The sequence below is a fragment of the Phragmites australis genome, chromosome 11 (genome assembly GCF_958298935.1).
Source record: "Phragmites australis chromosome 11, lpPhrAust1.1, whole genome shotgun sequence".
In the NCBI taxonomy this organism is placed as follows: Eukaryota; Viridiplantae; Streptophyta; class Magnoliopsida; order Poales; family Poaceae; genus Phragmites; species Phragmites australis.
In genome coordinates, this window is record NC_084931.1 from 23,598,617 (window position 1) to 23,742,795 (window position 144,179).

General features: G+C 42.7%; 6 protein-coding genes and 2 non-coding genes across 9 annotated transcripts in view; 1 reads left to right on the forward strand and 7 right to left on the reverse strand.

The window, feature by feature from the left end:
- Positions 1 to 2,766: 2,766 nt before the first annotated feature.
- On the reverse strand, positions 2,767 to 3,693 carry LOC133884076 (protein NRT1/ PTR FAMILY 3.1-like). The gene is made up of 3 exons (XM_062323461.1): positions 3,593 to 3,693; positions 3,255 to 3,455; positions 2,767 to 3,196 (listed from the first exon to the last, which is right to left on the reverse strand). Exons 1-3 carry the CDS (start codon positions 3,691 to 3,693, stop codon positions 2,767 to 2,769), a joined length of 732 nt encoding a protein of 243 aa, XP_062179445.1.
- Positions 3,694 to 29,176: 25,483 nt separating this feature from the next.
- Positions 29,177 to 39,747, reverse strand: LOC133884972 (protein NRT1/ PTR FAMILY 3.1-like). The gene is made up of 3 exons (XM_062324591.1): positions 39,527 to 39,747; positions 30,348 to 31,131; positions 29,177 to 30,257 (listed from the first exon to the last, which is right to left on the reverse strand). The coding sequence occupies exons 1-3, from the start codon at positions 39,618 to 39,620 to the stop codon at positions 29,354 to 29,356; spliced, it is 1,782 nt and encodes a 593-aa protein (XP_062180575.1). The 5' UTR covers positions 39,621 to 39,747; the 3' UTR covers positions 29,177 to 29,353.
- A 26,268-nt stretch (positions 39,748 to 66,015) lies between these two features.
- Positions 66,016 to 86,810, reverse strand: LOC133884441 (uncharacterized). 2 transcript variants are annotated; one of them, XM_062323859.1, is made up of 8 exons: positions 86,347 to 86,810; positions 84,381 to 84,804; positions 83,389 to 83,450; positions 82,607 to 82,659; positions 82,283 to 82,531; positions 67,233 to 67,324; positions 66,345 to 66,506; positions 66,016 to 66,258 (listed from the first exon to the last, which is right to left on the reverse strand). In XM_062323859.1, exons 1-5 carry the CDS (start codon positions 86,725 to 86,727, stop codon positions 82,522 to 82,524), a joined length of 930 nt encoding a protein of 309 aa, XP_062179843.1. In that variant the 5' UTR covers positions 86,728 to 86,810; the 3' UTR covers positions 66,016 to 66,258; positions 66,345 to 66,506; positions 67,233 to 67,324; positions 82,283 to 82,521. The 2 variants fall into 2 exon arrangements, 1 of the variants encoding a protein (XP_062179843.1); XR_009903113.1 differs by lacking the exons at positions 84,381 to 84,804; positions 86,347 to 86,810 and having other exon boundaries at positions 82,607 to 82,754; positions 83,389 to 84,374.
- Positions 86,811 to 87,125: 315 nt separating this feature from the next.
- LOC133884593 (bZIP transcription factor 39-like) lies at positions 87,126 to 90,409 on the reverse strand. The gene is made up of 2 exons (XM_062324058.1): positions 88,722 to 90,409; positions 87,126 to 87,988 (listed from the first exon to the last, which is right to left on the reverse strand). The coding sequence occupies exons 1-2, from the start codon at positions 90,214 to 90,216 to the stop codon at positions 87,516 to 87,518; spliced, it is 1,968 nt and encodes a 655-aa protein (XP_062180042.1). The 5' UTR covers positions 90,217 to 90,409; the 3' UTR covers positions 87,126 to 87,515.
- Positions 90,410 to 94,310: 3,901 nt separating this feature from the next.
- LOC133884316 (uncharacterized) lies at positions 94,311 to 99,227 on the forward strand. Its single transcript, XM_062323676.1, has 4 exons — positions 94,311 to 94,746; positions 97,158 to 97,758; positions 97,845 to 98,097; positions 98,994 to 99,227. The coding sequence occupies exons 1-4, from the start codon at positions 94,575 to 94,577 to the stop codon at positions 99,024 to 99,026; spliced, it is 1,059 nt and encodes a 352-aa protein (XP_062179660.1). The 5' UTR covers positions 94,311 to 94,574; the 3' UTR covers positions 99,027 to 99,227.
- Positions 99,228 to 119,544: 20,317 nt separating this feature from the next.
- LOC133885982 (small nucleolar RNA snoR126) lies at positions 119,545 to 119,637 on the reverse strand. The gene has a single exon (XR_009903311.1). It is a non-coding gene; the product is annotated as a small nucleolar RNA snoR126 (small nucleolar RNA).
- A 357-nt stretch (positions 119,638 to 119,994) lies between these two features.
- Positions 119,995 to 120,090, reverse strand: LOC133885983 (small nucleolar RNA snoR126). Its single transcript, XR_009903312.1, has one exon. It is a non-coding gene; the product is annotated as a small nucleolar RNA snoR126 (small nucleolar RNA).
- Positions 120,091 to 142,285: 22,195 nt separating this feature from the next.
- LOC133884529 (transcription factor MYBC1-like) overlaps positions 142,286 to 144,179 on the reverse strand; it is a 2,593-nt gene continuing 699 nt past the window's right edge. The window contains exon 2 of the mRNA XM_062323980.1: positions 142,286 to 144,179. This exon is cut by the window's right edge and continues 42 nt beyond it. Within this exon, the coding sequence (XP_062179964.1) occupies positions 143,243 to 144,179 (937 nt within the window). The 3' untranslated portion in view covers positions 142,286 to 143,242.

Genomic DNA, 144,179 nt, shown 5'->3' on the forward strand with positions numbered 1-144,179 from the left:
CATCCATCTCGATCGATCGGCCGGTCCCGACGTCCCGTTCACAGGCTCTCAATCATTAGAACCGGACGCGCGCCTACTTCGCGCTTTACAAGTGTATACAGGGTGAGCGTCGCAAGCTTCAGGTGCGGTGCGGTCTGTCTGGTCTCTGCCTCTCTGGTGCATGCGTGCCGTCCCACCCAGATCCAGTATCCGGACATCCGGACCTTCCCGTTTGTTCGGCTCCGGCGCGAGCGCGGACGTGGCGGATTCGGCACGCCGGGCTCGGTTGGCGTTTTTGCCCGGTCCCGCAGTTCGCCCCGTCTGCGGCCGCAAAGAGAAGGGTGGGGTACGTTGCTGCGCCGTGAGTGGCGGTTGGTGCGCGTGGAGGCGAGAGGCGGACGGGGCGGTGCACGCCCGAATCCTCCGCGCCTTGACCGTGCGGTGCGCGGACGCGGGTGCACCCGAGGAGACGTCGCTGTTGCCGGTTGGGCTCACGGATCGCGCGCGGGCGCGGGGGCGGGGGCGGGAGCGCAACAAAATTGGTGGCGTCCGGCGTGACCTCATCGCGCGGTGTGTGGCCGCGGGCAGGCGGGATCCGGCACCGGCGGTGGGGGCGTTTTTTCGGCCGTGCGACCCGTGTGCCGGTCGCGGATCGCGTAGAGTGGCCCGGCGTGCCCCCACGCGTTGCCGTAATCTCGTTGCAGGTGTCGGCGAGGTGGGACATGCAAAAATCCCATACGTGACATGAATACATGATACGTGGTTGGAACTTGAGAGGGTGGCGGACGGAAGGCCGAAAGGGCAATGCTATTGAATGGCTTTTTTGGAGATCAGAACCGTGCTCGACTTGGGGCTTTGGTCGACTGCTGGCTCGTTGCGTATGGGGCGTGCCTGACGAACACTGTAGGGGGTTCGGCATTTGAATGCTACGTCTTGTCAAACACTGTTACAGAGTCGTGGCTGCCTAACACTGTGGCACAAGTAGTTCCTTTCACCATATGTAGCAGTGTCAGTGTCGGTCTGTCGGATACGATATCCTGTCATGCACAGTGACGGATGGTTAGAGAACATAACAACATACAATATCCTCTATTACCGGCACAAATGGCTCGAGGGGAATAAAAAGAGTCTTCCACAGTGACTGTACGGAAACTAACAATATACAATATCCTCTATTACCGGTTGCTGGTTACGATTAAATAGCGACCATGAACATGCCATTTTGAAGTCTGGAAGAATTAGCTTACTGAAATTCGGTCGATCAATTTCGGTACTAGCGCCAAGGATCTTTCCAATTCAAGGGTTGTATGATAAATTGGCCACCACCACCACCAAGTGATGCCCAAGTTGTTTTAGGCATGACCAACATTTACCTTAGCAACATTAGATTTGAATCTAAATATACGCTTGGTCCTTCGAAAAGGACCCATTCAACGTATACGAAGTGGATACTATACTAGTCTTCTAAATGCAAACGAGATAGATACTATAATATACAACATTGTGTTAGTGCAAGGGCGGATCCACAGGGCTAAAACATCCTTACCTCCGGAGCTCTCTTGAGCCCTCCTATAATTTTTTATATGAAAATAGAAGAAGAAGAGAAGAAGAGGAGAATGAGAAAGAAGAGAGAGAAAAAAAAAGAAGAGGTTGAGTCTCTCAAATTTTTTGTTTTGAATTCATCACTGGTGCGGTGGTAGAATGCGAGTTGGGCATATTGCTTAAAATATCTCCGAATCGGTTAAAAATCTCTCCAAATCGCTGAGGAGGGAGGGGTTTTTCTTTTTAATCGGAAATCGCTGAGGGGTTCCTGTAAAAAGTAATAGTACAATGCGAGCTCGCCATGGAGCACGGCCCTATTTGGGACCTCAGCACGCTGGGCCAGGCCATGGGCCGTTTGACGGATCATATCTCGTTTCGAGCGCGTCTAGCTTGATTTCGAATGCAATAGTCTGGGCCTTTATTTTTTGAAATAAACAATTTCCGCTACGTAACGGTTAGGACTATTTTCAACGCAAACGACTAGAAAAAGACAATATATTATCTTAATATTTAAAGAAAAAAAGCATCACTTCACTCTTAAGATCATAAAATTACTATATTAATAAAAAATGATATAGATCACTTATTATTATAAACATTTAACGGTCTATAATAAACAAAAGAGTCCATATCAAATACGATTAATAAATAGGTAAATTCGGAATAAAAAATTATAGAAAATTAACAGTCCAATTTTCATATGATTTGAGAAGCAAAATATCTAAATAAAAAGTCCAAATAAAATAAAATAAAATAAACAATAATTGAAATTAAGGTTAGAATAGAAAAAAGAAGTATCCATATAAAATATAGTCTTATAAAAAATTAAATTATTATAAAAATCAAATATTTAAATAATGAGTCCAAAAAATATAATGAATCAAATGCTATCATGACAAAAAATTATAGCGAAGCTAATCATGCTATTAGCGAGGCACATTTTGCTGGTTTCCGCTATGCCCACATATTGTTTTCATCATCAAAATATCTCTATCTTTCAGCGTTAGTCTTCTACTAGCTCGTGATAAGATCGGCGTACTCAATTTAATTCAAGTGAACGGAGATCCGGACATGCCACAATATATAGTGGAGTATCATGGTTGCGTTGAACTGCATGATCATGATCATCACACACTTGGATCCTCCCGTGACAGTATGCTTACAACACTAATCCCTTTACAACTTGTAGTCCTTGTGGCATGAACAGCTGAATAACTAGTTATTCGCAACATCCACCAAGCATAGTTACCCTCTAATCAATCTTACGCCATCCCGACGCCCGTCGCCAGGGACTTTTTTCTGGGGAGAGGGGAGCTCACTCTGCTTGTCACGATCACCAGGTTCATCCGCCACCTCCAGGGGCTTCAAGGTGCAGTAATGGAAGCAGAGAAGGTGGTGGCCCAAGTTGAGCACCATGATGAATGTGATGAGCCAGTAGTAGCTGTCGATCCTGCCCCGGTTGATGTTGTCCCGGAGCCAGTCGCCGCGGCCCAGCGTGGCGCGCTGCACCACCGTGACGAGCACCGTGCTCAGGTGGTTCCCGAAGGAGCCGCAGAGCCAGAATAACGCGACGGCCGTGCTGCACATACTCTCGGGCGCCTGGTCGTACAGGAATTCCATCTGCCCAACCGACGCGAAGGCGTCGGCGACGGCGCCGTGGATGGTGTACTGCCTACTGCGAAACCAGCCAGAACACGCTCATCGGGACGATGGCTTTCCGGTTGTCCAGGAACCCGTGGTCGGCCGCGACGCCGCGGCGCTTGGTCTCTACGAGCGCAGCCGAGCCGACGCCCAGTATGGCGATGGTCAGCCCGATTCCCATGCGCTGGAAGTAGGTGATCCCGAACGGCTGGCCCGTGACGCGGGGCGCCAGGGGCACGAACACGCTGTCGTAGAGGATGATGCTGACGAGTTCTAAGTCACTTTTGTATGTACTATAAAAATAATAATATTTTTAATTTGATCTAAATTTGAATAGGCTCGTCTGAGGCTTAGCCCAGGGCTGGTTCTGCCCCTGCTGACGAGCATGGTCCCGATTGTGAAGATAGACAAGGTCGCTGGCGGGATCTACAAGTTCCGAGTGATGTGGCGCTCCGCCTGCATGATGGTGAAGGAGCCGTTGTGCGAGCAGGCGGTAGCGAGGATGATGCTTGCTGACCAGATGGACAGCATGTGGGCGATGGACTTGAGCTCCTCACGGTGCACTGTCGACAATGGTGACCAGAGAGGGTAAAAAATGTCTTAGTAATTTCTTTTGAAATAGATATTTTTATCTTATTTTGTCACTTAACGCACCTTAAAAATGGATAAAAAAAAGTGCAACGTAAAACACAAAAATCACAACGGAAACAGAAGAACCCGAAAGTTCCGAATTGAACAGAATAGCGTTTCAAAAAATTTAAATCTAAAATTGAAAATCCAATTAATGGTGGGTCTCATGATTGGAATCGAATACTATGTTCTAGGGTATACTAATCTATGACTCATCCTCACATAATACTTGGATCTTGAGAAGAAACATCCAAAGATAAAAAATAAAATAAACATCGGGTGAAGAAAGTCTTCAAGTTGATAGATAAGAGGCAAATGAATTTAACATCCAATTGTGTATATTTGTATGTGAATTTTATACCTCTAGCAATGAGAAGAACCACTCCAACAAGGTGAAAATTTCAGTTTAAGTACGAAAACGAAATTGTAACTTAATGATGAAAAATTTGCAAACTCGCAAGGGAACCAATAGAGAAAAATTAGAAGGAGGTGAATCCAAATATGAGAAGGAAAATAAACTTCATTACTTTCAAATGTCAATCCTATTTTCGGCAGATTACAAAGATTTTTTTTCTCAAAAACTCTTACCTAGTACATCGACTAAGCACTCATCTTACTCTCATCTAAAACCCTATCACAAGGCTCTCATAAGGATGACTCAAGGGACTCAAGTGGCTAGTTCAAAGGGCTTAACTTGGCCTCCTCCTCTATTTATAGCATAGGTTCATTGACCCCAAAATTTACTAACTTGTTCCCAAAATACTCCTCTCTGTAGTACACTCATACGTACTACCGAGAGTATTTTAATTCATTTTCTTCTCCATCTATCGGACAGTTGAGGTGTCTTCATGACTTAGTTTTGTCTCAACGCAAACTTCGTGATGATGCCACGTGCACTTCTATTCTTCCCATGATTTTGAGGCTAAACCACCAACCCCTTGCACGCTTCTCAAAGCGTGACTCATTGTCACTTGCTTGACATCAAGCAAGCGTCCCGATGTAGACACATGTGCTCCATCTTGTGATCTTGATCGCTGGCATGTCTCTCCCGCTCTGGATCCTCGGGCCATATTGTCACTTGCACTGATATCCCTTTCGCCTGACTTTATCAACACACCGTCTCCATCCACCTTCCATGATTTGCTTGACCTCCACATGTACAGCTAGGATCACTCTCGACTCCGCCCGACCTCCTCGATCGTCCAGCACCAAGCACCCCGCTTGGCTCCGATCGTCCCGCCATTGGCTGCCGAGTTGCATCCATCACCTGCACAATATAAGACAAGCAAACACATATCTTCAACTCCATTACGAGTTAATCAAAATAAAAATCCTCAATTGATCACCACATCACAAACAAATCGTGAACGTCAGATGATACAACGTACACATGTCATGAGCGTCGGACCATTCGGCGTGCTCAACCTCTCCAGAGTTATTCTGCAACCTCTCTGCAGGAACTACTCCGGTGAAACATCTAGCGTGTGTACTGCTCAAGCGTCGAACCATCCGGGAAGTATAAGTCACCAAGAGCCGATTTTCAGCCTCTCTGCAAGAAATGCTCTGGCGTGTATACCACCCAAGCCAAAGACCTCAAAAGTCCAATAAAAGAACAAATGCTCCCCTTTAATGAATGCACATTTTCACATATTTTCTCCCCCTTTGATCATGCAAGATTCTTCTTTGGCTTAGTGCATATTATTCTCCCCCTTTAGCAACGCAAATATCAAGAACAAAACACCATGCAAAGCATGATCATGCAATCCTAATGAGTATTCACAAGTATACCACAAAGTATCTGCAAATGTTAGAGACATCAAAGGGTTATAGAAAGTAGAATGTGGAGCTCACAAACTCAACAAGACTCAAAAAGATACAACATCACAAGAACATAAAACTAGACAAGCTAAACGGGAGAATTATTGGCACATTTAAGTTCACATAGCTAAATCATGTTAAAAGTGGCCACCACATAAGCATCCACTCGTGCTGAGGTAATACAAGCATTAAGAACAACTAACTTCAATGTTAAACTAGGCAAACAAGCAATTATGATAATAGGCTTTGCAAACACTCACATATGAAACCAAGACTTAATTAGATCAAGTGATTAAAAGATGTAACATTGATGCACATTTCTTTATTTTTCTTTTTATCCTCAAGTTGCCTCTTATCCAAGCGAAGTATCGTGCGACTGGGTACAACAAATATCTCGAGGCTTCAAGACAACCATATTGGATTATATTTTAGCACAAGAAACTTGATTTCTCAATATTATTCAAATTTGCATAAATTATTAAGTTTTTATAGGATCAAGTCAAGTAGTGCATTTGCGACATAAGGAACACATATTCTCTCAAGGTTCTACCATGAGCTAAACATTTGACAAAAATAGAAAATATAGTGCAATGTTCCCCAAACTACTATTTTGATCCAAGGTGCCTAGAACAAGATATTCATCAAGTTAGCCTTAACACAAGCATTGACTAAGCCAAAGCAATTAGAAACATAGTGATTAAAAATTTAGTATTTTATAGCCTACATGATTCATAAAATTACTAAATTTCATTTTTAGGAAAGCTAGCTTGCTTAAAATATTTCATGTCAAAGCATCAAGATGAGTCTAAGATTAAAAAGTTACTCTGCACAACTACTCAATTTAGTCTAAATTCAAGTCTAGCAATAGAAAATACTAAAGACATACAAGTCAAAACTCAACTACTATGATTATCTTACAAGATGATATGCAATACAAATACAATAAAAGTAAGATAGAATATATACAACTGCAACTTTCTCTCACACAATGTCATAGGGATGGCACACTCCAAGCTCTCCCCTCAAATATGCAAATCTTGTTACATCTAGAGGCTTGGTGAAAATATTGGTAAGCTGGTGTTGGGTATCAATGTACCTCAAGTCAATATCTCCCTTCTCATTATGGTTTCTCAAGAAATAGAATTTTACATCTATATGTTTGGTTCTGGAGTGTTGGGCTGGGTTATTAGCTAAACTGATGGCACTGGTGTTGTCACACAAAACTGGCACACTCTTAAAATCTAACCCAAAATCCCTCATGGTAGCAACATCCACAAAATCTTAGAGCAACAACTAGTGGCATCAACATATTCAGCTTTAGTAGTTGACTATGCAACACTAGACTATTTGCGAAAAAACCAACAAATAAGAGAGGTACCAAGAAATGATAAGTATCGGAGGTACTCTTCCTATCAATTCTACAGCCATCAAAATTTGTATCCGAAAAATCACAAAGAGAGAGAAGAAGAAGATGCAAAAAACCAAAAATCATGCTCAAGGGTGTGTTTGAGATACCTCAATATGGTTTCACCACTTGGCGGTGAGATGTCCTTGTTGACGCATGAAAGTGGCCACACAAGGAGATGACAAAGTGTATATTGGGTCTTGTCGTCGTCAGGTACAGGAGGGAGCCAATCATGCTCATGTCGAGGTCTACCTCCTCCCCATCTTCATCCAGATCAAGCATAGTCAAGGTAGTTATCGGTGTCATTAGGGCCATTGCATCGTTCATGTTGAACTTCTTCAGCAAATCCTTGTTGTACTTTGTCTGGTGGACGAATGTATCTTGTTTGCATTGCTTGATTTGCAGCCTAAGGAAGAAGTTAAGCTCACCCATCATCGACATTTTAAATTCCCTACTTATAGTATCTGCAAACTTGGCCACAAGTACATGAGAAAAGGCACAAAAATGATATCATCCACGTATATTTAAACAAGAAGGAAATCATTACCATGCCTAAAAGTAAACAAAGTTTTATCCACCGACCTCATCATATACCCATGCTCAAGCCCTAGGCGCCTGCTTAAGCCCATATAACGCTTTCTAAAGCTTGTATACTCTATATGAGTATTTGAAGTGCTCAAAACCTTTGCTTAACATAGACATTTTATTTTATAAAACCATTTAGGAAAGCAATTTTGACATCTATTTGATACAACTTAAAACCTTGGGATGTCGCAAATACAAGGAGGATCCTAATGGCTTCTAGCCTAGCTACCGGTATAAAGTCTCTCCAAAGTCTATTTCCTATATTTGAGAGAAACCCTGAGCCACAAATATAGCTTTGTTTCTAACAACTAACCTATACTCTCCCTATTTATTCTTGAAGACCTATTTGGTTCCTATGGTATGAATGTTAGGGGGTAGCTCTACAAGGACCTAAACTTGATTTCTCTCAAAGTTTTCTAGTTCTTCATGCATGACATTGATCAAATTTGAATTAGAAAGAGTATGTCCAAAATCATAGGACTCGAAAGAAGCAACAAAAGCAGAATCAATAAAATGAGCATATTGAGCAGATTTAGATCTCGTTACCCTGTCACCAAGGTCGCCAATCATCAGCTATAGGGGATGTCTTCGCTGAATGTGTCGAAGAGCCTCACGTTCTAAGATGATCTCCCCCTCAATTGCTGTTGGTGTAGGCTTGAAAGCAGCTGTAGTGAAAGTAAAGGTTGCAGGACCCTCTACTGGTGTAGAAGAAGCAGGAGCCAGCTCGTGAGCAAATGTGATGGAAGGAAGTAGTGGATCATCCTCATCATCATCGAGAGCTGAAATGTCGCCATCTATAAAGATGCTTTCGCCAATCTCTTTGTTACCTCCACAATTGAAAGCAGAACTAACACACGTGGTTGATTTATCAAAAGTCACATCACAAGATTCTATAATGGTGTTAGTTTTAAGATTATAAACCCTGTAAGAATGATCATGAAGGGAATACTACAAGAAAATTCTATCGGAAGAACACGACTTGAACTTGTCAAGATTGTCACGCTTTAGGATGAGCATCGATAGTAAAAAAACTCTCAAATGTGAAACCTTCGGCTTCCTCCCAAAGTGCAATTCATAGGAAGTCAAAATCAAAATCGAGTGTAAGAAAATCCGATTAGAGATATAGCAAGTTGTGTTAATAGCCCCTGCCCAAAACTTTGTAGGAGTCATATGCTCATCGAGCATCATCCTAACCATCTCCACCAAAGTGAGATTCTTCCTCTCAACCACGCCATTCTGCTGAGCAACGCGTGAGGCATAAAATTGATGCTCAATGACATGTTCAAGACAGAAAGCATAAAAGAAATAGTTCTTAAACTTAGTGCTATTGTCGCGAATTGTTTTCAATGCACTAGGGAGTTCCTTGAATAATCTCAAATCCAAACTCCAAAAGTGTGAGAATACTTCATCCTTTCTCACAAGAAAGAAAACCCAAAAATAGTAAGAGAAATCATCAATAATGACAAGTACATACCACTTCCCACCTGTCGGACGAACCCGAGAAGAACTAACAGTGTTTATATGGAGAAGTTCTCCTGATCATTCATTCATCACCAGATTAACTGGTGAATGAAAGCGGCAACCATCTTGCCATGCTGATACAGCGCATAAACAAGGTTTTTCTCAAACTTGAGCTTGGGCAATCCTCAGATCAAGCCTAGGTCACTCAAACGAGAAAGTAAATCAAAACTCATGTGCCCTAGTCTCCTATACCACATCCAAAGCTCAAAAGATGATTGAGCAATTAAGCACCGAGAAGAACCAACAGACTCAGAAAAATCAGCACCAAAAACTCTCCCAACTATGAAAATCCAACAAATCAAAGCGCCCAAAGAATCAAGAACTCGAGAAGTATCACGTTTGAAACGCACTTCTAAGTCCTCATCCAACAACAAAGATACAGAAAGCAAATTGTATCTCAGATGCTCCATCAAAGCCATATCTTTGAGAGTAAAACTCTCATTCACATTTACCATATCTTTGGCTTTCACCCTCCCTTTCTGATCATCCCCAAAAGTGATGTACTCGTGTCTCTTCATCTGGGTGAGGCTGGAGAACCATGATGAATCTTTGGTCAAATTGCACGAACAACCGGAGTTGATGAGTCATTTGTTCTCTAGACCTAAGCCTGCCACCTACATATGAGAAGAATAATAGATGGATAGCTCAATACTGGGGTTAGATAAAAACCTCTTGGGAATTCAGTACTGGGTCATCCGCCATGAAGCAGTAGAAGCAGGTGCGTGCAAATCAATACTAATGCGCTAAGGGTGAGTGCCACGATAAGGAAAATATGGTCCGTCAAAATGCTGCAACTCAAAGCCTCTTATACGTGAACCAAAGTCATATGAATCATGGTAAGATCCACGCTGGGCACCACCTTTAGGAGGAAGCTAAGGAGCACTCGAGACTTGTGAGTAAGAACAAGAAAAAGGCTCATGTACACAAAATGAGGGGCAATACATGTCCTGAATACTCCACTCCCACTCATGTCGCTCATCCCTCCTACAGCCAAAGCAAAACCCAACAAGGTGATCTTCTCTCTAGTAGTAGGTGCAATGGTAGCGTCTCTCAGGAACTTGACTACCAGTCACTCTAGACTCTCTCATAGGGGCCCTCATCTTGGGTTGTGGAGATGTCTTGGATTGTGGTGTGGCTTTTTTCTCTGTGGGTTGTGGAGTGGGTTTCTTGCTGGGTTGTGTTGTGGCATTGATAAACAGTCTTACCAACCCCATTGTAAGCCACCCTCTTGAAACCCAATCCCAAGGCTAATTCCGCTTTATCAGCACATATCTTGGTCTTGGCCAAGATCAAATATATTTTGCCCTTACCTTCTGAGCATTTGTCACAAGAGAAAAGGAGGTACTCATTCTCGGCCATGAGCTTCTCAACTTGCCCTCTAACCCAGTTGACCTTATTCTTTAGGATGATGCGAGTGGAATAGTTTAGCTGCACATCCTTAGAACTCTCAGCACTCTCCAATTTATACTATAGCTCCTCTATGCGCTTGGCTTCCACATCAACATCCTTTGAGAGTAAAGACCAATTCTTTCAAATGGCTAAGAGAGTAGGTCTAGATTTCTCCTCGAGGAGCTTCTTCTCAGTAGTCTCAAGCTAACTGATGACTTGAGCATGTGAAATCTGAAGCTCGGCAAGCTCACTCATGACCACAAGACAACTATCACATTCATCATCATTGGCCCTAGACTTAAGCAACTCAAGCTTAGAAGATGAACACTCTGGTCTATACTTGAGTTCCTTAACCTCACGAACCACTTTCTTAAGCAATATATCATGGCTAACAAACGCATCATTCAAGGTATCAACCTGACTACAAAGCTGTTCGTAGGAGGCTAATACTTCAGAAGAATCAAGCTTAGGGTCGCTATCGTTGTCGTCCTCCATGAAGCAATGGTCAGTGAAGTCCTTGGCCTTCTTGTTTTTCATGGGCTGCTCTTCCTCCTCCGAGCTCTCCTCCAAGCTTGAAGAATTGGCAACGTCACTGAGCGCCACCACAAACACCCTTGAAGCTGTCTTGGCCGCCTTCTTGGCCAACTTGTCGCAGTTCTTGAAGAAGTACTTCTTGTACTTCTCTCTTCTTGAATTTGGGACAATCTTACTTGAATTGGGTGGTGTCACCACACTCAAAGCAGGTCCAAGAAGCACCCCTTCTCTGGTCTCAGTGGTTGTTGTAGAAATGGGTGAACTTCTTCATAATCAGTGAAACATCCTCATCATCAAGCACATCCACCTGCTCCTCTATGATAGAGACCAAGGAAGACAAAGTAAATCCACTCAGTGAAGTGTTAGCATAAGAAAAACTAGCGCCAGTCTGATTGTCACCATTAGATCCGGAAACCAATGCCATATTCTGATAAGGGGGTTTGTGAGACCTATCCAAGCCACCTTGGCTATCTCGATGGACTTAAGCTTGCTGAAGAGTCATCACAAGTCAATATGTCATAACTTGGTGACCTTTCAATGCTCGAGATCTTCACTTACCATATCAAGAGCATAGAGAAGCTCGATTGCCCTCTTATAATGAGAGTAAGGCAAAACACCAATGGATCTAAGGTTGCTAATAGTTCCATCAAATCTAGCAAACATAGCATCCAAAGATTCACCGGGTCCTTGCACAAACATTTGATATTTTTGGTTGTATGTACTTTGACGTCTAGCCTTAATCTGATTAGTGTCTTCATGAAAGACACTTAGAGTAGACCAGATCTCCCAGGCAGTACAAAGGTGCTGAACCTTATCAAGCTCATTCTGACTCAGGCTTGTGAATAAAATATTTCTCGCCTTGTTGTTAGCCTCATACAGTTCAATTTCAACCTAAGTCGTCCAGATAGTAGGCATCTCATAGTTGGAATCAACTATTTCCCATATTATACTTTCTTGGCTTAGAAGACAAGCCTCCATGTGCACTTTTCAGTACAAAAAATCATGACCATCAAATAGTGGAATCTTACCACTTCTCTCCATTGTCGTCTACGGATCACAAAGCTGGTTAAGGTCAACATGTGATCAAACCAGCTTTGAAACCAATTGTAGGACCGAGAATGGTGACTATAGGGGGTGAATAGGCGTCTCAACAATTTCTTTCGAAAAAGATATCCTTCTCCTATTTTGTCACCCAAAACACATTAAAAATGGATCACAACAAAGTGCAACACAAGACACAAAAATTATAGTGCAAATAGAAGAACCTAGAAGTTCCGAGTTGAACAGAACAACATTTCAAAAATTTAAAATCCAAAATTGAAAATCCAATCAATGGTGGGTCTCATGATTAGAATTGAACACTAGATTCCACAGCATACCAATCCATGACTCATCTCCACACAAGGCTTGGATCTTGAGAAGAAACACCCAAAGATCAAAAAGATAAATACGGGTAAAGAAAGTCTCCAAGTCGATAGATAAGAGGCAAGTGAGTTCAATACCCAATTGTGTATGTTTGTATGCGATTTTATGCCTCTAGCAATGAGAAGAACCAATCCAATAAGGTGAGAAATTTCAGCTTAAGCATAAAAACGAATTGCAACCGAAGGATGAAAAACTTGCAAACTCGCAAGTGAACCAATAGATGAAAACTAGAAGGAGGTGAATCCAAGCATGAGAATAAAAATAAACTTCATTACTTCCAAAGGTTAGCCTTATTTTTGGCATATTACAAAGATTTTCCTATCAAAACATCTCACTTAGTACATCGACTAAACACTCATCTTCCTCTCCTCTAAAACCCTAGAACAAGGCCTTCATAAGGATGACTCAAGGGACTCAAGTGGCTAGTTCAAAGGGCTCAACTAGCCCTCCTCTTCTATTTATAGCCTAGGTTCCTTGACCCCCTATATTTCCTATCTTGTTCCTAAAATACCCATATATTGTAATACACTCATATCTACCACAGAGAGCATTTTAGCCTATTTTTTCCTCCATCCATCGGATGACCAAGGCGCCTTCATGACTTAGCTTCACCTCGACGTAAGTTTTGCGATGATGTCACACGCACTTACATTCTTCTCACAGTTTTGAGGCAAAACCTTGAAGCCCCTTGCGCGCTTCTCAAAACGTGACTCACTGTCACTTGCTTGACTCCAAGCAAGCTACCCGATGTCGACACGTGTACTCTATCTTATGATCTTGACCGCCGGTAAGTCTCTCGCGCTCCTGATTCTCAGGCCACCTTGTCACTTACACCGAGATCTATTTCACTTGACTTTGTTAATACACCGTCTCCATCTATCTTCCATACTTTGCTTAACCTCCACTTGTATAGCTAGGATCACCCTTGACTCCGTCCGGCCAGCTTGATTGTCCGGCAGCAAGCACCATGCTTGGCCCCAATTATTCCGTCGTCGGTCACCAAGTTGTATTCATCACCTGCATAACATAAGATAAATAAACACATATCTTCAACTCAATTATGGGTTAATCAAAATCAAAATCCTCAGTTGATCAACACATCACAAACAAATCGTGAACGCCGGATGATCCAACATACACATCTCCTGAGCGTCGGACCATCTCGCGTGCTCAACCTCTCTAGACTTGTTCTACAACCTCTTTATAGAAAATACTCTAGCAAAGCATCCGACATGTACTGCTCGAGCGTCGGGCCCTCCAACGAGTATAAGTCACCAAGAGCCGATTTCCATCCCCTCTGCAAGAAATGCTCCAGCGTGTATACTGCTCAAGCGCTGGACCATCCGGTGGGTACACCAATTTTTGCTTCTAAGTTAGAAATGCTCCGACGTGAATCACATCTGAACGTTGGATCTTTCGGCGTGTTCAATTTCCAGAGCGCCGGACCATCCAACATTTACAATTTTCCTAAAATCATAGACAAACATGCCAACTCTATTTTTCTCTACAACTCTGGTTAGTCATGATCGTATTTATTGTACATAGACAAGTTATGCAATCTCAAAAATCCATAAACAAAAATAATAACCTCATCAATCACTCATCATATATAAACCAAAGTATATTTTCACTTGGTTTCTTATGCTCCACACGTTCGACTATTGGGAGTCGAAGACTTCATTCAGCGTCACGATCGCCGCCAGCTAGTCCAAGAACCTTAATGATTAGACCATCTTCAACAATATTCTCTTCATTTTATTCTCTTCTTGATTCCTCTCTCCGTTCTTATTCCTTTTATTTTTCCTCATCTCTAATTGCTTCCCTTTGAAGGGTTCGCGAAGGAAAAGGAGAGAGAATACTGAGGTGAAGAAAATAACTTTAAGAATCTCTTTGTAAAGGGAAGTGTGAAGAGAAACCGTTAGAGTACTAAAAGAACTAGAATCTCTTCGCAAAGAAACGAGACTCGCGAAAGAAACCATAGGAGATGACCTTATTGGGACAGCTATTAGATGTCAGAAAATGTCTCATTACGAGCACAGGGTGGAATCTAGGACGACCTGCAAAGATAATGTTTAAAGCAATCACATCCTTAACTTGATTTCTCCACATCATTCAGGCGTTCATGCACGCAAACGCCAATGCAAGCCATGTCACGTGCACGCGATCTTACCTGAGCTAGTTGGTGTGCAGGAGCCTGCCTTTAGTGCAGATGAGGGCGTCGAGCTCCTTGTCCTAGTAGAGGTTGAAGTATCGTCGCTTCCGGTTCGCCCATGCCTCGGCGCCTTGCTGGTCGAACTGGTCCGCGCCGAACGCCACGACGCTGGGCTGGATCCCGCCGGTACCCTGCCGAGGCACATGCACAGCATGGAGAGGTACAGCACGGCGAGCTGTCTCCCGGAGGCACGCTGGCACGTGGTGGAGGAGGGAGGGGAACACGGCGGGGGGCGGAGCGAAGGGACGACCGTGGACATGACGAGGCCGAGGATGCTGATCTGGTAGAAGAGGGAGCCGACGACGACGCTCCAGCAGCGGCCAATGAAGGAGTCGGAGGCCAACGCGCTGAGGACGACCGTGAGGCTGGTGGTGCCGCCGAAGTTGGTGAGCGTGTTGGACGCGTCCACTAGCGGCAGGTGCAGCTGTGCCTCAGGTACGTGATCAGGTTGGCGTTAAAGCCGGCCGTGGCAAACCGGTCGCAGATCTCATTTGCTGCAACGGACTAGTCATGTGATCATCAGCAATTCAGCATGCAAGTTCAATACTCAGTACTCACCCATTATGAATGGCAGAGTCTTGTAGCCTCCCTGCTTCCATTTCTTCTGCTCTCCATCCTGTTCCACCTCCCCTGTGGTTGCCATGGCATCAGCCTACAGAGAACCCAGTCCTCCTCAGTCCTTGGTCCTTGATATCGTAAGTGAGGCATTTCTACATTGGTTATGCTCAACTGTTCAAGCAAAGCAGACCATGCTATTGTGGCCTTCACATGCCCCTACATGTGATTTTGTGGATGGAGCCACGGTTTTATACGCCGAGCCAGAAGGAGATATAGAAATCACAGTGGTGCTCAGGGGAGACCTGCTATCAAGTACAGGCCAATTGAATGTACTATTTGGCTGTACTAATTTACATTGATCTACTCTGCTCTGGACTTAATAGTGTAGAAATCAGTCTCATAATCCAGCCTTTAGTTGTCACAGAGTAGCTGATGGTACCCTTGTACTTTTTAGAGCTCTAGGGACGATGCCCCAGTCTCATTGCATTGCAACGGACCAAAAACCGTTCAGCATACCTTTAGCGGTCAGAAATTGAAAGCAAAACCAACTCCAGAAAGATGAGTTAATATGAAGATGAATATTCATATGATCATCTAGTTGAGTTAATAAATGGTTTTGATGATTTCATGAGCAAAGAAAGAGCAAGGTTTAAGGAATTGAAGAGAAGACACACCTCTCTTCAAGAATCCTATGAGAGCTAAAGATATATCATGAGGGGCTAAAAGAAACTCATGAGATGCTTAAGGAAGCTCATGACTCTCTTATTGCTCATAAAACCAACAAAACAAAAGTAGATATGAGCATATCTTACAATATTCTGAATGATTTATCTACTTCATATCTTATGTGTTCATCTACCTCGCATAATGATTTGTTTACCTTTCCTAAAGCTATATCTTGCAATGATGTCCTGATTATTGATGAAAGTATCATGTTAAAAGAAAATGTTGAAAAACTAAAAGAGCCTAACTTTATTTTGTAGGTGAACTACAAATCCGGTGGAAGACATTGGATGCTAGATAGTGGATGCACTCAACACATGACCAAAAATCAAAGGATATTCACTTCTATGAGCAATGATGGATCAGAATATGACAGAATCACATTTGGAGATAATAGTAAAGAAAAGATAAAAGTATTATGGAATATTGCTATCACATATGATTTGTCTATCTTAAATATCTTACTAGCTGAATCTCTAAATTTCAATTTGTTATATGTTGCTCAATTATGTGATCTTGATTTTTCAAGCACTTTTTCTCCAAATGATGTTATAATATCTATAATAAAGGTAATTTTCAAAGGTTTTAGATATGGTAATCTTTATCTAGTTGATTTCTCTTCTAATGATGTAAGCCTAAGCACATGTTTGTTTACAAAGTCATCAAAAGGTTGGCTTTGGCATAAAAGGTTTGGTCATGTTGGTATGAATCAACTAAATCGTTTGTTAAAGAATGATCTAGTTGTAGGGTTGAAGGATGTGAAATTTGAGAAGAACAAGCTATGTAGCGCTTGTCAAGCTGGAAAGGAAGTGAGAAACTCTCATCCGTACAAAAGCTCTATGTCAACCTCAAGACCTTTGGAATTATTACACATGGATTTATTCGGTCCAGCCACATATGTAAGTATTGGAGGTAATAGCTATTGTCTTGTCATCATTGATGATTTCTCTATATATACTTGGATATTCTTTTTACATGAAGACTATTGTATTTAACACCTTCAAAATCTTTGCTAAAAGGGATGAAAATGATTTCGAGTTCAAGGTCAAGAAAGTGAGAAGTGACAATAGCTCCGAATTCAAGAACACAAAGGTTGAGGATTTTTGTGAAGAAAAAGGTATAAAACATGAATTCTTGGTCAAATACACTCCGGAGCAAAATGGAGTAGTAGAAAGGAAGAATCGAATTTTTATTGATATGGCAAGATCAATGCTATCAGAATATGATGTTTCAGATAATTTTTGGGCTAAAGCTATCAATATTGCTTGTAATTCATCAAATAGATTATATTGTCACCAATTGTTAAAGAAGACTCCATATGAGCTCCTTATTGGAAGAAAACTAAACATTTCATATTTTCGGGTATTTAGATGCAAATGCTACATTCTATAGAAATGTACTCATTTATCAAAATTCCAAAGAAAATATGATGAAGATTTCTTACTTGGTTATTCTTCTCAAAGTAAAGCTTATCGTATCTACAATCAAAATTTTGGTTTGGTTGAAGAGACACATGATGTTAAGATGAAACTAATGGCTCTCAAGAAAATCAAGAAAATTTGGATGATGTAGGTAATAATGGTTTGAGAAATGCTATCAAGAATATATCAATAAGTGACATTAAGCCAAAAGAGGAAGATGAACAAGAGGATGATCTATCTACCACAATTCGGGATATTCCATCTAATTCCACTACAAATGATCAAGTTCAAGCTCATAATGTGGAAGACATGAATGATCAATCACAACAAGCTACCACTTCATCAACTCCATTACAAGTGCCGGTAGCTCATCCAAAGTTCACCATACCATTACCAAGGATCATCCCATTGATCAAATTGTTGGTGACCTTAGTAAGGGTGTTCAAACTCGTTCTCGTATTACTTTATTTTGTGAATACTATTCTTTTGTATCCTCTATTAAGCCTAACCATATAGAAGAAGCTCTAAATGATCCGGATTTGGTGAATACAATGCATGAAGAGTTAAATAACTTCACCCGCAATAATGAATGATAATTGGTACAAAGACCAAGAGATCATAATGTGATTGGCACAAAATGGGTTTTTTCGGAATAAGCAAGATGAAGAAGGAATTGTTATGAGAAACAAAGTAAGATTGGTCGCATAAGGATATAGTCAAGCCGAAGGTTTGAATTTCGGTGAAACTTTTACTCCCGTAGCTAGGCTTGAGGCTATTAGAATCTTACTTGCTTTTGCTTCATCTCATAATATCAAGTTATATCAAATGGATTTGAAAAGTGTCTTTTTGAATGGTAAAATTAGTGAACTTATCTTTATCGAGCAACCTCCTGGTTTTAAAGATCCTAAACAGCCAAATCATATATATAAACTCTCTAATGCTCTTTATGGCCTTAAACAAGCCCTACGGATGTGGTATGAGGGACTTAGAGATTTTCTTGTTCCAAAAGGCTTCAAAGTTAGAAAAGTTGATACTACTTTGTTCACTAAATCTATTACAAATAATTTCTTTATATGTCAAATTTATGTTGATGATATCATTTTTACATCTACTAACAAAGATTTTTGTGAGGAATTTGGGATGTCTAGGAAATTTGAAATGTTTATGATTGGAGAATTGAGTTTCTTTCTTGGACTTCAAATCAAGAAACTCAAAGATGGGACTTTTATTAGCCAATCAAAATATTTGAAGGATCTATTGAAAAAAATTGGTATGGAATATGCGAAGCCTATCAAGACTCCTATGGCAACAAATGGTCATCTTGATCTTCATGAGGGAGGTAAACAGGTAGATTTAAAGTTTTATAGATCCATGATAGGTAGTTTACTTTTATCTTACCGCATCTAGACATGATATCATATTTAGTGTGTGTATATGTGCAATGTTTCAATCATTTCCTAAAGAATGTCATTTGATGGTTGTTAAGCGTATTTTGAGATATTTGAAATACTCTCATAGTATAGGGTTTTGGTATCCAAAATGTTCTAAGTTTGAGCTAATCAGATATTCGGATTCCGATTAGGCGAGTTGTAAAGTAGATAGAAAGAGCACCTCCAGAAGTTGCCAATTTCTAGGTAGATCATTAGTTTCATGGTCTTCCAAGAAACAAAATCTCGTAGCACTATCTACCGCTAAAGAGGAATATGTTTCCGCGAGTAGTTGTTGTGCTCAATTGCTATGGATGAGGCAAACTATGTTAGATTATTAAGTTAATTTTAAAATAGTGTTTCTTTTGCGTGACAATGAAAGTGCCATGAAAATAGCAACAAATCTGGTCCAACACTCAATAACCAAACATATAGGTATTCGCCATTATTTTTTTAGGGATCATGTAAGCAAAGACGATAGCCTAGTAGATAGTGTGAGGACTGAGGACCAATTGACGGATATCTTCACTAAACCTTTAGATGAGAGTAGTTTTTGTAAATTGAGAAATGAGCTCAACGTCATTGACCTCTCAAATGTTGCTTGAAACAATGGGCATATAATGTTTGTGCATTTACATGTTCTAGTAATCATATAATAATTTACATGCACATATTGCTTATGGTTATTTACTTCTTGAACATGATAATTGCATATTTCAATTCAATCGTGCTTGATCATGCTTGATCCAAATGAAGATGTGAAGCCCTTGGCAACACCGATGGCTACCTCGATCATGCTTGATCCAGATGAAGATGGCTAGAAGGTGGACCAACAGGAGTACAGGAGGATGATCGGCTCTCTCCTGTACTTAACGGTGATAAGACCCGACATCCACTTCACCATGTGCTAGTGTGCTCGCTTCCAAGCTTCACCAAGGACGTCTCATTGCCAAGCGGTAAAATGCATTCAGAGGTACCTCAAGCACACTCTCGAATATGGGCTTTGGTTTTCTGCTTCTTTTTTATTTTCTCTTCGAGGTTTTTTGGATGCGGATTTTACTGGTTGTATAATTGACAGGAAAAGTATCTCTGGTACTTATCACTTCTTAGGTACTTCTCTTGTTTGTTGGTCTTCTCACAAATAGTCTAGTATTGTACAATCTACTGCTAAAGCTGAATATGTAGCCGCTGCTAGTTGTTGCTCATAGATTTTGTAGATGGTTGATACTTTGAGGGATTTTGGGTTGAATTTCAGGAGTATGCCAGTTTTGTGTGACAACACCAGTACCATAAGCTTAGCCAACAACCTAGTTCAACACTCTAGAATCAAACACATAGATTTGAGATTCCACTTTCTAAAAGACCACAATGAGAAAGATGACATTGAGTTGAGCTACATAGATACCCAACACCAGCTAGCCGATATATTCACCAAGCCTCTAGATGCTACAAGATTTAGCTATTTGAGAGGAGAGCTTGGTATGTGCTATCCCTATAGAATTATGTAAGGGGGAGTTGTCCTTTGTACACACTCTATCTTATTTTTGTTATATTTGCATTACATTTCATTATGTTAGATAATCATAATAGTTGAGCTTTGACTTGTATATCTTTAGCATTTTCAATTGCTAGACTTGAATTTGGACTAAGTTGAGTAATTGTGTGAAGCAATCTTTTAATCTTAGGTCACTCTTGATGTTTTGACATGATACATTTCAAGCAAGCTTGCTTTCCTTAAGGTAAAATTTGGCAATTTTATGAATCGTGTAGGCTATGAAATGCTATATTCTTGATCACCATATTCGTAATTACTTAGGCTTAGTCAATACTTGTGTTAAGGCTACTCTGATGAATATCTTGGTCTAGGTTTTCTTGGTTCACGATAGTGGATTGGGGAACATTGCACTATATTTTCTTTCTTTGTTAAATGTTTAGCTCATGAAAGAATCTTGGGGGAATATGTGTTCCTTGTGTCGCAAAGACACTATTTAACTTGATCTTGTGACCATCTTGATAACTTGTGCGAATCGAATAATCATGAAAAATCAAGTCTCTTGCGCTAAAATATGATCTAATATAGTTGTCTTGAGACCTCAAGGTGTTTGCTGTACCCAAGCGCGAAACTTTGCTTCGATAAGAGGCAACTTGAGGATAAAATGAAATTTAAAGAAATATGCTTAACTGTTTAATTCTTTTTAATCACTTGATCAATCTAACTCTTGGTTTCATATATGAGCGTTTGCAAAATCTATTGTCATAAATGCTTGTTTGCCTAGTTTGAGATTGAAGTTGGCTAGTTATTAATGCTTGTATTGACTCGGCGCAAGTAGATGCTTATGTGGTGGTCACTTTTTACATGATTTAGCTATGTGAACTTTAATGTGCCAACCAATTCTTCGGGTTTAGCTTATAAAGCTTCATGTTCTTGTGTCACTGTCTCTTTTTGAGCCTCTATGCGATTATGAGCTTCACTTTCTACTTTCCAGAGCCCTTTAACGTTTCTAATTTTTGAAAATGCTTTGCGGTATACTTGTGAAAGCTCATTAGGTATGCATATTCATGCATTGCATAATATTTTTGTCTTTGATGTTTGCATTGCCAAAGGGGGGAGAGCATATGCACAAAGATGAGAATATGCACAAATATGGTACAAAGGAGGAGAAATGAGAAAAATTGCAACAAACCTCAACAAAAAATGAAAAATGTGATTCATCAAGGGGGAGCATTTATTTTTGAGTTTTTGTTATTTTCTTACTCTTTTGAGGTTTTGGTTTGTCTTTACCTATCTTCGGCCTTTTGCAATCTATCTTATGCCAAGTGATTTATGTTTACTCTTTCTCGAGTTTTTGGTCACTTGGATGTGCTTCACTTCTTCTATCCCAAATCTTTGTGCTTTGAGGGTTGTCAATGCACTCATCAAAGAGGAGATTAAGAAACCAAGTGGAGAAATGTCTTGGTTTGCATGTGATGAGACATTGACAACTGTTGATGTGTCTTGAACTTGGTTCGCTTGTGTTTGTGGATGCTTATTCTTGTTTATGTCTAACTCGAGTTGGCGGTATTTGGAATTGGCGAATTCCTCTCTGTACATAGAAAAATTACACACACTGGATGTTCTAGTGTTCACTGGAAGTTCCGGTTTGGCCAGTGTATACTCGCTGGACTATTTCTTGCAAAGAGTAATTTTTTGTGCAAAATTGAAAATCAATGCACCGGAAGGTCCGGTGAGTATGGTGGCTACACCGGAGGGTATCACCGGAGTATTTTTAGTGCTGAAGCAAAAATGAAAGTAAACACCAGATGGTCTGGAGATGGACTTTGAGAGTGCTGGAGTATTTTTTGCAGATAGGAGATTTTCGGTGCCAAGTTTGATTATGTATACCGGATAGTTCGCTGCTGAGATTGTGAACACCGAAGAATGCACCATACCTTTTGTTGCAGAGAGGTTGTGTGACAGCCCAAAACCCTTAAACATGTAATTAAGCATTCATGAGCATCATGTTTAATTGTCTTGAGATTTATTTTATGCAAGTCAAATCAAACATAAATTGTTAACATTAGTTTTAAGTGATGCGTTGTGAAGCAACTCATAATATTGCTATATAACATAGGATTGGGAACAATTTAGAAATTAGTCTAGGACAAGTAAGGAATATTAATGAGTTTTCCTATTTTTTTGGAATTAAATTGGAGCTTAAAAATCTGTGTAATTTATAAAATGTTGCATCTTTGAAGAATTTTAGTGTAAATTTAGCTCGGGATTTTTTGGTCAAAAAATTTAAAATGGATTGCACGTGAATTATAGAATCCAGCAAAATTCATCCTTAAATTTCATGACGACTTTTAGACCACCAGAAAAATTTGAGAAAACAAATAAGAAAATATATACACTAATACAAACTAACACCAAATGTTAGCTAGCTTTCTTCTTTCTTGGTTGCTGTTCATGGCCACGGCTGTTCGTCCAACGACTTCCTCGCCGGCTGCCACCGAGCTTCCTTCCAGTGGATTCGGCCACCTTCTGGTCGGTGCCGTTTTCCTTGACTTTAAACCCAGCCGGCTATCTCTCTCTCCCTCACCTGCTCTCTCTCTCTCTCTCTAATATTTTCTTTCACAACAGAGCTGCACCCTTATTTCGCTCTCTTAGCCAAAGGAGCAGCAACCAAAGCACATCATATGCAGCATGCCATCTCTCTCTGCTCAGCCGAGCACAACACAGAGAGCAACAACAGCTCAATAGCAATAGCCATAGCTCTATCGTGCTCTCTCTCTCTCTCTCTCAACAAAACAACGAGCAGCTCCTCCCTCCTGCTCTCCCAACCACGCGCACCATCTTCCCCGAGCCTCGCTGCAGCAAGGCTCCACTGCCGCCCAGCAGAGTCCGTCGTTGCCCAACCACTCCGGACCTGCAGGAGCATGGAACAGCCCCACCAGACCGAGCTTCTTCTCAAGTCTGACACTCTCCACTCCGTGACTCACCGACGCGCCGCCGTGGTACAACCTTTCCCGGCCAACCGAGGGCTCAGTGAGCTTCTTCTCACCTCGGGTGAACCTTGGCGCGTGCTGGGTGGTCTTCGGCTCGATGCCGGCGTGGCCCACCGCGAGCATCCAAGCGCCATCGCGTTGTGTGCACGTCGTCGACCGCTCTTCGTTCAGGCTCGCCAGCCAACATCCATGCAGACGAGTTCCTCGTGCCGTTACCTCTCTGTTGACTTCCTTGCTTCGCCGAATTTCCATCGAGTCCTGGCCGGATTTAGTGCGCCCGGCCGTTCTTCATCAACTCCAGTGTTGAGCTCCGAGATTCCACCACCGACCCACTGCTCTAAGCCGCATCCATCCAAGGTGAACCGCTGGTGAGCTTCCCCTGTCCCTCGACCATCTGTGGCGTGCGCCTTTTGGTGCTGAGCCCATCGCTGGTGCGGCCCGCCTAGAGGGCCGAGCGCCGCCGGCTGTGCTCTGGCCGGGCCCAATGGACGATGAGCACACCATTGGATCTGCATGCTGGCATAGATAGTGTAGGAGCATTTAGCCGGGTCGGTTTCGCTGTCGTTTCGCCGTCGGCGTGCTTGACCGAGTTGTCATTGTTGATTGCCGCTATTTTCCGTCGATGGCCTCCTAGTCATCGCCGTCAACCATATGTGTCTTAGTCCGGTCCTCCGTGTCACGCTAGTGCTTTGGCTTCCCTCCATAGTCCACGCCATCGCGCCATTCGCTGCCGGCGATCCTGGGCAGAGCCGCCGGCCATGCCGAGCGTCGTGGCTCTGGCCTCTTGATTGGAGTCAACTAGCCCAGGCCCACAGTCATTTAAGTGGCTAGATAGGCCCCTGGTACAAAATATTTCGGGCCTTTTTAATTTGGAAGTCCGGAGAAAAAGCAAAATGGTTTTATTGTTGCCTTGATAAATCGGCCAAAACACTTAAAAATGCATAAAAAAATGTGTATAGCTCCAAAAATCATGAAACTAATTTTGTTAGGTTTGTATTATCATTATCTACATGTTAAAAATATTGGGATCTATGAAATATTTATTCAAATTTCATGGGTTAATAAAATAGTTTTGAACTTCATTAATCCATAATTAAATATTGGTAACTCCAAAATTGATGAAATCAATTTTTTAATCTTATTTTATTATCTACTCTTCATTAAAAATACTCACACTCACATTAAACATAGTTAAATTTCTAATTTGATTTGAGCTTAGTTTAAGCTTATGCTAATCCATAACTTATTAAATATTTAACAGTAAACCAAATTAAGGAAACGTTTGATGTTATAGTCTCATGCCATGATACATTGCATCTCCATGGTTGTCATACACTTTGAAGCATTTTTCTCTGCACAACATTCATGCTCATCATTGCATGCGTTTTTTTAGTGAACGAAGAACCGGAACGTGACGCGGGAGTGATCGAGGGTGACATTGAGGTGCACCACTTCTGTGAATTCTGTGTAGGTAGCATCAGACAGACCACGGAGCAGCAAGGCAAGCATTTAAGCATATTGCACCCTTTGTTCAATTGAATGAAGTCTAAAATTGATAAAATATGCTTATGTATGTCGCATGTTTAGTGAGTCAAGTGTCGGGCAAAAATGGGTAAAACCTATGTTGATTGCATGATCTCTACCTTGAATTATCGTCATCCATATCTTTGTAACCTTGAGCACATGATCGATGTCTAATTACAAGTTTATTTGATATGCTTAGCAACGCTTAGGTTCTCGGTAGAAGTCGAGCGACAGTACCGCTGTTGTTCGTGAGCATAGGGCTCACTTATGATGTTGAGATGGTTGGATGAGTGGTGAATATGAGACGAGATGTGGACGATGTTAGGAGTGTTTTCTTCTCAGGAGGAGTCCTCTGGGCAGTTTGGGAGAGAAACCCGGACACCGTAGACCGACTGCATCGTTTAAGGCCATTCGTCGGTGCAATTATCTCTAGCACTTACCTTACTCACCATATGCCGATCTAATGGTAAGGCGAGTCGAATACCTTTGTAGCTATGGTCATTTGGGCATGAACATCGACGGTGTGAGTGGGCGGGTTTGTAGAGGTATCTAGTTTCCTCCGGGAGTAGTTTTAGATATCTCCACATCGAGCAATGCATGATCTAAATGGTTTGGTTTATTGGGAAAGGTTGACACGAGTACCCCTTGTGTGGGCTTATGTGGAAATGTGAGCCGTAGATCCTCGAGTCGTGTGGGTCCAGGAGTATCCCCTACAGGGTATAAAATTTTTTGAAATGCCGCGCTCGGTCATGAGCATTCTTCTGTTCATTTGCATCGGTCATAGAGTTTCTGATTTTGGTTTGGTGGCTATGGTATGTTGGTATGAGGATGAGATGGTTCTTTACAGTTATTTTTATAATGTTCCATTTACATTTATGTTCATATAGAGATTTGTAGGGTAGTTTTGTCTATGGTTAAGTATAGGTGCTCACACATATATGTCTAGGTTGCTTATGTGCGCTAATTTACTTAACCTTGTGGCATTTCTCCTTGCTAATGGCTCAATGCATAATCCTTGAAGTCGGGCTATTTATATGTGCCCTATATAGATTAAGTCTTGCGAGTACCTTCGTACTTACATTGCTCTTTTAGATTCTGCTAGTGAGGAAGATATGGTGTTTGGCTACTTCACACGTGCCGATGTTGGCGACGGGCATGAGTAGTGCATCCTACTCTAAATGGCATGCTTTGGGGTGGAGCCTATGGGCATACAGTTTCACCTAGATTTTGTTGTTATTAGCTTTACTTTCTGCTGCGTAGTATCTCTGTAAACTTTTGTAAATGATGCTTCCCTAAAGGCTTGTAAGATAACTTTAATTACTCGCTCTTTCTTAAGCTTTGTTGTGATGACTTATGTTGGAAATATATGTGTTCCGATCTTGGATAAAAAACATGTGTTGGGACTACCGGGATAGTATTATGGTTAATCATGTAGGTTATGATTATGAATAATGATCCTCTTGATGATTAATTAGAATACTGTTTAGACAGTTCCTCACAGGTTGCAGAAGGGTAGATTGGTGGATTGGCACACACCGGATTATCCGGTGATGGTCATGAGCTCACCGGAAGCTTTCACCGGACCTTTTTCTTGCATAGAGCAAAATTTTCCTAGAATAGATTATGTTACACTCACCGGATGGTCTGGTGTTCTGGAGCAGAACACAACGGAACATCCGGTGTTCACATTTTCTACAGAATGTGCTCTGAGTTGAAGTTTTTGAATTTGTGCTAACCTGGAGATGTTTTGGAGTGTGGAGAAATGTGTTTGCTTGTTTCATAGTGTGCAGGTGACAGATGCAACTTGGTGGTCGACGGCGGGTGATCGGGGCTAAGCGGGTGCTTGGTGCTAGACGATCAAGGAGGACTGGGCGAAGTAAAGGTTGATCCTAGTTATACATATGAAGGTCAAGCAATGCATGAAACAGAGGATACAGATGGTTTGTTGACAAAATCAAGCGGAGGGGATACCGGTGCAAGTGACAAGGCAGCCCGAGGGATCGGGAGTGAGAGAGACTTGCCAGCGGTCAAGATCGCAAGACGGAGGGCACATGTCATCATCGGAGCACTTGTTTCAGGTGGAAGCAAGTGACGGCTAGTCATGCTTTGAGAAGCGTGCTAGGGTTTCGCGGTTTGGCCTAAAAACTGTGGACGGACTGGAGGAGCACATGGCACAATCGTGAAGCTTGCATTGAGGCAAAGCTAAGTCATAAAGGCACCGTGGCTGTCCGATGAATGGTGAAGAAAATAGATTAAAATGCCCTCAATGGTAGGTTGACTTTGTCAACACGCCATCTTCGGATCCGTAATACCCGGAGTTGTTGATCATTCATACGGTATACTCTGTTTGTATATGGTGTACTACCTATGTGTGTATACTTTATAGTTAGATATTTGACAAGATGCATAGGAAAAAAATGAATAGGGTAATTCTAAAGCTTGATTTTGAGAAAGCATATGATAAAATTAAATAGATGGTACGTTAAGAATGAAAGGATTCTAACTGATTTAGTGTAAATGGATTGAACAAGTAGTCAATGGGGGAGTGTAGGAGTTAAAATGAATAATGATTGAGGCTATTAATTTCCATAAGAATAAATTGTTTTATTATGGTGAGGCAAAGAATTATGAGAAAGATTATTCTATAATTTTTGGATGTGACATGGGTGACTACTCTTTTAGATATTTGGGAATTACTATGCATCATAAAAGGATAAGTAATAAGGATTGGAAAGAAGTGGAGGAGAAGTTTTAGAAGAAATTGAGTTGTTGAAAAAGCAAAAATACTTCAATTAGAGGCAGCCTTGTTCTTATGAACTTTGTCCTTAGCAATCTATATTTATATTATCTTTCTTTGAAGTGCTAGTGGCATTTTGAAAAAATTAGACTGTTCTAGATCTTCTTCTTTTTTTGGCAAAGTGACTAATATAAGAAGAAATATAGACTATCTAGATGGAGCATATTTGTACATCTAAGGATCAGGGGGACTGAGGATCCTAAACCTTGATACACAAAACAAGTTTGTTAATAAATGGTTGTTCAGATTAATCAATGAGGAACGTGTATGGCAAGATCTTCTTAGAAACAAGTACTTGAAAAATAAAATGATTTCTCATGTTGATAAGAAACCTGATGATTTACATTTCTGGACTGTCCTAATGAAGGTTAAATAGGAGTTTCTGGATCTAGGTTCTTTTAATCTGCAAAATGGAATTCAAATTTATTTCTGAGAAGATGTATGGCTTTGGCGTAGAACGCTTAAAGAGCATATCCTATCTTGTATAACATTGTTAGAAAGAAAGATGCACTGTAGCAGAAATGTTAAGTGCAGATCCCTTGGATGTGTCCTTTAGAAGGGTATTAGTGGCAAACAAATTAATTGCTTGGCATGAGTTGGTAGCAAAAATAGTGGACATATAACTCAATGATCAACCAGATACTTTTACATAGTCATTACACTAGCATGGGCAATTTTCTATCCAATCTATGCATCAAGCATTGATAAATAATGGTGTCATTCCACACAATCGCTACATTTGGAAACTCATACCCCCCTTAAAAGATAAAAGTTTTCTTATGGTACTTACAAACAGGTGTAATCCCTAACCAAAGATAAGTTAGTAAAGATACAATAGAAAGATTTTATTAAGTGTAGCTTTTGTAATGCTAATGAAATGACACAATACCTCTTTTTATTGTCAATTCGCTAGATTTATTTGGCGTGTAATTCAAATAGCATTTGGTTTTTCACCTCCTACTGGTATTTCTAATTTGTTTGGAATGTCGTTATATGCTGTCAAAAAAAAGTATCAGATTTTGGTTGGGCAAGTGCTATATGTTGAGTTATATGGCTAAATCGTAATGATACTGTTTTTGATAAAAACAAGACTTCACTCTCCTATGTATGTAATTTTTAGGGGTACTCATTGGACTCATTTATGGGCCTTGTTGAAAAAGGAGGAATGCCACCATATGTAAAATATGTGCTGTTTTTTGGAGACTACATGGATAGAAATCTTTGCAAAGCACAGATGGAAGTTCAGTACTTGAATATGTATTTAACATTTTCCTTTCCATGTTTTATTTTCCATTAGACTTTCTGCTTCATTATGGTGTTGTAGCTTATGGCTATAAATTTATAATAAACGACCATGTGTATCATGTGATGCATGTGCATCATGTGATGCAAAGGCTGGAATGATTTTTATTTCATCATCCAAAAAAATGTGTATTTCTTGAACTACCCATGCACTGTGTACTAGTGCTGGAGAGTTCTCAAAATCTCGACAATTTTACAGTAAGAAACTAAAAGAACAATGTTTTTAGAGTTGGTCGTCTCTAGCTCTAGAAGTTCAGCTGGAGCGGTGGGAAGATTGATAGTATTTGGTTATATCATATTGTTTTTATTTTAGACAAAAATAGATGTTTAAGTTATACATTTTTATTTATAAACTCTAAATCTTACATGGAGCTATGCTAAACAACCCTTTAATCGACCCCAACCCAGCTCTTCGAGATCGAAGCACGCTCTAAGCTACTTGAAGCTTCCACCCTGCTTCTTGGCGTCCTTAGTGCCAGTTTCATTGTAGAGCTCGTCGCCCTTCTCTCCGCTGACCATCTCCAATGGTTTATAGGTGTAGTACTTGACGCAGACGAAGTAGTAGATGAGGTTGAGCACCTCCAGAACCACGACGAGCCAGTAGTAGTTATCTAGCTTCCCTCGGTTGAGGTTGTCCTGGAGCCATTGCCCGCTTCGCTGCGTCTTCACATGCACGATGGTGACCAGCAGCGTGCCGAGGTAGCTCCCCATCGAGATGGTCAGCCAGTAGAGCGCCGCCGCGGTGCTCCGCATGCTCTCCGGCGCTTGGTCGTAGAGGAACTCCATGCGACCGACGTCCATGAAGGCGTTGGCGACGCCGTGGATGGCGTATTGCGGAAAAAGCCAGAAGACGCTCATCGGCAGGGTGGCCTTAGGGGAGTCGAGCAGTCCGCTCGCGGCGGCCACGGATTTGCGTTTCCGCTCGACGACCGCGGCCACCGCGTTGGACAGCATGGATATGGTCAATCCGACGCCCGTACGCTGGAGGTGGGTGATGCCGTTCGGCCGGCCGGTGAAGCGGCGGAACACGCGGACGAGCACGCGATCGTAGAAGGCCAGGGTGAGTAGCATGGCGAGGTTGGTGAAGATGAGCATGGAGGCCGGCGGGATCTTGAAGTGCGGTGTGATGTCGCGGTCCATGGTGCGGGCTTGCTGGATGGCGAAGCTGTGGTTGTGCGACGCTGAGGTCACCAGGATGATGCCAGCCGCCCAGATCGGCAACATGCGGATGATCGACTTGAGCTCCTCGATGCGGTGCACCGTCGACAGCCGCCACAGCTTCGGCTGGCCGGACGGCAGCACGTCGCCATCCATCACTATGGCCGCCTTATCAAGGAACCTAACGATAACAAGTTGTAAATTCGTGCAGCCGAAACATCAAATCACATTTCATTGCATGGCAGAAGCACTACGAGTTTAATTTACTTACTTTAGCTGATCGGTGTGGAGAAGACGTCCGGTGGTGGAGATGCCGGTGTCGAGCTCCTTGTCCTCGTACAGGAGGCTCGGGTCTGGCACGACGGCTTTCCGCTTCTTGAACGCTGAAGTAGCGACCTGCGCCAGCCGGACTAGGGGGCTGCCCCCTGGCGGCATCCTGATGTACAATGAGTAACCGGACACGAAGGCGATCACCGCCGCGAGCATGGCGATCGTGGGCACGCCAAGCCCCCACCCCCACCCGACGTTCTCCTGGATGTACACCACGACGGTCACGGCCGTGAGCTTCGCGAGCTCGACGCCGAAGAAGTAGAGGTTAAAGAAGCTCCACTTGGGCTTGGCACCCCGCTGCCCGTGCGCGTCCAGCTCGAGCTGGTCGGCGCCGAACGCCATGATGCAGGGGCGCGTGCCCCCTGTGCCGATGGACGTGAAGAGCAGCGAGGCGTAGAGCACAGCGATCTGCGAGGACGAAACGCGCTGGCAGTCGGCGGCGTGCTTAGCGCAGGGCGGCGGGTGGAGAGAGGGGAGCGCAGCGGAGAGGGTGAGGCAGACCATGCCGAGCTGGTAGATGATGGAGCCGAACGTGATGGTCCAGAAGCGGCCGGCGAAGGAGTCAGCAATGATACCGCCAATGAGCGGGGTGAGGTTGGCGGTGCCGTTGAAGTTGGTGATCAAGTTGGAGGCCTCGACGAGCGGCAGGTGCAGCTGCAGGGTGAGGTACGTGATCAGGTTCGTGCTGAACCCAACCGTCGCGAGGCGGTCGCAGAAGTCGTTCGCTGTTGTCGTGCCCAGGAATGCAAGAAATGTTAGCTGATGCTTCGATTGTAGATGGTAACTGTGAGATAATCAAAACTACTAAATTTGGTTTGATTGGGTTTTAGGACCATGATCTTTATTTTATTTAGCTCTGAAAATATCTTCATTTTCTTTTTTGGTCGAGTTGTCCTTTTTTTTGCCATGTACAATATTATTTTCATATCTCTTCTTCTTAAATGAATATCATAAATCCAATTTAATATGACTTCTCTTGGCATTAGGTTGGCTTTAAAGATATGCTACTGCTACAGAAAAAGATCATCGCTAATGGTTTAAAATTGGATTATTACCGCTGACTTATGAATCGGCAATGATAGTAAATATCATTGTCGGTCTAAGACTTGAACCGGCAGTGATAATACAAAGATCAATGCCGGTTCTAGCTTTAAATTGACAGCAATAATACAATTATCACTATCAGTTCAAAGCTAGAACCGACAGTGATAATCCCTCTACATGTGTAGAAATATTCTAACACAAACCCTTTAGCATGGAGATCCGTCTATCAAACTTAGAAAAAGACCTCATACCAAAATGTTCAATGTAGAGTATTTTATATGGAAAAATATCCGTTTTATATCTCGTTGTATCCGAGTGACAACAATACATCTAAATGTATGACGAAAACACTTAATCTTAAAGAAAATGTATTTTTTTCTACTCATTTAGACGTGTCTATTGCCATAATCTAGCTTGAATGAATGACAATATCTATATCTATATTTGTAGTGACAATATGTTTTTTTGCCATTCATTTAGATCTTCCTATTATCTCAATCAACTTCACATAAAATTTGCGTGTGCAGTGAAGACAATGATAGGAGATGAGGCCAAGGCATAGAGGCGGGCTCGAGATGACTACGGCTCAGTGGACCGCGGGCTCGACGATGATAGGCTCGACGAATGCAGGGTAGCTACGGCTTGAAGGACACGTTGAAGCCAGGCACCAGGGGTAAAGGCGGCTGCAGTGACGACGGTGACCATCATACCACTTTGACCGCCACTACCCCTCAAGAGCAGCTTTGATATATTGGAAGCAAAGTGAGATAGGGACGATTGAGAGAGACGGGCTTTATTTATAGAAGAATTATCACTGTCAGTTTGAACTATAAACGAGTAGTAATAATAATTAACACCGTTGGTCTGTCTTCTTCAATTATTATTCTGTCGGTTTGAATTAATGAACTGGTAGTGATAAATATGATCATTGTTGGTTATTAAAGGCACATATACCTTTTTAGGAACTGATAGTGATAACTTCTATCATTATCGGTTTTTGCTGGCTCGATTTTTTATGCGTGCTTAGAGCTTACGAACCGATAATGATAATATATCACTGCCGATTATTACTGCACTGACAATGAAAGGGTCCAGGGATGACCTTTTCTATGATAGTTTGCATACTTTAGTCTAATTCCAATCTAGTAGTTCAAAAATTGCGATAAGCGACAAAAAGAAAATCAGTAACTACTCTATTTGATCCTAAATATAAGTTTATTAGGACATTGATATGGTCTCTAATATGGCACTTTAACTAATAATACCTATAAAAACTTACTGTTTTAAATAGAAAGAGGTATAAGTTATGAAAAGTATTTTTTTATGATAAATCTAGTAACATCAAACTTATATTATCAATCTGTATGATATTTTAGCTATTTATAGTTAAAACTAAAATTATTTGACTTAGAATAACCTAAATAGACTTATAGTAAATAAACACTCATTAGTCCCTTACTTCAAATATATGGCACCTTAGAGTCTATTTGTTTTAGTTTTAAATTATAAAAAACAGTTACTAGATTGTAGATTTTGAAAAACTGAATTGTAAAAACTGAGAATCCAAAAATGCTTGGCATCCTAGATCATGGGGTCAGTTGGATGTTTAATTTGGTTGCATAATATCCGTAATACCTCGAATTTTTCAAGTATATATTTATGTCTATTTAACCTTTTCTTTCACTCTTTTCACATTTGATCCTAATTATATGATAATTGAGTTGTGTAGTTGTTGACCGAATGAACTGTTTTGACAAAATGGAATCACATCAATAAAAAAAATATATTGCTTCTACAATCCAGTTGCTATAACCAGCATGCAAAATATTAAATTGTGAAAAATTAGCCGCAGAAATTTAGGGTGAGAACACCAAACTGCAGGAACAGTGAAATTTTGAGGCATAGGTATTAATGCCTCAGACCAGTTAACTTATATGCCTAGCACCGAATTGTTCTGCTACTACTGCAATACCGACTAAGGAAGCCAAGGAACAGTAGGAAGGACGCAATTATAAGCAAGGGATTGAACCTAGAAGCAGTATTTTTCAAGTCTGATCTCGTGAAGGGCCATACAAGCACAACATTCGAGAGCTATCTAAAGCCAAAAAAATACAGCAATGTGCAACGAACTGCAATGGGCAACGAACTTAATATGATGAAACTAGCAAGATTAGCAGATTTTCCCTGGCGCTGAGCTCTCAATCCAATTAGCAGCACGCCGACTCCCATGAGTAACAAAAGGCACACTCCGGGGCCTTTTGTTTGCCCCTATCCACATGGATGGGCTAGAAATTGGAATTTTTTGTTCTTATATTTCGGAAATAAAAAGATTACAAAAATAAGCTTTTGTTTGAAAAAAAATGCAGAACTAGGCTAGGCACATGTCGGCCTTTCAACTGTCGATAGGTTAAAAAATAAACATATAACCTTCCAATAGGCAACATGTTTAAAAATAAAAAAATGTTGTGTTCCATTGTTTTCAAAATTCAAAACACTGTCAAATTAGTCATACAAAATTCAAAAAAAATTAATGGTGTAGAGGATACTATGATCTAGCTCTCTAAAAAATTCAAACAAAAATATGATCTGTACAATAAGAAACAAAAGATAAATTTTATTGTACATAGTCTGTGTACAATAAAATTTGTCTTATGTGTACAATAAAATTATCTTTTTTGTTTCTATAAGTAATTATTTGAGTTGAAATATTTTTTAGAGCTAGATAGTATCCTCTAGACTACCAAAATTTTTAGAATTTTTTACACTATTTCGATAGTATTTTGAATTTTAAGAGCAATGGAACACAATATTTTTTTTATTTTTAAACACGTCATCATTGGAAGGGCCATAGGTTTATTTTTAAAAAAACTATCACCCTTTAGACGGAAATCATGTGCCTATCGCCCACTGGAAGGGCGACCATAGCCTAATTCTGCAATTTGTTCAAACCGATGTCTATTTTTTGCAATATTTTTATTTTCAAAATCTCTACTACTTAAAAAACCTCTAATTAATTCGTTCGTCTATCCCACTCGTTCGTCTGACTCTTCGTCTACCCCCTTTTCTCTGTTCACCCTAAATCCAACGCCCTCGCGCGATATCCGCGTTCCTTTCGATCCCTACCCCCTCGTCCTCATCCCTTCCCCACACGCCAGCTCTCCTCCCTCTGGCCTCCGCTCCTCTCCTTCGACACCCACGCCGAGAGGCAACCCTGTCGCCTCTCGCGGTGCTAGATCTCGAGCTAAGATCAGATTTTGACGCAAGATCCGCGCTCATCGCCACCATGATCCCCGACAGCACTACCAACAACGAGGGCTCCGCCCCCTGGACGCCCATTGGTTGCATGCCTGCTGCCACAGTTGATCTCCTTCAAGCCCCCTTCTCCCTCACGCCCACCGCCTTTGTCGCCCCCGGTGCCTCCATCCATCGCCGCAACGCTGCGCTTCGCCACCGTCTTCGTGCCCCACAGCAGTAGGAGGGGCGACGCGGTCTGGGTAGGGGTGGTCGCATGGTACCTTGCTTCGATCGAGGCAATGCCAGTGTTGACCAAGAGCGTCACCGCCACAGCCATCTTCACTTCGCTAACCTCTCCACCCAGGTGGCCAGATCCGTAGGCGACAACATTCTATGAACTCGTGGTGGTTAGATTTGTCCATCGCCTTCATGCCACCTAGCAGCAAGAGGGGCGGCGCGGTCGAGACAGGGATGGTCGTGTGGTACCTTGGCTCGATAGAGGCAAGGCCAGTGCTGACCAAGAGGATCGTCGCCACCGCCATCTTCACCGTCACCAACCTCTCCACCCAGGTGGCTAGATCCGCAGGCGACATTATTCTATGATCTCGTGGTGGTTAGATCCGGTGGTGACGTTGTGGCCACCATCGCCTCTTGATCCACATGACCAACTCCATGGCCGAGGCCTCAGGCCCTGATCTCAGTTTCGATGAATTGGCCCAGGATTCTTGTTTGCATTTCATGTCCATGAGGCGTTTTTGGGATGGGGTGATCGTTGATGCAGGTTTTGGTTTGTGGATTAGGTGGATGAGATCGATAAGACTCTGTGCCTCTTGATGTCAGGGAGGTCGACAGTGAAGTTAGCGGCGAAGGTGGTCGAGGAGGAGCAGCAGCACGAGAACTACCCTGCGGAGGAGTCAAAGGATGAAACCCATAATACCATGGTGCCAGAGGCGGAGAACCACGCGAAAGAGGTGTCCATGGCTAAGCGAATGACAAGGAGGTCCTATCGTGGATGGATGACCGATGAGTACAAGTTCGAGTAAGGGCCTTCCGCATGCTTCGGCAAGGTCGTCAACGCCATGGTATCTACATGCATCGGTGCATACCCACCCAACCGACAATGGTATGGAACACGGCATTAGACATTTCTCTATATTATGTGTAAACGATATTGTTTCAGGAATTTTGTGTTCCTAAAATTTATTGTTCTCTCAATATTTTTCTCCTGTTTCCTCATTCGCAAAATTCCCAAGCAGTATTTCTTTTAGATCATGCTAGAGGTGTCATTGTTGTTGAAGGTGGGTGGGTAAGGTGTGCGTGCTTATCTACAAAAGTCTTTTGCAAGCCACGAATTCTTTAAGTTCAACAATGTTAGTTTCTCCTCATCTGTTTCATGAATTGTAGCTTGCATGCTTATTAGCTCTCCACAGTTACCGTCAGGTTCCATGGTCTCTTCTTGCAGTTAAGACTTTAGACTAGGAGCCTAGCTAATCAACTAAAATTAGTAAATGAATATTGTTTTCTATTACATGTACTGACCAATTTTTTATATGCCTCAGGTGTTAATATGATAGCAATTACAAAGCCATATGGTTGCAGTTATGATGTACCTTATCTTGCTTCTTGTCTTCTCTTTGTATGATTCATCAGTTAAATCATATCTACTTGCTCTCTTGATAAAATGAGTGTACTGTTGTACCACAGAAAATTGAGTTGTGGTGGTTAAAGAGGCATGGCATGCCTAAGAGAAGGAACTGAGACTAATGGTTGCACACACTCAAGATGCGTCAAGTACAAAATATTAACTCGAGAAGCCAATGTTTCGTCTATAAGATTGATCAAGATAATGGCCCTTCAGTGAGGCATTAGCACCTCTTACTCAAACATGAGGGGTCGCTACGAACCTAAGAGATGACAAAGTTGAAGAGTTTCTTCATTCAAGTTCTGTTATGAACTTATGGTCAGGCTAGATGATAAGGTAGTTCATGTCTCAATTTATTTTTCCTGTTAAGATTTGATGGGTTCCACGGATTGGGAATGAATAAAGTCGAATATGTACGGTAATGAGCCAGAGAACTGCTAACACTTCCATCTTTCCTCCAAATGCTTTGCTATCATGTAAGTTTCAACAATGGGCTCATCATTTAGCTTCATGTAAATTTCAGCTAGATTATATGCATCCTGATTATCAAATAATGGTATTGTGCCTAATTATTGTATTGTCCCTTATATTGTTGATTAACTTCCTTGAAAACAAAACAATTACAGTATATTTTGTTCATTTATGATTCCCTTGTGAGATTTTGAAGGATGCTCTGCGAGTAGAAAACTCGGCACTCTACTTGGTGTGGTGGCAACGATGGCATTGGAGAGATAAGGCTTGTGGGTGGGTGGTGTGGTGCACGGTGAGGCTGTGAAGGGGAGGCCCAAGGCCAATTGGGCATGTTGGGTGTGTCGATGAGGCGATGTTGAGGTGGGCGCGTTAGGCTTGAGCCCGAGGGGAACGTGGGAAGGGTTGAGGTGTTGAACCGCTAGGCTAGAGCCGGAGGGGAACTCAGTGAGGGACGGACCTCATGCATGTCGAAGGGCTTGAGGCATTGAGCTTAGGGAGGGCTTGATGACAGAGGTGCTTTCTTTAGCGAACGCTGGACAGTGTGAGACTGAAAATCCTTAGGAGTGTTTGGACATTATAGTGTAAGTAAGTCCCTTAATTTTTTTAATATTCCTACCATATTGGGTTTATTCTATTTTACTTACATGTTTACTTTATAAGATCAACGAGAGGATAGACACGAGTATATGCCTTTTGCAATTAATCATTTTCATTTGTATATTTTCATTACCCTGTTAATTTTAATTGGAAGGATGCGCATAACAGGGAACAATGAAATGAGTTGTCTATGGATATGTGCATCAGCACATTGAATTAGTTGGTTCGCTTAGTGTTGAAAAAATATTCTAGAATCCGTTGCAAAGCACGGACACTCAACTATAAGCAATAATTTATTCCTGAATGGTATTCAAATGCCTAACAATTTTGAAAAACTACTTTAAACTTGCCTTCAGGATAAATTCAGGGACTTGAAATGACTCAAATTTCCTATCTCCCAAGGAGTTTCGGCTCCCGTTGCAGCACAAGGGTGTTAGCTGCAGTGGGTTCTTCATTTTTTTTTCTTTGTTGCTTTCAGATACTTAATTAAGATTTTTCACACACGCTACAATTACATGTGTCATTTCTTCATCTATGTGCATGTCGGCATGTGGACATGTTAATTTTCCTGTACATATTTCTTCGTTAAACCAATCTACTTGTTTGTTGTGCCTTGTTTTTATGACAGTTGTTTGTTCGCTGCAGATATGAATTCCAAATGCAGTATGATGCAATTGGATGCCGGTAGATGCATTGTTTGGCTACGCTTAGAGGGCAAAAGACAAGCGTGTGATTGCCTCGATTGATGTAAACGATAGCTTTTGTATATGCATGATGTCATATTATGCAATTTTTGTTTCCGTTGTAATGTATGGGCACTCAACTAGTATAAAAATAAAAAAAATGCTCCTAAGAATTTGATCTAAATATTGATCAATCCACATAGATGGAACATATCGGCCCATTCGAATAAGACCTTAGGATAGTTGTGGTTTGTGTAGAATCCAACTTATGATATAAGTTGATTTGAGGTAAGTCCCAGATTCTACAGTCTCATAAGCTGGTAAAAAAGTCAATCATTTGACAACAATTTGGCTTTTTCCCGTGGAGATTGAAGATGTTGAGGTTCAAGCTGAACTGCTGAAACTGAAACTAAAGTTGGGCCAAAACCTCAATCTTGAGGATAAGTCCTATACATAAAAGCCCAAGCTTGGCAGGATTTCGGCCTAGTTTAATGGGCCCGATACAGAGGAAAGTGTACCGAATGGCGAAAACATGCTTCGTGTTCAATATCCCTTCTCAAAGTTTAGCTAACAAATAAAAACCTTTTTCTCAAAAAGGGGAAAAAATTGACAGATCAGATATTTAGGGCTGAAGGGTATCACTAGCTAACATATGAAGAAATACATGACGTCTCCTTATAGCCTTCAGGTCATTTTTGATATTAAAAAATAGCCAAAAACATGAGTATACAAGTAGAAACATTATTGATATACTGGCTGATAAGGTCGCTAGTGGTTGATTGGTTGGTACCACTGACAGCTACAGAGGGGCACTTCAGAATTCCACTACCCACGAAAGGAGATCCTTGATACTGTTCTACAGGCCGAGTTCTTCGATGTAAATCCAAAGCCGTCATTTTTAGCTGCCTATGTTCAAGCAAAATAGACTGGTTTGACTCAGAGGGAAAGCAACAAAACTGCTGCGGAAGGAAGGGTGTCATGTGTGCATAGACTGGCGTGCTCTGTGGCATCGTCCAGCAACGTGTTCAGACATGCAGCGTCCGTTCTCGTTGCAAAATCGAGAGGTGGCATGCTTGCCGCAGTGCAGGGATTAATGCTGAAAATGAAACATTTTGCAATTAGAGACAGCGGCGTTATTGTCCTTATCGGGCTCTAGATCATGGGTGTTGATATCAGAGCCGTAGTTTTGTGAGCCTGGCATACAGGATCAAGTCCCAGAGCCTGCCTTTGTCTATCAGCTGACCATGAAAAAAGAAGGGATCTAAAAGAAAAATCTAGTGGTGGAATACCACCAGGAATCGAAGGCAAAACATTAGTAAATCTGTGGGGGCAAAGAGGATCATATATGCGTACATACGAAGCTTAATCAGTAGCCCGTAATCAGCAGGTCAAAAGCATGAAGCACTACGAGAGTAACAGAAGCAGGAATTGAAGGGGTGATTCAGTTACCCAGAATGAAGGGCATGGTCCTGAACCCGCCCTCCCGCTTCACCGCCTTCTCCACCACCGCATCCTTGTCCTTTCCTCTGCCATCCTCAGCCATTGCTCTCCTCCTCCTGCTCCTCCTTCAAAGGAGAATCCTCACGGTCAGTGGAGAGCTACGAGCTACGGTTTGGCACTGGCTGCCACCTAACACTAGTTTTGCGTGCGAGGAATGGAGACGGAGATGTGTGCTTGTATGGCTTTTATAAAGGCGAATGGTTAAGATTGGGTTGGATATATGTCCCCACGAAAAAAGTCTCTGGGAATGGGAAAGCTTGCAGGCTCCACCACTGGGCCATGGTGATGTGACGCCACGCCAGGATCTCCACTCCATGCACAGCAGTCAGATCAAAATGCCATGACCCATAGTTGCCGAAAATAAATTCAAGATTTGTAGATATAGACATGTCTCTTAACAAAAATAAATGTACTTATTAACCCTGTGTCAGTCAATGGGATGTAGAACTGATAAATAACATCTTTAATGAAGAGGATGTTCAGCATATTAAGTGTATACCAATTAGAGAAAATATGGAAGATTTTCTTGCTTGCCACTATGACAATAGGGAAAGATTTTCAGTTAAATCAGCTTACATATTATTTATGAATGATAAATTTATCAAGAAAATTTACAAAGCAATTCAAGAATGGTAGAAAATACTTTTAAATGGAGTAACCTTTGGGAAATTAAAGTTCCAAACAAGGTGAAGTATTTTCTTGGAGATTCACCCATAATAGTCTTCCTCTTTTTCTGAATATCAAGGGAAGCGGTGTCGACATTGATACAAGATGTGTAATTTATGTACGTCTTGATGAAGATGGTGATCATCTTTTTCTTAAAATGTAAGAAAATTAAATAAATCTGGAGAGAATTACATCTAGAAGAGGTAAGACTAAAGCTATCCTGGTGTGGTTCTGCTTTGCAAGTGCTAGATGAGATATGGTTGTTGCATGAAGAGATAAGATTGAAAGTAATCACTTTATTTTGGTACCGGTGGTTTATACGAAATAAGGTAAATGCTGTGGAAACCCTCCCTTCGAATGATGAAGTGGTTTTCCAAGTGAATGCTTTTTTAAGAGAATTTATGGAGCTTGATGGTGCAGAGAAACGATCTGGGAAGAAGTCCATTCAATGCCATTGGAGACCTCCAGCAGACAACATGCTGAAGTTAAACACGGATGGTTCCTACTGTGAGAAATCTATATCTGGAGTATGGGGAGCTATTTTGAGAAATGAAGAAGGGAAACCTCTTTTGGCAGCAGCCGGAAGGGTCCATAATGTGCATGATGCGGCATAGTCTGAAGCAATTGCATGTGCTGAAGCACTGAAGCTGGCTAACCAATTTGGGGTAAGCCAAATCATTCTAGAAACAGATGCCGCAAACTTATGCTAAATCCTGTGCGATGATACTGTCGATTTAATGCTGTTGTAATATGTGAAGTTAAGAGATTATTGCATATTTATTTTGAGGCTTATGAAGTGATGTATTGTAAGAGAGTTTGTAATAGACTTAGCACATGAACTAGCCAAGTACGGCATTAGTTTAGAATTCTTTGCCCCTGTGATTTGGACAGAGAATTTCCCATCATTTATCTGTAACTTGACCTGCAGAAATTTAGCTGCTTATGATGTATAAGAATGGTCTTTTTTTAGTTTAAAAAAAATGCCATGAGGTGGTTACCATTTGGGAAGAACCACAAGGTGCTCCAGGTTATGTGAATCGCAGCGGTGGAGTCCGGATTTCATTCCTGGTTATTTTGAACCCTATATTATTTCAAATCTAATATATAAATATTTTTTTTAAATATTATATAAATATATGAAAATAAGTTCAAATATGACAATATGAAATAAGAGTCCGGTAGTTACTGAACGCAATCATATCCATGAATTTAGTGTCAACCTGCATAGTGAATCACATCATAGTAGTTTTATTTGACATCGATTTCTATTAGAAAAATACTTAAGTCTGTTTGGTAAAGCTCTTCCTGATTCAAAGTCTCTATAGAAAGTGATTCTCTGGGGAAGTAATTCTGTGGCTGAAAAATAATTCTCTAGTCATTCTGTAGAATAAACTATATGTAATAAGTGATTCTGTGAGGGAAGTGAATCAGGAGGAACTGTTTTTTTTCAGCTCCCTAACTTCTAATTCATTTCAAAAAATCACTCCTACGGATTCTATTCAAAGAGCTAAAAGCTGAAAACTACTGTTTGACAGAGCTCTCCCTAATTCCAGTCAGAAAGCTGCTCTGAAAGCTCTGCCAAACAAACTCTTAGATTCTAGAGAGTTCCATTACTTCGGTTTCCTCCTTCACCTCTTTGCTAGCTCCTATATAGATTTCCTCTTACTGTGACAAAACATAATTTCAGCACACATTTCATTCTTAGTTTATATTGTTGATGACCTTGAATACGTCTTTACCGCAACAATGAACCCCGTGGCCCGTGGGGAGTTTCCAAGCACCATCCAACGATGAACCGCAATACTTCTCTTGAACCACTAGAACCTGGTAGATTTGTTCAGAAGAAAGCCACCACTAGAACCTGCCGCTGCTGTCGACCCGCCGCGACGCTGCCGACGCGTTAGGGTTAGAGGTACTGCGTCCTGCGTCTTGCGCCTGCGCTTGCCTATCAGGGCTCGGGAGCACAGATGAGAGAGAGACGAGTGACGGAGTGGTCCAGGGGCTGAGGGCTATGGGCCTGTGGTCTGTGGACTTAGGAGCAGGGGGTGAAACGTGAAAGGGCTAAAGCAGGCCAGTTTTTTGTTTTTGTTAGTTGCTCTGGGCTATTAGACTGGGCTAAAATTTCGGATGGTCCTTGGACCACCTGGAACACTCTTTAGCTTTGCCACTGATTCTGAGAATCTAACTCGAAATGTGCAGTCAGCAAGGGTAATCATTTGGGCTTTAATTATGTGTTGGAAATAAGTCTACTTCACCGAAAATATTGAGGTTTATCGACATAATCCGCTCAACTGTAAAACCGGGTATACAAGTCATTGAAAGTATTTAATATTATCTAAATTACCCCTAGGTAGTTTTCAAGGCGGTTTCGCTCACATGGAGCATCTATTATATTAGTATTTAAGTGTTAAAAGAGTCACCATATTCTCTATTAAGGTTACAAAACTAGCATATTAATTAAAAAAAATCTAGATCACTCATTATTATGAACATCTAACGGTCTATAGACAAAACAAAAGAGTTCATATCAAATACGGTTAATAAATCGCTAAATTAAAAATTATAAAAAATTAGTAGTTCGATTTCCATACGACTTGGGAAGCAAAATATCTAAAATAAAGAGTTCAAATAAAATAAAATAAATAATAATTGAAATTGGGGTTAGAATAAAAAAAAGAAGGATCCATATTAAATATAATCTTAGAAAAAAATCAAATACCTAAATAAAGAGTCATGTAAAATGTAATTAATTAAAGGAAAAAGTTCATTTTACTCCCCAAAACTATTGCATTTGTCTGGATAACCTCCTAAACTTTAATACTATCTATTTAACTCCCTCGATTCATAAATCTAGCTTACTTTTGCACCCTTAGCTGTTTAGGAAGCCGGCTTTGCTAACCTGGACATAACGTTACCTGGTTTTTTGCCACATGATGGCCGCATCATTATCTTACTCCTCACTCTCTCTCTCTCTCTCTCTCTCTCTCTCTCTCTCTCTCTCTCTCTCTCTCTCTCTCTCTTCTCTTCTCTTCTCTTTCTTCCACCGCCCTCCTCTGCTCTTGCACCGCCGACATTTGCGCGTGCTGCCACAGGCCTGCCATCCTGCCTCGAGTTGTCACCCCGATCATGCCTGCCGTGCCCCGAACACACCCGTGCCGCGTTGCGACCACCCTCGCGACCTCCTTTGATTCGCCGACCACACCCCTGATCACGCTGCACTCTCCCTCCACACCACCCCCGATGAGCACCTACGCCACACGCCCCTGCTTAGGTGCTTCACGGTAGGTAGCAGACCTTAGCGGCAGCGTAGAGCAGCATCGACGAGCGCTAACTCGGTTGGCTTGGACTCTGGTGACTTCGGCGATGAATTGGTCGTGGAAAAGTGACATAAGCATCAATGCACGATGAGAAATACTTTGGTGCAGGTCTCGACCAACGAGCCCGATCGTAGCCAGGCTAGTAGCGAGCGAGGCGGAGTGGCGACGCTTGGCTCCAGTGGAGGGCTGCGCTAGCGACAAGCCATGGCCAAAATGGTGAGTGCACATGCATGCACGAATCGAGGGGAAGCTCACTGTGGATCGTATTTGGAAGGAGGAGCTGGGACGCAGCGATGAGTCGATGAGGTCGGGGTGTAGCTCACCGATGTTGGGGAAGAAGGCCTTGCGCGGCTCGGTTTGGCAGGGATTCATGCAAGCAATGGAGGGGAAAGCCTCCCATGAGCTTCCTCCATGCTCCTGGGTGCAAGGTCTGGGCGGATATGCGCTTGACTCGTCGGATTTGGTGTGGCAGCGGTGTTCAGCTGTGAGAACTCAGTGTGCTATGACGCTCGATCGAGAGAGGAAATGAGGGGGAGGGAGAGAGTCAGAAGGCCAGCGGAGAGGGGATAAGGAGCTCCTCTTGAAAGTGAATCTTCGTCCCCTATGTGGGTTTTGAATAATTGATGACAATCGATTAAGTGACTAATTAAGTTCAATGAGTTTATGATCAGGTGTTAGTCCTATGGAAAAGTTAAAAGATGCTAGGGACCAACAAAAAGGAAAAGAGAAGCAGCATGTGGACAGTCAATTGATTTAATTTTTTTTAATTTTAATTTGAGTATAGGTATATCGTACTATCAAGAAGTATGCATATAGATTATCTTGAGGATGTCTCAGTACTCAAAGTACCCATTTAACCTAAAGATGAGAGAAATAACTCACCCCACAAACACCGGGAATCCCTAAGTTGTTTGTTTTTGTATCCGGATGTTTTGGGTGCAATCTGAAACATCTGGGTTGCAAGAACCTCTGAATGGCGCTCCGGGCAAGGGCACTCGGTCTGGTTTTTCTAACCAACCTGAAAGTTCTAGGCTGATTCGGAAGTTCTGGGTAGCTGGAGCCTCTTGATTAATTCCGACCTGGGGTTCTCGGGTGCTTTTCTTGTCTGGACCCGGAAGTTCCAGATGGGTTTGGAACTTTCAAAGTTTGGTGATCATTATCCGAACCTTTCGGATGGAAATTCGGGTTGGGGGTCCTTGTAACACCCTGGTTTTCAGAATTTCCAACTTTTTAAAAAAAAATCAAGATTATTGAATAGCTTCACCATTAGAATAGGTTTAAAACCTATTTTCATAAATAATCAATCAATATAGGTTTTTTTGTGTGTATTTCAAGCTAAGTTTTCCTAGGAGCTAGGTAAATGCATTAGAGTTTTTTTTTTCTATTTCATTCTCTTTGGTATTTCGAGTGAAAAAGATTTTTACAAAACTCAATAGTGAATAAGTTACGAATCTTAATGGTTGGAATTCAAAATTTTGAATTCATCATCTCTTCAATCCTTGATCATGCATGATCCTTCCCTAATTCAACTCAAATCTTATCTAAATCCTTGTTAAAGTCAATCTTTTCTTTTCCTCAAATCCTATTCAAACTCTATTCAAATTTCCCTATAAAAGTTTTTTTTCTAAACCTTAGATATGCCTAAAATGTCATTGGATCCAATCATGCCCAAGACCAAGCTCTTGGCTGGCGCACAAGTCCTCTAGGAGGCCCAACACAAAGGCTCCACGAAATCTGTGAATATTCACGGAGTCCAGGACAACCTCATCTTCTCACATAGTTTTAGAGTTCTAGATGACCTCAAATGTAAATGTTGACAATACCAAAGTTGTAGGTCTCGTCGAGAGCTTCAATTTGAAGCTATAGAAGTCCCCTTTTGGATAATGGAGCTAGGAACTATGGCCTTTGAAATCAGTGTTGCATAGATAAGTCTTATTTTAAACAGTTTAACTTGTGGCGTATTTTTGGAAATCAAGATGGCGTTTTCAGAAGTTCTAATGAATACTAAAGTTGTAGATATTTTAAATTAATAAAATTTAGAGTCCATAAACGTCCAATTTGTAGTCTGTATGATGGAGATATCATCCTCAAAATAGAGGCATGCGAAAAAAAAACCCTAACCGACTCAAACTCGAACCCGAATCGTGTTCGGCTTGGACTCCACCTTGGCTAGCCTCCCTAGCGCTATAAATAGGTGATTCACGTCCTCCCTTACACCTTTTCCATGCCTGAAAGCCCTAGCCACCGTTGTTGCCCTTCTCGTGCACCGTCGCTAACTGGTGTCGTCGCTGTCACTGCCTGTGATGCGATACGTCGTCATCTCTGCCAATCCTCCTTTCTCGATCGTCAAAGCAAGGTAAGGACCCCCTCCTCTCCTTTCTTACCCCTATTACAATCATATTAAGTCCCTAGGTAAGCCCTAGCCTCGGCTAAAGCTCAATCTACGCTGTCACGATCATCACCATCATGGATAGCCATGCCATCGCCAATTGGCATCGACGTTCCTAGCTAACTAGTGTACTATTCTCCATGCCCTTTCACTAGCGCATGCCCCATAATATTTCCCACACCCTCACCAACCAGGTTGTCCAGTACAGACAAACCCCCAGGATCATAGTCGCATGCCCGTTGTCCAGTTTTTGGACGTGTTCTGCATGCACACTGAGATTGCTTTCATGTTCCCTATCAATACGTAAGCCGTATGGATGTGCCATCTACACCACTGCGTGTCCCATGAAGTATTCTACATGACCCTAAGAGCCTTTCACCGGTTGTGCAGCGACATGACTGAAACGTGGTTGCCAATCGTAGCATGTTGCAGTCACCACCCATCTCATCTCCGCTGATCATTCTTCCTCTCAAGGATGATCTACCCAAACTCGTACCATATCATTGTGTTCCTAGGAAATATAAACATCTTTATTCTAGCAGTTTCTCAAATTTCATGGCCAATCTCTGGAAACGCGTGCATCTTAGTCGCTGCATCTGGACATGGCCACAATCGGAGCTTTGAGCATTCATCGTTGTTTTGCCACTACCTCGGATGACCCCTTCCAAAATCGACCAGATATTTGAGTTAGCCTTTCAATGTTCTACATGATGCTTCCCTTGTTTCGCTGAAACGCCATCGAAGCCCAAAGTCAATGTCAATGACCATGTGCCTGATTGCCGTCTCCAACAAAACCCGAGCCTCCGCCACTACGCAGAGTCACGAGCAATATCCTTAACCCAAAAGCTCAACCTTCTGCCATTCGATCCATCATGGATGGTCGAGACTAGACCTTAGCACACCCATTCTTTAATCCAAGATGATGATTGCATAGTATGCCAAGTCAGCACTACATCATCCTCCTTAGTCTAGTCAATGAAGTATAGTCAGCCATATACTTCTTGAACCTTGTGCAATGATGATATTAAGCCTGACACAATGATTGCTTGTTAAAGTCTTTTCCCATAGGAAAATAACTCCAGTAAACCAGTCTTTCCTTTTCAACCTAATCCATTTTTCAGAAGCCTATCCTGCTTTATCGTAATTTTGATTTAGGCAATTCTTATGTCTAAATTCTTCTTAAATCATGATCTATCCAACCATGCCAGTTTTAGGTATCAATTCTTATATCTCTAAAGTAGTTATCCCTTATTAACATCTAGATCCCTACAACAAGTAGATATTATTTTGATTAGTAAATTTGTAGTTGTCTCAACGACTTATAGGTCTTGACCAGATCTACATATCATTGTACAACAAACATAAGTTTATGATATTAAAATAATATATAAATTTGTAGGTCACATATATTAATACTTCAAACAGTCTTTTTTATCATTTCATGTGAAGTCTTTTCTATCATTTCAAGTGAAACTCTAGTTCGTATCCTTTTATCTTTCTTCAAAAGAAGTCCAACGAATTCCGTTCTTCTTGTCTAGCTCAACCAAGATCCCATTACACCGTTTTGTTCATGTTATTTTTACAATTTGGAGTTTATCTGGTGTTTATTCAATATTGCTTTTCTTTGTTGATAGAATACGTGTTTAGTCGATAATGCTTTGGATCTTTTTGAGGAACTTAAAGACCAAGGTTTCAACAACACTGAGCAGTATTGGGTAAAAGGCAAGTGTACTTCTTGATCATACTGCTTTTATGTTTTAAACTATTTTTTTTATAAATTACATGCAGTGTCAATTTGATGGGTTGTCACCTATGTTAGGGTTTACCTAGATATTCCTTTATTGTTCCTTGAAGCCTAAGTGATTTATGGTTAGATGTATTTAATGGATAGAATTGCTTAGCCCTGCTATCGAGAATGTTGGGAAGTGTCTTATACTTGATTAACGAACTTATCTAACGATGATGGTTAATTGAATAATGGCATAGCAACATGGAACCTTAGGCCTTGAGCAAGAGGTGTTGATGCTAATCATAGTTATTTTGTTTGTTTAGCATTTGCTTAAATAACCTAAGTAAGGACCGGTTCACGGAGTGACAACCCAAAAAGTACCGTACCAACCACGAGCTCTTATGGGGAGCGTAGCTTATTAATTAGTGGATTCCAGTTTGTGTGTGCCAAACCGCAAGAGTGGCTGTGTAGAGGAAACTTTGTAACAGGCTTGTAGTGATCTCCTGGTTGTACACCTCGAAAGTGTGTAAGCATCTAGAAAACATGGGCATAATGGAGGATTTAGTCACTTGCTTGCAGGTGATGAAATCACGTCTCTTGGGAAAGCTAGACAACCTGTGCAGAGTGTAAAATCTGATATACCAGCCGTGCTCATAGTCATGAGAGAGTTGAATCCTCACATGATTAGTTGGTGGTGGAATGGTTTTAGTTATGGTGATGAAATGGTTTTGGCTATGGTTTGTGGTGTTGGATGGTACGTCTAGTGAAGGTTTTGATCAAGGTGTTGACCTTAGTGGTGATGTTGGTAGGAAGTTGGGTTAATCTTCACTTAATTTAATGCTTTTACACAACCGTATTTTATTGCTCGCAATAATGTAAATAAACTTATGTGTTAGCCTGTCATTGTTATAAGCCCGTATATCGTTATTTTCTTGTACGCTTGTTGACCGCATCATGTGCTCACATTTGGCATTTTTCCTATGCCATACGACATGTGTGGTACTACTCAGTGAGTGAAGATGTTGAATACTATCAAGACGAGGTTCTGACATTCTAAGCATGTGTCTCCCAGTCGATTGCCTGTGATGTTGTTCGGCACCAGTGCTTCTGTTCCACTGCAGATATCTTCCTAGAAGACAATATATGTCTATTGGTGTAAGAGTTTAATATTTATTTCATTTAAAGTATTACTTTTGTTACTTCACTTATGATATTCTTATATGTGTTAAATATCCCGAGCATACATAAGCCATATCTAGTTTTGTACGTTAAAACTGGGTGTAACAAAGGTGGTATCAGAGTCATACTAACTGTAGGACACAAGTCTAGATAGAATAGCCGTGCCATAAGGTCATATTTTAAAAGACTATTTTGAAAAACAAAACCCTCCCCATGCTTTTCTACTATCTTAGATCCTCTCTCCACTTACCTACTTAAACCTATTGAGCAAAATGAATTTCAGCACACTCCCCAAGGTCATATTTTAAAAGATAATTTTGAAAAAAAAACTCCCCATGCTTTTGTACTCTCTTAGATCCTCTCTCCACTTACTTACTCCAACCTATTGAGAAAAATGAATTTCCAACACACTCCCCCTTTCAAACTTTTAGTTGTTGAACCAGTCCCAGTTACCCCAATTGAGAAGGATGCAATTGAAGATCCCACTTGACGCTTCTACCTCGTATGAAGGTCCCGAAGTTAAAGACACTTCATTACAAGGAAAAATCATCTACCACAATATTGAAGACATGAATATCTACCTTCGCGTTACTCCCAGTTTTAGTTTTTAAAGTCATAGGAGGATTTTTTTTTCTTATTCTTCAGGAAAGTTAGAACAATGTTAGTAGTGTGCTTTTGTGTGGTGTGTCTCGAGTGATTTGGATCTTTTGTTTAAGTGCTGGAGTGCATTGTTGGATGCTTTAGCATCTGGTAACAACAATATTCTTTATCTATCTCTATAGTAATAGTATAGCTGGGTTTTCTCTTTTTAGTCCTTTCTCTTCTTGCCCCAACCTTCCCCTTCAATTCTGAACAAATGGTGAACACAAAGAAAGATCAGTATGGCGAGGACACCAACCCCAACAACAATGACAGCAATAACCAGCATATGCTGCCATAGTTCAACACTGAGCAACTTTTAGCAATATAGACTCAGATCCTCCAAAGCATGGCTCATAACATAGAAAAATTACTACAGATCACTAAAGGTCTGAGTGCACAAGACGAACATAGTTAGCATGACAACAGGTAGAAGAGAAAGACACCATTCCAAGGATTGTGAAGTAACACATGTCCCCGTATGTCAACTCAAGCTCCTCAGCAAGGGCCTATGCTCCATCCCAACATTAGTAAAGGCCTCAACCCCAAGCACCTGTTCAACACTCCGATTATCAGACACTCCATTCTACTCTGCCTGCCACTCCTCAAGCCAAGACCAACCTAGCTACTCCGGCCTCAAGCAAATGATGTTTCCATTGTGGAGATGAAGGACACTATGTGAATAGGTGCCCTAAGAAGTTTCCAAATCAGGCCAACACAAACACTTTGAAGCCTACTCGATCTCAACTCTAAGCATGTAATGGAAGGCAGATGCTCACTCAGAATAACTGTGGGTAGCAAGACACCACGACACAAAGCGGTCCTTGGGAACTCAACATCAGTGATTGGGTGATCACCTACAACGAATTTCAACCGAATGGAGCCAAATGTTTCAAGAAGTGCAAAAATCAAGTTGGGTCAGTGCAACACAAAAATCCCATCAGTCAAGAAATGGATGATACGGCAGAAAAAATAAAATCCACTCCCATGCCCCAACATTTAGATTCCCCATCCTACAAATCTAGGCAAGAACAAACCCCAAGATTCTACTATAAAAAATAGTAGTGTGTTTTCACTGTGAAGGAGAAGGACATTACGCTAGTAGATGCCCCCAAGAAGTTTTTCACCCGAAACTGGATCAACCCGCAGCCCCAGATGAAGACTCAGTTCAATATTCAGGCCATCACAACATTCAATCAGCAACTCAAGATAGTCAAGCTCAACAGAATGTTGTCAATCCCAAAGAAGCTCGATAGGCACCAAGAAGTTTAGAGTGATATACCACATGTCAAGTGCAACCTTGTAATAATGAGAATCCGATGTTATCTCTTCGAATTATCAAACAATGTGGCTTAATTATGATCTGTTTAAGACTTGAATGAAAGTTCGTTTCCCCTCGTTCTATCCGAGAAATGTTAATGTTTATACGCTCTATGTCTAGTCTGTCTACTTGTTAATAACTAGGAATACATGTCAAAGAAGTCCGCTAGCGCTCCTTTTAATAGGGGTAGACCCATCAGCAACCCCTACAACTTTGGAAGCTAAGAGCATAGGTGCCATCTCCAGAATGAACTGGTTTGCAAAGTTAGGAAATAATGAAGTGAGACAGAAGAGTTATCGCAACACAACTATGTTTCAAGGAAGTCAACTATAGTGATAGAAGGAGTATGAAACACTTAACCTAAGTTTCGACGTATATATGAAAGCAACTGCAATGGGAAAGGACTTCACTTTAGAACAATATATCTACAAAAGTCAGCTCGAGGATCAAAAGATCAGAGAAGTCAGGCAAGTCACCAAGGATAGTAAAGTTTCAGAATTATGAAAGATAATCAAGGCACCCACCGTATGGTTCAGAAAGAAAAATTTTGCATCTAAATAGAAGTTCATCATAGAGAGTGATTCTGAAAGAAGCTCATGATTTAGTGAATTTCATTCACATCAGAAGTACAAGGGTAGTTTGTCTACACGGTGTATCTAAGTATATTTTGTTAGATCAGGGAACATAGTTCACTTCAAGGTTTTGGATAAAGTTATTTATGTTAAGGGAAACTAGACCGAATTTCAGAACAATATGTCATTCCAAGATTGAGGGTAAATAAGGAAACATAACCAGGTTTTGGAGGTTATGCTAAGATAAGAGTCTACTAATCACAACAACTACCGAAGAAGGAATGAAATATTCAGGAAAGTTTTACATGCTTAGGGAAATCAATCAAGGTTTCTTAAGACAGTTGAGAAAGCCATCAAAAGCAAAGTAATCAAAGTATGTCAGCGTAATAAGGTAACCACCAAGAAGAAAAAGCAATTATGAAAAGCAAGAATAAATCATAAAGACCAAGTTCCTTTATCACTTTTCTATTCCGTCCGAATCTCGAGGATGAGATTCCTTTAAAGAAGGTAGATTTGTAACACCCTGGTTTTTAGAATTTGCAACTTTTTAAATTTTTCCAAGATTATTGAATAGCTTCTCCATTATAATAGGTTTAAAACCTATTTTCATAAAAAATCAATAAATATTATTATTTTTTGCGCATTGCAAGCTGAGTTTTGCTAGGAGTCATGTAAATGCATTAGAGTTTTTTTTTCTATTTCTTTCTCTTTGTTATTTTGAGTGAAAAAGGTTTTTACAAAACTCAATAGTGAATAAGTTAAGGATCTTAATTGTTGGAATTCAAAATATTTGAATTCATCATCTATTCAATCCTTAATCATGCAGAATCCTTCTCTATTTCAACTTAAATCTTATCCAAATCCTTGTTTAAAGTCAATCTTTCTTTTCCTCAAATCCTATTCAAACCCTATTCAAATATCTCTACAAAAGTTTCTTTTATAAAACCCTAGATATGTCTAAGGTGTCATTGGACCCAATCCTTCCCAAGCCAAAGCTCTTGGTCGATACAAAAGTTTTCTAGAGGGCCCAACACAAAGGATCCACAAAATCTATGCATATTTGCGGAGTCCATAACAACCTCATCTTCCTACACAGTTTTGGAGTTCGAGATGACCTCAAATGCAAATATTGACAATACCAAAGTTGTAGGTCTCGTCAAGAGCTCAGATTTGAACCTATGAAAGTCCCCTTTTAGATAATGGAGCTAGGGGTTATGGCCCCCGAAATCAATGCTGCGTAGATAAGTTTCAGTTCAAACAATTTATATTGTGACGTATTTTTGGAAATCAAGATGGTGTTTCCAGAAGTTCTAATAAATACCAACATTGTAGATATTTTCGAGTAATACAATTTAGAGTCGAGAAACATCCAATTTGTAGTGCGGACAGTGGAGATATCATCCTTAAAATAGAGGGCTGCGAAAAAAACCCTAACCGACTAGAACTCGAACCCGAGTCGTATCCGGCTTGGACTCCACCTTGGGCAGCCACCCCTAGCCCTATAAATAGGTGCTACACGTCCTCCCCTACCCCTTTTTCATGCCTCCAATCCCTAGTTGCAACAGCTGCCCTACTCGTTCACCGTTGTTCATCAATGTCACATCTATCGTTGCCCGTGATGTGCTACACCGTCGTTACCACGAATCCTCCTTTCTCGATCGTCAAAGTAAGGTGAGGACCCCTCCTTCTCCTTCCTTACCCATGTTTTACCATCATATTAAGTCCCTAGCCAAGCCCTAGCCCCGGCTAAAGCTCAATCTATGTCGCCACAGTCGTAACCGTCGTGGACAGTCGTGCCATCGCCAATTCACATTGACGTTCCCGGCCAACTAGTGTACTATTCACCATGACCTTTCACCAGTATATGACCCATCATGTCCCCACATCCTCACCAACCAGGTAGTCCAGTAGAGTAGATAAACTATCAGGATCAAAGTTGGCATGCCCGCTGTCCAGTTTCTGGACGCGTTTTGCACGTGCACCAGGTTTGCTTTCACATTCCCCGTCAAACCATAAGCCGTATGGATGTTCCATCTACGTCACTGCATGTCCCATGAAGTATTCTATGTGACCCTAGGAGCCTTTCACCGATTGTGCAGCGACAAGACCAAAAAGTGGTTGCCAATCGTAGCATGTCGCAGCCGCCGCCTATCACATCTCCGTTGATTGTTCTTCCTCTCAGGGCACGATCTGCCTAAACCTGAGCCGTAGCATTGTGTTCCCAGGAAATATAAACATATTTGTTTAGATGGTTTCTCAAATTTCATGGCTAATCTCTAAGAACACATGCATCTTCGTCGCTTTATCTGGACGTGGCCACAATCGAAGCTTTGAGTGTTCATCGCTATTTTGCCACTACCTCGGATAACCCCTTCCGAAACTGACCATACCTTTCAGTTAGCCTTTCAACGTTCTACATGATGCTTCCCTTGTTTCGCTGAGACACCACCGAAACCCAAAGTCGATGACAATGACCACGCGCCCGATTGCCGTCTCTGACGAAACCCAAGCCGTCGCCACTACGCAGAATCGTCGGCAGTATCCTTAACCCAGAAGCGCAACCTTCTGCCATTCAATCCATCATGGATGGTCGATACTAGACCTCAGCGCACCCATTCTTTAATCCAAGACGATGCATGCGTAGCATGCCAAATAAGCACCACATCATTCTTCTTGGTCTAGTCAGCGAAGTATAGTCAACCCTATACTTCTTAAATCTTGTGCAATGATGATGTCAAGCGTGACACAATGATTGCGCATTAAAGTCTTTTCCCATAGAAAAATAACTCCAGCAAACCAATCTTTCCTTTTTAACCTAATCCATCTTTTGGAAGCCTATCCCGCTTCATCGTAATTCCGATTTAGGCTATTCTTGCGTCTAAATTCTTCGTCAATCATTATCTATCCAATCGTGCCAGTTGTAGATTTCAATTCTCACATATCTAAAGTATTTATCCCTTATTAACATCTAGATTCCTACAACATGAAGATATTATTTTGATTAGTAAATTTATGGTTCTAGATTCCTACAACATGAAGATATTATTTTGATTAGTAAATTTATGGTTCTTTCAACGATATATTGGTCCTGGCCAGATCTACATGCCATTGTAGTAGAAACATGAGTTTATGATATTAAAATATATAAATTTGTAGGTTACATATGTTAATACTTCAAACAAACTTATCTATCATTTCATGTGAAGTCTTTTACATCATTTCAAGTGAAACTCTAGTTCCTATTGTTTTATCTTTCTTCAAAAGAAGTTCAATCAATTCCACTCTTCTTGTCTAGCTCATCTAAGATCACAATCTATCATTCTATTCTTGTTATTTTTGCAATTTAGAATTTATCTAGTGTTTATTTGTTGTTGCTTTTATTTGTCGATAGAATACGTGTTTAGTCGATAACTTCAAGACCAAGGTTTTAACAACACTGAATAATATTGAATAAAAGACAAGTGTACTTCTTAATCATATTGATCCTATGTTTTAAACTATTTTATTTTATAAAATTGCAAGCAGTGTCAATTTGATAGGTAGTCATCTATGTTAGGGTTCACCTAGATATTCCTTTATTGTTCCATGGAGCCTAAGTGGTTTGTGGTTAGATGTCTTGCATGGGTAGAATTGCTTAGCCCTGCTGTTAAGAATGTTGGAAAGTGTCTTATACTTGATTAATGAACTTACACAACAATGATGGTTAATTGAATAATGGCATAGCAACGTGGAACCTTAGGCCTTGAGCAAGAGGTGTTGATGATGATTATAGTGATGTTGTTGGTTTAGCATTTGCTCAAGTAACCTAAGTAAGGATCGATTTGTGGAGTGACAACCCAAGAAGTACCGTACCAACCATGAGCTCTTATGGGGTCTTGGCTTATTAATTATGGATTCTAGTTTGTGTGTGCAAAACCGTAAGAGTGATTGTGTGGGGAAGGCTTTTAAGCCAGAACCATTTGGTTAGTGATAAGGGATGTGTAATGGAAGGGGGCTTCTGTGTGGTGTAACGCCACTTTGACGGCGATGAAACCTCAGCGGGAATGCACAATTTGGAGGAAACTTTGTAATGGCCTTGCAATGATTCCCTGGTCACACATCTTGGAAGCGTGTAAGCGTCTAGCTAACGTCGGTATAATGGAGGATTTACTCACTTGCTTGCAAGTGATGAAATCACGTCTCGTGGGGAAAGTTGGATAACCTCTGAAGAGTGTAAAATCTGATATAGCAATCGTGCTCTTGGTAATGAGAGACTTGGATTCTCACATGATTAGTTTGTGGTGGAATGGTTTTGGTTATGGTGATGAAATGGTTTTGGCTATGGTGTTTGGTGTTGGATGGTACGTCTGGTGAAGGTTTTGATCAAGGTGTTGACCTTAGTGGTGATGTTAGTGGGAAGTTGGGTTAATCTTCACTTAATTTAATACTTTTACATAACCGTCTTTTATTGCTCGCATTTATGCAAATAAACCTATGTGTTAGCCTGTCATTATTATAAGCATACATATCATTATTTTCCTGTACGCTTGCTGAATGCGTCATGTGCTCACACTTGTTATTTTTCCTATATTATGCGACATGTGTGGTATTGCTCAGTGAGTGAAGATGTTGAAAACTATCCAGACAAGGTTCTGACGTTCTAGGCACATGTCTCTCGGTCGGTTGTCTACGGTGTTTTAGGCACCAGTGTTTCTATTCCACTGCAGATATCTTCCTAGAAGACAATATATGTCGATTATTGTAAGAGTTTAATGTTTATTTTATTTAAAGTATTATTTTTGTTACTTCACCCATGGAGTCCTTACGTGTGTTAAACATCCTAGGCACACATCAGACACATCTGGTTTTGTCCGTTAAAACTGGGTGTGATAGTCCTCTATTTCCTTAGTCTCATGCCAACCTAGAAGTTTCGGGTTATATCCGGAAACTCCGGGTTAAGCCAGAAAGCTATGTACGGCTAGATTTGGAGGTTGGGTATAAATATCCCTTCACCCCGTTCCACTCGTTTGTGGTTGGCCTACCACGAGACAAAAATACTCTAAGCTATTTAACAACTCTCCCCACTCCCTTTGGCTTCAGTTCTTGCAAGAATTTGAGAGTTGGGTTGAGAGATTTAGATTGAGTGCTAGTGAGCTTCACTCCCACCTTTGAGCACTTGAGTTCTTTGTCAAGCCAATCAATCTCACATTTGTTACTCTTGGAGCTTGGAGATCCTAGACGACTAGGTGTTGCTTGTGAGCACCTAAGCTTGTGGTGTGCCACAAGATCTTTTGTGAAGGCTCCTCCTCGCCTCTGCAAGGGAACATGACATTGAGTAAGCCCAAGCTTGATCTTGATAGTTGCTTGGTGAGGAAAATGGATGAAAGAGATGCGGCTCTTTGGAGTTCCTCAATGGAGATATAGGAACCTCATTGGAGGGGTCTGAACTTTGGGAAACAAATTCGTGTCCCCTCTAATTACTCATTTTTGTTCTTATGGGTATTGACTTTTGGGCGATTTGCCATGATCTACGTGGTTGTGAGTTTGTGGCTGCAGGTGAACGGTGGAACGGTCTTGAGACATCATTTGAAACATGTGGTAACACTTAGAATCAATTAGATTTTCTTAGACGTATTTGAATTTTGAATTCATGCTCTGTAGCAAGAAAGTCCAGGTTGAGCTTGGAAGATTAAACCCGAAAGTTCTAGATTGAATTTAATCCACTGCAAAGTGTTAATTTGTAGGAATGCCTATTCAAACCCCCTCTAGGTGACATCTAATCCCTTCAATTGGTATCCAAGCCTAATCTCCTACAAGGTTTTACCGCTTGGAGAAATTGATGATGTCGACGTCTGGGGATAAAAGTCTGAAGGGAGACAACTCAACGAAGCCGCCATCTAGCGTGAAGAGCGACAATTCAAAGAAGCCTATTGAGTTGGGAAACTCTTCAACAACAAATGGCTCCAAGGATAAAAAGGGAGTCAAAATTGGTTTCAATTATAGCAAGTTGAATTCTTCCTCTGGAAACTTCATCTTCATGCCTTCTAGGCATGCACTGTACTTCGATGGTAAGCACTACGCTGCTTGGAGGCATAAGATGAAGATGCATCTAATCTTGCTCCATCTGAGCATTTGGAAGATCATGAGGTCTTGATTTTCAGGAGGAAGACATGGAACTTACACCAGAGCAAGAACAAGCAATCCATTAGAATGCTCAAGTAACGAGCGTCCTCCTTAGTGCCCTGAGTTTCGAGAAATTCAACAAGGTGGATGGGCTTGAGGAAGCTAAGGAGATTGGGGAGATGATCCAAGTGGCACATGAGGGCATCACAAGCGTAAAAGAGTCAAAGATCGAGCTCTTGGAAAGGAAATTTGGAAGGTTTTGGATGGAAGATGATGAAACTCCCCAAGAGATGTATGACCACATGATGGTGCTTATAAACAAGATTCGAGGGCTTAAAAATGATGAGCTAGATGACCATAAGGTGATGAGAAGATTGTTGAAAGCCTTTGCACCAAGAAATCCCACTTTGGTAACACTCATCTATCAGAGAAGGGACTACAAGAAACTCATGCCAAGTGATGTGCTAGCAAGGATCCTAGCTCATGAGCTCATGGAGGAGGAAGCTATGGAAGTAAAAAACCTTATCAAGCAAAGCTCAATCTCCAAGAACAAAGATGTTTCATTGAAGGCAAGCAAGATCAAGCAAGATGAAGAATCTAGTTCAAGTGAAGAAAAGAGCTCCAGTAATGAAGAAATTGCGTTCTTTGTGAAGAAGTTCAAGAAATTCTTGAAAAAGGACGGATATAGCAAGTACAAAAAAGACAAGTCCAAGAGAAGACAATCCAAGAGAGCTTGCTATGGGTGTGGCGAGGTTGGTCTAGCCGAGTATCCTAACAAGAAGAAGAACAAGGATAATGAAGAGAAAAAGAGCAAGCCTTAGAAGAAGGACAAGCGCAAGACCCACAAGAAGATCTATTTGGGTCAAGCTCACATCGATGAGGAGTGGGACTCAAATGACTCCGACTCTGACTCTGATGATGGAGGAATCGCCATCTTCTCCACTCCACTGACAAGTTCACTTTTTGGTGACATGAGCGACGACGACGACGACACACCCATTTGTCTTATGAAAAAAGGGTGAAAGGAAAAAAAAAATCAAAATCCAAGCTCCTAGATAGCGATAGCGATAGTGATATTGGTTGTGAAAACTTGCTAAAAGGTTTAAGTAAAAATGAAGAGGATATTCTCGAGAAGCAAGAGGACTTGCTCATTCTTGAAAAAGAGAGAAACCTTGAACTTGAGAAACTACTTGCTAAAGAGAAGGGGAAGGTTGAGGAGTTGGCCAAGCAATTAAACTTGGCCAATGAATTTATTGCTAGTCTAGAGGGTAGCAATGCTACACTTCAAGAGAATTCCAAATGTTTGGATTAAACTTATAAAGCTCTCAAAGTGCAATTTGATGCCTTTAGGAATAGCATTTCTTCCTCCAATGATGCAACCTTGCTCTCTAATGCTTCCAATAGTCAAGGTTTTCTTGTTGCCGTAATGCTGATATAAATGCTTGTGCTAGTAATGGTCAATCTTTGCATGCATTACAAAAGGAAAATGAGAGATTAAATGACATGGTGAAATATGGATGCGTCAAGACTTATAAATCCAACAATGCCCTCTACAAAATTGTTAGTGGTCAAGGAAACAAGAAGAGGCAATAGCTTGGATTTGATGCCTATGAAAGCAAGCCAAGTGAACATGTGGTGATAAATGGCAAAGGATGCCTCAAGTTCATCAAGAGAGGCAATCAAGTGATCTCACTACACAATCCATGCAATCCAAAGGCCATACTCCCTAAGGTACTTTTTATTCTTCTTATGTGCTTAAGAAAAACTACCATGGTAAAATAGTTGCTCTATATGTTGGTGCTAGCACAAAGGATCATTCTGTAAAAAAGAAGGTGTGGGTGCCAAAGGTTCTTGTGACTAACGTGGAAGGACTCAAATAAATTTGGATACCTAAAACAAAGGCTTAATTTGTTTTGTAGGCATATTCCTCTGGTGGATCTAATTTGATGCTGGATAGTGTATACACTAATCATATGACCGGAGAGAAGAAGATGTTCTCATCTTTTGATGAGTGTGGATCACAATACAGAAATATTGTGTTCAGCGACAATGGTAAAGGAGAGGTAATGGATCTAGGTAAAATTGTTATCTCAAATGATCATTCAATTTACAATGTACTTCTTTCAATTTATAATATACTTGTTATTAAGTTTTTAAGTTATAATTTGTTATTCGTGTCACAACTTTGTAAAATAGGCTACAATTGTTTTTTACTAATGAGGGTGTAACCGTCTGTAGAAAGAAGGACTCCTCAATAGCTTTCATGGGTCGTTTGAAGGTCAAGCTTTATCTTGTTGATTTTTCAACTGATAAAGTGAAGGTTGAGACTTTTTTTATTGCTAAATCTAGCATAGGTTGGATATAGCACCACCGACTAGCTCATGTTAGAATGAGAAATTTGTCTAAACTTCTAAAAGGGAGCACATCCAAGGACTAATGAATGTTTCTTTTGAGAAAGATAGGATTTGTAGTGCATGTCAAGCGGAAAATTAAGTTGGAGTTCCACACCCCACCAAGAATGTGATGATGACTACAAGACCATTGGAACTTCTCCACATAGATCTATATGGACCAATTAGCTACATAAGCATTGGTGGTAACAAATATGGTTTAATTATTGTTGATGATTATTCCCATTTTACTTGGGTATTTTTTTTAATGATAAAAGTGAAGCTCAAGTTATAATAAAGAAATTTGCAAAAAGAGTCCAAAATGAGTTTAATGTAAAGATCAAGAAAGTGAGAAGTGACAACGGAACCAAATTCAAGAACATTCAAGTTGAAAACTTTCTTGATAAAGAGGCATTAAGCATGAGTTTTTGGCCCCCTACTCCCCACAATAAAATAGGGTGATCGAAAGGTAGAATAGGACTCATTGAATCGACAATAACCTTGATTGATGAGTACAAAATTTTGGATCAATTTTGGGTGGAAGCCGTCAAGACCGCATGTCATGTCATTAACTGGTTGTACCTGCACAAGATTTTGAAGAAGACCGTATACGAGCTTCTAACCGGTAATAAGCCAAATGTGTCATACTTTAGAGTTTTTGATAATAAGAAAGCCAAAAGTTCTAAATTTGTATCTAAGGTTGATGAAGGTTTTATGCTTGGATATGAATCAAATACCTATGCATATCGTGTTTTCAATAAAATCACCAGTTATGTTGAAATCGCGCGTGATGTGACATTTCACGAAACTAACGACTCTTAAGTAGGAAGTTGATCATAATATTTTAGGTGATGAAGAAATTCCAAGCTAGGCGATCAAGAAAATAACAATTGGTGAAATCAAGCCTCAAGAGCCTAAAGAGTTGTAAGTAGCCGAAAGCAATCAAGATCATCCAAATTCATCAACTCAAGTGGAGCCATCTACATCAACTCAAGATCAAGACCAAGGTCAAGATTAAGCTCATGGTGATTCCAATAATTTCCTTGATGATGAAATGGAAGATATTCAACCTCAATCCCAAGTGTCACATCAAAGAGTACATCAAAGTATCCAAAGAGATCACCCGGTGGATAACATTCTTGGTGATATACAAAAGAAGGTAATCGCTCGTTTAAGAATTGCAAATTTTTATGAATACTACTCTTTTGTTTACTATTTAGAGCCTTTGAAGGTAGAAGACACACTTGGAGATCCGGATTGAGTGATTGTCATATAAAAAAATCCCAACAACTTCAAAAGGAATGAAGTCTGGTACTTGGTGGAAAGAGCCAATTAAAATATGATTGGCACCAAATGAGTCTTCCATAACAAACAAGATGAGAACAGGATTATGATAAGAAACAAGGCATGGTTGATTGCTCAAGGCTTCACTCAAATAGAATGTTTCAATTTTGGTGAGACTTATGATCCCGTAGCTAGACTTGAGTTAATTCGTATATTACTTGTTTATACTACTCACCATGATTTCAAGGTATACCAAAAGGATATGAGGAGCATATTTCTCAATGGCTCAATCTCTGAATTAGTGTATGTGGAGCAACCACCTAGATTTGAAGATCCCAAGTTCCTTAACCACCAGTAGAAACTCCGTAAGGCGCTTTATGGGTTTAAGCAAGCATCTAGAGCATGGTATGAATGTCTTAGGAACTTTATTATCAAAAAGGGCATTGAGATAAGCAAAACCGATAGTACTCTCTTCACTAAAAGAATTGACAATGATTTCTGTGTTTGCTAAATATATGTCGATGCTATTATATTTGGTTCTACTAATTAATTCTTTTGTGAAAATTTTAATAGGGTTATGAATAAGAGGTTTAAGAAGTCAATGATGGGGGAGTTAAAGTTCTTCCTATGATATCAAATCAAACAACTCAATGAAGAAACCTTCATATATCAAACCAAGTACATCAAAGATATGCTCGAGAAGTTCGATATGGAGAATGTCAAAAGACTCTCATGCAAGAAAATGGACATCTCGATCTCACGGAACAAGGCAACGCTGTGGATCAAAAGGTATATCGCTATGATTGAATTTTTACTTTACCTTTATGCATCTAAACTCGATATAATGCTTAGCGTATGCATGGGTGTAAGATTTCAAGCCATTCCAAAAGAGTGTCATTTCATGGTCGTTAAGAGAATTCTTAAATATTTAGTTCATACCCCTTACCTTGAGTTATGGTATCCTAAAAGTTTCATTTTTGATTTAATTAGCTATTCAGATTCCGATTATGCCGGTTGTAAACTGGATACAAAGAGTACCTCGGGGACTTGCACTTGGGTAGGTCCTTGGTCTCTTGGTCCTCAAAGAAACAAAACTTCGTACCCTATCCATCTCCAAGGCCGAATATGTTACAACGGATGCTTGTTGTGCTCAACTACTTTAGATGATGCAAACCTTGAGAGACTATGATCATAACATGATCATAACATGATCAAAGTTCTACGTTTGTGCGACAATGGGAGTGCCATAAAAATAGCCAATAATCCCGTGCAACACTCTATAACCAAACACATTGATATCCGACATAATTTCTTGAGAGGCCACTCAACCAAATGAAATATCAATATTCACCATGTTAGAACCGAAAAACAACTAGCCGGTAATCTCACCAAGCCACTAGATGAGCAAAAGTTTTGTGAGGGGATCCATCTCTACTATGAAGACCGGAACGTCCAGGCGGCTAGAAGAGGGGATTGCATAAAAAGGAGCTTGGTTTTCTTATCAGCTGCCTCCAGCGAGAGCACTGCAGAAAGCATCAAATAAATTGTGAGGACTAAGCTCATAGTCCCTTCAAAAGTGGCAACTCAGAATCAGTAGGTATCTGTTTCACCATCTCGGGCCGAATCCATCTCGGCTAGAAATTGCCAGGCATCGGTAATCTTCGACTTCAGAGGACTCAAGTGGCACCTGATGAAATCTCTGGTGACATCATACATCGTCAACTTTTTCTCGTTTAGATGTTGGATCTCTCCGGTGGGACTCCAGTGAAGGGTGATCATCATTGACTCTTTTGTCTAGGCAGGCCTCAGCAATGGTGGGAGACCTCGGTAAGGAAGCTCCAGTGGACTAGGTTGGTAGTAGAACCATTTCATATGCCACCCCAACCAAGAGCACTTGGTGACGAAATTGATGTACTCTGCCAACTTGCCCTCCCGAAGCCGGAATCCGGCATAGCCAGTGACCTTGTTTTTGAACCCCTTCAGCAGGTGAAAGTACCTGAAGAGGTCAAAGGATGGGCAAAATCCCAGGAAGGTGCTCACGCGTACACAGAGACTTAACATGATGATAGAGTTGGGGTTGAGGTGGATGATCTCCGCACCATAGAAATGAAGCACCTCAAGGAGAAAGCTGGAAGGGAGAAGCGGAAGCCGCAGTGGAAGAATTTGAGGAACATCACCACCCATGTGGTGTTCGAGCTCGGGATTGTCTGCCCCACCACTGGCGTGTAGGTGATTAGGGCCCAAGGAGGGATCACCTCATCGATCTCCTCTTCCATGATTTCGGACTCCTACTAGGCAAGAATCGCGCTCGCCATCTCGTCAATGTTGGAGCTCTACTTCCAGATCTTCTTTTGGCCCATGGCGATGGAGGGATGGGAGGTGGGTTTTTGGAGGCAAAGGCACGAGGAGCATGAAGAGGGTGACTATGGGGTGAACGATGAAGTGGGTTGTTCCTCTACTTTTATACAGGGTGGTGGCTCACTGACTCACACCATGGAACGACTCGAGGCCACGATCTCCTAATTTACCGCCACATCACATTTAATGCCCGATGCATGCGGAGCAGTTAGAGCAGTATCTCGAGGAGCTCGGTGTGCCATGCCACCTAGCGTGCACGTTTTTCCACCATATTTATGATCTCCTACCAGGTAAGAGATTCTCACCACTACTCAAAATCTCCACTGCAACGGTCCAACTTTTGAACCCGACCAGTGACAAGTCTTCTCCTTCCTGTCCTCTCATAGGGACAGGATGGTTTTTTATGGGCTAATTAGAAAACATACTCAGATGGAACACCTTCTCAAGGACTTGCTTGAGAACTCGGAGATGCTCAGAATCCTGAGTAGATGATCTGAGAATCTAGAGAACCCATTTTGACGCATCATCCTAATTGGGAACTCGAATCTTACTCAATGACATGGTCAGACAAAATGCTTATCTTTGCTGGCCATGTACTTGATCTACCGAAGCCTCATTTCACGTACTAGTGGGGGGCTTGACAATGACTACTGAATAATTAGCATATCCGAGCACCCCCAGAGTTTCTTGTAATTCTCGAGACATATCTCTATCTCCAGGAAAGGGACCCCTGGATGAAAGGAAACTACCTGTAGGAACTCAGGGTATCCCGTAAATAAGGAAGTTTATCTCCAAAATGGAAAGGAAAACTCCAGAGAATGTGCATCGCGGGCATGAAGGGGTACAACGCACTCTGCACATGCTACGGGCGGATTTCCATGTTACAAAGGCACGACAAGACATGTAGGACTTCATTCAGGACTACGTCACATGCCAACATAACAAGACCAAGCACCTCCCAACTAGTCCCCTAAAACCGTTGTTGATTCCAAATCAAGTGTGGCTCACGTCACGATAGACTCTGTAGAAGGGCTTCCCCGCGTCAAAAGCAAGTCATTGATTCTCACCATCGTTGATTGTTCCTCAAAATATGCCCGCTTCATCCCTCTTGGATAGGGCATCCTTACTCGACGAGCTCCGTGACGTGTCTTCTTTGACGAGACCATGCGCTTGCATAAAATTCCTACTTCCATTGTGAGTGACTATGATACGATCTTCACCAAAAGCTTCTAAAAGGAGCTCTTTATGCACTCAAGTGTGCGCCTCAACCTCAATTCAACATTTCATCTCCAGAGCGACGGGCGTCGGAGGCGGCAAACAAGGTGATCATAATGTACCTTTGATGCTTTATGGGTGATCGCATTGGCCACATGACTCCAGTGACTCCCTTGGGCAAAGTACTGCCACTAACTCTGCTCGTCATGGCACGCCATTCCAAGTGGTCTATTGGCGACCTTCGCGATCCCATCGCTCATATGAGAATGATGCACGATTTCAGGTATAGAGCAGGCCTTGCTCGACCGGGACCAGTTCCTCCATGATGTAACAAAGCATCTTTTACATGCCAAGGAGTATGGCAAGCTCTTCTACGATGGCAAGCATCATGAAGGTGGAATTTAAGATCGACGATTGGTTGTGAGTGCACATTTTGCATTGCCTAGAAACCTCCCTGCTAAACCAAGGCTGTAGCAAACTAGCGTCGTGCTACTATGGGTCGTTAAAGGTTCTAGACCACATCATCGACGTCACCTAAAAATTGAAGCTTCAACTTGGTACTCATATTCACGATGTCTTCCATGTCATCATCCTATAGCCCTTCCATGGTACGCCTCTCTAGACGCTCCACCCATGCTGCCACCCATGGTTCATGGTCGTGCGCAACCTAGTCCTTTTAAAGCAGTGCCTGGCCAACTAGCTTGCAACATGTGGCAAGTGCTTGTGCAGTGGGCTAGTCAACCTGCTAATTAAGCCACTTGAAAGGTGCCATAGTTCTACCCTCACTATCCCACGTTCTAGCTCGAGAACGAGCTATTTTAGAAAGACGAGAGAGATTTCATGGTCAGGATTGAATACAAACGACAGGGCTAGGCCGAGCACTTGAGGAGGACGGCAGCAACAGCAGCTAAGCCTATTCAGTTAGTTGCTTTGTCAACTAAATATTTGGGTTTGTTAGATCAAAATAGATTGATGAGGCACAACATCACCATTCTCGCTTTTATCAAGGTTTACACCAATCTACTTCCTCACCTCCTTCCCTTAAACACCCCCCGCCCCCACATGCGCCGAGCCTCGACGTCACAGCCCCAACAGCGAGGAAGGAAGCTGGCCAGGTAGAGGTAAGAGACTTCCCACAACTACCTGTCATGTTCCCTGTCTCAGGGACGTAACACATAGACTATACATCACAATTAAACATATTTTCCCTCTCATCGCATACTCGCATACTCTGCAACTGACCTAACATGTAGCTTACCAAACATACAAAATATATCAATTTAAGTAGACATTATGCATTATACAGTAATGATTAAAGTGTTTATGTTGTTATCTTAGATAATTCCTGTAACAAGTACCTGGAATTCAACACCTGCGAGAGGACCTAGGGACTGAAATGTTTTGAAATCATTAGATGATACAGTGACCACCAGACCTGAGTTTGCCCATTTCGATGCACGCCGTGGAAATGACATGCCATTGATGCACAATTCTGATGGATTTGTGCTAGTTAGAACAACCTGCAGACATGTCACAACTGCTGGATATGAGAGAGAGAGAGAGAGAGAGAGAGAGAGAGAGAGAGAGAGAGAGATGAGCGCCTTACCTGTCCACCAGGGCACATGCAAAAAGAGTAACAACTGTGGCTTTGTTCGGCTATATCTAGATCATTCTCTTCATCTCCTTCACCGATAGACTTCACTATCTAGTGATCTGCTACAGGTATCCGGCCACGTCCTTTGTTTACTTCAGCAGCCAATTCAGAGTACTGCAATTTGTGGTGGTAGCAATAGCATGCACAACATGAGCAGTTATCAGCATATCATTAAAATACAGTAGGATACGACAACCTACAATCCAAGCTGGCAAGTGGCAAATAATTGAGCATTTGAAACATGATTTACTAAATTCAAAATATGCTCATACAACAGTTGAAAAGGAAACAATATAGTTTACAAATATTACAAAATATCACATGATAAAACAGTAATATTGTTAGTACCAATGGCGCAGAACAACTGATGGGAGCAAGGCTTGGCCGCTTGGGCCACCTTTGGCCACAACCAAGCAAGAGAGGGCCCAGTTCTATGCTTCAGTATCTTATCTATAACTGTAAATGACTTCCTTCCTCTAGTACACCACATGGTTCTTAGCTTAGTACACTGGCTACTTTTGCATTTCAGTTAAAAAGGGGTGAATCTAAGTTCTTAAATACAAAAACAGATCTTTCTCAGCTTCTCTCACAAACTGGGAGAAAGACCTTCGAACAAAAGACAGTTTTCCTATTTTTCCACTGATTACAAACGGATTGCTTCCATGCATATTAACACCCTAAACCTCACGTGACCAGTTCACTAAATTACTCAGCATTTTTGAGTTAATGCAATGGTGGAACACTAAATTACCGAAATTAAATATCATGCATGAAATATAGTCAATCATACTGCTTGGTTATCCCGGAAGAAGTTGATCTGAACTAAGAAAGAAGTCTTACTTGGATACTGTTTATCAGTACTTGAGGATGCTCAATTCGGTAGTTTACCGAAATTAAGTCAACCTGTAAGAAGAACCTGCTTTTTTCATGAACTGAAGAGGAAAGTAAATTACAGTTCAGTAGTTGCAAAGATAAAAGTGAGCAACATATAAAACCACATAATGCTACAAGAAGGGGGCTATGTCCAACTGCTCTGCACTTCAGTAATTATACATCTCAAGTCCTACTTATTCCCAGTTTGGCTATATACAATGTAACCAGATTAGACATTTCTAAGGGAGCTAGCTTATGTAAACAAAATCATGTTATCATCACCCTAGCCTCTGAAAGTTATGTTCTGGTGTAAAGGAGAGTAAATCAGGTCGGCAAGACATTGTTAGCTTACAAAACAATGGCATGGCAAAAGGTTCAGGGGTTTTAATAGTTTATAACAAGCAGCATCTATTGTTTTTCTCTAAGTTATAAGGTTTATTTGATTTGATTGACCAAGGAAACAATGTTTTTGTTTGGTTCAGAGACTAACATGCATTTTACGCACCTCTAGTGTCCAACAAAAACATAGGGATGTCTGCACTTCCTAAAAAACGAGGAAAGATTTTGTGCCGCATGCACCCCACGCTTATACTGTTGATTAGCATTGGGATATGTGATGCATCATATAAATTTTGCATTTTGAGTTGTAGCACACATCCTGATGCACAGTGCACAATGAATGGTGTGGATATGTCGAAGATTAATTCCTGACAATGTATCCGTAAATTGACTGAGTACCTTCGAGTACAGAGATTAATCACGAGACGAGATAATCGATGTACACAGGTTCGAGCCTCTGATTGGTGTAATACCCTACGTCCTGTGGGGGTGTTGCTGCCGTATATTGATGATCTCGAGTAGAAGCAATGAGGCTAAATCTATTACAGAGAATATATCAGATCTAATCTAACCTAAAGCTAAAGTCACCGAATATCTTCTCTGCTAGGGTCTTGATGCTTGTCTCGAGTTTTCTCTCTCCTCCTCTCCCTGGCCTTTTCGTCTTATATAGGGGTGAGGTACCAACTCCTATCCAGTCGTGATCGATAGGGAGTTTCTTCCTTGGTATTAAAGTAGATAAATCTGTTTTGAGTACTAATCGTATCGAGTTAGGTAACCAATCAAAACCTTCCTGATATGTACTTTCTTAATTCCAGATGTATCAGGTACCGCTGATTCGGTTCCATGATATCTAAAACTTCTTAATATGTGTTGTACATACCCTATCCATATATGATTTACTCCTTATACGTATATACCCCAAAATCAGATATTCGACAGTAGCCCCCTAACTCTACTCAGGAGGAAAGGTTTCCATAAGCGCCCACTCGAATAGCGCCAAATTTAAACTCTACTCAGGAGTAAAGTGGATCAGTCTCATAGTCGAAAGAATTAAGCATAGGCGGGTCCTTCCTCGAGTATCGAGTGGAAGCTCAGTTAGGTCGAGCGCCCTGCGGCTAACCGCACTCAAGACTTGAAGGAAAAGACTAAAGAACTCAACTGATCGACACCCGACTCCGAGTAGAGTTAAAAAACCTTTCAAAATTTGAAACGACGGGTGTGGACGCATTTAATGCGGGCAGAAGGGCGTGCAAAGATTCACACGTCGTCATCATACCGTTTTTCACGCCAGTCGAAGCATGGTAAAACGGGTGTGATTGTCGAAGAGACGGTAAATTTTCCCTTTCCGAAGCGGAAACGACTTCCGTGTCATACCTTGAGGCAGGGCCTATTTATCTGAGTAGAAAACTCTATCGTCCTACTCTCGTGACATCCATTGCAACCCTACCCTTCGATCTCGTCTCCAAAGTTTTTCGACATGATCTACTTTTGTTCAAGGATTTTCGTCGCTCTCCCTGAGTCTCATGGCCGAGAATCCCGATTGGGTTGCTCTGCCATTAGGAGTACTAGATACCATCTCCAACAAGATACTGTACCTGGAGGATTTCGCTTTCTTACGCTATGTCTACACTTCTTGGTGTGAAGTGCATAGGGTGGCAGAGTTTGCACCATGGATCTTGAAAGGACCATTTTGTGCACAATGATGGCTTGGTCAAGGTGCATCGTCTGGAGAGCGAAGCAATTTTCGATCTTCGTTTTCGAGGTTTAGTCGGTGACAGTTGGGAGATAGTCGAGGCCTCAAGCGGGCTCTTGATCGTCATCGAGCGAGGGCGCCAAGTCAAGGGCAGAGTAATCAACCCAGTGACAGGATGGTTCTCCGACCTTCCGCCACTCTCTTATGATGCGTTTTGGATAAGCCTGGAGGGATGTGTGATGCGAAAGGACGGGAGACTATTTGTCATCGTCGTCCCAAGGATGCCATGTTTTCATCTTCAGATGACAAAGGGTGTGCATGTGTTTCTTGTCGATGGTCCACTACGCTGGTTCCAAGTCTCTAGTAGCAAATTCTGGTAGCGCATTGCTGATTTCCTAGATTGGATTGCTTCAGGGGATCCATCTGGAGTCATGCAGCATTGGAACAGTCGATGCCGGAGTTTGAACTCTAGCAGCTTGGTCTGGGGGGGCACTCGACTTATCTTGGACGAGACTCGCTTGTTTTTCTTGAAATCTTGGGGCGACCAAATTGATGATCCTGCTGAACACAATACTCAGACGCTAGTTTCTATTCATGCTTTTAATGATGACATTTGGGAGTCTCTCGACTAGAAAGATCCCTTGGATGAAGGACAAAACAATTCTGTTAGGCTTGACTTCTGAGGTTGTCCCTCCAGTACCAGGGATTACTAACCCTGGTCGAACTCTGGGCTTCCGTCGGACAAGTTCAGCTTACAACCGAGATGAATACTCAGTGCTCGAGATTTCGCACCCCGACGTTGTTTCTAGGATGGTCAAATCCCTTGAAAGGAATTTTAAGTGGCGTTCTTGTAGGTGGATATCTCCTAACTTTTCCCTTAAATATGTAATAGGCTTCTTCTTGTTTGATCATTGTACTGGAGGCGCTGCTGATATTTTGCCTGTCTAAATATGTTACTACTACTATTTTCTTGTCTATGAAATAGAGTTTAGCACGAATAGATGCAAAACCGATCAGAGAGTGCTATCGTTATTCTCGAAATTGATCAATGGTATATCTGTGATACCTGAAACCATAGCTAGACAAGTCATTAGATGCGCGGCCCTCAAGTACTCGAGAAGACCGTAATAGTAAGGAAAAAGACTAATACAAAGCTTAGAGCATATCGGATTTTCTGCAAACTTTTATCAACTTGCGCATTCAATCAGCACATAAACATGAACTCGATAGAGAGCACACGCGAGGCAGACTAGGACTTCAAAACCCTTTTGGCCGTTAGGCGTGAGATGTCTGACAATCTCTATGCCGTTATGCCTTCTAAGGTATAATTATCCGTTATCGACCCAACACATGCCTCCTTTGGTTCTATTCAATGTGATCGACACAGAGTCAGATAAAAATTCGCAAAAAAACATGGTATTATGATGTAGCCCCCGACTCTATGGTCGAGGAAGTAATTACTCGATTGGAGAGTAAAAAAGGACATACCTGTACCATTGGTCGATAATGTAGTCGAACAAAGAGTAAAGTTCCAGCATCGAAGGTATGCGATGTAGCTCCCGACTCTCTGTTTGATGTGGCAATCAAGACAGAGAATAGAGCATATGCATCAACACACCATCCTCAACTGAATACTCGAGAGTGCAAGCCCCTGAGCATTATTGTTTTAACTGCGATGTGAATACCGAGTTAGCTCGAACCGCCAAGTAGGTGGGCATTAAAAACCCACTCCCGTTTGTGCGTGTTTTCACTGCAATCATGATTTGACGCATCATAATGACCGCCCATCCCTCTTTGCAGAGATGAGACAAGCCATAGTGCCATCATGACATCTCGACTTCGCCAAACGTGCTACACGCCCGAGGCGACGCCATCGTTTCGGATCTTGACGACTATGTTTATACAGTAAGACCCGTTCCCTCCGCTATAAATAGAGGGGACTCGGAGCTGTCTGTCTTTCATATCGCCCCCCCTTTGTTTTCTTTGCCCATTGCCTTCTAGGATTTGTAGAGCTTGAAGCTATGGCCTCCACTCCATCTCTACCTCGTGAATTAATCCCAGAAGTCCTTTTCCCTAGGCCTCCACGCCATGGTCCCTCCTGATATCATCATCGTTTCCTCCGACAATGAGGACTTGAGTGGTAAGCCTAAGAAAGAGAGGGGAGAAGCGCCCACCGTAGATAATCATCGTCCTCTTATTCAGTGTGTTCACCATTACATCAAGATCTATGCTTCAAGCCAGACGGCGCAGCGCTCCGCACGGGGCAAGATCGTGACAACCCCTCCGACAGTGCCCCGGCCAGATACCCCGGCCCCTCTGCCAGCGTTGGCCTTGACCCTCGGAGCATCGACGGCGGCTTCAGAACCTACGGGCTCTGACGACGAGTCTGTTTCGACTCCTGACTTGCTCTCTTGGGTCGGCCGTTTCCCGGCTGCCATCCGCAAGCTAGTCGAAGAGAAGAAGACGGGCGACCAGCAGATGCGCCGAACTGGAGAAGAAGCCGGCCGAGCTGCAGAGGAGGTGCGACGAGCTCACCCAAGAGAAGGCCGCGTTGGCCGCCAAGTGCTCTCAGCTCAAGGAGGATGAACGCACTACCCTCAGCATTCTCTGGGAAGCCTTCGGAGAGCTGACGGATCCCCAGGTAGCCTCGGGCTAGGGGTGATCGAGCCGAAAGATGACTGCACCGCTCGAGCCTGGGCCTACGCCCTCCGGGTCCTTGCGGAGCACTTCACTAAGCTCCCAGCCACCCTGGCGTTTAGGGGTGCGAAAGACGTCTCGCAGGCGGTGAGGACGACCGCGGAGTATATCTTCCGGTGCTACCGCAATCGTGATCCCAACATCAACCTGAACTTGGCCGGGGAAGGGGCCGTGGTTGCCAAACCCGAAGCCGAGGAGAGACTTCAGCAGGAGTGCCAGGGGGCGATGGACTACGTGACGTCCATCTTCCGGGTGGAGGCCGCCGAGGAGTAAAAAACTCGATTGTAACTTTTGTTCTGTAACATTTTTGAATGGAACCCCCACGCTTTTGTTTCCTGACAAGTTTTTGTCATTATGGTCGTAGAGTTCCCGGAGTGTCCGAGCCTTCCGCCCGAGCTGGTCCGCCGCCTAGGCTGATTGGCCCCCCATCCCTCATCGAATCCCCGACCATACCCGTCGACCACCCTTCCGATCGACATTCCTTGGAGGCGGCGACCAGATGTGTGCGGGGGTTGGGGGTCGAGCGGGCGAGTACGTCGAGCGACCTTCAAGGTGCGTTGCACCGACCACTCGCATCACGTGATGGTCCTAGGTTATACATGTAGGATTCGACCGGTTGACATCAGTGTAGCTTACGATTCGTCTTTTGACTAGCCTGCCAGGAGGAGTTACTCGGGGCGCAGAGGGACCTAGAATGGGTGACCAGGGAAAGCGCCCAGTAGAGAGAGAAGTTCTACGACCGCCTTCGCCGCTGTCGGGAAGATCTGCATGCGGTGCGAAAAGAACTCGAGCGGCTGAACAAGGAGAGCGACGAGTGGCGAGTGGCGTTCTACGACCAACTCTGCCAAGCTTTTACCCCTTTTGACTCGTTGCTTCGGTTCGCCGATGTCCGGGTTCATCCGACCCCTAGGAACACCATGACCGGTCATATCGAGTTGTTTCTAGCGGCCTCCAAGGAGGTAGGTGGCCTCGAGCAAAGGATTCGCGAGACCGTCGGAGACCATCTTTTTGAGGTCGGAGTCTCCGGTGCCTGCCCTGACCTTGCCTGCGTCCGCGACCACTTCCCCGACCTGGACCTCTTGCCGGCAGTTGGCGCCAATTTTGAGGGTAGTCGGATGACCACGGAGGAACTCGGCGTCCAGGCTGATTCATTTTTGTATGCCATTCGTTCCTATCTTTAGACCGTCCGGTTCGACCCTCTCAGGGGTATTTTTGGGTCCTAGGAGTAATGTCGTAGGTTTGTCTGGAACCAGCCTCCGGGCTTTGTAATGACAAGCACTGGCCTTTATGTGAGTCTTTTCCGTGTTCGGATGATGAATAGCCTTCGGAATGCCTGTAGCACTTAGGGAGGATCGCATCAAATCACTCGCAAGCAACGTTCCTGGTGCTGAGGGAGACCCTTAGCACAACGAGCCTTTGGTGGCGACCAGCGCTCAACACGATCTAGGACTTGTAGCTTTGTGGTCGTTAACCCTCGGGCGCCTTTACCCTGTCATCGTGCGAGCGGATTAGCTTTGGATCTCATCCCATTAACACGAGCGAGCGGGCTAAACAAATCTTGGAATTTGGCGGGAGACCGCGTTTGTCCGTGGAGTCCTGCAAGATAGAGAGTTCGATTACTTGGATTTGACAAAACTTACAAGTCATATCTACGCTCGTCCAGAAGGTCCTGCAAAATAGACAAACAGACTTGTCGTCGAGCAGCCATATACACAGAGCTAGCGCTCCGCGAGCTATATGATCGGTGACTGACCACCTCGGCAAACCCGACCGCGTGAGGTCAGGAAACTGGAGGTCGCCAGTGACCAGTTTCACGCGTGGTGGTCACGGCCGTGCCTGAGGGTAGGAATTTAGAACCGCCTGGGGCTTTAGAGAATGGTCCCACGATGTCCAGCCCCCATACAGCCAAAAGCCGAGAGAGTGGTATGGTTTACAATGCCCGGACTGGTAGGTTTGTATTCCGGTCGTGGTGCTGGCACGACTCGCACCTTTTCACCTGCTCGCGAGCATCTTAGAGGGCGGTGGGAGGTTCGGCCTCCACGACTTCCTCCGAGGATGTTAGGGAGCGTTGTGCTCCCCTCATCCTGAGCGATGTATTTCAGTAAAGAGTCGTTGCTCCCTTGGTGGTAGAGGCGTCCCTCTACCAAGGAGGATTCTTACGGTTAGCCCACGTGACCTTTTCTACTGACACATCGCCGTTAGGGTTGCTTGATTCTGAAGGTAATTCAAGATCTGATCCATCCAAGTCGTACCCGAATCGAGCAGGCGACCATATGATGGCCACCCGAGGTCGACGGCACTGAGGGAGGCGTTGCCTCCAAAGGTGTTGCCTCTGGTGTTCCGTTTCCAAACGGAGCATCCCTTTCGCGTCGGCCCAAGACTGCAGCAGGTGGCCATGTGAGTCTTTTTCTCAAAGACTCCGACCAGAATAGGTTCGCAAGATGAGGCTAGACAGGCCAGCCAAAAGTTCAAGGTGTAGACCCTTCTATTCGTCCTTGGGTTCAACCTACTCGGAGAAACGACACATGCGATTAGTTCCCGGATACTCTTTTGCTGGATCGAATCATACCTGCCCGATGGTTTCGATTCACGTCACGGGGCTGGGGGGTGGCAGTCCCAGCGTGGTGAGCACTCTTCCGGGTGAGGCTACCACCGAAGAAGCCCGTTCCCCCAGAGCTTGCGGCCTGTGAGCTCTCCTTGGCGCCGGGAGCATGGATGGCTCTGCTACCTCCCGTCGCCTCCCGAAGCCTTCGGATCCTGATTCAATGTCCTGAGTTTTGGACATATCGGCTCCGTTTGGGTCGTACCCGACGAAGAACACCTCACAGCAACTCGAATCCTGAACCCGGAAACGTGCCCCCTACCTAGTGCGCCAAATGTCGGGGGAAAATCGGTGACAATGATTTCAAGGTGTATCGGACGATGGGTGCATGATCTTTGTTCTGAGAGTGCCTACTGAATTTGTTTGTATATGTGCAACTCAAGAACACCGAGGATTATTCCAGGTTCAGGCTCTCTTAGGATAATAGCTCTACATCCTGTGTATTCTTTTCTTTTGGTCTCAGTTGGTACAGATGATGTTCTTACCCAGCCTTCTTCACCTCCTTAACAAGCTTGGTACTCCTCCCTTTATATATTAGAGGGAGAGAGGATTTACACGTGAGTTAAGACATAGACCCAGGCCTAGCTAGAGCTTCCCACTTAGGCCCATCATTACTAAGAGCAGACGTATCCCACTTGCTTTATGACACTATAAAGCATGTCCCATCGCTCCACCGCCTCCGTCATCCCGGTCGCCTGGACTGCCCTGTCTCGTCCCCACGCGTTGCCTGCGCACTTGCAAAATCATAGTAAACCTCCTGACATGCCTGTCAGGCCATGCCGTAGCGTTTAATGCTTCGGGACGGAACATGGCACCTCTGCGCCGACTACGCCTTAGTCGATCAGAAAGAGAACCTAGGGAAGGGAAATACTTGAGTGAAAAAATATTTACTATGATTAGACTGTTTAGACACATACCTGTCCTGGTGACTGGATGCGGAGCTTGGTCGGAGAGCCTGGTTGCGTGGTCGCTTGCTGGTCGCGCGGTCACTGACTCGTCGCGCGGGGTGACCACGGTTCCGAACAAACATGGCATATAATACATGCTGATATTTTACCAACGTGGGTCCACCTGCGAGGGGACCCCACTATTCTTTACACCGACAGTACTCCTCAAGTAAATTTATATCATCCGCTCGTAAGTGCTCTTGCCTTCTTCAGAGTAACTTTCCACTCGAGGTGATCTGAACTACAACTCAGCCGGGAGCACCGTTTCCGCTCTATAAACCAAGAAAAAGGAGTTTCATCGGTGACCCTATTAGTTAACGTATGAACGGCCCATAGTACTGAGGGAAGCTCTTTTACCCAACGTCTCGAGTAGGCTTTTAGCGTGCCGTAGACCGGAGTTTTGATACCTTGCAAGACTATACCATTAACACGCTCAACTTGACCATTACTCGACGGGTGAGCTACTGAGGTGAAACAAGTCTTAATGCTGAATTCTTCGCAGAACGCAACAAAGGTTCCGCTTCTGAACTAGATACCGTTATTCGTAATTATCCGATGTGGAATGCTGAATCGAGTAATTATGCTCCTCATGAACTTCTTGGCCGCTTTTGCGGTTATTTTTCCTACGGGTACGGCCTCTATCCACTTGGTGAATGTGTCAATAGCCACGAATAAGAACTTGTAACCACTTTGACCCTTGGGAACGGTCCCAGGATATCCAAGCTCCAAACGGAGAAAGGCCAAGAAAGAGGGATTGTTTGCAGAGCTCGGGCTGATCGAGTGGTCTGCCTTCCGAAAAATTGGCAACTTTCATACTTTTTGACCAGCTCGGAAGCATTCTGGAGGGCAGTCAGCCAATAGATCCCTGGTGGAAAATTTTTCCGACTAAGGTGCAAGAAGACACATGATTATCACACGTGTCTCTATTGATATCGAGTAATATTTTATTGCCATCTTCCTGAGTAGAGCTTGCCGTTAGAGATTCACTTTATCAAGATTCATTAAGATTCTGTTACTCCCCTTTCGGTAGAACTTATCGTCTACCAAAACGTAGAGCTTGGATTTGCGAGCAATTTTCTCTGCAGACGCATCATCATCAGGGATGTCTCGACCCTCGAGATAGGCTTGGTACGGAGGCATCTAAGTCAGGTTGTGTTCGAGTAGTGTAGCATCCGTGTCTGCGGGTTCTGCCTCGCTGATCTGACCAGACTACTGGTCGGGTTGGGCAGCATCTGTTCGTCGAACTGTCGGGACAGATGGCTTAAGGAGTTTCTCAACGAAGACGCTCGAGAAGAAGCGAGTCTAGCAAGTTCATCCACACCAGAGTTATCACTTCTTCTGATATGCGTCACTTCTAGCCCTTCGAACTTTTACTCGAGATTTCGTACCTCGAGTAAGTAAGCCGCTATGTTGTCGTCCAAGCACTGGTGCTCCTTTTGAACTTGGTTTACGACTAGCTGTGAATCCCCTTTCACAGGAAGTCGTTTAATCTCAAGCGATGCAGCTATGCAGAGCCCGTTTACCAGTCCATATTCTGCAACATTATTAGAGGCTTCAAAGTCTAACTGAACAACGTACCTGAGTTCGTCGTCCGTTGAAGATTTGAGCACAATGCCAGCCCCTGAGCCCTGGAGTGTGAGCGATCCATCAAAAAAGAGTGTCCAGTGATCTTCGACCAAGTTTAGCCTTTTTTCCTCAACGCTTGTCCATTCGGCGATGAAATCTGCTAACACTCCGGATTTCATGCTGTGCATGGTGCATAGCTTACATCGAACTCATTTAGTTCTACCGCCTATTGCGCGATTCGTCCAGTAGCTTCCCGATTGTGTATTACATCCTTCAGCGGATACGTCGTTATGACCGTGATCCTGTTCGCTTGAAAGTAGTGCTGTAATTTCCGGGAAGACATCAAGACTGCATATATCAGCTTTTATACTTGCGGGTATCGTAGCTTAGCATCGTGTACTTGCGGGCATTGTAGCTTAGCATCATACTGCATATATCGGCTTTTGGACATTGGCCTTTTTCTCGGGGCATTCCCGTTCGACTGCTAGTACCGTGCTTATGACTTGTGGGGTAGCCGCAATATATAAAAAGAGTTCCTCTTTCTCGTTAGGCTGTGTAAGAATCAATGGGAAAGATAAGTACTATAAGGCGCGTTCCGCTTCCTCCACTCGAATCGATCTTGTTTCTTCAATAACCTGAAGAAAGACATTCCTTGCTCGTCCATCCTATAAATGAACCGACTAAGAGCAACGATGCAACCTGTCAGTTTTTAAACCTCCTTCAGTGTTCGAGGTGATCGCATCTGTTCGAGCCTCAATTTTACGCGGGTTAGCCTCAATGTCACGACTTGACATCAGGAAGCCGAGAAGCTTGTCGGACGGCACACCGAACGTGCACTTTTCAGGGTTGAGCATCACGCGATACTTCCTGAGGTTATCGAATGTTTCCGCGAAATCTTCGACCAATGTGTTTCTGGTTTCCGACTTGACTACAACATCATCGACGTATGATTCTACATTGCGCTCGATTTGGGGTTATAGACACTTTTGAATACACCTTTGATACGTAGCACCAGCATTTTTTAAACCGAAAGGCATCTTTATATAACAAAATACACCAAATGGAGTAGTAAAAGCTGTTTTCTCCTCATCCTCTAATTCTATACTAATTTGGTGATACCCTGAATAAGCATCTAGAAAACATAGCAATTCGCAACCTGCCGTAGAGTTGACGATCTGGTCAATGCGTGGGAAGGGAAAATAATCCTTGGGGCAAGCTTTGTTGAGGTCGGTGAAGTCGACGCACATTCTCCATCTGCCATTGGCCTTCTTGACAAGAACGGGATTCGCAAGCCACGTAGGATGACGCACTTCTCGAATGAAGCCCGCCCTTAGGAGTTGCTTCCTATCTTCCGCAAATCTTTGTTGCTTCTGCACCACAGGTTTGGCGCCGGGTTTAACAGCTAGTCGATGCTCGATCACCTCCCTGGGGACCCCGGGCATATTGGACGGTTGCTATGTGAACACGTCTTAGTTTGCCTGGAGGAAGATGACGAGTTCGAGTTCCTATTTAGGGTAAGATTGGCCCTAATCTTAACCGTCTTGGATGGTTCAGACGGGTTAAGGGGCACTGTCTTGACACAACCACCGGTCTTCTTATTGTTGACGCCGTCGTTGATCTTGCCTTTGGCGCCGTCGGACTCAGAAGTGCTAGCAAGACTTACGAGCGTAGAGTTTTTGGCCTCAACGACACCTTGGTGCCTTTGACGCTTGGAATCTGCATCCTTGGGGGTGATAGCTACTTGACCGAAGTATTCGACCATATCCAGACTTTGCTTATCGCATTTGACCGCTGCGCGCTGATCCCCTTTAACTATAATAGCCCCATTAGGACCCAGGATCTTGAGCATTTGGTAAGCATAGTGAACAACCGTCATGAACTTATCCAGCATTGGGCGGCCTAGAATCACATTGTACGCCGTCTCGAAGTCCGCGACATCAAAGGTCAGCTTTTCCGTGCGGAAATTGTCGGGCGTGCCAAACGTGACCAGCAGCTCGATTCGGCCGAGAGGCATGGTCAATGAGTTGGGAGTTATGTCGTGGAAAGGCTCGACTCCTGTTTTAAGTTCTGATCTATGAATTCCCATCTTATCTAAGGTTTTGAAGAAAATAAGGTTGAGTGAACTACCACAATAGACCAGAAATCTAAAAACTTTGATGTTGAGTATGGTCGGCTAAACCACGACCGGGTATCGACCAGGATGTGGTATCGCGATCGGATGATCGGTTTGACTAAAGGTGATCGACTGTTCCGACCACCTAAGATACCGAGGGGGCCCAGTTAGGGCCAAGTTGACTTCTTGCTCGACCACCTTGTACTGCTTTTTAGACTTGTACGTGGCAGATCCTCTAAAGATGTGCGCCAAGCTGTGATCTGCATCATAAAACTGAGGCTCGCTGCCCTCAACGTTTGACATAGCCTGCTTATTACCACGCTTAGCGTTCACCTTGATCTTTTCATCAAGCTTCTTCTTGAACACATAGCATTCGTCGAAGTCGTGTTGGTTGCTCCGATGGATGGGACACCACTTCCTGCCACCTCGATTGAGGCCTTTGTTCCTACCGACCGCAGCTATAGTCGTATTGGGTCCCTTGCGCTTGTCGTTGGGTTTGGTCTTCTTTCCTCCACTTTTCGAGGACTCGGGTTTGTCCTTGCTAGATAGAAGATTTTTAGCGTGCATCTGCGCTTCTGCTCGTTTTGCACACTTGTCGCTAACTCGAAAAGCTCTTTGACCGTACGGATCTTCCGAGTAGCCATCTTTCCACGTAAATCTGTGTTCTGAACACCTTGTTTGAAGGCAATGATTACCAACTCATCAGAGATGTTCGGGATCGTGTTACGCTTGTCGCTGAACCAGCGGATAAAATCTCGAAGAGATTCATTGTCGCTTTGGTGTAGCTGGTGGAAATCGTTCTCCATTCCTCGGCGCTCGAATGTGTCTTGGAAATTGGCTATAAACTGAGTCTTAAGTTCTGCCCATGAACTAATCGAGTTAGACGGCAAGTTTAGCAACCAGGACCTTGCGGGTCCATCAAGGACGGTTAACAGGTAATTGGCCATTACTCGATTGTCACCACCGACTGCTTGAATAACAATGGTGTAGATCTGCAACCACTCACTAGGATTGATTTTCCTGTTATATTTCTGGATCGGGCCCGCTATGAACTTCTCAGGCCACCGAATTGACCAAAGTCCGTGTACTAAAACCTCGCAGCCTCCGTCAAACTCATTAGGAGGTGGGGGGGACCGTCACGCCTGCCTCTTCGAGCAGGGGAGTCATGTCGACCATCCCGTCCTATAGATCTGTGGTCATAGTAGCAGCGATCATCTTCACGGCGTTCTTCACGGTGGTTTTCGATCACCGTCCGTAGATCATGCCGATTGCGAGGAATGCGATTCCTCAGGTCTTCCTTATTTTCGCGCCTATGGATAGGGCGCCTACAGTTTGGCCCACATTGTCGTGTTTGAGCTCGACCATCTGAGCTTTCCGTCTGAGATTCCCATACTTGAGAGCGTTCCCGCCCGTGGCTCCTTGAGCCGGGACCGTACCTACTGGGGGGCTTGGAATTGCTGGGATTATTTGCTTGAGCAACTTGGATTTGAGCTGCATCAAGTAGGGTCTTGACTTGATTGACCATAGGAGTTAGCAGATTCGCCGAATCTAACTCTGGAATGCATCGAATGATCAGATACGCTCCTCGTATGTTAGTGTCCGGAGTATTGAACATGTCGTTACCAAGGCTTGGTGGCGGTCGAGCCGATGAGGCTTCATGGTAACTGTTCGGAGGGAGCTTCTCCCTTGAGCTGTGAGTCGTCACAGGTAGAGGCGTACCCACCAGAAGTCGTCAGGAGAGGTCAGGAGGCATCTATTCTCCCGTGGTCCGCCGGTGAAGGGTCGTGTCAGGTGCATGCAAGGCTCCAGCTGCGGATATTTCTGGTGGTAACTCGGCGCCAGTACCGTTGGTGGCAACAACTATCACCGGATCTTTGAGAATTTCCGTGTCGTGGTTGACTACGACCTCTGGACCTATCGCCAATGGGTCAGCCGATGGGGGGTTGTTGCTTCTAGCCATATATACGAATCGATCTGTTCGGCTGCTCTGGCTAGCGTTAGAATCACCGTCACCACCCTCGTCGCCGCCGGTGTCCATGCAGTGGGGAACATTAGGCTTCGCGGGATCCCACTCGAGATGTCCCACCTCACGGTATGTATCCACTGGTCTGGATTCGAGGGTACTGGTATGGATCAGTCCACCTTGGCCGTTCCAACAGAAAACCATGGTTCCGAAGATAATCTCCGAGTCGACGAGAGGGGACTTGAAGCTGTCCGCCGTCGACTCGAAGTGGTCGTAGAAGCCGTTGTCGGAGAATCTAACGTAAACGTGAGCCCAAGACATGATTAATCTTGCAAAGCAGAAGAAGGGCCCTACCTGACGCGCCAACTATCGAAGATTGGTTCCTGACAATGTGTCCATAAATTGACTGGTACCTTCGAGTGCAAGGATTAATCACGTGACGAGACAATCGATGTATACAGGTTCGGGCCTCCGATTGGAGTAATATCGTACGTCCTGTGGGGGTGTTGCTGCCGTATATTGATGATCTCAAGTACAAGCAATGAGGTTAAATCTATTACAGAGAGTATATCAAATCTGATCTAACCTAAAGCTAAAGTCGCTGAATATCTTCTCTGTTAGGGTCTTGATGCTTGCCTCGAGTTTTCTCTCTCCTCCCCCTCCCCGGCCTTTTCGCCTTATATAGGGGTGAGGTGCCAACTCCTATCCAGCCGTGGTCGATAGGACTTCCTTGACATCCAAGTAGATAAATCTGTTTTGAGTACTAATATTATCGAGTTAGGTAACCAATCGAAACCTTCCTGATATGTACTTCCCTGATTCCGAGTGTATCAAATACCGCTGATTCGGTTCCGTGATATCTAAAGCTTCTTAATATATGTTGTTCATACACTGTTCGTATATGATTTACTCCTTATACATATATACCTAGAAATCAGATATTGACAGGATATAGGGTGCATGGGGCAACCGGAGGCACTTTTATGTTTTCCAAAACATGGCCTAATATTCCTCATTACAATTTGTCTGCCATGTGACATGGGCATCATCAGTTTAAGTAATATCAAACTAGACTTTAAGTAGCAAAAAACACTTACAGCAAAACTTTTTGGGATTAGATCTCCATTATGCTGCTGAAGCATACTGTATGTATCACCTCCATTATGCTGCTGAAGCATACTGTATGTATCACCAGCAGAGTGGCCAGCTGCCAAAACAACCGCATCAAATGGTAGTTCCTGGTCAACAGAACCTGGCTGTAGTCCTGAATCAGAAGCCACAATTCCTTTCACCTCCCCATCTTCCACTGTAATGTCATCTACTCCAGCATTAAATCTTATGGTAACCTGTTCAAAACAAAATGAAATAGGGTTACATTAATACATGAGATCTTGCAGGACCAAAGAAAATACAAAGCTTACCGAAGATAGATATGTTCAAAAATACACCCAATTCTTAAGTGGTGCCTGAAATTCTGCAGCAAGGGAACAAGCTTATCAGTACCCAAGTGAGGTTTCCCATCAATTAAATGTTTGCAGGGCCCCCAAACTGAACAAATGTTTTCATAACCTGAAATCCAAGACACCATGGTCAATAGATTAAACACATCGAAGAGGTCAATTATGAACTAGGATATCGTTGCTCTTTATGAAAACTCTTCTACTTTAGATGGCAATGTGTTCAAACAGTGGGTTCTTTTTATAACATGATCACGCTGTAGAATTGCAATATAAATCAGGTCTAGGGGTCTAGGGGCTTCAAAACCGAATTCAAGATTTCAACTCTCAGTACTAAATCCTTAAATCAAGAAGCACATCTCTCAAGAAACTATATTGCAATATCCAAACTTAAAAAGCTTTCGCTAAATCGGGCCGAAATCAGCCATACTGTCCATGAACAGTATGGCCATTAGCTTACTGGTTACCACAGAAATCTAGAACCCTGGAAGGTGCATCACTAATTTTTTTAAAATAACAATCTGATAGGGTTTATTATTTCTATCTGAAGCTATTCCATTCAGAAGTAATGTGCTCTTGAGCAAATGTGAACATTTACACCAAACAATAACTTAGGTTGAGGTAGAGCAGGATGATCCCCGCAGCCTGAACACAATGAAAACGTAATGGGTTGTTGGAAAAATGAAATATCTGACCATGAACCTTTACACAAAACGTAAATTGAGGTAGAGGAGGAAAATTCTCACAGCCTGAACAGCATCAGCATTTCTTCCTATCCTGGTCACGAGCTTCCCATCACTCCATGTACCTGCACCACCCTGCTATGATTAAGAACAGAAGATCAAGAATGGATGGTCTTAAGCCTTGAATAAACATGAACAAAGGATAAGTTGTTTGATAATTCCTTCCAGTTCCCACATCGCTGATAGATACTCAAAAAAAAATGGCAGTGGCTACGTCATGCCATAGGAAATTCCTACTAGTAGAGATCATCAGATTAATACCCAATTAAGATTCAAAATATTGCATAAAAAACAGAGCTCACTTATTCAGTATGAGTTAACAGTTTGCACATATTTTTCAGTACAAGTTAGCTTTTAACTATAAATCTGTATACCTTTTGTGCTGTAAATACATAAGAAAACAAGACAGACGAAATGGAAAGGTTAAATGGAGAGTTCTACAGAATATTTCCTTCATAATTCATTCAGTTCATGGAGAACACATCCTCGTATGATTCCAGATGCATATAAAGGCTTAGCATGTCTCACTATAAAAAAATTCCAGTTTACATAATTAGTACAAACAATTCATTTTAATGCGATGCAATGTTGCATTCACCAATCAACTGTTTGGAACACATATCCAACAAAAGAAATCCTAGCACTATTTCATGTACAAACTCAAGTAACAAACTACACCTTCAAAGACCCATGTATCCAGAATTTGCAAAAGCCCACTCCCATTAGATTACCTGACCAAACAGAACCTGCCCCTAGGAGTTACCACATGAAATGATCACTTATGTTTATGTTACTAGAATGATATTTTAGCCATCTTTAAAGACAAGAGTTGGCAGGAACTGCACATTTTTTTAGAGGGGTGTGGGGACTTGAACCCATGACCTCAATCACCACAACCTTGCTCTGCCTCTAGACCACATGTGTGTGCCCCATATAAACATCTTTAAATACTTAATCAACAAATTACATATTTTAAAATTACATAACAGAGACACCTCTCTCATCATTTTCTGATTGAAGGATCCGTCTAACTGCAAGTGCACCAATGTCACGCCCTCTTTGTTCAACAGGTTGACCATGCTCCAATAAAGTAACTTTCGCACCAAGTTCACCTAGCACGAGGGAACCAAACAAGCCAGATGGCCCACTTCCTATAACTGCCACCCTTGGCTTCTTTCGTGGAGGACAGATAGATTCATTATTAATATTTTTCCTGATTTCCAGTTCATCATCAGAACCTTTCTTGTGAACATTGAGCATGCTGACCAAATCAGCTGCTAACTTCTCATCAGACATGTATTCTACTGCTCCAAGTTTGGGCTCCAACCGAGCAATAAAATCCCATGTCCTCGGCTCCATATTCAGAAGCCTTTTTACATCAATATCAACAGTATAGAGAAACTGAGGTTCTTTCAAAATCTGCAGATGTAAAATATATTTTCTTTAGTCACACAGAGTTATGCAGATAAAGCGATGAACCAATCAGCATTTGATGGTACAGAAGTAACAAATGATTATGCTACATGTGCTCTGTAGATGAACTCATCATTGTAAGACAGAGATGTGTATCAGAAATTATTATGATAAATCCCAGGTATCAATAAATATACTGAGGATCAGATAACTACATTACTAAACCAGTAGATTGCAATAAGCAGATTTCACAAAATTGCAGTTTCATTCAATGTAGAAGGAAGTTGACACAATAAATAAACTCCAACATAGAGTCAATTGAACAGATAAAGGTAAGCCTAAGTGACGACAAAATGGATCCAAATGCTGTAGTGTGCAAGAAGAAGCAAAACATCACGAATGGATCTGGTCTGTGTGACATGGCACAAAAATACGCTCTCGACAACAAAAGATATACAAAAATAATGAAGCAAGACCATCAAGAGAAAAAAGATTAGACATAGAAGACCAAAATTCTGAGCACAATTTCTATTCCACAACTTCACGGAATTTTTTTTCTGAAACCATATAAAGGAACCTAGAACTCCACAAAATGTCATTATGGGGCTGTCTAGAATGGTTGCAAACATAGAATCCAATTCATCTGCATAATTTCAGCAGTTTCGACATCAAGCAATCAAGCATGTAATTTCAACTAAGTTTTTATACCATCTCATGGAAGGACAACAAATATTAACTAAGATAGAGATGATATCATTCATTAATGAACCTTTCGTACATCAAATGAGTTGCGGATAACAAAGAAGACCTATTCAGGAAGCATAGAGGCAACCTGCAGCACAGCAGAATAAATTAGAGGCATAAAATCGCAGGAAAGATCTTATAAGCAACATCGAGGAGCACAGTACTAGAAAAAAAAATGCGAGAGCAGTCACAGTTACAGGGTGAGGAGATACATCATCAGTAAGTGAAGGAAAACATGTATAACTGGGTTAAAGCCAACTCATGCTCAAAGGCATATCAGTATGGCACTAAGGCTTGCAGCCTAACATCTGAAATTGCTCCAGGCAGACGGCCACTGGATAACAATTTTGTTTGAATACAACAATCCTCCTGCCAGTTAACTCCAACACATGCCTCTTATGCATGATACGCAATTCAGCTCGCAACATTGTTGAAACTTGAAAACATGCAGATGCTAAGTCCATTGCAAACCTCGCTTAATTAAGGACCTATTTTCAAAACCCAAACAAAATACATACATGAAAGGAGGTTACCGGTAACTCAGGGATTGTGTAATTGCCTAAAGGAGGGAGGGTCATGTTAACTAAATGGAAATCACAAAGCTAAAATGTATTTCATCTAGAACCAGCAAAGATAGTTTTAGCACACAGAGCACTGACGCCTCGGAGTGTATTAACCCTACAATTCAACGCCCTAGACCTCTGCTTCAGCAAGCCATCGGCGATTCACCTAAAACCTCGCAAGTGTAAGGCATTACGATTTCGTCACCGCCCCATCCATTCAAAAGGTGGCTGGTTAGCGTACCGGGAATTTGATGGCCTTGGCGATGGCCTGGAGGAGCGGCGGGGAGACGCCTATGAAGTCTTTGCCGGGGTCGTCGCGGGCGGGGACGGCGAGCTTGGAGAGCCGCCAGTACCCGGACTCCCGCCCCTCGCTGCCCTCCTCCGGGGAGGAGGCCTGGCGTAGCAGCTCCTTGTGGCGCCGGTCCAGCCGCTTCTTCTCCGATGGGTACCGCCGCTTCCACGAGCGCTTCGCGTAGCGCACCACGGCGCCGCACCAGCACCGGCGCGGCCTCGGGAAGGAGGCGGTCGCGGCGAGGAGGAAGCCACGGCTAGGGCCCAGGTGGTGAGGAGGCGGGATGGAGAAGGGTACGAGCCTGAGGCCCGAGGCGGTGGCCAGTGCCATGGCGGATGATGGGGCGATGGGAGAAGGGAGAGCGCCCCCCTGCGGATAACGTGGGTTTTGCCTGTGCGCGAGCGCTACGGCTTCGTCTGGGTTTATATGTGACGGCTACTCTCGTTCCATGAGTTTCTCGGCCTAACGGCTATTTTTCTCGAATTAATGTGAACTGGTTGAAATTCAAATTCTTTCCTTAAAAGAGAGATTCGAAATCAACATAAAATGCATTTGTAGTTTCTGCCTTTAAAAGGGTACATGGATGACAGAATGTAAATTTTCCTGAAGCCGTCATGAGCTTATGGCACGAACTAAAGAGTAAATCCGGATCAAATCTTTCTGAACTATTTTTCACTAATCAAAGGACAGTTTATACAGATAACACATTGGAGATATCGAAGGGCGAATTATACGTTTGGAAATTGGAAGCATCTTATATATCGACTTAAAAGCGAAAAAAAACTGCATATACTACATAGTTGTGTTTTCTTGTCTTCCCTCTAACTGTTACATTTTCCAGCTACGGGATTACACCAACGTTACAGAAAGAGGTACAGTATAAGAACCCGACAGTCAGCAGCACAAACTGCATATGTTAAAATTGAACTTGCCAAACCACATTTCACTAGTCTCCACTACAAAACCTTCGACAAACTTGAATTACCTCAGGCCGAGTGCATAGGGAGTCTGAAAGTCTATTCTTTGTCAGAAGACAGCACTAGAATTCATCTACCATCAGTAAGATTTGGCGAACTACCTAGCTCCTCGAGCACCAGAACACTGCACTGACACCACTGTTAGTTCACAAGGTGAGGGCTAGCACTCTTGAAAGGAAGTGTGCAGGAGTACGTGACATATCTGACACCATCAAGGAGAACAACAACAAATATCCTGGATAAGGGCTTTGAAGATATTCTCGGATCACCATCCCCATTACCAGCTTCCCTGGGATCAGCTAGCACAGAGACAACTACTGACGAGGTTGGCTTGCTATCAGGTAACTTGCTGCTTTCAGAAGTCCCGTTAAAAGGCTGTGGCTCTGTGTTGTTCACCGTTTTTCCAGTGAGTGGAATTGCCTCATTATGCATGATCCTCCTATTTTTCAGCTTGCCTCCATAATCAGGAGCAGGCGTTGGAGTTTTCTGGGTAACATTGACACTCGAGGAGTTCATAGTTGGAGAAGCAGGTATAATGCCACCAGAATTGGCAGAAGCTGTGGAAATGTCAAACTGGAATACCTCGCTGCACATTCCTGAGTTCAATATCGGTCCTGAAAACCGTTGCATAACAATCAGAGTCAAGGAGTATCAATCAGACAGTCAGATATTCTGACAGGAAATGCCTACAACAAAAATCAAGATGCCTACTTAAGTATTTAATGGAACAGACAAATGAACCCAAAATTCATCCCCTAGAGTTCAGATTTGTTACTTTTTTCCTTCTTCAATCTATTATATGATGAACATTCAGTATAGAAACTCTCAATTAATAAATTATTTTTACACAATAGCAGACTTCAGGTTTGAAGTCAGAACTCCTATTCTGAGATGCAGCAACATTACTCACAAATTTAAAGCATGCTCAAAGCAACATGTCATGACTGTGATTTGCAAGCATACACTGTAAATTTAGTTTGCTTTAGCTTGTACCCTCAGAAAGGGTGACCAAGCAAAATCAGATATTAACATACAGAGGCCATCCTATCCAAGTTAGAAATTCTTCTACTGTCATTTGCAGAGATCAACATACACAGAAGTACAAGACCACAAGAGAATTATAAATTAAGCATTAACAACACATTTAACATCTGGAGATGAATGTATTGTAACAATTTACGAATTTGTAAACCCTCAATAACAAATGTAATAACCTTCATGATTACAATATCATATAAGAGAATGTGTGAATGCAAAAGAGGAATCATCATTCAGGTTAACAAATGAATTTCAAGACAATAAACAAGAATGTGAATATGTGATATTGGTAAACATTAATCTGCTTACCTGCCATTCCTTCACGAAACCACTGTGGCAGTGGCCCATCTGCCGGGGAAGTCTCCTGTGGATGCATATCCTTTCCAGGCAGTGACAAGTAACGAGCTATGGCAACACTAGTCTCTTTATGATCTTTACCTGACTGATCAACATTACCCTTTGAGGCCCTATGTGCCACCGCTTTCTCACTTGCAAGCACAGAATGAATAATCAAATTGCCGTTGATCTTAACATGCTTCCCATTCCTCGGCACATACAACAAAGCAGGCAAGCTCTCACTAGAGTTATGTGCAAGCCGATGCTTCTGCCCAGCTCCATCGGTGTTCCCCGCCATCATTCCAGGATCACTACCGATCATGTCACTACTGTTTAAACCACCTTTAGGTCTTTTACCATGGTTAGTGACACTAAACACCCTAGAATCTGAATGGCCAAAATTTCTAAACATCGCATTGTCACTCCCACCGCTCATTCCAAAACTATGATTGAACCCCGGAACAAAAGCACCAAAGACAAGTGCAACAAACAGCAAACCAAGAAGGCTAACACTTGCCACCTTCTTGGTCTTGGTCTTACTCTTGTTCTCCACAGCCTTCTTGATCTCTGGTTTCTTCGATACCTTTGCTGCAGCTGCCGACTGCTGTGGCTTCAACCGCGGGATCGGAACAAGTGGGACATGGGAACCATGAGGTCGCAGTGCATACCCAGGAACCCACGGGAAATGCATGCCAGGCAACGGCGCCTGTGGATACACCACCCCAGGTGGCGGGCAATTCCCCCCGCCGCTACCGAGCTGCTGCCTCAGTGTGGCATTCTCGGCCACTACGAAGGATATCTTAGAATTGAGGTCATTGATCACCGAGTGCATCGACTTCACCTTCTCCTCCAGTTCCTCGACGTACCGCTTCTTCCTCTGGCGCGACAGCTGCGCGCTCTCGCGGTTCCGCATCAGCCGCGCCACACGGCGCTTGTCGTCTTCCTCGCCGACCGCGCCTCTCTCGTCGGAGTCCTCCGCGGCGGCCCGCGACGCCGAAGCCGACGCCGACGCCAACGGGGAAAGCTCGCCGTCGCCGGATCGGCGGCACTTGGCACCGTCCGAGCTCGCTCCAGGATCCGCCTGCTTCCGCTTGAGGCTCCAATTCGGGGCGCCCCCGCTCCGCCCCTCGTCTGAATCCTCGTGCTTCACCTCGCGGTCGCCGTTGGCCACGGCGGAGTTGGCGGCGGAGGTGGTCGGCGAGGCGGGGGAGGACGCCGTGGGGCCGGATCCGGCGGCGGAGCCCTCGCCGGAGTCGTCGTCTCCGTCGCGGTCAGGGGACCGGAGGAGGAAGTCGTCAACGGAGAAATCGACAGGCAGGTCGAACTCGAGGCCGTCGCAGACTCCGTCGCCGGCGAATTCGCCGAGCGGGAGGCCGCCGCCGGCGAGGGGGAGGTCCGGGTCGAAGAGGTGGGCGGGGTAGTGGCGGAGGTCGAAGGGGGAAGGGTCCAGGAAGGCCGGCTCCGCCATGGCTGCCGCGTCTCGTTGGTGAGGAGGATTCGCGCTAGGGTTTTGGCATCGACGTGCAAGGACGGGAGGAGCGGTAGGGAATTGGAATCCTTTGGAGCTTGTGACTCGCGAGTGGAAATCGACGGAGTCGGGGATTGACGAGCTCGTGCTCGGGAGCTGCTCGGGACGTGGCGATCCGGCTTTCCTTACTCGTAGTTTCCGAACATAACCCTCATCACTGGTGTGACAAGTGGGCCCGTGCTTAGCTCGGACCCATGTGTCTTCATCGTCTCTACTAGACGGGTCAGTGTGACTGCGTGGGTAGCAGCCAGATCTAGGCGCCTGACGTTGGTGGCGTGCTACGTGAGTAACGCAGAAGTTAAGACGCCTGGGACTGTGTGCGCTGGTATGTGGGACCATGGCCCGCCAGTGTTTGGTGTCGATAACGTGGGTAAGGATAGAACCCGTTAGAAAAGTGGCAGTACAAGGACACAAGGTTTTGTTCGGGAAGGTTCGGGTGCGTGGGTAGGTGAGTCGTGCAGCGAATGTGACGATTTTGGAAAAGTAATTTTTACTATTTTGTTGAAAGCTTTACAGGTGTATTGCAGCGAATAAAAATATAAATATTAAATATATTATTATTAAGTATAAATTTTAAAGTATTAAGATATGGATACATTGTCGAATGATTGGGAGTAATGTTGTAGTTTGATTTCAAATATGATTAAAAAAAGAATGAGATTATCTCCTAGATTATCTGTTTTTTTTTATTTATTTTTATTAAAAACAGATCTTATATTTGTAGCCAATAACGAGACGGAGAAACTACAGGACGAGAATGAATAGTAAAAATAGTAAATTATTTAAATTTTGGATGGTTTTATTATATAGGAGAAGAGTAAAGGAAGAAGTGATGAGAAAACTAACTTGTATTTTAGTATTTTATATAATAGAGATCAGCTTATTCCCATTTGTATATTTTCAAAACTAGATTTCATGAGGTTTCTATCCAAAGGTTTATCACATTTTGCAAACATCATCAGTCTATCATAAATACTTATCATTTTGATTAAGATTTTATCAAAATTTTAAAACTTTGACCATCAATAACTTACAGAATATTTAGTTCATAACTATAAAAATCATATATGTAGATTTATTTTGAAAAATACTTTTATAATATTATATTTTTATTTGATATTATAATTATATTTTAATAAAATAATAATAATCAAAGTTACCTATCGTCATAAAAAATCAAAAAATTATTTATGACAAGAGGGAATATAAATCTTTCCAGTTTGCTGTCCAATATAAAAGACATTGGCTCTTCTACATTTTCGAATATCATTGGCTACAATCACGGCCGCGGCTCAACTTCAGTTGTGGAAGCCTTTCTAATCTTCAATTGGACTTGGCAATTTTTGGAAAATTTTATGGCTTGCAACAATTTTAAACCAGACCCATAAAAAACTGTACACGTAATCAAGTGGATGAAAACACTCTGAAATTATCTTATGGTGCTAGTTAGTGCCTCAGTAGGGCTTAATGGAAAATTATTCCGCCCTTGCTTCACTTCTAATCATCGGCCCGTGTGCGTGTGACGTTGGTACGTGCATGATGGGAGCTTACGCTTCTTGGATGAGTTCTGGGCAGTGTGCATGAGACGTGGTTTCATCATTTCTGGCTTGAGCTTTGTGAGCTTTCCCTTGCGTTGAAGCAACAACAAGATCACAGGATTGTCTAGAAAAGAATATCAAAGGTGTAAAGGTCAGGTGGGGTTGTGGCGCATTCAGTTCACTTCTCCCGTTTTTTCGCCAGACCACAAACAATTCTACACTATCTTCAACGGTTTTTCTTTAGAGGATATAATCTCTTCACGATCGGATTTTCATTCACTTCAGCGCTCTAATGGTTTTTCTTCACGATTTTCATTATAAAGGGATTCTCAAGGTCATTCCATTTAGGACATGATTCTCTCTCCTTTCCCTTCACGATTCCCCTCGAAGGGAAGCTGTTAGAGATGAGAGAAAATAAAAGAAATGAGAACAGAGGAAGGAATCAGAAAGGGAACAAAATAAAGAGAATATGGTTAGAGATGGTCTAATGTTCAGTTTATGAAAGCAATTTTTGCTCCCAGCATTGCGACTTCATGGTCAGTTTCTTCTCCCTCTCTACTTCCCATCTCTGGCTCTGCCTAGATGGTTCGTCCACCTAGATGGCAAGGCGTTGCCTGTTGAGTTCCCAAGTTTGTGGTGAGTCTCGGGATGTTTGTATCACCCCGACAAGTTGAGTAAGAAATCCGAAGCTTGATCTTTGTGGTCGCTTTGGTGAGGATAGGGTTAGAAAAGACTCAACTCTTTGTGGGTTCCTCAACGGAGACGTAGGCATTTCTTTGTGGAGTGACCGAACTCCGGTAAACAAATTCTTGTGTCAACTTTGTTCAGTTTCTAGCATTTGTTTATACTCTTTCGTTTGAATAGAATTCTAGGGTTTAAACCAGATCTATTTCGTTGTAAAGTTTGAGCTGCAGGTATTTGGTCTTATAGGCTGTCATACATCTACTGATGCTTGGTAACTTATAAAATTGTCACACATTATCTCAGATTTGCTCCAGTTCAAGCTTTCTCAAAAAGTCTGGTGTATCCGCACTTTTCTTCGGAACCTCCGTACAAGTGCGGAGGTTCCAGACAAAAGTGCGAAAGGTTCAAACTTTTTTAATCCGCTGTTTTAAGTTTGCAGAATTTTTAGATTTCGCTATTCACCCCCTCTATGCGACATTTCACATTCGACTTCGTATGAAAAGTTAATAATTTTTGCAACCTATTACCACATGCGGATCGTACAAGAAGCTGTCTGTGTAAAAGTTATTTCAAGTGAACTGCCTCTGATAATAGCGATAATTTTCAGAGACAGTTCCTTATGTGAACCTATAGTAATGTATTGCAAAAATTCATAATTTTTTCATACGAAGTCGAATAAGAACAAACTTTATATGAAAATTATAGCCATCGATGAGATCTGTAACTTTGTAGTTGATTTTCTTTTCATTTGAAGTTATTAAATATCCAAATAATCGTTTAAAGTTTCAGACAGAAGAGATCAAAAGGATTGCTTATACTATTAGTATCACTAATACTTCTATGGCGAGATGTTAAGGACATATCGTGCGATCTGAAAGGTCATGGGCTCGAGTGCCATATTTTGCGCAAAAAATCTTATGACTTGGCTGAGAGAATCTGAGCTATACTGTATATTTGTTTCCCTTTTTGGAAAAAAATATCAATCCTCGAAATTAATTACAAGAATCGGTCTGCTTAAAGAACTGACTGTGAAAATTGAATTACCAGAGACGGTCCGCTTAAGGAACCATCTGTAGAAAGCCTATGATAATATGTTTCTACATGCGGTTCAGTCTCTTTTGCGTATTTGAAAATCGTCTATTTACACAGACATTTGATTAGAGACGGGTGGCTAAACGATAGTACAAATGGGTAATCACCGCCTCTAAAAATAGTTTTTTACTATTATTTTTTAAGAAACTCTAATACAATATGCAGACACACGTATACACTCGTATTACCACACTTACACCTCACACCATACCTACTAAAAACTAGAGATACGGAGCTTAATAAAGTTACTATATATGATTCGTTGTCAAATTTAGTGTTTGACCTTAATAAGTAGAGATACAACTAATTTCACCAACCACGAAAGCATTCCACGCTTAGTGAGTGGAGGATATATGTTTGGAGATGGAGTGACTTGTTTTCCAGGAAGGAAATGGAGTGAATTACTTGTGCCGTGCCATTTGAAATATCAGTGGAGATGCAATGACCACGTGGCACTTTTCACACCGGTGACTAGCGTGTACTCATGTTAAACAAATCGGCACAGAGAAAAAACACCGGCCCCGGATCGGGAACACGGAATTTGAACGGAAGCACAATGTTGTGCGGAGACTTGAGTTTGCGTGTGAATCGGAGGTCCCACGGCCCGCGCCGCCTACCCTTATCTGGGCCGCTGGATCCCACACGAACGGCCACGGCCAGCCTCCTCGAGCCGATTCCAAGCCCGGGCTCGTCGTCTCATCCGCCCCGCCCCGCCCCGCCCCGCAGATCCACGCACGCGGCGTCAAAAAATCCGGAGCCGTGCTGGCGCTGGGAACTCCCCTGCCTCTTTCCTCTCGGGCTCGGGCACCGCTTCGCCTTCTCCGCACAGCAGCAGCCGCCGCTTAGGGATCGGGACGCGGAAGGCGGATAGGGGAGGACGCGAGGGAAGGGCAGGCGACTCGTCCCGTCCGCGGCAGCTTCCTTCCCTCTCCGCCGCCCCCGCGTTCCCTGGGCCCCGCCTGCGCCCCCTACCGCCGCCGCACGATGAGCTCCTCCACCTCCTCCTCCCCCACTGCCGACGCCACCGTTGCCGCGTCACCGACCCCCGCCGCTGACGAGGGGCGGGCGACGGAGGTGGTGGTGGACGATAGGGTCGCTTCCCACGTGGACCCGTTCCTCGTCGAGGCGCTTGACAACCCTCGCCACCGCCTCATGGGTAAGTCTCTGGCCGCCTGACGCCTTATCTCCTTAGCTTTCTCCTTCGCGCGCGGCTGTGGTTTGGGGTGCCGTGGGGCGGTGCATGTGCCGATGTTATGGCTACGGTGGGTTCGCGTGGATGGGCGGTAGGATTTGGGCTTGGACTCGTGCGTTCTTTCTCTACTAGGGTTTGGTCCTGGTGCGTTCTAGGTGTGGAATTGGGGATTAGAATCTCCTTTGGCTTGATGCGCCCCGCGGTAAGGTGAGACAGTGATGAAGTACGAGAATTCCTATGAATTGCTAAATTCTGCTTTTATGTCTGCTCCTGAAGCTTTTTGTGTTGTGATGGCTTGCATGACTGGTGCCACTTAATAGAATGCTGATATACTTCTGGTGTGCACTCAGATGAGTCAGATAACCGTACTAACAGATCCTGTAGTTTGGCTCTTTTTAAATTGGGTTAGTGTATCTGAAATCGCTGATTATTGTTGCTTTGAGCTTTAATTGTTGGGAATCACACTGCTTTTTCTAGTAGCTGGTGTAGTCGAATGACACTAGCATTGTTTGAGAAGTGTTGGAATAAAATGTGAAGTATCCTATGAATCAGGGATTTATAAATTTATGAATGGTCTTGAGCTTAGGTTGTAGTTCAATGAACTATAAGCTGAAATTAAGTATTTGAGGTATTGGTAATATAAATGATTTAATATGAACTAAATGGACCACATTGAAATGTAGCTCTCTTATAAGTGGCGAAAAGCACGGAGTAGATTATGTTCATTGTTTTGGTACTGTCAAATAATGGGACTGTAATGCCATACTATCGTCTGGACTGTCAGTTCTCTAAAGAATTCATGAATAGTATTTTTATGTTTCATGTTTAGTCGATAATTATTCCTTGAGAAATGCTACATGTTCTTCATTCTCTGCCTACTATGTTCCCATTGTTCAGGTGATAATTGATGTTAAATGGAAATATTTCATATCCAACTCAACAAGTGATTAATGTTATAGGTTCCAACAATCTAGGAAAATGTGTTTCCGTCTAGGCATTTCTTGTTGCTTGACACATCACCAATCTTGTTCAATGTATACCTATAAATTCACTACTGGGGATATCTTTGCTTGAACTAGAGAAAAGCCACATGGAGGGAGCTCGGTGCTTGTTTACCTTCATCTCAATATCTCAATGAGGTGATTAGGAATTGATCCGTTCACCTACTGTTCTCTGTTCTTCATTTGCAGCTGTTTTCTATTCTTCCTTTCCGTCTTTTCAAGCTTGTGTTGTAGATGGAATAGAACAATCTTGATAACGTTAGATTTAGGGTTGCTCCACTATGTGGGCTTTATGTAGGTCTAATTGTTATGGTGGGGGCATCAATACTAACGGGGTAGTGAAGGACGACGCGCAGACACATGAGGTGAAGCCGCTTGACCCTGAAATTTGCGCACACACATGAGGTGAAACCGCTTGACCCTGAAATTTGCGCACAAGTCTAGGAAGTTTATCTCCAGGGGGCTGATCTTTAGATAGTTTGGGGCTTATCTTTTCTTAGCTTGAATAAGTTGGGAAAGTCACCTCTAATTCAGGGACATCATCTCTTGTTTTTTACTCTATCTCTAAGATCTGTGTCTTAGGACTGGCTCTATATAATGACACACTTGACAGTCCTATTGATTGAAAAATGAAGAGGTCCCTTCTTCGTCCACACCCCTGTGTGCCATCTTCTGGCACATGCACTCTTCCTGGCCATGCCACAGTGTCTAGGAGGGGAACATGGTTCCCCCCATCACTCTGTTCTCTCCCACCAGACTGTAACAACATGGTATAATACGTTTTGCAATTTTTTTTTGTCTCTTTCATTCCTTAAACCATTTTTTCTGTGAGGTTTGTGCCTTCCTGCGCCTCATCTGAGCTCCTAGGCATGCGCTTTGTGCATATTTGACTGCACTTTTTATATGTACATCAAACCATAATATGCTTCTTATGCAACAAACACAAAATATACCTAAATCTGTACCATCGCATTTGAGGTTTTAACTCTCTGATATTTGTCTTGTTAAATTGTTGTTCAATTCATTTGTTTATCATTTCCTTAAATTGTTATCTGTAAGAAGAAAATGGAATAACTTATGTGTGAATCCTCACCTGAAAATATCTTGTCGAGGTAACTAATGAGTGGTGTAATTGATATAAATAACTGAATTTGGGCAGTGAGATGGTTGTTATAGCGTAGAGCTTCTAATCTTTTGTTAGTTATTGAATGTTTGAAAAATAATACGTGGTGTCAATTTGTGGTTTGAAGAAGTTCGCTGGTCGATAATATAAATCCTTTTCATGGTTTTATATCTACATTTTTTGTTATCAGGTATTTCTTCACATTTAGTCATTCATTACTACATAATCATTCCAGTTCTCTCTTATTTCAGTTTTGCGGATGGAACTGGATATACAGAAATTTATGCAGAACCCTCAGCTGCAAGAATTTGAATTCCAGAACTTTCCAACTTCTTACCTCCGCTGTGCTGCTCATCGTGTTGCACAACATTATGGCTTAGAGACTATAGTAGCAGATAGTTTAGTAGATGGTTCAGTTAGCAGGATAGTTGCAAGAAAAACACCAGAAAGCAGATATCCAGCAATTGCTTTATCAGAAGTTCCCAGCAGACAAGCAAGAAACGACCATGAGGCAGCAGAGAAGCTCAAGTTTGTCATCTATCAAAGGCCCAAAGCATCTCAAAATGGCGCAGCTGATGCTGGAAACAAGAGTGGTGCATTAAAAACTGTTGAAGAGAGGATAGATGAATATAATAAAGCACGTGCACGCATCTTCAATGGTTCCATTTCTGCAGACACTGATGCTACAAGTGATCTGGTAGCTCTTTCCTTTGGCAGAGATGAGCCAGTGAATGTTGAGCCTTCTGTTGATGAGAACAAAGTCAGCATAATGAACAGCCGTTCTAGGGTTGCTGTTTTTAAGGATGCTGAAAAAGATCGTAGTGACCCGGACTACGATCGGAATTACAAAAGGTTAGCATAGTCATCAGTTAATTTCTGTTGCCACCACTTGATGTTAATGATGAGATGATGAAGCAGTAACATATAAGCTGTTGCAGGTATGTTAGGAGTCCAGTGCCTGACTTCAACATGAGCCCTGCTGCCTTCAATTTTGTTGTGCCCCAGTTTATGCAGTATGGGGTTGGTTATATGCAATCTGCTGGCATGTCAACAAACCAACCTACTGTGTACTTTGGTCAACCTGATCTATCTATGGGGTCGTCTTCTGGAGCAGCTGTTTACCCACATTGGCCAACCCCAGCAATGATGTATCCTCATTGCTATGACAACGTTGGCCCTATGGTTTCTCAGGTGAGCCTATCACTGGGTTCTGACATTGCATATCCTTTGTAAGTTTAAGTGTTTTCTGAGTGTATATGCAGCTTAAGATGTAGTCCCTGCAGTAGCAGCCCTATTCTGTATTTGGTGAAGCATTGGAACTTGGATTTTTTGTGTGTGTTCAAGCTTTCAATTTTTCAATAGTAGTGCAACTATTGATTGCCTGGTTTGACTTGGATAGCCAACAAAATATATTCTGGTGCTAAAAAATTAGTAGACCAAAAAGAAATCTGTTTTCCGGAACTTGAGATGAAAATCTGTACATACTATTTGTGTATGATATCTATGTACATACAAAGATATTGTAGGTCGAACTTAAAAATTGATTAACTGTATGCTTTTCAGAATGTCACTTTTGTGTGACTTGAGGGATTAGTTATGATCCCTTTTGCTTGGCTTGATATAGGAGCCCTTTTACATTTTTTTTTCTTTGCAAAGCCTTCTTTTACATGCATCAAAGGTTCTTCAATAATCCGATAAGAAAAGATAATCTTTTTACATTTTTTTTTTCTTTGCAAAGCCTTCTTTTACATGCATCAAAGGTTCTTCAATAATCCGATAAGAAAAGATAATCTTTCATTGGTGCTATCACTTTGTTCCATGTCCCAAAACGACCCACTTTTTCTTCCCAGTAGGATGGTGCAATTTCTAGTTTTAAGTTTGAATCCTATGTCTAGATCTGATTTGTTGTATTGCTTGTCACGAGCTTTTTACTTTATGCTCTCCAGTATCCTTGACAGGTAAAGAATGCTCTTGGTTATCATGTACAGTCTGTTCTCTCTCAAAAAAAAAAAAAAAACCCCTATGAGTTCGATTCATTTAGGATGCCATTTTTCTGAAATAATGACCAATATATTATTCTTCTGCAGGTTCCCCTCTACCAGTCCTTCAACCATGGTTAGGATATTCTACTTGCTGGAAAGTTGGGAACAACTCTTGTTGAACTTGCTATATTGTGTTGTCGTATGTTATGTGGAGTCTATCTCGGAGTCAGGCCATTTCTAGTACCAAATTTCGTGTAGCGTCAGACGTAGTTGTATAAGGAGTCCTAATTCGATGAAACTATTATTATGAACTAGTCTAAAACTGCGGTGCTTGTCTAATTTCTAGCTTTCTGCCATTAATTTCGATCCGTTCCTAAAACAGTGCCGAGCCGGTAACCTTGGGCTGTTGGTGCTAATTACTGTCCGGCTGCCGTTTGCCAGCAGTAAGTGGTTTCTTGGCGGTCCGTTTAAACACGGAACCCCTCTATTTGGTTTTTGTTACGACCGAAATGATAATACCACGGAACAGGTACCTGTTCGCAATAGGCACTCGTCTCTCGAATGAACATAACTATTCATTATGTATAAATATTAACATCTATCAATAAGAAAATTAATAATTAAATTTATTGTTGTCTCTATTTTACATTGTAATTTTAGTTTTAACACGTTATCATCATACTCTCGGCTAAGCGATCAAAGAACAAACAAGACACGAAAGCCTCTGCATAGAGAAGATATCCAACCAAGTGTCAATGACGTCCATTCTCGGTGCAAGGATTTGCTGACGGTCATCACGCTCTACTGAGTTCAAGCACAGTCAAGCACAGAGGTGCGAAGGTCTTCCTCCATCAAAGGTGAGAACCATGGAGAATTGGGACTTACCATCTCTCCCAATGTCGTTGGAGACGGCTTTGCTCTTCATCTTATCTTTGTTGAATCATCCCTGTCGGCATCCACTTAGCCACCGACTTCACTTGGATCGCCACCGCTGAGCCCCAGGATTCTATTGTGGCCGAGGACGTCGACCCTACCATGGCTGTCGCGTGCGTTAGGACATGGCCACAACAATAGTGGCCTCTCCACCACTGTGACCCCGGTGACACTTTCGGATGGCAACGACGTGGCAACCAAATCCCCTTTCCCGACATCGGCCACACCCCCTCCATGTTGGACCCTCCTGCGCGACGCGGCCGGTGTCGGCCCACGCCTTCCCACCGACGACAACGGAGGCATGGTGTCTTTCTTCACCGTGGTTGTTGGTGAATCTAGCTAGGTGGGGGCCACCCTAGGGCACCCGAGCTTCGTAATCAGCACCATGGCATCACGTCGAGGTGTGCCACCCTTCTTCACCGAGTCGACGCTGGTGACACCTTCTTCCTCCACGTCTTCGATGAACTCCGCCTCCACACCTCTGGCTCATCGGCTCTGGCGCACGACAACCGAAGCGGCCAACCGTCGTCTAGACCACAAGTCGTGGGATCCGGAGACCCATGGCATCCCCTACAACAACATCTAGGCAGCGTGGCCCGGTGGCGCTGCAGCACGAAGGCGACGGCGATGGGGCAGCGCATCAACGCAAGCAGTGTGTGTGGTGCGGTGGCCATGGTGGGGAAACCCTACCCTAATCGTTGCCCCACCCTAGTTATATGCGGTCGTGCGTGCGCCCTAACCTGGGTTGGCCGAAAGGCCACCAAGGCCCAGGCCCAGGCTGTGGCCTGTCGTCCACCCGCGTGCTAACCCGCTCCCGGCCCCTAGCGCCTACTCAGGCCATTTTGCAAGAAACCCCTTGTGTTTCCAACATATTGCAAAATATGTCCAACAACTACTAGTACTATTTATTAAGTACTTGTCATGTTTAGGTCTCTGATGTTTACTATAATTATATCATGTATTTTTCTTATTGCAATTTAACATTGTAGACCATGTGTTTCTTGATTATTATGCATTGTTTAATGTGTTTGCTTCATGCAATCCCTATAATATGCTATTATTATTATGCCCTTGTTAATTTTGCAATTAAGATTATTTTCTTGCAGAATTACACATTAATTCACCTTAATTAAGCCCAAAGTGCTTTTATGCCTAATAAATGCTTAATTCAAGCAAAATTAAAATGCAAAATCAAATAAAGTGATTACCTCCATTTAATATTTATGAAACATAAGGTAATGGAACTATAGATCTACTGCATATTTACATATTATCCACCATTACTGTGAGGTATATATTTTGTCATCTTGACTTAATGACTATATTCAATGTGCTCTTCCAAATATACTATTTAGCCTAACACAAGGTAATAGGAACATAGGAATCTACTGATAAATATCAAATTATATCTCCTACTACTGAGACATCTAAACCATATTTGGTGATTATCTTTAACGTGTTAGCTACATAATTTGAGGTCTATACTATATAATTCAAGTTTTAGCTTGAGTTTACAATTTTTTGCATCATTATTACAACAATACCATGATGGTTTTTAATTTACGCGTAGTAAATTAATCTAATCTATGGTTAAATCCATTTAGGATACAATGACCGGCCAAGAGTTCGATGAACTCACACTTGACAGTCACAATTATTCAATATGGGCAATGGACATCAAGATCAGTCTTGTGTCCCACGGAATAGTAGTGGCACTCCAAATCTCCTCAATAGGGAGATCCACCGCTACCAGATCAAGTTAAATATAGAACTTTATACATAATAAGGTACCATATCCATTCGGATCACAAATCTAAATATCTGATGGAAGAAAATCAGATCACATTGTGGCTAGCTCTCAAAACAAGATATGAACAGTAAAAGGCGGTCATTCTGCCTGATGCTAGTTATGAATGGACACATCTCCGACTGCAAGACTTTAAGTCCATCGAAGATTACAATAATGTTGTTCATAAAATCTGTTCTAAGTTGCGGTTTGCGAAAAGAACCTACAAAAGCGAAAAAGATAGAGAAAACTTTATCTACTATGCTTCTCGTTGATAGAACCTTACAGCAACAATACCATACAAGAGAATACCAAATTTATTGTGACTTAATCCATGTATTACTTCAGGCCGAAGAGTATGATGAACTCATTCTAAGGAATCATCATTAGCGTCTAATCGATGCTGCTACTTTACCTGAAGTACATACTAATGTCTAAAATAACAATAAGTTCGATGGCTCTTTTAGACGCCATCCAAAGAACTTCAGTGGTAAACGCAAACGCAACAAGAAGCATAAGCCCTATGCACCGAATCAAGGTTAAGGCATTTTCAAACTTGACAAATCTAATATTTGTTGCAAGTATTAATTCTACAAGCACTCCACTAAATAAAAAATGCACACTCTAAGTCATTTAATTGATCTGCATTTACAATCCCTGGGACGTAACCGACCTGCTCAAGAACAAAAATTTGAAGCACACTTTAATCTTCAAACTAGCACAACCAAGAAGACTAATTGTTCACAATAAGTTTCACAAGAATCAAGTAACAATGAGACAATTCTATAGCCAGAAGATTTCATGAGTACGAAAAACATAATTATCAAATTTTCTTTGCACGACATGTTTGGAGACCCTATCTAGTCTCCCAATTTCTTAAATATCATGTTATCTACGTCCTATTAAATATTGTATATCACAATATTGTATCAGAACTATAATACTGCATAAAGTTTGTATGTATTCTATATATTTGATAAAGAATTTTATATCAAATTCTTCAATTCTATATATAGATTTTTATGGGAGTCAATCCGATAGAGGAAGAAATGCGCTTGGTGGACATATGCACCACAAACTCTATACTACAGGGAACCAAAATATTTTCATACTCTTACTAAGAGATAAGAAAATATTTTGACAATTGCTGGACATGATGCAGTAATTGATGGCTCTGGTCATGCCATAATTATTCTCTCTATGGGTACTCAAGTCATAATCGATGATGATCTATTGTATCTCGATTCAACACGTATCTTATTAAGTTATAGAGATATTCGTCTAAATGGTTTTCATAACGAAACCCATGATGACAACATAAGAGGAATTTCTCCTCTTAATCAGTGGATATAGCAAGCTTCCCTATATACCATATGAATTGTACTATATACATCAAACCCGTATCACATATTGCATACAAAATAATTTTTCTATCTTGATCACATCAAGACTTGACATGATTTCCTTGGTCACTCTACCTTAGAGATAATGAGAAAAATTATTAACAATTCTATTGGTCATAGCATCAATTCCCAAAATCTTTAGATTTATGTGCACCGCATGTGTCACAGGGATTTAAATTTTAAAGCTCCCTTACCTTAAAAATCATAATGCGCCACCCAATTTCGTGAACATATTCAAGAACATACATGCAGCTCTATTCGGTAATTTTATAGATCATCTAGATATTCTATAATACTGATTGATGTATCTCCAAAATAGTTCCACATGTGTCCTTTATACATAATGCAGCACACTTATTCCAAACTTATTACCCCAATTATTAAAATTAGAGCAAATTATCCTGGACGTAGGATCAAATCCATTTTCATGGAATAGTTTGATTTTGAACACTACAACATTAAGTATCTTGTGTCCATATTCATAATGGTATAACTAAATCTCTCATCAAGATAATCAAATTATTTGCATGACCAACTATAGAATTACAATTTGCCAACATCTTGTTGGTGACATGTGGCTTTACACACTATATCATTAAACGAAATTCATCCAACTGCAATCATACGGCTCCCTCCATTGCAGTTAATACGTGAAAATTTGGCTACATCTAAATATTTCCCATCTGCGAATCGGTTACATTCTGCATGTATCGATATCACCACACTACAACATACATCAAAGGGCATTGGGGATTCATATGAGGTATAATTATCCGTCAATCAAATCATACCTCGAGTTCCTCACAAGGAACTTATTCATTGCCTGTATATTCATAATATTTTGAAGACAATTCTAGGCATTATGGGGAAATAATACCACAAAAATGCTAGAAATTAGAAGAGAATGTCACACACATTCATATTCCATCCTCGTATCCACGTACCAGAGATTTGAACACTTATTCAGAACATCTTGTATTTACAACATATTGCAAATAATCTGTCAGATGTGTTTACTCGTCAAAAAGGTGTCATCAAATCTGATTCCCGCTATTTAATGTGCCAGAAAGAGTGGATATACCTATCAAAATCACTCAACTCCCAAATAAAAATAAAAGGGGGAGAAGTATGGTCGCAAGGAATACACTTATTGCAAGCATTGTTGGAAACAGGGGGAGAACATCCTCTAAGACAGTAAATACAAATCAACATCAAGTTAACAGACATCTTATGGATATTCACTATCCAAAGCCTATGGATATTTAACATCCAAATACCCAACATAAATATGTACACAAATTCAGACGCTGGGTCATTGGAACATCCTAACTCCATTGTTTTGAGAATTACACAGAGTTAAACAAGATAATATTTCCAAAAACTGTATTGATTTCATAGAATCAATCAATACCAAAGACTACAATTGTCGACAACTTCTTCTCCACTACTATTGCAAACAACTTCCAAAATAAATTCAGATCCGAAGAACATGACAGAGTGTGAAAAACGCTCGAACTAGACTCAATGGAAAGATGTAATCCAAGCAGAGATAGTCTCGCTCACAAAAAGAGAGGTATTCATAAAAGTAATACCTACACCTCCAAATATTTTTCCTATGGAAGCAAAATTGATTTTCATTCCATAAGGTGGTGGAATAGTGAGGCTTATAGCACAAGGATTCACGCAGAGACTCTGCATCAATTACGATGCTACATACCCCATGGTATGTGTGGAAATTACGTTCCCATATTTAATATTATTGGCAGATCAATGAATTGGATAGATTTGGACATATAAGTCCCTAATGGACTTCGTATTCTGAATCTAAATACAAATCGCAATATATATTGTGTACAACTTAAGTCACTTCATGACTTCAAGCAGTTAAATTGATTGTGGTACAACTGAGTAAATGAGTTTCTTCCATAGAAGGGTTACTCTAACCACGATAATTGCATATGTGTGTTCATAATGAAATCCCAATTGGATTTTGTATCATCTCTAAACCACACACGACAAAGTATGTAATCATCTTAAGACAGAATTTAAGATGAATGATTTGGGTAAAACTAAATTTCGCTTAACTCTATAACTTGAGCATATTCTTTCAGGAATATTTATCCATCAATCCACAAATATCCAAATGATATTGGACAATCATATCCATTATGCACTTATGATCATTCAATCCCTAAATATGAATCAAGATCTATTCACACATTGGGTTGACGATGAAAAGATATTGAACCTAAAAATCTATATCTTAATACAATCAAAGCACTCATGTATCTTGCAAACCGCAACAGGTCTGATATTTGCAGATAACTTGCTAGTTCAAATAGTGCAGCTCTAACAACACTATTAGGTGCGAGTCAAGAGGATATCCGTAGATATCTTTATAGAACCAAAGATCTAGGCTTTTCTATCAGAAAAATCAAGATATGACCATCACAGGATATCCAAATTCTGGCTATATAACTAATCCCCATAATGCCAGATCATATATTGATTTTATGGTGATATAGCCATCTCATAGAAGTCATCAAAATAGATTCCAGTGGCTACTTTCATATATCATTCTGAAACATAACATACTTATGTATAGCTTCGCAGAATAATCAACCACATAAAAAGTCATGTGGTATTGATTCCATTGATTGCCTACTATTATCTACGAAGATAATGTTGCTTATGTTGCTAAGATATAAACATGTTACATAAAGAGCAATATCACTAAGCATATTGCCTCTAAATTGTGTTCATCCTAATGCGATAAACATCTTACAAACTAAATCTTGCGATAATCTCACAGATTTATTCACGAAGTCTTTACCAACTTTGATATTTTAAAAATATGTTCATGGTATTTGTATGCGACGACTTCGAGATTTGTAAGGTTCAGGGGGAGTCTCCTTTGAATTTTAACCTGTTTATACATCATATTGTACTCTTTTTTCATATGAGTTTTACCCATGAGGTTTCTTATAAAAGGTTTTAATGAGGCAATATCTACACAAGAATATATGTCATATTTCATATTTTCCCTATCAGGTTTTTAAGGGAAATATCAAAGACATATTGATCCATAAATTATACCTATTGTTCACTAAACTCGCTTATGAGTTTTTCCTTTTTTAAGGTTTTCTCATATGAGTTTACAATGAGATAATAATCAATATATATTGTATTATTTCTTCTTATTTTTTCACTAGATTTTAAAGAAGTTTTAACAGCATATCACTATTACTCTCATCATATTTTTCCCACAGGATTTATGGAGGAGTTCTCAAGATGATACATATAGAACGGCATTGATCAAGGGGGAGTGTGCTACGAACCGAAATGATCAATACCATCAAACGGACACTCGTTCGCAATAGGCACCTATTCGGGAGTGGCGGAGCTTGCCAAAGAATTCAGGGGCAATAGGAGAGTTGGAATAGTATATACTTAGCAATTAAGTGGCAAAATTAGTCATTACTTCTGCAACTTTTGGACTTAGGAGGACATGGCCTACCTTGATCGTAAGGAAGCTCTGCCACTGTTGGTAGGTAATGCAACTTGGCTCGCTCGGTACAAGCTTGGGCTAGTTTAGGTCTCTCATGTTCAATCAATTTTTATCTGAGAGGGTACATACAAGAAGCATATAACACAAGTACCCGGTCATATCACATGCACACACGCATGCACATTATTTACACACTAGAGATAGATTTGAGAGCTCTATCCTCAGTACTTAAGAAGGAAATGCACAATACCACTAAACAGATACGAGTGTGTACTCATAACCTGTCCAGAATGAAATCGAGTGAGGCTTGAATGCAGGCAGGCTCGGTCATGTGCCAGCGACCTTGTCAATGGAGCTGATGTTCAATCAGCTAGGAGAGGAGAACATTCGAAAATAAGGAAGAGTGGTTAGGCCCACTCTGGGCACTCTGGGCCGTACAGGTTTGCCTTCGAGCTTTTCAATCAGGCTAGGCCTCCGCTCATGCTTATCATCGCCAAAGACACCGAGTACACTCGAAGTTTGATCCAGTCTAGTGTGTAAGAGCAACTTCAAAATAGAAAGTAGCTCTTATTATTGTATTATTTAGGGAGAGAAAAAGTATATAGGGTAAAGATGAAATTATTTGGAGGGAAATTTTATTTACGTAGAGGAGAATCTTAAAGACCTATTTTTTAAAAGAAAGAAAATAAAATATAGCTCTAATCAATTAGAAACGAATTTTTTTAACTAAGTGTTGAAATAAATAAAAGATAGCGAAGATAATCATTAGAGATGCTGTAAAGAAGAAACTGTGCAGTAGAAATCTTTGCAATATCCAAGAAACTACTACTACACGGGTACCGTATGCACCAAAATGCTAACCGATCGTACAGCACCCTATCTTGTCAACCCTAACGGCTACCCTCGTCCCTCCGCAACTCCACGGAGGTACCACCACTGTACCAGTACCACCTCGTATCGCATCAAACAGGTGCAGGGTTCGTGCCGCGATCCCACTGTTCCGGCCGGATGAGCCGCGAGAAGAGGGTGGGCGGACTTTAGGCAACCTAATTATATTTCTTTCATTTTTATCGTTTTTATTTGTCTCCGTTCTTGTTTTTTATTTTTTCATTTTTAACGGTTTCTTATTTGTAAAATAAATAAAAGAGAATCTTGTTATGAAATGAATGATGTTAGTAGTTTTTTTATGATAAAAATCGTAAAAAAAACTATTAAAACGTTGAAGAAAACAAAAATTCTTTCGCGAAAGAATTCTTTCTCGTTCACGAAGGAACTCACTTAGAATGGTCATGTGCCTCCACAAACCCGCAACATACGCGTGCGCGGCGAAAAAGCAGAAGAGCCTCGAGCAGGACACGACGATAGCTCATCGCATGCAGCTGGCGGCTACATCATGAATCGGTGGTGGCCACTGAACGTTAATTTCGTATGTAAGTTTTGTATTTTCTAAATTATTAGATCGATATAAAATTAATAAAAATGAATTAAACATTCACCCCGTCTTCACTACCTAAGCTAAAGAAATCAACTAAATCTTGATCTAAAATTATCAATTAGATACCTACTTTTATCTCTATTTTTTACATGCTCTGTCTCGGGAGACTGTTCCAGATCCACGGCATCCATGGTACGTTTTGCTCGAAATGGATATAGACCGTGCATCTATTACGTATATTAAATGGTCAAGATTTAGAGTAATTATATGGATCAGATTACTGTAGGTACTATTTATGTGGATCCCTCATATGTGTATGTACATATACATACATATATATATATATATTGATATGTACATATACGCATATGTATGGGTATGTACACATAATTTTTTTGAAATATCAGAAAATAGCAAAAGTAATAATAGTTATATTGATAAATCGGCTAAAATAATCTAAATACATAGGACAATATCTAAAACTAAAAAAATATAAAATAAATTTAGTTAGGTTCGTATTATTGTCGTCTATATGTTAAAATTATGTATATGTATGAAAGTATCACTGTTTTTCTATAATTAAATGAATGTATTAAATATTAATAAATTCATAAATAAATATTGAGATGCCCAAAATTGATGAACCTAATTTTTTATTTTTTTATCATACTTTGTCCAATAAAAAATATTTTATTTTGACATAACCCCACCTCTCCTTAGGTAAAGCGAGCGCAGGCGCATGAAAGAGTTTTTCTTTGAAGTACCTGTAAGATAATCACTGTTCAAAGTTGCATTTAGCCTTGTAGGAGTGCGTTGACCACAATTTTCCCAAATTCTCTCTCGCACAATAGCAAAAAATAAATATCTCGCACAAACCAAGCGATTCTGAACAGTGTACGTCAAGGGCCCAAGCTCGCGTCGCCAAGGGCCCATGAAAAACGTGTACGTCCGAAGCTTGATCCAGTACAGCCCGTAAAAAAGCTAAATTGTCGTGGCTTAGTCGTTGCCTTTCAACACCGTTCGCCCTATTAAGGGTCTGTTTAGTTGGCTAAGTCTTTTGGCTTCGTTTCTGGTGTCTGTCTTGTAGTTTTTGATATTTTGTAATAAATTTTTAATTTTTTAGCACACTAAAAATCAAACAAACATCTCTTAATTAGCATCTCAGCTTTTTCATTTTCTCATAAGTCAGTTTTCTAGCTTTTCAAAAGTCAACTCACATCTGGATTGTTTAGTTCGGCTTTTGGCTTCTAAGAAACAGAAATCCAGAAAAACTGAATCAAATAGGCCCTAATAAGCGATAAAGACTTAGTTTGAAATATAGAAAAAAGAAATCAAGCAATTTGTAGGATCAAGATAGATGATTAGAGATGATGAATAGGCACCTTACAGATTTCTTACGAAATAGATATCCTACTCATTGTTCATCTAACACTCCTCAAAAATACACTGATAAAAGCATAAACTTTAGAGAGACAAAACAAGAAAGAAAGTCTGAAGGCACCATAACTTCACAAATAGAATATGAACCATAGAGTCTAATCAAGACCATTCCATGCGTCTTTATACACTGAAGCTTGAAATTGGAATAAAGAACAATGCAAAAAGATAATCACCGAAAGAAGCAACTCTACATGTTGATGATCTAAAGACAAGGGGATTCAAGACCCACTCAAATACATGAGTAAATAAACGTTTATGCCTCTAGCAATAAGAAGAATTACTTTACAAATGTGAAAAAACTACAGCTCAAAAGGAAAACAAAAATTACAATCGAAAAAGGAAAACTTGTAAACTTGCAACGGAACCAATAGAAAGAGACTAGAAGGAGGGGAATTCAAGGATATGCAAAACATAAACTTCATTGCTCAAAGAGGTCATCCCTATTTTAGGGGAATTACAAAGTTGTTTTTCTCACAACAACTCTAGCCTATTGCAATGACTAAGTCTATCCTCTCATCTCCTCCAAAACCCATGACTAAGCTATCAAATGTCTGGCTCAAGTGGCTTAAGTGGCTATCTCAAGTCCTCTCTACAGCTTTACCTCTCTATTTATAGACCTTGGGATGTGTCTTGACCCTTAAGTTCTCTTGTTCTCAAAATACCCCTCACTAGTAATATACTCTTACCTGCCATTGGAGTATTCTGGTCCATTTTTCGCTCTGTTCATTGAATGATCTCGGCTTCTTTATAACTTAGCTTCGTCTCAACGCAAACTTTGCGATAATGCCACATAACCCTCCAGTCCTCCCGCGGTTTTGAGGCCAAAATCGTAAAACCCTAGTATGCTTTTAAAGTGTGACTAGCCACCACTTGCTTTGCCTCGAGCAAGTGCTCTGATATTGATGTGTGTACTCCATCTTGCGATCTTAACCATCGGTAAGTCTCTCTCGCTCTCGATCCCTTTGACCGCCTTATCACTTGCACTGGCATCCCCTTCACCTAACTTCATCAACACACCGTCTTCATCCTTCTTCATCAATGCTTTGCTCGACCTCCACATGTATCATTAGGATCATTCTTGACTCCGTCCGACCTCCTTTATCGTCTGGCACCAAGCCTCCCGCTTGGCCCTAATCATCTCGCCGCCGACCGCCAAGTTGCATCCATCACCTACACACCATAAAACAAGCAAACATGCTTCTCCCACTCAAAAGTCATCTCCAGGTTAGCTCAAAACTAAATTCCTCAAATGAAAGCACATCATGTAGAAATCGTGAACATCGAATGTGCTGGTGTGTTCTGCTTCTGAACACTGGATCACCCGGTGAGTTCAATTTCATTTGCACACAAAAAAATTGTTCTCTGCAAGAAAAGCTCCGGTGAACTCATGTCCATCACCGGATCATCCGGGCAGTTCACAAGCACCAGATTCTCATTTGCAACCTTTCTGCAAAATTTGTTCGGTGAATAGTCCATTGTGCACAAGGCATAAGCACCGGACCATCCGATGCCTTCATCTCCACCGACTCGCTTCTGCACCATCTCTGCCAACCAAGTTCCAGTTAAGACCAACGTTATCAATGACTCATCACAAACAAATCAAGTCACATCTCAACTTGATTTCTCAATCTCCCCCTTGATGAGTCCATTGACAACACACATGAAGATCAAGGAAAGAATTGAAACACAAGAATCAATAAGCACATCTAAGTGATCCAAAGGTCAAAGAAAAGTAAGAACAAAATCACTTAGCATAAGATGAAAATGCAAAAACCCAAAACCGGAAGGAAAAAAAACAATCATAGCTCACGACATTGGATTTTCTCCCTCTTGTATCATCCACCCTCCCCCCGGTTGGCAATGGATTCATCATGAATGTATAATGGTATAAAGGCATGCAAAGGCTCCTCTTATCTTATGCAATTTCATCAATTTTACTTTCCATTTGGCAATGCAAAAGATGCGCGAATATGATGCGAACTTACAAAGGTTCACATATAGATCACAAATCACTTGCAAGGACTAGAGATGTCAAATCACTATGGGGAGTAACAATATAACTCAAAAACGCATAAAGTCTCAAAGTGATTCCACGTCACAAGCACCGGGAGTATAGCAAATTTTGATCATGTTGTTCAATTATTAAAAAGATGTTATCACAAAAGCATCAACAGTTTCATGATCAATACAAATATTAGAAAGACTACTGCTATGTTAAGTTTAAACTAGGCAACCAAGTTCAACCCAACAGGCTATGCAAACACCTACATATCAATTTAAGCCTTAGTTGGATAAGATGAGAAAGAACATACTTAGCACATTACAAAAGCACAAGTTAAATTTATTATTTGATCATTTTCTTATCCCCGAGTGAACTTTAGCAACCATGGGTTCACTTCTTTGGCAAACCACATGAACCATTAAGCCACCGTACTGAATGTAATTTGAGCTCAAAATTTGATCATTCATTTGATGAACTTAACATAGGATTCAAGAGATATAATTTTTTACAAAGCCAAGACAAGGTTTGCCTTTGCGACACAAAAGTGTGTATTCTCTCCCAAGGCTTAATCATATGTTAAACATTTACATAGAAGAAGGTCAAGAGCCTCCAATCCGCTGAACTGAACAAAGCAATTTAACACAAGTTTTTCATAAAACTAGCACTAATTTAAGCACCAATCAAGTTAAAACAAACACTCAAGGGTGACACATGATTAGGTTTAAAATTCACATTTCAAGTTCATTCTTAAAAAATACAAGCTAGCTCAACAGATTTCATGTCATGTCTCAAAAAGAGTCTAAACTTGCACAAATTGTTATGGGACAATTGCAAAGAAACCACTACTCATGGTGTTATTGCAAGCTTGCCACTAGAAAATTGCAAAATACCATTAAAAATGTCATTCGAGTGGCATCCTTGCAAAAAATAAAAACCAGGGAGTTATTTGCAAATGCCCCAATTGTTACATATCCACTACACTTAGCATAAATTCACACCTAGTACAAGAAAGTGCAATAGACATATAAGTGAAGCTCATATAGTATGTTTATCTTATAAAATGTTATGCAATACAAATACAACAAAAATAAGATATATTATATACATGAAAGACTCCCCTCATACAATGCCATAAGGATGGCACACACTAAGCTCGTCTCTTAAATAGACAAATTTAGTAGCATCTAGAGGCTTGGTGAAGATGTCAGCTAGCTAGTATTGGGTATCAATGTATTTCAAATATATGTCCCCTTTCTCATTGTGATCTCTCAAAAAGTGGAATCTCACATCTATATGTTTGGTCCTAGAATGCTGCACTGGGTTATTGGCTAGGCTTATGGCACTGGTGTTGTTACACAAAAGTGCTACATTCTTGAAATCTAACCTAAAATCTCTCAAGGTAACAATCATCTATAAAATTTATGAACAACAGCTAGCGGCAGCTACATATTCAGCTTTAGTAGTAGACTGCGTAACGCTATACTACTATGAGAAGACCAACACACAAGAGAAGTACCCAAAAAATAACACGTACTAGAAGTACTCTTCCTGTCGATTTTACACCCAGCAAAATCCATATCGGAAAAACCTTGAAGAGAAAATGAAGAGGAAGCAGAAAACCAGATACTCGAGAATGTACTTGAGGTACCTCAAAATGTGTTTCACCGCTTGGCGGTAAGACATCCTCGATGAAGCTTAGAAGCGCATGCAGAGGCAGATGACGAAGTAGATGTTCGATCTTGTCATCGTCAGGTACAGGAGGGAGCCAATCATGCTCCTAATCTCCCTCTGGTCCATCGCTTCGCTATCTTTATCTAGATCAAACACAATCAAGGTAGCCATCGGTGTCGCTAAGGGCTTCTCGTAGAGAGGCATCTTTCCTTATGATCTGGTGGGCTCATGTCGAACTTCTTCAGTAGCTCCTTCATGTACTTCGTATGGTGGACGAATATACCTTACTTGTATTGCTTGATTTAAAATCCAAGGAAGAAGTTGAGCTCGTCCATCATCGACATCTCAAATTCCTTGCTCGTAGTTTCTACAAACTTGACCACAAGTGCATGAGAAGAGCTACCAAAAACGATATCATCGACATAAATCTAAACAGGTAGAAAATCTTTGTCATGCCTGAGTGTGAATAAAGTTTTATCAATTGACCTTATGACATACTCATGCTCTAATAAAAAAGACCTAAGCCTATCATACCAAGCCATAAGTGCTTGCTTAAGCTCGTACAAAGCTTTGTAAAGCTTGTATACTCTATGTGGTTATTTAGTATGTTCAAAACTCGAGGGTTGCTTGACATAGACCTATTCCTATATGAAACCATTTAGGAACGCAGTCTTGATATCTATTTGATACAGCTTGAAACCCTGAAATGCCACAAAAGCAAGAATGATCCTAATGGCTTCTAGCCTAGCTACCGGTGCAAAGATCTTTCCAAAATCTATCTCCTCTATTTGAATGAAACCCTGAGTCACTAGTCTAGCCTTGTTTCTCACTACAGACCCATCTTACCCCTGTTTATTTTTGAAAACCTATTTTGTGCCTATGGTGTGAACATTGGGAGGTAGCTCTACAAGAACCCAAACTCGGTTTCTCTCAAAGTTTTCTAACTCTTCATGCATGGTATTGACCCAATTTGAATCAGACAAAGCATACCAATATCATGGGGCTCAAAAGAAGCAATGAATGCAGAATCAGTAAAATGACTATGAGAAGCGAACTTAGACCTAGTTACTCTCTCATCGAGATCTCTGATCATCATGTGTGAGGGATGTCGCCGCTGAATCTGTTGAGAAGTCTCGCGCCTTGAGAGAACCTCCCCCTCAAGCACAGCTAGTATAGGCTCGAGAGCAGCTGAAGTGGAAGTAGAGTCTGCAGGACCCTCTGCTATAGTAGAAGAAACAGGAATCAGCTCCAAAGCAGGTGTGGTCAAGAGAAGTAGTGGATCATCCTCGTCATCACCGAGAGCTGGAAGGTCACAATCTACAAAGATGCTCTTGCTCATCTCTTGATCTCCTGCACACTCAAATGAAGAATTAGCACAGAGAGTTGTTTCATCAAAAGTCACATCATAGGATTCCATGTTTGTGTTAGTGTCAAGATTGTACATCCTGTAAGCATGACTATGAAGAGAATACAAAAAAATACCATCGAAAGAACATGACTTGAACGTCAAGATTGCAACACTTTAGGATGAAGCACCGACACCCAAAAACTCTCAAATGTGAAACCTTTAGCTTCCTCGCAAAGCGCAACTCCTCAGAAGTCTAATTCAAGACCGAACACAAGAAATCTGATTCAAGATGTAGCACGCTGTGCTGATGGCCTCAGCCTAAAAATTTCTAAAAATCCTATGCTCATTAAGCATCGTATTAGCCATCTCCACCAAAGTCCTGTTTTTTTTTCAACTACGTCATTCTGCTGAGGAACGCATGGGGCAGAAAATTGATGCTCAATACCATATTCAAGGCAGAAAGCATCAAAGAGATAGTTCTTGAATTTGGTGCCATTATCAATGTGAATTATTTTCAATGCACCTGGGAGTTCTTTGAACAATTTCAAAGTTAAGCTCCATAAGTGTGAGAACACTTCATCCTTGCTTACAAGAAAAAAAAAGACCCAAGAGTAGAGAGAGTAATCGTCAACAATAACAAGTACATACCACTTCCTACCCGCCGAACGAATCCAGAAAAAACCATTAGTGTCCATATAGAGAAGTTCTCCCTATCGTTTAGTCATCACCAGACTGACTGATGGGTGAGAAGCGGTAACCATCTTGCCATACCGATAAGGAACACAAATAAGATTCTTCTCAAACTTAAGCTTGGGTAATCCTCGAATCAAACCTAGTGTACTCAAACGAGTAAGCAAATCAAAACTTATATGCCCTAGTCTTCTATGTCATATCCAAAGTGTAGAAGAAGGTTGGGCAAATAAACACCGAGAAGAACAAGAAGACTTAGAAAAATCGGCTCCAAAAACTCTCCCAACTCGAGAAATCTTGCAAATCAAAGGACAAGAAGAATCAAGAACTTGAGAAGTATCACGCTTGAAGTGCAATTACAAGTCCTTATCAAGCAACTGAGATAAAAAAAAAGTTGCATCACAGTTGCTCAACCAAAGCCACATCTTTGAGAGTGAAACTCTCATTTACCTTTATAGTCCCTTTGCCTTTCACTCTACCTTTCCAATTATCCTTAGATGTGATGTACTCGTGATACTTCGTTGGGGTGAGGCTGGAGAACCATGATGAACCTCCGGTCATGTGATGTGAACAACCGGAGTCGATGAGCCACTTGTTCTCCAGATCTCCATATGCCACCTACATATGAGAAGAATGGAAGGTGGATGGTTCAGTACTGAGGTTAGTCAAAAACCTTCTAGGAATCTAGTACTGGGTCATCCTCTTGAAGCTGAAACAGTAGGTGCATGCAACTAAACACCAACAAGCTGGTGGCGAGTACCGCGATGAGAAAAACATGGTCCGCCTAAGCGTTGGGACTCAACTTCTTACACGTGGACCAAAATCATATGTCATGGTAAAATCCACGCCGTGCAACACCCCTAGGAATAGACTGAAGAGCATCTGATCCTCATGGGAGAGGGCAAGAAAAACGCTCATGTACACCAACAGAGGGGTGGTACATATCCTAGGTGCTCCACTCCCACTCACGTCTCCCATCTCTCCTACGGTGAAAGTAAAACCAAACAAGGTGAACCCTCTCTCTAGCAGTAGGTGCAGTGGTAGCGTCTCTCAGGAACTCAAATGTCAGTCACTCTAGGCTCTCTCATAGGTGTTCTCATCATGAACACCAGATGTGCTAGTGTGTTCTGCTCCTGAACACTGAACCATTCGGTGAGTTCAACTTTATTTGTGCACAGAAAATTTGTTCTTTGCAAGAAAAGCTCTGGTGAGATGCTCCAGTGAACTTATATCCATCATCGGATCATCCGGTCAGTTCACATGCACTAGACTCTCATTTGCAACCTCTCTGTAAAAATTTGTCCGATGAATAGTCCGATGTGCACAAGATATAAGCACCGGACCATCGGATGGATGTCTTCATCTCTATCTGACTCGCTTCTGCACCCTCTCTGCAAGAATTAGTCCAACGACGTTGTTTACCCTCACCAGACCATCTGGTGCCTTTATCTCCACCTAACTTGCTTCTGCACCCTCTCTGTAAGAATTAGTCCGGTAACGTCGCTTGCTCTCACCGGACCATCCGGTGCAGTACTCCTACTTTTCCTTCTGCACTGAAATGCTCAATGCTCCCTTCACTTTAACACCGAATAATCTGACAAGTGCAAAATTCTAAGCACCAAATGATCTGATGAGGTAATTTTTCCTAACTCACACCAACCCTATTGTACTTTCTAACAATAGATAGCCATAAGCAAAATTATGCATAAACACACCTATGCCAATTAAATTTCACTTAAGACCAACGTTAACGATAACTCATTATAAATAAAATTAAACACCATTTTAACTTAGTTTTTCACCATTAAAACTATAGGATGAGAATTCACGTGACCTTATGGAGAAAGTTACAAGGAAGAATGCAGCTCGTCAGCCTGTCGACACCTAACGGCTACCCTCTACACTCCTCCACACGGAAGTACTACTACCAACATCGCCTCACATCAAACAGAGAGGATCCGTGCGATCGACTGTTTCGACCGAATGAGCCGACGACATCTGCGGCGCCACAACACGCGCATGTGAAGTCAGAGGTCGCAAACACGGCGGGGCGGGCCGCCGGGCGAGGACACCTCCCAATCCAGCCAAAAATTAAATAGGGACATATCAATAACTAAGTCTTTACAATTTTAGAAAAAAAGTTAAATAAAATTCACTGAAAATAAAAAATTAAGCAGGGCCTATGGCCTCACTCCCTGTAAGCTGATCCAACTATGCCTCTCATGCAGAAGCATGCAGCATGAATTGCGATGGCTACTCACCGAGCAATCGCTCTCGACGCGCCAGCGCTTCTCCTGCTCTCGCATGAACTCCAAAACTGTCCTACTCCTGGTCTGTAGCATTCATCGCATGTGTTGCACGAGCTGGATACGGATAGACCTGGTCGCCGGGTAGGATCGGACCGGCGTTGTCCATCCATCCATCCAGGTGTGGCCAGGTGGCACGAGACGAGAGGCCAACGAGGACCGTTGAAAGACGACCGTTCCCTACCTAGAGAGGGTTTGAGTGAATCACTCGTGTAATTCAAACCTTGTAGGGAATAAATATTTTATTTTTTCTAATCCCTTTTGAAGAATATGTTCGGTTTTGACTGAGATATATTTCCTAATCCCTTCCTCCACTAGAACAGCATCAAATATAGTGTAAATACATCATGAACTATTTTGATTTCAACACTCATCCATACAGATCAGTAGATGAGGTTAGAAGTGATCTTATAAGGGTACTATTTTTTTCCTGCTTTGTTCCGTGACACAGACAAAAGCTACAACGCCAGATAAAAGTACAACAAATAGCACCTGACAACAAAACTACCTTCTAGAGAATTTTGACAAGAGATAGACAACGAAGAAGCAAAATAAAGCAAAGAGGAAAACATGGAGAACATGGTTTGAGCCCTGCCGGATGATACTCTTGTTCAACTTTCGCATGTTATTCTTTACTCCAGCCTTAGCCTTTGCAAGGGCCATTTGCTGTACATGTACAGGAGATAACCAAAGTCAAGAGCGTAACTAGGATACAGATTGTCAAACAGCATAGCGAAGATAAGCTATTCCAAAGGTAACCATATTCCTATTATATCACTCAACAAAAGAACACATACGGAGCTTAAAGAACCAATACAACTATACGCAACAGGTTGCTAGTGCTCATCAAAGAGACCTTCATGATCATACAAAATAATTGACATTGTAGAACACATAGAACTCCTGAATTAAAAATTTACTTCCCTTCACTTGTAGACACAAATGTAGAATATGGTACAAAGTAGATCAAGAGTCAAAAGAACAAAACTTCAACCAACAGACTGGTAAGAATTATTGGGACCGGCCTATATAATAATTTTTAATAAATTTTAAAGGCCCATATTATGAAGAGGTGGCTTATGTTGAAGCCAATCCTCTATAGTATTATATTGCTAATGGAGGTGAAGGTGGGGGTTTTCCTACTATATATATTTAAGGACCCCACCTCTTTGGGTACACGAAAAATATAGACTGTTAATTGAGAGTAGCTTTAAAATTAGGAACGCTCTCATTATGTGAGTCTATATAAGAGTTAGGATTTTTGCCTCTTTCTCTTTCTGTTGTGCTGCCATTGTAGTCTACTCCATCCCGATGTCGGCGTGCACCGTCAACCGGGAGAGCAGATCTCCCAAATCCTCGCTCTTGAGATCTTGCACTGGGAGAGGACGAATAAGGTTTTTGGGAAGCGTTCCGCGCGACTGCTAAAGTTCTTCACCACAGCTCGTCTTCCTGGTCGCTTGGGCGCTACCCACTGTCATCGTCAACAATTTCGGTGCATCGTCAGCAGGATCGATCGTGCCATCAACACGGTGCAAGCAGCATCTTCAGCAACCTCCACAGCGCAGGACGAGTATGTAAAAATCATGTTACTCATATTTTATTTCCTGCGATTTCTAATTTCGAGTATAGTAGATCTAGTCATTTGTTGTGCTTTCGTACACATGTCTAGATTATGCTCTTTTAATATGATCATATCAGTTTATCAGTTTCTGCTTATAAATTATTTATAGATTAAATTAAACGTAAGCCTTATATTCCAACACAGACCAAGAAAACAAAACATTGGCATTGCACATGAAGCCTTTACCCAGTTCTATACTCAGACTTGAGCATAGAGCATGTAACTGCAAACAATACCCAATACCCAAACAAAACAAGGTGAAAAAAAATGCTTCAGCTCAAGCAAGCAATGCAAGAATAAGACTTTATAATAAAGAACAAAAGGCTCTATGCATCGGTGGATGCAAAAGGCCGGAATTTATTCCTTTATCTAAATTTTAGAATAAGCATGCAAACTATAGCTGTCAAATATTTCATTTGAAAATGCCTACAAATTTGCTGTCAATTTCTTGCATTTCAAACAGTAATGTGGGGCAATTCTTTGGACCAAAGAATAAGCAAAACATACTCAGCATTGGCTCAGACACGCAAAAATCTCATCTAAGTTTGGTCCTTGAATAAATCAAGTATCGGAATCGAGAAACATATGTTTTTGTCATCCCAGCCACGCGAGAATAGCCTTAGACACTACTAAGAAATCCCAGCTGACACAAAGAAATACAAGAGGAAATCCATTCCCTCACAATTTATCCTGTCAGCTAGAAATACAAGTTGGCCATTTGAGGAATAAGATTGTTTGCACCTTGAATTAATATGCGAGTAACTGAGAGATTGCAAGAACAGTCATGGCCATCGAATAACCAAGCATGCATGAACAACAGAGTAGAATCCTCAATAAACCACAAGAAGTTTGGAGAACACAAAGATTAGGCACTGAACTGCCTTTGCCAGGCAGTAATCAGCCAGGAAAAAAATCGGAGATAAAATATGAACATAAACAGCTTGCGCAAACATGGGCGCTGCATCGGCTTAGACACGCACAAATAAGGTCATCACAATTTGGTCCTTAAATGACATGAAGAATCAGTGTCAACCAAATATCCTTTTGTCATCACAGCCCCGCAACAAGAACCGCAGATGCCATCACCAAAACCCAAGCAACATTGAGGGGAAAAAATTGGCAACCAACATGCAGCTAAAGCAAACAAAAGGATGTGTCTTTTGCTCTCAGGCTGGGGCTATTAGAGCCTCGGATTAATCTAGGAGCGATTGGAACAAGAAAGCCATAGCCAACGAATCTAGAAGCCACGGCTTGTCGAATGACCAAACTCCCGTTGAATAAATCGGTGAAGCAATCAAGATGTAAGCAAAGCATCTGGAGAAAGAAAATAAAATGCCGGATCGATTACACGATGAACTGCGCAAGAGCAAACCTTCTGTGATCTATAAAGAGGACAATGGCCAAAGATGCATCCAAATAGATAAGGCTCCGACGAAGAATTGAGCCAAGTTGGAATGAAACCCTCATGACCCCTCGAACCTCATGCTGCAACCAAGAATCTCATGCTGAATCAAGAATCTTAGGACGCAAATCAAGAAGCTTAGGATGCAAGAGAACCCTAGCACACGAGAGTAGAGGGGAAGGAAGAGGAGGGCGACAAGGTTACAGGTGAGAAGGTGGCCACCGGAGGGGAGACCATCGCGTTGCCTCCGAGTTGCGTCGCCGCAGCGCCCGCCTTCAAGGATTTTTTTGGTCGCCTCCAGACTCGGTGGATTCTTCCCGGGCTAGAGAGGGGGGGGAACCGATATGATGGGCCGGGAACGGTTCCGCGCTAGGCTTAAACGAACACGGAAAAAAAATGTTAGACTAGGAACAGTTCTGCACCGAGGATTAGTCACGACCCTAGCGGTTATCGATCCAACCGAATAAGGCCTTACGGGGAACTGAAAACGTGAAGCTAGTAGTTCCCAATGCAGGGACGTATAGATTTTTGGACACCTTCCACAGCCAGGGCATGCAGTTGCAAAGGCGTTACCAACTCCAAGAGCTAGTGTTGAGGCTAAAGAAAAACCTCCTCCAACAGCTAGTGCACAGCACAGCACAGAGCACACAGGACGAATGCTGCTGCCGCCGCTGTAGCTGATGCTGAACTGCTGATGCTGCGGTCCAGGCGAGGCACGAGCGGCTGCAGCGAGTGGGAGTGCGACGATGATCGGATCGCCCACAGGCAGCAGGCCCCTCGAGCGTCCTCTCCAAAGCTCCCCGAGCATCTCCCCTGGACGGCTAACGACTCCCAACAAGGCGCCAAGCCGAGGAGATCAGATACGCAGGGCGTGGGCCCCCTTCCCCTGGCGGACAAGCGGGGTGAGAAAAGGACGAGCTCAGATTCTGAACTCCGTCTGCCTCAGCCCGCACCACTCCCGCGCGTGGCTCACCCACCCCGGACCGGGCCCACACGAGCGGTGAGCCCCACTGCCATTCTGCCCGCAGTCCGGTTTGGCATGGGCACCAAACCATCATCGGCGATGTTTGGAGTTTTTTTATTTTTATATTTTTTATTAAAAATTTAAATAAATGGACTCTCGTGGTAAAATTTGTAAAAATAGGTATATATCGCTCCTAAAAAGGCTGCAACTTTTTCAGAGGGCAATAAGGATTGCCACAGTGACAGGATCACCCCTTACCGCCCTCCGAAAAGACAGGTAGGGAGAATACTACCGCGCTCGCCACCCTAACCGCTCTCAGAGGGCGGTAAGGCCTCTTGCCGCTCTCTCAGAGGGTGGTTAGGGGTCTGACCCTGCTTCCCTTCTCTATTTAAACCTTACAAATGAGGAAAAATCCTCATTTTATTATGGAAAAAGAGAAAGGGAGAGAAGAGGAGAGGAGAGGGAGGCAGCGCGGTGAAACCCTAATGTTTTCGATCGACAGATTTTGAAGCGCGTTTTCCGGTAATTTTTTTATACTCATATTTTTATTAGTAAGTAAAGTACCACTAGATCTAGGGTTTAGCGGTATAACAATAGCTATATTAGATATGATCTAGGGTTTAGAAATGTAGAAAATGCTGTATTTTGTAGTATATTGTAAATATTAATTACGACGTGGTAGGATAGTCATTAGATGTATTGTAGTATTTATAGTATGATAGTTTCGAATATCTAGATTGTGCAGAATAACTATGTAAGTAATAATTATAGGTAATTAGAAATTTTATTAAGTAGACGGATGATTAATTAGTTTAATTAGGTTAGTTTGCTTAGGTCCAAAATTAAAGAAACCTATTGTTATGCGATAATCGGTGTCGGTAATTTTGTTATAGTTTCGATAATCAGAAATATAGTTTTTCGGTCTTAATATTGGATATATTTTTGGATGTTTTCAGGGATGGTAGATAAATTATATTTTTAGATATATTATGGTGAATATCAAATTAGTTATGATCCTAACGGTGTAGATCTTTCTGGGTTTTAGCATATCATTAAGGGACTTAGTAGAGCCAATGAGAGGATCATAGTGGACGTGTGCAAATGGTTGATGCGTTATTTTCAACTGGATCTCCAGCAATATGATCTTAAGCTGAGAACTGTGTTAAGTTATGCTAATCAGGGCTACTATTGTAATGTGTGTCAGAAGCGTCAAAATCTAGAAATAAGAGAAATGCAAGTATGAAGTTGTGTACCTGTTGGTCACAATGACTTCATGACAGCGTGACGGTAGTTTTTCCTTCTAAAGCTTTTCATTATTCCGATAACAATTAATCGCTTACTTTTAGAATGACATAAACATATAAGCTATTGATATAAGACTCCATAGGTATACTTATAAACATCAGGACCCTTCTAAATTAATCGCTTACCCTTATTTTTTCAAATTTGCATTATATAATTGGTTCGGTAGTAGCTTGTGGTTATGCAGCAATGGCTCCAGCACCGTCTGTTCGAAAATCTTTAGGAAATTAGTCTCTTGAATTCTATAACATGTCTACGGGATCACGGTTAAGCATCAAGATGTTCGACCTGATTAAAGTTGTTTTGAACATGATCCGGAATACCATCTCCTTACGATCCATATCCTCATACAAATTGATACACTCTAGCACAACGCCGTCTTGGACATGACACTAAAGGCTTATTTTCACTAGTTCATCTGCCTAAGTTCATAAATGGTTATTTTCTTTGTGGTGAAGGTTACTGAGGAAGGTTAATCTTGCAAAATTCTAAAATATTAAAAACTTCATATATCAAAAGATAACAAACAAGAATTTAGCACACCTCAGGTACAGAAGGATAAATTGGCATGCTACAACCAACACAAAGACGATCACTTCGAGTATTCAATATCATAGCCACTGGGATATCCACTTCGACTCTTCCAAAATCTTTACAGACGGAGGTACCTCCATTTGCCAAAACAGTGGCACATACAGGCTAATTGGTGCAATAGTTAAGTACACTGACTGTATAACTAATCCAGACTCAATAATAAATGATCTTAGAAGGGCATGACTTATGGAGTTCCCCACAGCCTTTGCAGATAGCTTTTAGGTAGCATTTTAAACGTCTACAATTTCCATGTCCAAACTTGAGTACTAAATTAAAAACTCCAACTTTTGGACCCCCTTTAACGGAAATCTAAACAGGAGGAAGACAAGACTCGAGACCCATTTCATTCTTCACATAAGTAAAACTAAAATGTTAATGAACTGGCAACAGCAAATGCTAGCAGTTTGACTATCCCCAAAAGAACATACAAAATCTAGAGGGAATGTATATATATTTGGCAAAAGTTTATAGGAAGATATCGCCTGGAGTGAGGTAGATGTACTCAGGATGTACTTGTAGTGGTTTGTACACTTCTACCCTTGCAACCTGACTCAAAACTCTTTGTCCAGAGTGTTGCTTAGTACTGACTTGAAGGTCGGACATAATAAGGGGCGTCAGCCAATAAGCAATTGAAACTAACATATATGTATTGTCAACTTACATAAAGAGATGTCATGCCAGCTTTTGCCGCTTTAATCGAGAATTTTGGCCCATCCATCAACTCGTGTGGACTAATAAGCTCCAGAATCTCATCACCAAGATGCAACTCAATGCCCATATACTTGTACTGCAAATAATACAGTGAAATTAGCAAACTCTAAGAAATACAATGATGACTGGTAACTGTAACAACTCAAATGTGCAAAGACCAAAGGAAAAGAAAAGAACATTCAATTGACACAATATGAACATTTGAATAGGAAAAGGGATCTTGAAGACAAATAGAGTTGGTGTATTTCATTGAATACAGCTGCAAAGGGAATCTTCAAAGACTACCAGCTAAAGATTTAAGTTTGCTAAACCTAGAGTTAAGAGAAATATAAATTACTAGAAAAGGTGTCCAAATGAAAAGGATATCAAATTTAAACAACAGGGGAGAAAGTTCTTATGTAAATGAATAGTGCCACCAACAAGTACCTGAGAATATCCAAATACTTTGTCCGTCTTGGGTGCCAACCAAAATCTAAAAATCCTTTGTGCTTCCTTCCTAGAAACAGAAAAAAAAGAGTTAGCATGTGAAGAAAATGAAATCACAACAAAAGCATATCCCTGTACCATAAGGCTCATGTGATCTACGATTATCTGAATCCAATCCACATTTGCAACTCTAACCTGTAATAGACAACAAAATAGCACCACACAAGCTATTGTTCGACAACATAATAGGTCACATAGAGAGAGAAAAATGAAGATCAAATAGACTGAATATCCTTTTGAAGTCAACAACTTTACTTAGTCCAGTTGGTAGGTGGTCAGTGGAGTAATCAAGGGTGGATGCAGCGCCCCCCGCCCCCTCGAACTTGTTTTTTCCATGGATTTAGGTAGTCATCCTTCTAATCTCTAGTGTTTACTAGCTCTTGGTCCCCCTCATGCTGATTACGTTTATTGTACATACTCAATCGTCCCTCGCCTCCACAGTCGCTCACCCCGAGCCAGGCGTCCACCCCACCACCGGCCCCTCCCACCGCTTCGCCTTCCTCTCACATGTCCCTTCTGGCCCGCTGCTTCTAGCGCTGGTAGAACCAAGGCGCACCAATGGTGACACGACACACCCCTCTCGGCTTCACCCTCATCCGTGCAGTCCTCCCTTACATCGCCGGGTCCAGAAACCTCTACTGGCGGCGTGCAGGGGGAAGGTCATCCTCCAGGACGTCTAACCGGCGCCTCCTCCCAGATGGATTCCGTCTGGGGGATTCATGGCTACTGCCAGGAGGGCTCCACCTGGTCCCCTGCCCGCCCCGCCTAGCCATTCCAAGGACGAAGGCTGGACCTTGGTCGCCGCTCGTCGCAAACGTCGACCGCCAGCGGGCTACAAGTTTTGGAAGCCCCCGCAGTGTAGTTTGCCACAGTGTAGTTTGCCCGCTACTCTAGATGGTCGTTGTCTCAACTGCCTTTCGTCCACTCACCACTGAGTGGATTGCCGCCTACCCCTAAGGTGCTTACATTGTCGTGGTTTCCAGCACCATGCCAAAAATTGTAAGCAGCCGCGTGCAAGCTTGTCTAGTTCCAGGGAGTCCAACTGCTGTCGTCAGTTTCCACGGGTTTCCTTCGATAGGTCCACACCAAATGGCATGGCTAGGGAAACCTATCGCTGTCCTCTGGGTCTAGCGCGTCCACGCCCACTAGATCGCGGGCTTGGGGTCCAACCCCGCCTGGTTCACCATCGGCAACGCTGACCACGACCGTTGGCTCGCAGACCTCCAGTAAGGAGGATGTTCTCCCAACCCCAGCACCAGTTGTGCCTCGCCGCATCGTCCCCTGGTCTGATGCCTTTACTGCTGAGGAGAATCATCTCCGCTGGGCTCTGCTGGCGTACGCCGACCAGGCACAGTAGGGTTTTCTGGCGGTCGATCTCGCCAACCTCCTCGATGACCATTGCTGTGTCGAAAGGCTCGAGGAGGAGGCGGCATCATGGGACCAGGTCGACTTCGCCGCCCTTCGTGTGGTTGCCTGGTGTGATTCACCTGCGAGCATCCCCAACAATGTTGTTCTAGAGGTCGCCGAGCGTGTTATCAGTTATGAAGATCCTTCCTCGCAACAACTCTTCGGCAATCTTCCATCGTACATCATGGATAAGAGCACGTTACGCTACAGCATCTCGGTTCGTCTTATCTCTTTGGCGGAGTTCCGATGGCCATCTTCTTCAAGCAGCGATGGTTCAATAGCTTTAGAGGATGGCAACGGGGAGTTCGATGGCCGTTTGTCTAGCGGTATGGGGTGTTGCAGCTTGCCTCACAGATGGCTCATTTCAGCCTTGTCGTTGCCTCCTTCCGCGGCCGATCTGGGGCCACTCCCATGGCGTTCGGTGGGTGGTGGGAGTTCTTTCGTCATTGTCCACTCTGGTACAGATCCCCTTTGGATCCTTCCGTGACTCGCCTCCCAAGGTGCCACCTCCTATGATGTCATCCCCTGCGGTGCCACATGCGGGCGCAGCGGGCCTTGGGTTCACGCGTGCTGCTTTTGGGGCCCTTGCGTTAGCACATGTCGACCCGATTGTTGCTTTCCATGCTGGCCAAGAGGGGATTCAGTCATGGGTCTTTGATCCCATGTCAGAGGAGCTCCTTTCCTCTGCTTACTCGGCAGAATGTGCGCAGACTCTCGTGATGCCTCCCTCCCCGAGGTCTGCGGCTGCTGCAACTACACCAGTTCAGCTGGAGCCTATTGATGGCTTGGCCTTAGCCCGTGAACACCATCTCCTAGTGATCCCGGTCACCTAACGGCTGAACATCTCTCACTCGATGGATCGATTGGTCACTGTCTGGCGTGGTCGTGCGCATCAAACGTTTCAGGCTAGTTTATTCAAGACGCCGAAGGTCCACCCCAGTGCTGAGTGCACCTTCTGGTGCTTTGGACTCCCATTTGGACCGCTCTTCAGATGGGCTATCCACTAGACGCCATAGTAGATGGCCCATTTATGTGTCTGGGAGCCCAGCGTCGAGAACTACTTCATGCCTTAGTGGTCGCGTTCGTTGTTGGACTAACAACAGTACCCCCTTGTCCTGGTTGCGCTCTAAAAATCCTGCAGCTATAGACTCACTGGCTTTGACCACTATCCCGCCAGACAATATGTTTTCCACTTCATGCCCCTCGGTGCACTCCTTCCTCCTTAGTTTCACCATGGAGATCCTTGCCCCCTGGCATCCCCACCTCACCTGTTGTCGAGGAGCGATCGCTTGGCACTCAGGCACGTCTCTCTTCGATGCGGCCATCAAAACAGGGGGAGGTGCTTCTTATGCGTTGTTTGGGCACTATCAAGGATGGCGAGGACCTCCTACCCTGTCGTCATCATGAGTATGAGTGGACTTTTGAAAATCCCCTCACCGAACAGAATATTCAGGCGATCCGGGAGCTATTCCCTAGCCAAACATTGAACACAGTTGTTTCAGCATCTTCCGCTGATACTGAGGCTTGAGTTGTTCTCTTGTGCCGTTGTTGTTGGTTCCTTTAATGGATAACTTAAAAGTCATTAGCTGGAATGTCTGCGGCCTCAACTGTGAGGTGCATCAGAACGTCGTTCGATCGATGATCGTTGACCGCAGCGCCTCAGCTGTTTGCCTTATCAAGATGAAGATGGAAGTTTGTACATCTCAACTGATCAACGAGATGTGTGGTCCTGCTGTTTCATGCTTTTCTTATTTGCCTGCATCTAATACTCAAGTTGGTGTGATAGTGGCTTGTCGTCGGACGGTCTCGCTCACCGCTGTCCATGTTGACTATTTCTCGGTGACGGTATGCATATCCTCTGAAGATTCCGCCTCTTTTCACCTTACCGCCATCTACATGCCAAATGACGAAGGCAAGAAAGAGGATTTCCTTTCTGAGCTTAGTGCGGTTCAAGCGTCCATGCCGGGCGTTTGGTTGGTTATTGGGGACTTCAATATGATCGTTGTTGCATCTGATAAGAGTAATGGAAACATCAACCACCGCTCCATTGCTCTATTCCGCTGATTCATCACAGATCACGAGCTCAAGGATTGGCATCTTTTCGGAAGACGATACACTTGGTCCAACGAAAGAGCTGTGCCGACTTTGGTCCGACTCAACTAGGCTCTCATGTCCTCAGATTGGGACATGGCCGTCCCAGACAGCCCTCTTCAAGCTTTATATTCATATTGCTCTGACCACTGCCCCCTTCTTCTCTCAACATCGATGCAGTTTCACATACGTTGGCGTTTTCAGTTCGAACCCTTTTGGGTCTGTATGCCTGGCTTCCTCCATGACATTGAGACTGGTTGGAAGTTGAACTCGGCCGAGCTTGATAAGCCTCCCCTTTTGTGGCTTCACATCTTGCTCACGCGGATGGCCAAGGAGCTTCAGCATTGGAGTTCTAAATTCATCGGCAACATAAAAGACCAGCTGCTCATGGCTCGGGAGGTCATCACCCGTCTCGAGTGGGCTCAGGATCGCAGGGCTCTGTTGGCTGCCGAATCGGCGCTTCACAAGGATCTCAAGTTTCGGTGCCTTGGCTTGGCTTCCCTGGAACATTCTATCACGAGGAATAGATCGTGCATTGCGTGTCTTCACGACGGCGATGCGGACACTCGGCTCTTCCATTCATTTGCCAAGTTTCATGCTCAGATATTCCACATCACTTCCTTGTCCATGCCGGCTTGCCTGGTCTCTTCCCACGCTACAATAGAGGACGCGTTGTTCCACACTTCAGCTCCATCCTCGGCAATGCTCCGACAAGAGCTTTCTCCATTGATTTGCAACGGGTTGGGATTTCACCCTTCGATCTGAGCTCGCTGTATGTGCCATTAGCAGCGATGAAATCCTCGTGGCCATCAAGTGCTTGCCGGTTAATAAAGCCCTGGGTTCGGACGGTTTCACGATCGAGTTCTACCGAGCCGCGTGGACGGTGATCTAGGATGACTTGACTTTGGCTCTCTACTGCTTTGGCATTGGAAACTCTCGATGCTTGCCCCAGCTGAACAATGCTCTCATTACATTGTTGCCCAAGAAGGAACAACCATCAATGGCATCAGATTATCGACCCATAGTCTCATTCACAGTGTAGGCAAGCTTATCACAAAGATCCTTGCACTCCGGTTAGCTCCTCAGCTGGGTTCCATCATCACCGATTCTCAAAGCGCTTTCATCGCGGGCCGATCCATACATGACAGTTTCAAATTGGTTCACTGCACCGCGAAGTTGCTCAAGAAAGCTAAAAGACCAAATGTCTTACTTAAGTTGGACATATCCAAGGCATTTGACTCTGTTTGCTGGTCCTTCTTGTTAGAGGTTTTGAAGGCTTGGGGGTTCGACCCCGTTGGTGTCGGTGGATTGAAGCGATTTTGGGCTCGGCTACTACCCGGATCCTCCTCAATTCAGACCCCAGCACTACTCTTTTCCATGCTCGGGGACTGAGACAAGGGGACTCCCTCTCCAACTTCTTGTTCATCCTAGTCATGGACATCCTCCTTAGGTTGCTAACTGCGGCCGGTGATAGTGGGGTCATTGACTCCATGGGACATGGTTCGATTCCATCGTTGCTCCCTTTACGCCGGTGATGCCGTGCTTTTTTTTATCATCTACGCAATAGGACATCCAAGATCACCAAGCCATCCTTCATTTCTTCGGTGTGGCTTCAGGTCTTGTAGCCAATTTGGGCAAAATCTTTGTTGTCCCAATATGCTGTGACGAGACGGACTTAAACGTCATCAGGGACAACCTCTCTTGCCGGTACTTCTTGTTCCCCATTCTGTACCTGGGTATTCCCCTTACAATCGGCCATCTCCGCAAGCCACAGCTGCAGCACTTGGTGGACCATGTCGCGGCCAAATTGCCTTCCTGGGAAGGCAAGCTCATCTCCAAGCCAGGCACGACAACTCTGGTTTGGTCCATGCTCTCGTCGACTCCTCTGCACACCCTCATTTCCTTTAAGGTACCACCTTGAGTGTTCAAAGACATCCACAAGATTAGGATAGCCTATTTATGGGCCAGGGACAAATCTTCTTCGCTAGGACGATGCTCTGTTTCATGGTCCAAAGTTTGCAGACCATTGGAGTATGGTGGCCTTGGCATTCAAGATTTACGATTGGCCAGCAACGCTCTCTATCTCAGATGGCTGTGGTGGCAACAGAGTGGCTCATCTAAATCTTGGGTCAATCTCCCCTTGCATCATGATAAAGATGTGGTTGCCCTCTTCTATGCCTCAACTCGAGGTTCGCAATGGATGTTCCACATTCTTCTAGACCGACCCATGGGTAAACGGCCGCGCTATCAAGATGATTGCTCTAGAATTGTTCAAATGCATGGCTCCTGCAACATCGAAGAAAAGAACCGTAATGCAAGGGCTACAAGAGCACCGATGGATCAGAGACATCTCGGCACTATGAGCTGGAGGTCCATTGCCATTCGGGCAAGGCGAACATTGTCGTTGATGCCTTGAGCCAAAAGGCTCAGTGCAGTTGTCTTTTGGTTTCGCTTGCGAGTTCCACACTGTGTGATGATTTCTGGAGGCTTGAACTTGAGATGGTTCCGGAGGGTTATCTTTCCAACTCGAAGATAAGATCCGCCCTCCTCGACCATATCAAGGAAGCTCAAAAGAAACATAGAGGCATGGAAAGGGTCCGTGACAAGCTCAAGGAGGGGCAAGCCAGAGGCTTTACCCTAGATGACGAGGGTGTCTTATGGTTCGGGAAGAGACTAGTGGTTCCTAAAGTTTCGGAGTTAAGAAAGAAGATTCTAGATGAAACTCATGATTCATTGCTATCCATCCATCCTGGGAGCACGAAGATATATCAAGATCTAATGCAGAGATTTTGGTGGACTCACATGAAGCGAGTAAGTCGCTCAGTATGTCACCTAGTGTGATGTTTGTTGAAGGGTGAAGGCCGAATACCTCAAACCGATCGGTACACTTCAGCCCCTACCTATCCTCTCCTAGAAGTGGGAGGAGATAGGTATGGATTTCATCACCAGGTTGCCTAAGACTTCTCAAGGCTATGACTCGATTTGGGTCATTGTGGACCGGTTGACGAAGTCTGCTCATTTCTTTCCTATCAAGACCGCATACTCAGTCAAGCAATATATAGAGCTATACCTCACACGAGTTGTTTGTCTTCATGGTGTTCCGGTGAAGATCGTCTCTGACCGTGGCTCCATCTTTATCTCTCATTTCTAAAAGAGCCTTCATGAAGCCATGGGAACAAAGCTCTTTCACAGTACCACCTACCACCCTTAGACTGATGGTAAAACCGAAAGGGTGAATCAAATTCTGGAAGATATGCTCCGAGCTTGTGCCCTCATGTATGGGAAGAAGTGGAAGATTTGCTTGTCGTTTGAGGAATTCTCCTACAAAAACAGCTATCAATCAAGTATTGAAATGTCATCATTTGAAACTCTCTACGGCTGAAGATGTCAGACGCTATTGAATTGGTCTGAATCCAGCGAAGGAGCTTTTCTAGGTTCAGATTTGGTCTAGGATGCAGAAGAGCATGTTCTGACTATTTGAAAATATCTTCTCACGGCTCAGTCCCGACAGAAGAGCTATGTGGATCGCCGCTGCCGAGAGCTTGTATTCGTGATTAGGGATTTTGTGTATCTCAAAGTCTCCCCACTCCGAGGAGTTCAACGCTTTTAAGTCAGAGGGAAGCTAGCACCTCGATATGTGAGACCATTCCAAATCATTGCTCGACGTGGAGAGGTAGCCTATCAATTTGACTTGCCTCTGTCCCTCTCCGTCGTTCATAATATTTTCCATGTCTCGCAACTGAAGAAGTGCCTTCGAGTTCCAACCGAAGTCACCGAGATTGCAAATCAAGAGTTATAGCCGGATCTTTCTTATTATGAGCAACCAATACGGATTTTGGATGAAACTGAAGGCAAAACTAGACAACATTCCATTAAGTTCATCAAAATCCAATGGAGCAATCACTTGGAAGACAAAGTGACTTGGGAGCATGAGGATCAAATCCGCTCCGAATATCCTGAACTTTTTGAGAACTTGTGAATATTGTTGTAATTTTGAACATTTGGAGCATTTCACATGTCTATAGTTATCACCATGTTGAATGGAAAGTTGTTTACAAAGGATTGCACTTAGAAACCTTTCAAATCGGGAGAACATACTCCTGGCGGTCTGATCACTGTTGGTCTGCGGTCTAGTCACCAGAGGTGTTTAGAACCCAAACCTCTCTGTATAGATTTTGGCAACCGCCATTTTCGTTGTCTAACTGAGCCTAGCTGCGGTCTGACTACCAGCTCTTATGAAAGGCCAATAGTTGTCTTTCCATTATGTCAATGGATTTTGATGAGGTTCATTTGCATTTATGGAAAAAAAATCTTTCTCATTCCACCATCGTCACTTTCTCCCTTAGTTTGCCAAATCTCAGGACGACATTCTTTTTTCAGAGGGGGGAGGTTTGTCACATCCCAAAATACTAATTGCATAATTAAGCATGCATAAGTATCATGGCGCTTTAAAATCATGTTTTAAGTGTTTAAAACATTTCAAAAACATATGTCTTTAGCTTATATGTGTTCCACCATATGTGTTGGGTCTTCCTAACCAATCCAAAACCCTTTAGGGAGGAAATGGGAAAAGACCCCCCTGGCGGTCCAACTGCGCCACCGTTGGTCTGACCACCAGAGACGAGTAGAGCCACTTTGGCCTCTGTCCCAGGGTAGTCTGACCGCCTACACTTACAATCTGATCACCACAGTTCAGAACCACTACTTAAGCCATCGACCAAACTCTTATCCGCTCAACCACCCACTCAGTCGTTCCCCCCCCCCCCCATCTGAGTGAGAGAGGAGAGAGAGAGAGAGAGAGAGAGAGAGAGAGAGAGAGGAGAAAGAAGGGAGAGAGAGGAAGAGGGAGAGGAGATCCTTCACTCGAGCTTAATGGAGGTCAAAGATCGAATGAGGAGATCATCCACGAGTCCCCCACGTCGTCCCCGAGCTCGTCCCCAAGCTTCCCCTTAGCCGGAGCAAGCCCCAAGCCAGAGGAGAGAAGAGAGCTCCACCTCGACTACCACGACATTCGAAGATCGGTGAAGGCGGCTTCCCTGAGCTCCCCAAAGGCTTCCACGAGTTTATCCCCATCATCTTCTCGTCAGAGAGGCCTCCAAGTCTTCATTCACCTTTTTGGCAGGTCGGAGCATCCCGAAGCTGATCTCCAAATTGAAACCCATCTAGATCTAACGAATCCGATAGAAAGTTCCCCCGCGCCAAGGTGAGCCTTCCCATAACCTTTTCCTGTTGTTCTCGAGCTCGAGCCGATCCCCTTTTGTTTTTAAACCGGGATGAACCCGAGCCAAAACCCTACTCTAGATCTCATCCATAGGGTTTCTCAAGATTGGACCGTGCATGTCGTCTGAACAACCACGTAAACGTTCCCCAAGTTTTGTGGAGTACTTTGGTGCCATTCGTCATCGAAGGTTTTGCCGGAGTCCCCGTCGATGACACCGCAAAAGTGTTGTCAACAAGGTCTTGCGGTCCGACCACCGCTAGGGCCGGTCTGACCGCCAGTTAGGACCAGAACATTCGAGTTCAAATCCCTATACGGGAGTCAGACCACTGTTAGGGCCAGTCTGACTATTAGTTGGCGGTCTGACAGTCACCATGCCTTCGGTCAAACTGCTAGGCACCAAAACTCTCTGCTGGCTACCGATCAGACCGTCACTTCCACGTCAATCTACCCACCAGCCATTCAAGGATGTATGTACTTAAGTTACCTCGTTCGAGGTTTCAAACTTTGAAAACCTAATCTTTTGGCGGTCTTTTACAAATGTTTTTGAAACACGATGCTCTATTATTGTTCAAGCATGCATCATATGCACATTTTTTCATCATTTGATTATTTATTCAATGCATTCATATTTTGTTTAGAGAGTGATGCGCCGCCATTCTTCGTGGTCAAGATTGACGCCAGATCGGTTCCGATCATGAGCGAAGCACCTGGAGCAGTAAGGCAAGCATCTAGGCATATTACCCTCTTTAGTTGAATTGAATGAAGTATAAATTGATAAGTTATTGTTGATGTATGTTTGCATGTTTAGTGATGTCGATGTCGGATTTATTTGGGTAGAACCTATATTGGTTTGCATTATCTCTACCTTGAGTTGTTGATTATCCCTGTCCTTGTAGCCTTAATAACTTTATTGGTGTCTAACTTAAGAGTTATTCAAAATGCTTAGCGATGTTAGGTCCTCAATAGAAGTCAAGCGATGATTCAACCATTATTTGCGAGCTTAGGGCTTACTTATTGTTCGTAATAATATTGATTTTGATGTTTGGATGTATGAGATGTGAGAATGAGATGAGATGTGGGCAGTGCTAGGGATAGGTCGGGAGAGGACCACGGATGCCATAGACCGCTTACATCGGTTAAGCACTGACCGTTGTTGAAGTTGGCTTAAGCACTGTCCATACTTACCACATACTCGAATATGGGACAGGTAAGCCAAGTACCATAAGTCATTGTGTTCATTTGATCCATGAGTCAAGGTGTGAGCGAGAATGCTGTTAGGGGCACCTGAAATTATGTCCATTAAGTCGTCATACACTCGGGATCTAGGTGGCCTCCACATTACTCGACATGGGAATAAAGGTTTGAGGTGGGTACGTGAATCACTACTCACAACTGACGGGTTGTGTGGGCGATGGTCTCGTGTTATGTGGGTCCAGAAGTACCCCTGCAGGGTGTAAAAATAATTTAAATTACCACGCTCTCAGTTATGAGCATGCTTTCTATCCATTTGTAGCAGTCGTAGAGTTCCGACTTTGGGAACGTAGGGTATGTTGGGTTGTGGTTGAGATGGTTATGTTCAATGCTATGACTATTATGATTCCAGTTACCTTTATGTTCCTATTGTTGGTTACATACTAGAAAGATATATGTGGTTAAGTCTAGGTGCTCATACATAGGTGTTAAGGTTGCTTACACATATGAATTACTTAACCTTGTGGCATATTCCTCGCTAATGGCTCAATTGCATAATCTTTGAAGTTGTGTTATTATATGTACCCAATATGTATTAAGTCTTGCGAACACCTTCGTACTCATGTTGCTCTTTGAGGTTTGCAGGCGAGGAAAGTTTAGTTGCCGGCTACTTCATGTCCGTCGATGCTAGCAGCGGACCAGAGTAGTGCTATCTACTCGAGTGACGTGTTTTTGGGTGGAGCCTAAGGGCATATGGCTTCACCTAGTTGTTGTTTATAGAAGTTACTTTTCAGCTGCGTAGTATCTATGTAAACTGTTGTAAATTGTAATAACTCTTATGCTTCTAATATAATTTAATTACTCGCTCTTCCTTAAATTTTATTGTGGTGTCATATATTGGAAAGATATGTGTTTCGATCTTGGGCACAAAACACGTGCCGAAACTACCGAAATGGTATTCTGATTAATCATTGTAGTCGTGATTATTTAAATGATTAATTAGAATACTATTTACATGATTTCTCACAACACACTAGATGAATCTAGAACACATTTAGATAGCAATTGGTATAGGTTTATCTGTAAAGTTTTTGGAGTTGATTAATTTTAAGTGTCTTAATTTACCTTTATCTTAAGACGTCACCGATCCTTTCATCGAGAGTGAGGAGGGAGATGCGTGAGTGAGAGAGAGGAGGTGGGGAACGAGTGAGAGAGCCGAGATAGATCGAGATAGGGAGCCGTCCTTGGAGCAAAATATCTAGAGCCGCGGACTTCAACCGAGCCAAAATTAGATTGGAAGAAAATATCGGGTTCAGCCATAGCTTCAGTGCTAATTGTAACTAAAAATCGGCAGTGTATGTATCACTGCCGGTTCATGGCTAGAACCGGCAGTGATACTTGACTATCACTATTGTTTCTTTTCGAATGGACTTTTAGTGTTGGTTCTTTATATGAACCTGTAGTGATACACCATCACAGTTAACTCGTGAGGAACCGATAGTGATAAACCGATATATATAAGGGTTTCTATAGTAGTATGTTGTGCAACGGTGAAGTAATCAATGCCTGCATGACTTTTGCATTAGCTTGTTGCATGGCTGGTCGTTCCAGCCCTTTAAATTAGTTTCAGTGGCATTGTAGCAGCATGGTAATAGTGATTTAATTAGTGCATGTTTTAGCTGACGGTGGGATTTTTATTTTTGTTCTTTCCTATGATTAGTATGTCCATGTGACTGTGTAATCGTGATGGGCTATCTAGAAGAGAGTCGTCTTAGTCGAAAACTAGGAAATGCCATTCAATTTGAAATTTTGGTTGAGGTTTTTATCCATCTTCTCCTCGCTAGTCGTCTTTCTTGATTCTTCAAATGCAATTGTAATTTTCTTCACGGATAACTAGCTTGGTACGCAATCAGCTCACGCTAACAAGGGACGAAGGTTGAGAAAAGGGCATAAGAGCGATATTTGGTTAATTTCTGTGGTAAATAAGCAATTTACTCTTAGATAATATATGCACAGCAAGTCTGTTTCTCGTCTATTTACAAGGATTTTTTTTCATCATTCTTTACATGATTGCATGCTATACACGGCTATAAGAGTGGTTTGCACCGAATGTTTTCCCTTACATGCTATACATAAACCCTAAAACGCACATCTGCTGTGAAGCTTTGCATCTGCAGCTTGTTGCTTTAATACCTGAGTTTCTCACTTTGCAATGATAACCTTGATTTGTCATTACCGAAACTAGGCCCAAGTGGGTTGATCTAGCGTCACTTTGTTAGGCCCTCTAATCATATGCCTCTTTTGGCCGCACTTGGATCTCTAATAATAAAGATTACCACAAGAGTCTCCTGCTATATGCGTCTAGACAGCTTTGTCTGCCTTCGATCGGGATAAGTCAAGGATCGGATCCGAATCAGCAATCTGATGATCCTAGCAATCCTTCTATCATGGTAAAGAAATTGGTCTAGCTAGTGTTGTTTTCCTGCTTTGCCCAAGCAATTTTGGCGGGATCCACCGTTCGTAGAGCACCAAATTCCCCTCCTACCAGCCTCGGTATCCTTGATCAAGGAAAGGTTTAGTTCCGATGTGAAATTGGTATGGGAACTCACTATTTTTGTATGCCACTAATTTAGCTTTGTTTCAAAGATTTATCATCTTGATTCACATGTTATTAACATAGATATTCTCAAGTATCAGTGAGAAAAGAGTGATATTTTATCGAACTACAACTAAATTAGTGGCAACCGAACAAATCACTGTTTGTGTAAGTACGAAGGCTCTTTTTTAAGTTAACATCAGATGCTGGTTAATCTCCCCGTGCCGTGTGGTGTCCTAGCTAGGACCAGCTCGGGTGTTGATTTCCTTTTTTAGTAAATGCTCGATCTCTTAGCCAGCTTTCATATTTTAGTAGTCGACAATGTCGAAAACAAGATTCGTAAAGAAACTTCCTTATAAAATTAGGAACGAGTACCATACATCTAGGTGGTGTACTGGTAGGAGGAAGTCTAGCTCGCCCTGGTATAAGTCTAGCACTTACCAAGCACCATTCATCTACAGTATAAAAAATGTAAATACATATTATTTTTGGAAAATATTAGATCAAAATTTTAAAACTTTAAGTAATAATAGCTTTTAAAATATTTAGTTTAAAAATATTCAAATCATACGTGTAGATTTATTTTAAAAAATACTTTTATAATATCACTAATTTAATAAATTTATAATATTTTTTAAAAAATAGTGGCCAAAACTATGCAATAGAAGTCATATTTTATCAAAACTATATGTATTTTTACGCGGAGAGAGTATCCGGCTAATTTTGTGATAATCTCCGTACAACAATGAAAAAAATAACTGCCTGTGAACCCACTTATCTGAAACACATCAACAACAAACGCATCAGATACGGGGCGCGTCCGTCCGTCCGCAAGATGCCCGTAGCTTTCGTCGTCAGCCGTCGGATAGAAATTCCCATGAAAAAGGCGTCTGATCGGTAGCTTTTGGCGGCACATTCCCCTGCACCGGATCAGCTGAGCTGAGCAGTGAGCAGCAGTAGGCGCACCTGTTCAACGCAGCGAGATGCCGCTGGCGCTGCGCTTTACTAGATCCTAGCTTTTGTCCTCGCTGCTGCTGCGGTTCCCTTTTCCTCCGGAACTAGCAAAGTGGGATTTCCGCAGAGCACATGAGCAAAGGTAGTACGCAGGAAAAGAAGCAAAAGTAGATTGGGTGGATAAAAATAAGCAAAGTACCAAGTGGCGTTTTGTTACCCCGGCAATAATGCAGCGTTCATTCATGGATGTGGGCAGGGTACAGGTGGCGACTCTTTTGATTTGACCCCTTTTTTCTTTCTTTTTCATTTTTGGTAACATTGTTTTCACTTACTTGTCTAACTGGCACAGGACAATTGAAGATATGTCACTTTTCTTTTGAAAAAAATGTCTTTTGAAAAAAATGGAGTTATCTTTTATAATTTAAGAAGCAACCGGCAGTGGATGGCGATATGTAAAGCATATGAAAAAGTTCCGCGGAAATTTCGTTGGAGGGATGCTGTTATGATTCTCAATGACACTGGTGTGTGTATATACACATGGTAGCATTATTCTACACGGTAATATCATTCTACATATAGGGTGTAGCTATTCTATACCTAACCGCACGCGGAACGCCATGTGTCCTCGTGCACCCCAGTCCCGCGCACCCTGCCACGCGTCCCTCATGTGCTCGCCCCCGCACATCTGTCCCTACGCCCTCCATGTGTCCCCTACGTGCCCATGCCCCTGTCCCGTGCCAGCGCCAGCGTGTGTGCACCCATGTCGCGTGGCTCGTGTAGCACCAGGGCGCCATGTAGAGATTTTTATATGCGCTGATTTTTTAAGCAACTAACTCATCCACGTCAGTAGTAGCCTCCTCCTTATTCCATAATCGTCAGTAGTTCTCATGGTTTCAGTAAATTTAGTAGTTGTCAGTTGTAAAAAAAATGTTCGGTAGTCATCAATGTATTTAGTAGTTTAAAGTAATAATATGTTATAGTTAGTAGTTCTAGGTTATTCAGTAGTTCTAGGTTAGTCAGTAGTCAGGTATTCAGTAGTTTCAGTAATTCTATGTTTGTCAGTAATTCTCAGGTATTCAGTAATTTCAGTAATTCTAGGCTAGTTAGTCGTCCTAATGTATTCAATAGTTTCAACAGTTTATAGGTTGGTCAGTAGTCCTTAGATATTAACTAGTTCTAGGTTAGTTAGTAGTTCTCATGTATTCATGAGTTTTAGTAGTTAAATATTTAATAGTTTTAGAAGTTCTAAATTAGTTAGTATTTCTCAGGTATTTAGTAGTTTTAGTAGTTATAGTTTAATCAGTAGTCAGGTATTTAGTACTTTTTAGTAGTTTTAAATTTGTCACTAGTCAACAATTTTATGTTAAACTAATTCTACTACTAAGAACTACTAAACAACTAAAAATTACGGAACTACCGAACTAATGAAACTTCAAAACTATTGAATGTCTATTAAGTTACTGAACCATAATTCTACTAAACGGTAGAAAAAGTAGTTCACTGCTAGAAAGTATAAAAAAAATATATATTGATGCTAAAGCATATTTCATTAAAAACTACTGAAGATGATCTTCAAGTACACATCAACTATTCTACTCAATCATATTTGCTTCGACGGGAGCAACATGAACATCTTATTCAGTAGAAGAAGAAGCAGCTGCACGGTGGGTTTGGACTCCATACATGTGCGACGGAGCAAAAGTGATGCATGGGCATGGCGTGGCCGCACGGGGCGCGATCACGAGGGGTAGTCACGTGGCGCATGGGCAGGGCGCACATGGGGTCGGGGTGGGAGGGGCGCGCGAGGCTAGGAGTTGGGCCGGTTGGATCGCGCAGTTGGGTTGACCTGGGGTATAAAATAATATTCTACACCCCATATATATATATACATATACATATATATATATATACTCGGGAGGCTTTCCTAACATTCTAACCGCATGAAAGTTGAGGCCTTTGGCCGTGAGCAGTCCATTTCATCATGCGAAAGACCAAGGGTCTAGATTAAAGATGACAACAGTTAAAATACCCGCAGGTAGAGGTTGTCCAGACCCATACCCACGAGCTTATATCCAAACCCTCATCCATAGCCGTTAGCTGCTACGGGTAAGAAATGCTACCCACGCCCACCACCCACAGGCGCGTCCGTATGCCCACCCACAACACGGGTTTGCGGGTAATTGGGACAGATTTGTATACATAAGATCCTAGTTTATATACCTAGTGATGATTTGGGTCCACATGTAAGTTGATTGGAGCATGTTCATGGGTTCACGAGCACGGGTATGCCTTTTCTTACATGTGACCTTTTGCCTATCGGGTTTAGGATCAAACTTGCATTCGTACCCACAGACAAACATTGAAATCCAAACCTGCACCCGTCGGGTTCCTTACTCATGGGCACGTCGGTAATCTCTACTTGTTGCCATCTTTAGTCCATATCACCACCAGAATGAAATTAAGTGGCCAGATCATCACCGAACGTACTATTGTCTCTCTAACTAATCTTGTGCACTCCAGTAAGTGCAGATTGAGGTCTACATTAATGCCATCATGTTGCCTGTGGATAGGAATGAAAATGGTACGTGAAAATCCAATCCTGATGCGCGACTGTTTCCCATTTTTAACTAACTACTTTCGTTTCTCTGTTCTTACCTAGGAACAGGACGGTGGCAATCAAAAACAGGGCCATAAACGGTTTAGGTCTCCTCCCGACTGTATTTCTGGAACCCCATTTTTGTGTGGGATATATATTTCTGGAATCCTTCGCGCCACTAGCGCTGCCGCCTTCACCTTCACGCATAACATCCTCAACGAGCGCCTTGCCAAGTGCAGCCGCGACAGCTCCTCAGAGGATGCCCTTGTGGCCTATGCCGCCATGCGAGCCGCGGGGGTGTTTTCCAATGGGTCACCTTCACCTTCTTGTTCTGCTCGTGGAGTCCTTGAGGCGGCTGCCGCCATGCTTGTGCATCCATGGCCAGTTTGTGAGGTGTGAGCTCACATGTGATGTGGTCGTGCATAACGCTCTCCTGAATATGTATTACAAGTGCCACGATATGGGTGATGCTGGGGCCAAGCCAAGTGTTCGATGAAATGGATGAAAGGATGTGCTTTCTTGCAACTTTATTGTTGGGATGTACATGTCAAGTGGAGATCCTAGGCAGTAGCATCAGAGTGTATCTGTGTATGGTCACTTATGTATTTCGGTTAAGACTTAGTATAAGTATATTCTAGTTATAAATGCTTGTGCCGAAGTCAAAATTTTGATGTCATGGTTCTATAGTTCGGTGTCCCCAATTTGAAGCCGATACTGGTATATTTTCATTTTGATTAGTCTGTTTCCAAATGTCTGACAGTTTCGTGTTTGTTTTCATTTTTATCTTTATTATTTTTATTTTTATCCGGTAAAAAAATTATGAAAGTGAAAACGATTAGAAGGTTTTTCTGACAGTTTTCATCTCTCTTACCCGTGGAGACGGCTACCTTAGCCAGTAGGATTCTCCACAGCTCATGTTGCACCTCTTTTATTCCACGAAAGCGCTTCGAGCTAAACCGGCAACGCAGCGGTTTCGTAGAAAATTTCACTCGAAACAAACACACACACAAGAGACGTAACCGTGCGAGCTACCTACGCAGGTGCAGGACCACCCAAACATCGCAACCAAAATTAGGGTAACACACGCTCTGCTGAATCTGATTCGGACCCATTCACCAACTCGTGCAAGATCAGGTCAGGTCTGGTCATGGGGAGCGATGAAGCGAAGAGAAACGCTAGAGCCATGCTGCTCCTACACCATGGCAGCATGTCGTCCCAGGGCAAGGCTGGAGGGGACAGGACAAACTGACAAAGGCTCGCCTCGCCCCGCCCGAACAAAATCCACACACTTCGCTGTCTGCCTGCAGAGTTGGGCCTCGGTTTCTCGCTTAGATTTTTTTCTCATTTAAACGCGACGCGGCCCCTGGTCGCTCTCGTGGTCACATCACCTAAATGCCTAGTCACACCCAAGCTGCACAGCATGCCCCTGTCCAAGGAAATAAATGTCCCAATTCCTTTCGATCCTCCGCTCGTCCCAATGGCACGCACAAGCATCTCTAGACTAGACTCCATCAAGATATCCTTGGACTCGTCAACGCCTACACAGATGGCTCTGTTCCACATAAATCTTCTCAGATCAGATATACCGAGGAAGCTAACAAAATTGCATCACCTGCCATGATAAACTAATCCAGATTGAGATGGACAAGCAAGTCCCGGTACTACTCTATCATCAGTCAGCATTGGAATGGATGAGTTCTCTTGCTTAACAATGACATTTGTCGAGGCAAATTGAGGCGTGGTGCAGAAGCTGAAAATTTTGACTTGAACAGAGTGCAATGTACAAGAACATAAGCGTCACTGTACCATTACTACAACTCAATGACGAGAAGGCTTTCTCAGGGCTACACGAAGGAACAAGAAGCTTTTAAGTCGCGCAGATTTACAAATGATTGATCGCTACAATTTTGCTACAACAAACTCCGATTAATGTTTTCGGCAGGCAGAAGCAGAAAGTGAAGTGATGCGACCCTCCCTACATATGTATACTCTTAGTGGAAGAAAACTGACGGAGAGCAGATTAAGCACTGAATCTCTTTGGCCTCGCAGATGATTTCAATCTCACAAGAAATCCTCAATCTAATTCATCTCCAGGGTGGGTCCTTGGGATTATTCAACCCTGCCTATATGAATCACTACTCAAATATTTTGCAATCTCTATGGTCGCATCACTTCGTTGTCTGAGGGGTCACAGCTCTCAAGCAATGGCTATTGCATCACTCAAGAACAGAGGTACTCGACCCCGGATCCTCGGCACAATCGCAAGCATTGAATTGTTCTTCGATGGCGAAGGCGCAAGTACCAAATTGTTGTCGCAGTTTTTTACCCTCCAAATATCATCTCTAAGGCTAACTTTATGTCATCAATAACACCAACGGGAGATGGGGAGAACAAGAGGAGGAATGACAAATAGCAGCAATACAAGAACATCAACAGCAACAATGGGTGTGGGGGGTGGGGGGGAAGAGATGCTAGGTATGCTAGGTAGCAGTATCGAGGAACAGATGGATGGGTGAAGTGCTAATTCCCAAGAATTCTTGGACTCTATGAGATGTGGTGAAACTTGCTCGATTTCTATGCCGATCTGTGGGAAGCAGCGGCGGTTGCGAAGCAGAGGGAAGAGGAAGCAAACGAATTTTATGTACCCGAGGACGGAGGACACCGTCCGATGCCCGTCTCCGTCGCAGATGACGGCCTCAGTGGTCGCCGGACGTCGGGAACAGCGTCAGCTCGCGCCGCCCGCCGCTGCCGCCGCCGCCTCGGGATCCGAGGTCGAGGTCGTCCGCGAAGGAGGTGGGTGCCATCATCCCCATCCCGGCGGCGCCGCCGACCATGCGGTGGTGCATCCCGGGCGGGCCGACGGGCGGCGCGCCGCCGTTGACGGCGCGGCTCAGGAACCCGTGGTCGAAGCCGGCGCCCGTGGCGCCGTAGTGGCCGAGCGGGCGGGCGGGGTGGTGGAAGTGTCCGATCTGCGGCGGGTGGTGGCGATGATGGTGGTGCGCGGCGCCCATAGGGGCGAAGGGCGGATACGGTTCGGAACCGGCGGGCGCGCGGTGTCCGGGCGGGAGGAAGGGGACGGGCCCCGTGGCGAAGAGGTGCTCGGTGGCCGCGTCGGTGCCCGAGCCGGAGGAGTGGCTCCCCCCCGCGCCGCCCCCGCCGCCGCCGCCGAGCCCCTGCATGCGCTTGAGGTAGAGGCGGTACTTCTGGAGGTGGGAGGCGACGTTCTCGCGCGTGAGGCCGTCGACGCTCATCAGCTGCATTATGGTCTTGGGCACGGCGTTCTTGATGCCGAGATGCGCCACCGCGTCGACGAACCGCTTGTGCAGCTGCGGCGTCCACACCAGGCGCGGCCGCTTGAGCGTCCGGGCCGGCTCGTCACCGGCGCCGCCCCCGCCGCCGCCGCTCGACCCCGCAGCCGACGACGCGCCGCCGCCATTCATCTCCAGCCCGCCCGCGCCGCCGCCGCTGCCGCCGGCTCCCCCAGCTCCGCCGCCGCCGCCCGCCCCGCCGCCGTGCGCCGGGATGTCGAAGGCGACGGCGAGATCGGGCGTGATGAGCGACTGCGACAGCGAAATCAGCTCGTCCGGCCGCGGCAGCTGCTCCTCGCACCGCACGAACCAGCTCGGCTCCTCC

Excerpts from the sequence above, each read along its gene's own strand:
- LOC133884076 (XM_062323461.1), bottom strand. The coding sequence starts at position 3,693 with ATGCTGTCCATCTGGTCAGCAAGCATCATCCTCGCTACCGCCTGCTCG. Across the intron at positions 3,456-3,592 it reads CGCCACATCACTCGGAACTT|TACATACAAAAGTGACTTAG; the intron begins GTAGATCCCGCC and ends TTATTTTTATAG. Across the intron at positions 3,197-3,254 it reads GGCGTCGCGGCCGACCACGG|TAGGCAGTACACCATCCACG; the intron begins GTTCCTGGACAA and ends CTGGTTTCGCAG.
- LOC133884972 (XM_062324591.1), bottom strand. The coding sequence starts at position 39,620 with ATGGCTGAGGATGGCAGAGGAAAGGACAAGGATGCGGTGGTGGAGAAG. Across the intron at positions 31,132-39,526 it reads GACCATGCCCTTCATTCTGG|CGAACGACTTCTGCGACCGC; the intron begins GTAACTGAATCA and ends GCACGACAACAG. Across the intron at positions 30,258-30,347 it reads CTCCACACCGATCAGCTAAA|GTTCCTTGATAAGGCGGCCA; the intron begins GTAAGTAAATTA and ends TGTTATCGTTAG.
- LOC133884441 (XM_062323859.1), bottom strand. The coding sequence starts at position 86,727 with ATGGCACTGGCCACCGCCTCGGGCCTCAGGCTCGTACCCTTCTCCATC. Across the intron at positions 84,805-86,346 it reads CCAAGGCCATCAAATTCCCG|ATTTTGAAAGAACCTCAGTT; the intron begins GTACGCTAACCA and ends TTACATCTGCAG. Across the intron at positions 82,660-83,388 it reads ATGCTGATGCTGTTCAGGCT|AATTTCAGGCACCACTTAAG; the intron begins GTGAGAATTTTC and ends CCCTTGCTGCAG.
- LOC133884593 (XM_062324058.1), bottom strand. The coding sequence starts at position 90,216 with ATGGCGGAGCCGGCCTTCCTGGACCCTTCCCCCTTCGACCTCCGCCAC. Across the intron at positions 87,989-88,721 it reads GTTTCGTGAAGGAATGGCAG|GACCGATATTGAACTCAGGA; the intron begins GTAAGCAGATTA and ends AACGGTTTTCAG.
- LOC133884316 (XM_062323676.1), top strand. The coding sequence starts at position 94,575 with ATGAGCTCCTCCACCTCCTCCTCCCCCACTGCCGACGCCACCGTTGCC. Across the intron at positions 97,759-97,844 it reads TACGATCGGAATTACAAAAG|GTATGTTAGGAGTCCAGTGC; the intron begins GTTAGCATAGTC and ends AAGCTGTTGCAG. Across the intron at positions 98,098-98,993 it reads TTGGCCCTATGGTTTCTCAG|GTTCCCCTCTACCAGTCCTT; the intron begins GTGAGCCTATCA and ends ATTCTTCTGCAG.